At 41.6% G+C, this 144,179-nt stretch overlaps 2 protein-coding genes across 4 annotated transcripts in view; both read left to right on the top strand.

The window, feature by feature from the left end:
• LOC142655350 (sodium channel protein type 2 subunit alpha-like) overlaps positions 1-28,953 on the top strand; it is a 170,765-nt gene extending 141,812 nt beyond the window's left edge. For both annotated transcript variants that reach the window (XM_075829398.1, XM_075829397.1), the window contains exons 21-27: positions 8,866-8,988; positions 17,743-18,024; positions 19,645-19,698; positions 22,640-22,777; positions 23,359-23,463; positions 24,382-24,652; positions 25,378-28,953. In XM_075829398.1, coding sequence (XP_075685513.1) covers positions 8,866-8,988; positions 17,743-18,024; positions 19,645-19,698; positions 22,640-22,777; positions 23,359-23,463; positions 24,382-24,652; positions 25,378-26,573 — 2,169 coding nt within the window. In that variant the 3' untranslated portion in view covers positions 26,574-28,953. The remainder of the gene's footprint in view (positions 1-8,865; positions 8,989-17,742; positions 18,025-19,644; positions 19,699-22,639; positions 22,778-23,358; positions 23,464-24,381; positions 24,653-25,377) is intronic.
• Positions 28,954-48,796: 19,843 nt separating this feature from the next.
• On the top strand, positions 48,797-116,838 carry TTC21B (tetratricopeptide repeat domain 21B). Of its 2 annotated transcripts, none has more exons than XM_075829395.1 (29): positions 48,797-48,900; positions 51,268-51,397; positions 51,487-51,597; positions 52,518-52,684; positions 54,522-54,644; positions 56,788-56,945; positions 62,964-63,048; positions 65,124-65,222; positions 66,613-66,805; positions 69,694-69,791; positions 71,565-71,765; positions 72,289-72,418; positions 73,077-73,234; positions 75,439-75,663; positions 76,980-77,218; positions 78,634-78,706; positions 80,426-80,536; positions 80,614-80,752; positions 83,238-83,344; positions 86,118-86,306; positions 91,444-91,554; positions 100,480-100,561; positions 102,036-102,186; positions 104,337-104,498; positions 106,702-106,897; positions 107,994-108,215; positions 110,006-110,126; positions 112,334-112,401; positions 114,086-116,838. In XM_075829395.1, exons 1-29 carry the CDS (start codon positions 48,868-48,870, stop codon positions 114,161-114,163), a joined length of 3,960 nt encoding a protein of 1,319 aa, XP_075685510.1. In that variant the 5' UTR covers positions 48,797-48,867; the 3' UTR covers positions 114,164-116,838. The 2 variants fall into 2 exon arrangements, with proteins under 2 accessions (XP_075685510.1, XP_075685509.1); XM_075829394.1 differs by having other exon boundaries at positions 107,991-108,215.
• Positions 116,839-144,179: the final 27,341 nt, after the last annotated feature.

The following is a 144,179-nucleotide window of genomic DNA, read 5'->3' as shown; positions in this document are numbered from 1 at the left end:
AATTACTAGTGTGGATGTCAGACTATAGCTCTAAAACGTGGAATGGCTGTCAGTCGCTGATGACAACATTTCAGCAAAGTATATACTCTGTCAATTTACAAAAAACAACACTGAAACAGAAAAAAAAAAGACAGCAATTAAGAATTCTGTCATACACAATGCCAACCTCTAACCATGAATGAGCCCTTGTCACGTTACTAGCTGTCACCCCATGTAGCTGCTTAGAAGAAAGGCATGTCTCAGCTATTGAAGGATGTCCGGTTCTTGTCTTTATGGGGGGTCATCTATCAATAGTAACTTATACAATTACACCAAAAATTATGGTATGTGTAACAGAAATCACAGCTGTGCAATGGTTGCTATAGGAAGACATAGGGCATTCTATATGTCAGGCCAAGTGCTGGGTACTAACACAACCTAAAATGTGACTGGTGGGAAGCCAGTGAAATCCAGTCAATAGAATATTGGTTCTTTGACCTTAAGATCCTTTATATTTTTAATTATGATGTTATAGTATAAGGGTGGCATTAGAATAATATGGTATGAGGGTGATATTAGGATGATATACGTAATATCAGGGTGGAATTAGGATAATATGGTATGCCGGCGTTATTAGGATGGTATTGTATTAAGATGATATCGTATGAAGGTAAGAATAGGATGATATGTTTTGAGGGTGGTATTAGGATTATATTGTATGAGGGTGGTGTTAGGATGATATTGAATGAGAGTGGTATTAGAACAATATAGTATAAGGGGGTAACAGGATATGTTATGAGGGGCGGTATTAGGACGATATACATAGTATGAGGGTGATATTAAGATGATATGGTACGAGGTGGTATTATGATAATATGGTATGAGGATGATATGATATGAAAGCGATATTAAGATGATATGTTATGAGGATGGTTTTATAATAATATGGTATGAGGTTGATATTAGGATGACATTGTATAAGGTTGGTATTATGATAATATGCTATGAGGGTGGTATATGGATGATATGCTACTATGGTACTATTCCGAATACATCCTGTGTTTAACTTTAACTGAGATCTAAAAAAATATAGCTTTAAAAGCTATGTTCACCTTTGAGTAACATTTTAGAAATTACATATAATCTACGTAAAAAGTTGAGTAACTTTGTAAATACATGACTTTACTAATCTTGTGCAGATCATAAATTACAGTCTGTATTTTATCCCAGAACTGCATTCATAGTTTTGCTGGTTGTCATTGGAAACAGACAACAATCTTCTCACAGCCTAGCTGGGTTCCTGTTATGCAGATCCCTGATGCAAATCATCAATGCAAGTTCTGTGCAGACATTGAGTCAGCAAGGAATGCTGGGAGATTTCAGCTTTGAAGCCCTCAGATATGTGAATGCAGCTCTGCACTAGAATACAAACTGTAACTGGGGATTAGTGCAAGATAAGTAATGTATTTACAAAGTTACTAAAGTTTTTACGTAGATTAATTCTATATGTCAACTAAAATGGTGTTTAAAGATGGACATATCCTTTAGGATTTGTTGATGATGACATTATGGGGGATATTTATAAAAACTGTGGCAGACAGGTTTTTTTAAAGAAGATATGGAGTTGAAAATAGTAGCAGCATGGGCGCCATATTTATAAAGCCCCTGGTCACAAGTTTTTTTTTTTTATTTGTTCCTCAAGGGTGACATTTTTCAGTTTGGAGTCAAGGACTACCTTGTCTTTTTTGTGCCATATTTATAAGCATGTGTATTTTCTAATCCAAAAAAACGTAGTCAGTGAGTCAGGTCAGACCAGTCATACATTGTACAACGGCTCATGCACAGGGCTATTCTTCGGCTCTGTGCAAGTTTAAATTTGTACAGAGCTGTAATATAGCATCCATAGAAGTCTATGGACCCATACTGTAACCTTCAAACGAATGTATACAGAGGTTTCTTCTGTCTGATTCCTATGGATGCCTTATAGAGATATACCCCTTAGAATTATTGCTTCTACTGTAATTTGCTGCCTATGTGGCGGCACATAGAGTGCTTACGTCTTCGTAGTACTGAACTATATGAAATCTGTGTGCCATCCTATAGGCTCTGCCATTTGCATGAGGCCTAAAGAGCAGTAGGTTTGCCAATCTCACGTCTGTATGATGATTTTGTGAATTTCTCGCACATCCCATGCAAAAAATGACACTTCATATAAATGTTCCCCATTGTGTATATCATCATAGGGAGAAATGTAGAGGGACTGTTGTCAGTTGGATAGTCCCCAGAGCCGTCCTCTGGGATGTTCTTGGTCACAAATGGCTGTTAATATTGTAGTTAGACTGTAGATTGTATTACTCTAGTTTTTTGTGATTCAATTCTAACCACACATTTTCTTAGAATGTGAAATGCTGTTTTTAATGACACATCGATCTTTCAACAGGAAACAGATGGCAGTTCTCTGAAGCGATAATGGCTGCATAAATACCATTGTGATGAACTATACCTTCTGTTTTATAAATAATTTCATCTCTTTTCTATCATTTAAGTGTTCCGATCTTTGCTGTGTATTAATTTATGTGCTTTAACCACATATTTATTTGACATTGTAGATTTATAGTTGAATTTTGTACCTTCAAAAATATTACTATTAGCGGCATTTAGTAAGTTATTTGTAATTGATTTTAAATATCTGTTGATAAAATGTGTGTATTTGCTAGTAGTAATCTTAGTTAAAGGGGAAATCCAGTATTAGAAAAAAGGGTCTGATTTTTTTTTTCTAGAAACAGCGACACGCTTATCTATGAGCTGTGTCCGGTATAGCATTCAGGGTTTAGCTGCAATACCAGGTACTGCCTATGGATAAGTGGGACGCTGATTCTGGAAATAAAAGCAGATCCTTCTTTCTAATCCTGGGCAAGCCCTTTAAATCTCTACAAAACTCGAATTTAATTTTATATATATATATATATATATATATATATATATATACACATATACATGCGTGTGTATATATGTACTCATGGCTATAAGGATATAGCTGCTTACATAGAGATCAGCAGGGTCGGACTGGATCACCGGGGTACTAGGGGATCCCCTGGTGGGCCCGGTATCTGACACAATAATGGGCCACAATGATCCAGCAGAAGACAACCCCATTTGGAGCTGACTATGCAGCCAGTCACTTGTAACTAGGGTCTATTTCTAATGGGATGATGTATAATAATTGGATCTTATTGATATGTCCTGTGAGTGCAATGATAGCAACAAAGATTACAATGTGGACATGTATTGCTAGAGAGGGTCCCTCGGATTATCTCCTCTGGTGGGTTCAAGGAATCCCAGTCTGATACTGGAGATCAGTGTAAACGGTTCTGTCCCTGATTCTTGAGTACAGATGAAGTTGATTTTACAAATTGTGAGCACTATTTGGGCTCATACTATGTAACACAGCAGTGACTGAATTATTTTTTGTGATTCATCAGTCATTGTTTAGACAAAATAATTGTTAATCATTATTCCAAGATGTCGGTGGAGAGGAGTACACGTGTCTTGAACAATTTAACCAACAGACCTGTACAAGTCTCCTCTGTCTAAGGACTAGGTCTATTCCCACCTATCTGAGTTTCAGGGGCTTTACTTAGATTACCGCTCTAAAGTCATATTAGTCCTCTTAGATATTCCTTTGATGTCGGTTTCCTTGTCATGTCGGATTTTAGATGACTAAATCTTCTTACTGAAACCAACAGCAGTTAATATGCAATTAATATGTAATAGCCATTTTCAGGAATTGGTAGAATTACTTCTCAGGTGTAGTGCAAGGTGAGCACTTTAAAGTCTTTATGTTGGATGACACAAGTATCTTATCTGGAATTGTAACATTGAAAGATATAGTATATTTGTTGGCCTCTTCACTATAATACTGATGTTCATTATTCAGTGATTGTAAGATATAAGAGGTAGATACAGAGATGGTTCTCTCGAAGAAGGCGGCCAATATACATTGGATATAAGGGAATTAAAAATATACTAAAAAAAAAGTTGGTCTAGATTAGGGTTGGTCTTCTCAAAGAATACCTATGTTATAACCTGTTTAATTTAGGTCATCTGTATAAAGCCCTCATGTACCTATAGTTGAAATTTAACCCATTAAACAGCCACTCAAACTGCTGAACATGCTGTAGGGCATGTGTGGTGGCTTCCCTTCCCACGTTGATCCCGCGTGGCCAATATGGTACAGTCATTACTGCATACAAACTTGGCAAGGTTTTGTTTTAATTGTAATTAATTTGGGTACATATGTCTCTATAACAACTTATAAAGCAGACAGGGCTCTCTTTGTATTATATCTTGCTCTGTTCACTTAATTAGCCGGGTCTGGACATCCTACTATGAGATAACGCTACCACCTAATTTGTAAAACATACAGAGAAAAGACATTGTGAGTGGAATAGAGAAGACTGATTGATAGTAACTTGATTTAGATGCAGGGACATTCTTGCAAGCCATAAATCAGGAAAGAAATACATTTGTGATTTTCATTATTAACTTAAAACACATTGTACAGAGAGGGCAGTAAACAAGACTTTTTTTTTGACAAGCAACATACTATGACCATATCACTGGACTAGTTGAGTTTTATCTTACAAACAACAAACTATGACAATATTATTAGACTAGTTATGGCCTGGCCAACAACATACTATAATCATGAAATAAAACTAGTCGTGTCTTAACCAAGAACATACTATGACCATTTATCTAGACTAGTCCTGTTTTACCTAACAACAGACTATGACCATATTATTACACTAGTTATGGCCTGACCAACAACATACTATAATCACATAACTAGATTAGTTGTGTCTTGGCCAACTGTATACTGTAACCTTATCACAAGACTAGTCGTTTCTTGCCCAACAACATACTACGACCATTTATCTAGACTAGTCATGTTTTACCTAACAACAGACTATGATCATATTATTACACTAGTTACGGCCTGACCAACAACATACTAAAACTATATAACTAGATTTGTTGTGTCTTGGCCAACTGTATACTGTAACCTTATTACAAGAATAGTCGTTTCTTGCCCAACAACATAATATGACCATATCAATAGACAAGTCATATTACGGCCAACAACATTCTATGACCATATCAGTAGAGTACTCGTATTTTGGCCGACAATATTCTATGACCATATTACTAGACTAGTGATATTTTGGCCAACAATGTATTATGACCATATCAGTAGAGCACTCGTATTTTGGTCAACAATATACTATGACCATTTCACTGCACTAGTCATGTTTTGGCCAACAACATATTCTGAACATATCAGTAGAGTTCTAATGGCCAACAGTATACTATGACCATATCAATAGACCAGTCATTTTTGGCCAACAATATACTATGACTGTGTCACTAGATTAGTCTTATCTTGACCAACAAGTTGCTGTAACCATACCATTAGACTAGTCGTGTTTTAGCCAACAGCATACAGTGGCCATATTGTACTGTACTTGGCCCAGGTCAGAAAAACTTAATTATCGCTTCTTTTTGTTAGTTTTGTTTTTTAAAGGATGTACATTTATTCAGCTTGCCATGTGTTCTCTTTATGTACTTTTCAGAAACTAATAAGAGCTTATGACTCATGTTACATAAGCAACAATTACATTTAATCTTTCCCATATAACACTGCAATAGAAGAGTCAATATTTTAATTAATTATTACATTTTTCTCATACATTTTGAGTGTGTTACAAGGGAGTCATTAGTTTCCTCCGACACTCTGTAAACTAAATGCATTTCATTGTGCTTGCCTGGTCATGACTTGATGATCATTCATTGTAATGAATTTTGGAGTCATCACTTGCTTCTTAAAGGGAATGTGTTGCCAGAAAAACATGTTTGTTTTTTTTTAATTAAGCATTTAGTGTGTAGGTGATTAAACATTGTTCAATTTTTTTTTATTTTTTTCACGAGTCAGGAAATATTATAAATTAGATTCTAATTTATAATATTTCCCATTTCTGGTCACTAGATGGAGCTATTCCCAAAATTGCAGCATTGCATGTGGTAAAGCAACCACATTGCTTTATGCTGCAAAATTGGGTAAAAAGCCCTCGCTCTAGTGAGCTCTCAGCATCCCCCCCCCTCCTTTATCCTGGCTAGTGCCGGGATAAACGAGGGGTTTGAACGGTCTAACCTCCTACACTGTGTGTCGCCATTTTTTGAGCTAACACACAGTGTAGAAGGTTAACATACAATAGTAAACGTACACAAACACGAACATACATTGAAATCTCTTACCTGCTCCTGCCGCCGCGGCTCCCTCCGGCCCGTCCGCTCCGTCTGCTGCCGCTGGTCCAAGTGCACAAGTCCGGAAGCCGCGACCGGAAGTAGTAATCTTACTGTCCGGCCGCGACTTCCGGTCCACAGGAAAATGGCGCCGGACGGCGCCAATTTCAAATTGGACTGTGTGGGAGCGGCGCATGCGCAGTTCCCACACAGACGGCGTACACAGAAGTGGATGGGACGGGAGCCGTTCGCAGTCCCTATGGGACTGTGGCTGCCGTATTCCATGTCTGTATGTGTCGTTAATCGACACATACAGAAATGGAACAAAAAATGGCAGCCCCCATAGGGAAGAAAAAGTGTAAAAATAAGAAAAAGTAAAACACAAACACACAAATAAATATAAACGTTTTTAATAAAGCACTAACATCTTTAACATATTAAAAATAAATTTGTGATGACACTGTTCCTTTAAAGGCATAAGACTAGACTTTCCTATTCTACTCATGTGCTCCCCCACCAAAGTCATTTAAATATTGTCACAGCTGGAAAAAATTATATCATTCAGTTTTCTAGAAAAAAATATAGATATTAATATTGGTATCACTGACCATGGCAGCACAAACAACATCTTCTAGTTAGACTTGCACAGGGTGATGCAACCTTGACAATAACCATAGTAGAACTTATTTGATCTATACCCTAACAAAGTCCAGATAAATAACCTAGCCTGATAAAAAAAAAATATTGGTAATCTTGATCAGATGTATGCTGGATGGAAACTTCTTTGTCAGATTATCAGAAGACACGTTGAGGGTTGTATATGTGTGTGTATGTATATATACATATATATATATATATATATATATATATATATATATATATATATATATATATATATATTGTGAGGGTTTAGCATCAGGAGAGGTTGGTACAGCGGTTTCTTTATAGCCAGAGACAGGGACACCGTGCATTAAAAGTCATAACAGGGCTTTGCCTGTGTTTTTATTCTTGTCAAAGAAACAGCCTTTTGTACAACAAGGCAAAATACTAAATAAATCCTGCTCATCTGAGCACTAACTAAACAAGATATTATCTAACCATACCAAGTGCCTTCCTACCAGGCACTGGACACAAAGTAACACAGGTCTTTACTCACATAGAATACAGGCTACTCCAGCCTTAGTAGTCTCCAGTCTGAGTCAGGGGTGAGACTCACACACACTGTGTCTGCACCTTTTTATACACAGGCTACAGGTGCAGCTAAATGAGCAGCAGCCTTGTCCTACAAACAGAGATGGACTAGGGATTGGGGAACCCGCCCTGCTCATCTCCAATCCAACTCCAGGCCCCTTTTCCGGCTTTTACTTAACCCGAGATTGGAAAGCTAGAGCTTTCTATTGCAAAAACTACTCATTCCCTGGAGCCTAGGATACATATGACAGGATTCTAGGGGAAATGTACCTTCCCTCAATGACTTTACCTGTCACTGTCTCACAATATATATATATATAACAGTTATGTTGTCCTTTAAATGTCCATGGGCACCAATCCTATTTTTACCTACTGCTCTACAATTTAGGCTGGGTTTACACCTGCGTCTGTGTTTCCGTTGTTCTGCGCTGTCAGAGGAGCAGAACGACAAAAATACTGGAAGCACTGTTTCCATTGTACGATGGACAGCACCGGCGTCCCACGGAACCCATTGACTTTATTGGGTTCTGTCAGGTTTCCATTGGTGTGTCCATAATTTAATCGGAAACAATAGCGCCCCTAACGGAGCCTCCAATGCAGATGTGAACGAGGCCTTATACACAACTCCCATTACTCTGTTTTGATAATTCAGCAATTTAGGTGTTTGGCCACTGAATTTCCAATTCAGTATTCATGCAAAGATATAAATAGCAGCAGTGTTGCTATGAAACTTACAAATAGATAATCACAAATGTATTAAAACTACAGCTGTCTTCATTTTGACTTGGAGCTCTGAATATAAAGTTGAAATGGAAATTTGAATACAAACAAAAATATTAATCGCAGTCATGATTTGTACAGTATGGCCTTTTCTTAAGTATAAAACATTGAATTATCCTTGAAAAATAACACAAATGCCATTGGTTCTGAACAAATTTCTATCATATCCCTTTTGGCGGTTGCCCTCAGGTATGATCAACTAGCCACTATTAAGTCTCTAAGGACCTTGAGAGCATTGAGACCTCTACGTGCATTATCAAGATTTGAAGGCATAAGGGTAAGACTAAGACCCAGGTTGGCGCACAACACAGATTCACTTATTTTCTTTGTTGAAGGTGCGTTTTTAGTGTCAGGGTAAGTTTGCTCTTCAAAACCAACTGGAGATTTGGCAAATTATGAGAGTGGGTGAGACTTTGAGGGTATGTACTAGAAAGTGTTAACAGGTCCTGTCATCAGGTGGAACCTTATATTCTTGTTCTAACCAGATTAAATTTTTTTCAGCTGACCACCAGATGAAGAACCTCATCTATCCTGGAACACCAAAGGACGCCTTATGTTTTTATAGTAGAATGTGAAGCAGAAATTAGAACTGTTGCTTTTGTTTTCATATAGGTCTCTCTTGTGAGCTTAGTAGCTAATGCCTTGGGATATTCAGAACTAGGGGCTATTAAGTCCCTAAGGACATTGAGGGCACTGAGACCACTAAGAGCCCTCTCACGGTTTGAAGGGATGAGGGTAAGATGAACAAGAACTTTTAATGCATGTATAGATACATGCATGTGGTATGTCATAAGAAATGAACAGCTCTTTACTAGAGGTTACAAAGGCTTAAGTTCTACACAAATGAAGTAAAACCAATAGAGGCAAGTGTTCTGAAATGTCAAATAATGTTACCGGTAATGTAAATGGCTGATTTGCAGAGATGAATTGGGGAAGCTCTATTCATTAGCTTTGTTTGTTGGTTGCCAACTGAAGTTTATGACTTAAATATGTGTCGGCCACGTCATATTGAGCTGTATAGCGTGCTGCCAGTGAAGAGATTGGGCTGACAAATTTGACCAACAAAAATTGGTAAATCTAGCACTCAAAGCAATTGCTATGTTTACCATTACAGCCATAAAGCAGGGAGGACATTGCGATGACATCACGAGCGTTCATATGCCGCAGGGGGCTGAGGAGAGCATGCTTGGTGGGTGGAGCTGCATCCTTTTTGCATTCGTCTGTATGGAAATCTGCATATAGAGGAATGTTGGGATAACACAAATCATGTTAGCCCAGCTTTATTCTTCCCCAGGGCGATAACTAAGTAAATTAAATACATAATAAAATAATATTCAAAAAGATTCAAATCCTTCCCCCAACCCACTCGTACAGCAAGGAAGCGTCATTAGCCATCCTTCCGTATCACCGCGTCATTAACAATGCTTCCGTACACCGAGAATATGTTACCCAATAGCTAGCTATATTATTTTTTATTTGTCACAAATTTTTGTCTACCCAATCCCTATCTACTGTAATGCCTACAGCAAAAATATATGTACACGGGTGCTTTTTTTTTTTTACTGTTTACAGCCCACAAACCAGCTAAGGACCGAAGACAAACTAGAATACAATTGGGGATGTTGCTTCAAGTGTCTCTTTCCCTTTGATATACATGCCTACAATTGGTAATATATTCAAATGTATATTACTTACATGCAAGTAACTATTGCACAATAAAATAGGGACATTTACAGAATTTGGTATGAAAAAAATATTATCAGTTGTCTTTGAAAATCATGTTGTGACATTATCGGTAACAATGACAATAGAAATTTACAGATATAGCCAATGTCAAGGTCAAACTGCATTTAGTGAAGGCAAATCCGGTCCACGCAATTAAATGGGGGCTAATCTTCTTCTTGCTAAGCAGTTCTTATAACATTGTCTTAATCTGTTATGTGGATGCTGCTCTATGATACATTACGTTAGCTTTTTCATATGTCGGTTTTCATATGTCGGCCTCACTGCAGTAATAACTTATGTTTAGTCTTTGCATGACTACATTGGATTATATTCAGCACTTACAATAGACTTCTAATGCTTGTACTTCAATGACTCACTTCACCAATCTTTAGAATTCCTCATAACTGTAGTGGCATTGTTTTAAGATATAATAGCAATTAAATTATTCACAGATAGAAACTGGTTCTCCAGGATTCGTAAAAAGGGTGTTTTTTCCCCAAAAAAAATAGCACCACTCTTGTCCGTGGGGTGAGCTACAAGACCAGACACAGCCCATGGACAAGAGCGCCGCTGTTTCTGGGGAAAGAATTAAACGCGATTTTCTAATTCTGGAAATATAATACAACTAAACTAAAACAAACTGTAGCTAGAGAAGGGCAGTTCCAGGGAATGTAACCACAGGCTACTGATTGTAAATTATTGCAAATTCCCTGTTTTTGCTTTAGATAAGTTCATCGATATTGGGAAACTGCATGTAATACAGTTACCTAATATATTAACCCACATAAACAGCAGTACCATGCAATAGTTATTAATTTGACTCTCTTACCACCAAATGCAAGTTTTGAGATTCTCTTTACATTCTAAAAGTTCATAGCCTCACATGCAAATAACAACCGGGCTTGCAGCAGTCATTGTCAAGACCACACCCCTTTTATGATATCACTTTGTTCTCTGCAGCTATTGGCTGCTGCTGTAGAGCACTGATGTCATGCCACGTACAATTATCACCTGGTAAGGGGGGCTACATTCTCTGCAAACGACAAGCAGAGAAGCTGGTATAATAATTATCAGCACATAAAATTGTATATTCAAGTATTACATATATATTAGGTAACTGCCAAAAATGCCAATAAGGCAATTCCCTAATATAAAGGTTGCCCGAAACCAGAGTAATTGTACCCCTACATAATAGACCCAATTTATCCAAACCTGCCAATTTTGGCTGGACTGGCCAGCACTCTAATTGCACAGGGACCAGCTGACTCACCCTTAATGGCAAATGTTGGGCAAAGGAAGGATGAAGTATGTTGGATTTTAACATCCCTCATCTTTTGTTCCAACAGGAGAGGTGTGTGGCAGAGGCTTATTCTCATCTTCCATTGACATAAACGTGCATGCTTAGCTGAACCGAGCATGCATGTTTATGGGGGAGTCGGGTGAAATAGCTGCCAGCCAAACGAGCGTTTGGCCCACAGTTATTTAATGTGTATGGCCAGCTTTACCCCTTTTATCATGTTGAAATGTAAATAACGTTTTAGTAAGAGGTATAACAATTGATACACAAGTCTTCAGGGAAGTAATAATATCTGGAATGAACTTTAGAAGTACAGTGCATTATTCATTTAAGAATGTCAGGAAAGGCATATAAACCAGCACGTAAGATGCTAGACGGCTTTATTTTTAGAAATGCAATATAATGATTATTTCCGCAGTGACTATTTATGATTGATTTAAATCATTAGTCAGTGGCGAAAGGTTAATACTAAAAAAAATAAAATCCAGTTATTCTGTAGTCTTACTATATCAATGGAATATATGTGATATAATGACTTAGGATGGCTATTGATGTATATGTGCCAATATTGTTTACAGTCATTCACGACCTTAGGCCCCATGCACACGGCCGTAAAAATTGTCCGTAATTGCAGACCGTAATACGGTCCGCAATTACGGACCCATTCTGTTCTATTGGCCGCGGACACCTTTCCATATCGCTACGGATGGGTGTCCGGGCCGTAGAAATGTTCTGTAAATTATAGAACATGTCCATTGTTTTGCATTTTACAGGCCAATGTCCCATACTTTGTATGGGAGCGCGGCCCGAAAATGCGGGCGGCCGTCGATGGCCGGCCGTGTCCGCAATCGTGGGACGCGATTATGAACATGGCCGTGTGCATCGGGACTTAGTGACATCTGCAATGGGTTCCTTCCATTTTTAATAGGATTGAGGATACGCCCAGTTTGTTATATAGGGTGTAGTGTTTGGATATTATGCTATAGAGCAGACAGTACATCTGTATTGATAATATAACCCTGTTTAAAGCAAGTACAACATTTATTTATATCCCTGGCTTTGTTACAAGCAACAGAGCCATTCCCCATTAGAAGTATTTGCTAAACTAGTTGTTCATGAAAATTCCGCTCTCGAGCTCCATGGTAACCAAGTCACGGTACGGCTGATAAGACTTATTTTTCTACTTGATGGTTCAGAAAGAAATATGTTTTTCCCGCAGCAACAAAATTCAAACTGTTTTAAAATTCCAGGAAATTTATTGTTAGAATAATAGGATTGCACTGCATTGTCAAGAGTCGGAAAAACAACCCAACAGAGCAGAGCTGCGGAGAACAACATACGGACTGAATAGATCCATTTGACTAAAATGTGGAATTTTTACCAAACCTAAGACGATAAAACCCTCAATGACCCTCTTTATATTGTAATCTAGATAAAAGTTATATTCGTCTTCTGTTGTCCTATATTGACAATGTATCTTATTACGCCTCATGCACCCGGCAGGCACACAACGGTCGTGTGCATGAGGCATAATGTGATACATTGTCCATATAGGACAATAAGATACATTGTCCGTCAGTGATCCGTGGAAACATAGGACGTGGCCTATCTTTCCACGGATCAGAGAATTGGGTCGGTTTTCATGGACCCGATTCACCTGCTAAAGTGAATGGGTCAGTAAAATCCATCAGGTGCCACTCGGATGCTGTGAAAAATGGCCCGAGTAGCAGTCAGTCTTGTGCAACTGCACTTAATCCGAGATTAGATTACCAGGTCCATGAGCAAATCATGTTGAGCCGAATGTTGGCCTTCCTATTCTTGCAGAGTATTATCTGAATTTTCATGAACAGCTAGTTTAGCCCATACCCATAGACAAGTCTTTGAAGTGGTGGTCTCATAAAGACAACCCCTGTCCATATGTCTTATTAAGACATATACGTAGATGTCATAGAGTAGGATTCGAGCTGTCCATGTAGTACATGCTCAGGCACAGTAGTTGAGCTTATGCAATTGCCCGTGGGAAGGTGGTTGCCTCTAAAGCTATCTTGATGTTCATTACAAAATACAAATTTGCATTGTATGGAAACATGCTACACTAGTCAGTGCAATAGAGATCCAATATCAGTAATGCTTTTTGTACAGGATCAGTGAACAGTAATCATTGCGACAAATGTCTTGCTCATGCACACGCTAGTGTTTTTGCTTGCCGGCTTTCATACATGCCAATTCTCCTTAAAAACAAGCACAAACATACAAGTATACAAGTAGAACACACAAATAGTAAATATACAAGTAGAGCACACAAACTTTGCAATGTCCTTAGGGATCATGCACAAGGCAATGGCGTTTTTCCAGTGCCCTACGGGTCTAAATTACGGAACTGTAGGCAGTCAGTGTCCCGCCGTATGGTGTCTTAGAGACACTGTATTCTTCCCTAAAAGCAATGCCACGAAATACAACATACCATGTGTAAAATAGGTACAAGAAAATAGAGAATGGCCCCATATAATTATATAAATACCATAATACGGATCCTTACGACACGGGTCCGTAATAGGGCTATGTGCATGAGCGAGCATAGACTGTAGACATAGACTGTAATCCAACCTACCTTACCTCTTATAACCCAAGAAACAAATTTTTACTCCAATAAAATTAAACAATGTTTCCATTGATTAAGTAAAAAACGTCATCATATAAATGTCGTGATCATCGTGGTACAAGCTTTAAAAGGGTACAGATAAATTTACTTTACTAACTGAAGACTATGGGATAAATATATTTTCTTACTAATTTGGAGTCTTCAATGGAACACATAACACGTAATACCGCTGAGGGGCTGACAATATAAATAATTATAACATATGTTTATACCAATGCATGCGTCACATTGTAACTGTCACACTAGATTCTAATTTCTCACTTTGTTTTATGCCTCTGGCTTCATTCACATCTGCGTCAGGGCTCCGTTCCGACGTTCTGTCGGAGCTTTCCGTCGGAATGGAGTCCTAACTGACACAAACGGAAACCATAAGTTTCCATCACATTGACTTCAATGGTGATGGATCCGGTGCCAATGGTTTCCGTTTGTCTCCGTTGTGCAAGGGTTCCGTTGTTTTGACGGAATGAATACTGTAGTCGACTATGGTTTGTGTCAGTCAGGGCTCCATTCCAACGGAACGTCGAAACGGAGCCCTGACGCAGATGTGAACGAAGCCTTAGATATACAGTATATTCATTGACTGAATGGTATTGATCTGAAGGAGAACTATTAAGGAAAAACCTTGCAGCACTATGAATATATATGCAATATATTAATTTAAGGTTCCCTGGGGCTAAATAATTATGGCTCAAATAATAGAGCACAATATGTGCTCCAACTTTTTAATATCACGTCTGTTACATTTTGGCCCCTTAAGCACTAATCTCTGACTCTGAGAGTATCTTCTCAACTATTGATGTGCCATAAGGATCTTTATATACGTATATTGTTTGCATATGAGTAAATGGGTATATTAGAAACACTGGTCTGTTTTTTTTTTCCAGAAACAGCGCCAGTCTTGTCCATGGCTTTGTCTGGTATTGCAGCTCATCACTATTCACTTGAATGTGGATGAGATGAAATACCAGAAACAACCCATGGGCAAGAGTGGCGCTGTTTCTGGAAAAAACATAAATTATTTCTAATTACTTACATACAACCTCATTAAGGTGTAATTAAACAAACACCCCCGTCACCACTGCTAAATCCATGCCCTGGAAATTATAATAAAATGTAATTCCATTTTGGAATCTGCTATTTCAAGTATTTTAATGAATGCAATATACGGTAAAACAACCCTGTGATTGTTTCTGAAGGAGTAACTTGCAGCTCCTGAGCTCCAATGTAAAATCTGTAACAGGGACCCATCAACTATGTGCTATTAAATATGTGGGCTCCCTTAAGCACGGGTGCAACTGCTACCCCTGCACCCCCTCTAGCTATACCCTTGCATATAACTTCATATCCTACTGATGATTATATGGACAGAAATTGGGGAAAACTTCCATGAATTAAGATCAATTACATTGGCAAACAGGCTGCAGGCTGAGCTCCCAGTCTATGTAGCTGCACTGGTTATAAACGAGTTACCAATATAAGTCTGCAAGATTATTTTGATAGTTCTCCTTTAAAATGTCTATAAAAACTGTAAAATATATGACATTGTTCAAACATCCCCTTAAAGGAAAACTCCAGCTAAAATAGAAGACACCACTTAGATAAAACATGATTGAAATGAAGCATTTGCCATAAGCATCAGCTTTTATATAACAACATTTTTATATGTTTCAGAATCCTTATGCAGAATTAAAGGAACTCTCCTGTAAACCTGATAAAGTGCAGGAACTTTGGGAGGCAGGGAATGACACAGGTTTTCCTGTGAATCCCTGTGTCGCACCGCCCCCCTCTGGCCTGCACTAGGCATTTCTCAGTGTATAAGTTTTGTTTGGAGTGCTCCTTCAAGGGGTTGTCCAGTCCTAAGAAATTGATGACTTATTTTCCGTAATGACCATCAATATGTTATTGGTCTGGGGTTTTGAAGGGCCCGCAGCGCTCGTATGAGTGCTGTTTCCCCTTCATTTCCTTTACTTCTCACACTGAATCCCCGACACGCTTGTAGCGGCGGTTCACAGTATTCACAGCCTTCTCCCATTTAAATGAATGGAAGGAGGCTGTAATACTGTGAACCGCCGATACAAGTGTTATTCACAGTGTGAAGAGCAAAGGAAATAAAGGAGAAGCAGCGCTCGTACAAGCGCTGCGACCCCCTTCAAAACAGATGATCGGCGGGGGTGTCGGGAGTCTGACCCCGACCGATGAGATATTGATGGCCTATCCTGAGGCGGGCTACCTTATTAGAAAGCTCAGCACATAACATAAAAGGAACAAACAAAAACAATCAATATCATAGTGTAAATCTCTGAATACTGCTTTAGTTATTGAATAGAAATTGTCGTTTTAATATAACGCATGTCCATCACATTTACATTATACAATTACCCGTGGCTGATTAGAGCACGGGAAAATATAGGCTGGGTTCACACGTGGCGGAATTTCACTTGAATTCCGCTGCGGACACTCCGCAGCGTTAATCCGCATCGGAGCCGTTTCTCCATTGACTTCCACTTCTATTTAGAAGTGTTCGTTTAGACGATGCGTAAAATTCCGTTGCGGAGCATAGGCTGCGGAGCGGAATTTGGTGTCCGCAGCATGCTCTGTCTGTTGCAGACCAGTGGCGGACTGGTTGCGGACTCATGGCGGAATTTCTCCATTGACTTCAATGGAGATTCTAATTTCCGCAATGAAGTCCGCAGCTGTCATGCACATGTAATGTGTGCTGCGAATGCGTCTTGCTTTTTTGACATGACATTTCTTCATTCTGGCTGGACCTATGTATTTCTAGGTCTACAGCCAGACTGAGGAAGTCAATGGGGCTCCCGTAATTACGGGAGCGTTGCTAGGAGACGTCAGTAAATAGTCACTGTCCAGGGTGCTGAAAGAGTTAAGCGATCGGCAGTAACTGTTTCTGCACCCTGGACAGTGACTACCGATCCCAATATACAGCAACCTGTAAAAAAAAAATAGAAGTTCATACTTACCGAGAACTCCCTGCTTCTGTCTCCAGTCCGGCTTCCCAGGATGACGTTTCAGTCTAAGTGACGGCTGCAGCCAATCACAGGCTGCAGCGGTCACATGGACTGCCGCGTCATCCAGGGAGGTCGGGCTGGATGCCGAAAGAGGGACGCGTCACCAAGACAACGGCCGGTATGTATGAAATTCGTTTACTTTCACTAGGGAAAGTGCTGTCCCTTCTCTCTATCCTGCACTGATAGAGAGAAGGGAAGCACTTTTCCCGCAGTCCGCAGCAGCTAGTCCGCATCAATTTACTGCACATTTTGGGCACATCCGCAGCCGTAATCCGCAACCCGGATTAGGTGCGGCATGGATGCGGACAGTTGCGGAGGAATTCCGCCACGTGGGGGCATGCCCATAAGGAGAGTTGTGCATGTTTCTGATTGAAAACTATGTTGCTTTCTGACAGTTTTTATGTTCCCAATATTTTATATTTTTACTCTTTTCATCTTATGTGTTCTGCACACACTTTGTTCTGTGATCATTCTACCATTTATTATTTCTATTCAATATGATTTATGGTTTCTTTTTATTTTATTTGTGTTCTTTATTACATTTATTTTAACATTTTTCTCTTTTTTTCTGCAGTTTACATGTCTGTGCGTCCGTCTTTCCACTATCAGGTCTTTATTTTTCTATATTGTTATAATTTCCTTTTTTTTATTTGTAATTTGAGTTTTCTATCCCATCTGTTTAGATTTATTTTAAGTTTTTTTTCCATGTCTGATACCGACCTGACAGCGTCATCTGTATTGTCAAAAACTGACATTCTTTTTCCTAATCATTATACTAGGTGGTTGTGAATGCGTTGATTGGAGCGATTCCCTCCATTATGAACGTGCTGCTGGTCTGCCTTATATTTTGGTTGATTTTCAGCATAATGGGAGTGAATCTTTTTGCGGGAAAGTATTACCATTGCGTTAATACCACAACGGGTGAAATGTTCCTCGATACGGAAGTTAATAATAAATCAGAATGTTTACAGCTAATAAAGGCAAATCAAAGTGCTCGATGGAAGAACGTAAAAGTAAATTTTGATAACGTGGGAGCAGGATATCTTGCACTACTTCAAGTGGTAAGTGTGGTCCCTATTTTTTCTCAGCATCAGAAACTACTGTATGTGTCTTATCCTAGTTTGAAGGACTGGTTATAGCTTTTGCTGTTTTATATTAATTACTATCTCACTGACATATTTAATTCTATGTGTGCCAAAAAATACAGTAAATGACAAGAGTTTCTTAGTTACCTTAAAGGAAGACGCCAGACAATACTGATACAATGGAGGAGATTTACCAAGAATTCTGGCTCAATTTGTGCCAAAAAACTGGCTTACGTGCCATGTGCCCAATTTATTATGTGTTTTAAACCCTTTTTGCGGCTCACTAGACAAAAGGGGGTGTGGCTATCAAAAGAGGGCGTGTTTTAAAATGATACAAATTGTATTAAAATTTTGGCCAAATTATTGGTCTAAAGTAAGCCAACAAAGAGGTGGCATAAAGAAGAGAAAAGTGTCTAACATGCCTAGCCAGATGCGCCAAATTTATCATACAGCGTGCACCCATGTGATAAATTTGGCGCATCTTCTGCCTGCCTGGTCTAGTTTTAAGCTAAGTTTAAGTGAGTAATAATAAATCGTGTTATACCTAGCGCATGGCTTGAAGGTGTGATGCATGACAAAGAGAATCTCTCTTCAGTTTTCTTTAGATCCCTGTGTCATGCACTGCCCCTTCCAGACCTGTGTCTAGTAAGGCGCAAAAAGTGCCTAAAACACATAATAAATCTAGCGCAAGGCATCTACGTGTTTTATAGCGCAAACTGAGCCAAAATTCTGGTGCATTTCCCCCACTTTTTACAATTTCTTAATCTTGTCTAGAATATTTCTTTAAGGCAAAGGTCTGTCTGTGGAGCTCATTATGAAATTCTAAAAATAATATTGGATTTTTTTAGTCATTGGTTTGTACCTGTTTGTAAATTGCATACTGTTTTATTGAGTTCAACATATAAATCGTATGCAGTAAGCCCCTAAACTAGTGTTGCTTGCAAGCAGACAGAATTTTCTCATATATCTATACTCCTATGCAGAGGATTTGTAGATCTGTATTAGTTCCAATCCATATAAAATATATGAAATTGTTCAGCACAAATTTTTGGACCAATTTAGATTAAAAACACAACATTTAGGGGTGGACAGTCACTTTAAATTATGCCAGGAAGTATTAGGGGGAGTTCACACAGAGTTTTTTTGACAATTTTATTGATGCGGAAACCGCGCCGCAAAACGCGCCAAAAAACTGCCAAAAATTCCTCCCATTGATTTCACTGGGAGGCGGACAAGCCCTGTCTTCGGGCGTTTACGCTTCTGACCTCCCATTGACATCAATGGGAGGCAGAAATAGTGTATTTTGCAGGGTATTATGCCTGCGGCGCTCAATGGCTGCGGACGAAAAATGCAGCGGAAATCGGCATGCAGGCAGAGGAAAATGTGCCTCAAAATTCCAAACAGAATTTTGAGGCAGATTTTCCTCCTGCAAAAAACTCCATATGACCCGAGCCTAAAACTACAGGCAAACACAATCCCACAAACACTACATTGTTTTTGCTTGTGAAGTCATTTTGTAAATTAAAATCAACATGTTACAAGTTTTCTCCGCCGAGTAACATAGTTATAATGATGTTAAATGCGTTTTTCTTGCAGGCAACATTTAAAGGCTGGATGGATATTATGTATGCTGCAGTTGATTCACGGAGGGTTTGTATGAATTATAAATGACTTATCTCATGAGAGTGACACAGGCGTCTTGTTCTGTTACTTTATTTCATAAAAAAATAGAACCTGAAATACCATAGAAACTTTAGTGTATTTTTTCTTCTTATTGTACGCATTTCATGTGAAATTAGGGTGATACATAGAGAAAATAGGCACAATAGCAAAATTTTTAATGCTCCTTTTTGGTGTTGGTTCCTATCACCACAACCAACCACATACACACATACCAGGATGCAGCATTTATAGAAGGGGTGTCCAGTTTGCAGTGCCTAAATCACACCACCCATAGAGAACTAGGGTAGGGCCACCAGACTGGATAAGATTGTATCATCCCTCACTGCTGTAAACTGGACAAGGTCTGTACAGGTCTTTAAGAGTATCTGCACTTTCAAAAAACTTTTGATATGTCATGGATACGAATCAGAAGTTTTGATTCGTTTAAGTGCTGAGACCTCCACCGTCACCGAAACGAAGGTGCTAAAGCGTTCAACTGAGTGCCCTGCACCTCTGGCTGTGATCAGCGCTCCTCATCAGGCTAGAGACAGGCTCAAAGACGTTTTATGTGAGCCCATCTTCAGGCTGATAAGAAGTGCCGATCCCAGCTGAAGATGCAAAACGCTCAGCTAAGCACTTCTGCACCTTCGTTTTAGTGACAGTGGGTGTCTCAACACCCGGACCCTCACCAATCGAAACTTCTGATAGGTCTCTAGGGCATATGAGAAGTTTTTTTTGGAAGTGCAGCTACTCCTTAATTTATATTTAAAGGGGTTCTCTGGGAATTTTATATTGATGGCCTGTGCTTAGGATAAGTAATCGATATTGGATCGGTGATGGATTGCTGGGCTGGGCCTGGGATTGCTGTTCACTTAAATGGGACCCGGCTGCAGAGAACTGCAATTCCAGGCACAGCCGCTACGGAAGTTTATGGCGACGTGCCTGGTAAACTACAGTATAATGAAGCCGCGGCATTCATTGTCACGGCCCCTTCATTCAGCTCATCAGTGGGTGTGCCGGGAGTCGGACCCTCGCCGTTCTTGATAACTTGTCCTACTCATGGAACTATTCTGCTAGTTTGGACTTTTGACTATCCATTTCTAATTAGGTGCCATTATACTCGGTGTGTTTAGGCCGCTGTGCTTTTATCTATCTACTGATCTGGTAGGACACATATATACTGTACATACATTGCATGGCATTTATTTTCTGTCCCTTTGATGCACTTTACCTGTTCATGAAATAATGTACAGGCTCTTTTTAGTCTCTTTATTATGCCGTTCAGATTGTGAGATATACAATTCATGTTGCAGTTTTACATTCAGTGTGTAATGTTGATCGGCTCTAATTTGTTCCAATCCTTTTAGTTTTATATTTTTGTCGTTTTTAATATATATTCAATAAAAGGTACTTTTTATACTCCGATGTGATTAGGGTTTTATGACTCCTGTTAGGACGAATATCAGTTTAATATATTCATGTAGAGTCGGAACCACGTTCTAACATTTTGGACTCTATTTTGGTTTGTAAAACTGTATCCAGTCTAGGCAATCCTCTGTGAGAAGTTAAAAGGGGTATTTCCAAAATCATAAATTATCACCCATCCACAGGATAAGTGATAATTTTCTGATTCTGAGAACCCCGCAGTGAGGAGAGGCTTGAATGGAGCGGTAGTCGAGCATGCACCTGCCGCTCCATCCACTGTCTTTGAGACTGACGGAAATAGCCGAGCGATGTGCTTGGCTGTTTCCATCATTCCCATAGACATTGATTAGAGATGAAGTGCGCATGCTCCACTGCTGCTCTATTCAATATCTTCCTTGCTGCGGTCGAGCAGTGAGGAGAATCTCAGGGTTTGGAACCCCCATTCTCAAAATCAGTGGGGGTCCCAGTGGTGGGGGTTCCAGCTGTGGGGCCCCAAGCAAACAGATAATTATCTCCTATCCGGTGGATAAGTGAAACTGTATGATATTGGAAAACCAGTATGTGTTTTCAGCTTTTGCGTCTAAACAAGAATGTTTTTATTCCCGGACATCAAATAGAGATGTGGAAATCGAAACACTTTGGCCTCATGCACACGACCGTAGTGTTTTTCTGGTCCGCAAATTCCAGGACCGTGTTCCGTGAAATGTCCTCCGCAGCTCATCCGTATGTAATCCGCAAAATGCGGATAAAAAAAAAAAAGCCTAGGTAAAACAGGATGACGACAGAACTCATTCCCGGTCGTCGCCTAGCAACACTTCCGCAAACTGCGGTTGACACACGGAGGTGTACCCGCATTTTCCACGGGCCCATTGACTTCTATGGGCATGTCCGCATCGAATTTGCGGGTCGTAATAAGACATGTCCTGAGTTTCTGCGGCACGGATTTGCGGACATGCGGAGACCCGTGAAAACACGGATAGTGTGTATAGGCCCATAGAAATGAATGGGTCCGCAATTCTCCTGTGGATTTGCGGGGGAATTGCGGACGCAAAAACACGTTCGTGTGCATGGGGCCTTTTAGTACACATTTATAAATGAAGAATATTATTGGAAATTTTAGTTCAAGGTTTGGTCATTTTAGACCTTTATTACAGTATGCTCATCTGATAAGAGACCATTTCTCTGAGGGGCAGAAGAATTTTCACCTATTGTAAGAACTAGTCACTAAGATTAATACATCATAAACAGCCCATATATGTATACAGATGTAGCCGTCTTTATCTTGACTTTTAACGCATTAAATAACCAGTGGCAAGATCCTTTGTCTTAACATTTTCAATGACTTTTCAATGGCTTTTGTTGTGTGATATCACGCTGCAGCAAGTTATCAGAGTCAAGATAAAGATGGCTACATCCGTACATAAACCCCAATAATATAAAAAGAAACACTGCAATGTATGTCATTCCTGTCGTTTATAATGTACATCTGCTTTATATCTTACAGTTAGAGGACCAGCCTAAATATGAGGACAACCTTTACATGTATTTATACTTTGTCATATTCATCATATTTGGCTCCTTTTTTACCCTGAACTTGTTCATTGGTGTCATCATTGACAACTTCAATCAACAGAAAAAGAAGATAAGTATATTATTATGCTGTGGTTTCTGGCTGTTTGAGAGCTACAACTACCAGCATGCCCTGATAGCCAAAGGATGGAATCCACTATGTTATAGAATAAATATGTAAAAACAAAACTACTGATTCTAATTTGTGACTGTAAGGCCCAGTTCACACTGAGTTTTTTTTTGGCGCTGATGTTTACACCAAAACAGTGTCTGAATCAGTGCCAAAAATCCCATTGATTTTAATGGAAGGCGTTTTTTTTCCCGGGTGGCTCTTAGATGCTCGCGGGGAAAAAGAAGCGGCATGTCCTTTCTTGCTGCAGTTCCGCCTTTGACCTCCTATTGGAATCAATGGGAGGCAAAAAAGCGTTTTTTTCCCTGCGCTTTTTGCCCGCTGTCCTCAATGGCCGCAGGCAAAAAAACGCCACGAAAGCTGAGGCAAAAAAAGTGCAGACAGTTTAAAATCTGCCTTGAGGCACATTTTTTCTGCCTGAGCTAGGCCTAATGAGTAGGATACATCTGTATATCGTTTGCAATGGCTTGTGTGTCCTAAATCCTCACTACAGGTTATAACCAGTTTTTATTTCAATTCTTTACTTTGGAGGCCAAGATATCTTCATGACTGAGGAACAGAAAAAATACTATAATGCAATGAAGAAGCTGGGGTCTAAAAAGCCGCAAAAGCCCATCCCAAGACCACCGGTGAGATCACTGTTATATAGTTATAGTCAAATTTTATCATCAGACAATCTGTTTCCCGCCATGAATGTTGACTAATACAAGTCCTGACCACTACAATAAAGCATAGGTTCCCTTTTAGGACATTGTACAGTAAGGCTCTGTTCATACTTGCGTTGTGGCTTCCATTTATAACAGAAGCCAGGGTCTTTTCTATGCCAGATACCACTGACGGCCAATGGACCCCATTGACTTATAACGGATTTCTCAGGTGGTTTTCATTGTTTTGACGGGAAGAATAACACTGCATCCAGTGATTGACTGACATGTAGTGCCTTCTCTCTTTTTAAGAAGAGGTTCTTCAGCAGCTACTGTTTATTATACAGTTCTGTTCCCCCAGCTTCTACGTAAAGCCCTATTCACATCCCATTTTTGATCTATGTTTAGCGCAAGTCTTCCGGACACATACGTTAAACGTAGGTTGTGACGGATGCCAATAGAAGACTATAGAATGTTTTACGAATACATCATGACCTCTCATGACGTATGTGAATATGTCCTGACCTTTTAACGACATATCCATTAAACAGATGCTATATGGGCTTTCCTGGTGTACACGCTAGACGTCAGAAAACCAGCGTTATGTGAATGAAGCTAAAAGAAAAGGTTCTGCAGCAGCTCAGGTGTATATTATAAGGAATAATGTACCGGCTACTATAAATTATGACGTATATTAGATGTCAGTTCGGTGACCTGTATAATTATACTCAACTTGTGAACCCCTACTCCTTGATGACCTCTACTATTCTTAAAATTTACTGTAGGTTTTTTTTTATCCCATTTATCAATATTTTTCTATCTTCTTATTGTACCCAAAGAGCTTTTAAATAACAATATAATATAATCATGTTTATGTTTTTATATTCCTATGATTTTCTCTAGAATAAATATCAAGGCTTTGTTTTTGACCTTGTGACAAGGCAGGCGTTTGACATCACCATCATGATCCTGATTTGCCTTAACATGGTAACAATGATGATCGAAACTGACGAACAAAGTGAAGAGATGGAGAACAACTTGTATTGGATCAACATGGTCTTCATTGTCCTATTCACTACTGAATTTGTCCTAAAACTGGTTTCTCTTCGTCATTATTACTTCACCATTGGATGGAACATTTTTGATTTTGTTGTGGTTATTCTGTCCATTGTAGGTAAGAATTATTTATAGCTTAAAATTCATATTCTTACTTTTGTTCACAGATTAACCCTTATCCTGGCAAGGACGTATATTACGCCCTGGCAGGAAGGCAGTTCAGAATTGATCAGTATTTTGCATTAAAATTTCCAAGCAAAAACCAGGACTGGATCCTAAACACAGGGGAAATGTAATCAAAAGATTTACACTTCTTCTCTTCTTTGCAATCACTCCTGATTTTGGATTCAAAATACTGATGCAAAATGCTGAAGAAATCCGTAATGTGTGAATGAGGCCTGACAAACACAAACACATATACACACTGTATAACACATATACACATTATGACACATACATTTACACACACAGACACATATACACACTGTGACACACATACACATGATAACACACACATATACATACTGTAATACACACACATATACATACTGTGGTAGATGAACTACATATGACAAGCCCCGCAATGTAAAATAAACAACTATTGGGCAGCAAGAAGTCCACATATTGTTCTTCTCTTGGGGGCTTTTGCCCCTCCCTTTGTAGATACAAGGTGTGTTTCCCCAAACTCATAAATAACCAGTTAGGAGATAACTTATTCATGCTGCAGTATGAACACAGGACACTGGGCTTAGGACACAATTAGGTTTCTTGACACAATGTAGATTTTTTTTTTTTTAATAGAGACATTTAGCGTCTAAATTTAATATTTGCTCTTTATTGCAGGTATGTTTCTGGCGGACATGATTGAAAATTATTTTGTCTCTCCAACATTATTCCGAGTCATAAGACTTGCGAGGATTGGAAGAATCTTGCGTCTCATTAAAGGAGCAAAGGGAATTCGGACCCTACTTTTTGCATTAATGATGTCACTTCCGGCTTTATTCAATATTGGTCTTCTGCTCTTCTTAGTCATGTTCATTTACGCCATATTTGGAATGTCCAACTTTGCTTACGTCAAGAAAGAAGCTGGAATTGATGATATGTTTAATTTTGAAACTTTTGGCAATAGTATGATTTGCCTATTCCAGATTACGACATCAGGTGGATGGGATGGTCTGTTAGCACCAATTCTTAACAGTGGAGCACCTGACTGTGACCCAGTTGCAGAGCATCCAGGGAGTTCTGTGAAGGGCGACTGTGGTAACCCTTCTGTTGGGATTTTCTTTTTTGTAAGTTATATCATCATATCATTTTTAGTGGTGGTAAACATGTACATTGCTGTCATTCTGGAGAACTTTAGTGTTGCTACCGAAGAGAGTGCAGAACCTCTAGGGGAGGATGACTTTGAGATGTTCTATGAAGTTTGGGAAAAGTTTGATCCAGATGCAACACAATTCATTCAGTACAGTAAATTGCCTGACTTTGCTGATGCACTGGATCCCCCGCTTCGTATGCCAAAACCAAACAGAGTTCAACTTATTGCAATGGATCTTCCGATGGTAAGCGGTGACAGAATTCACTGCCTTGACATCCTTTTCGCCTTTACAAAGCGTGTGTTGGGTGAAGGAGATGAAATGGATAATCTAAGACAACCAATGGAAGAAAGGTTTATGGCATCCAATCCTTCAAAAGTCTCTTATGAACCAATTACATCTACGTTACGTAGGAAACAAGAGGAACTGTCTGCACTTATTATTCAGCGTTGTTTCCGGAGCTATCTTTTAAGGAAAACAATTAAAAAAGCTTCCTACATGTATAGAAAAGATAAAATGAAAGAAGCAAATAGTTTACCTATTAAAGAAGACATGGTTATTGATAAGCTTAATGGGAACTCAACATCTGACAAGACAGACATCACACCCTCGACAACGTCACCTCCATCATACGATAGTGTAACAAAGCCCGAAAAGGAAAAACATGAAAAAGACAAAGCAGAAAAAGAGGACAAAAGCAAAGATGCCAGGGGGAATAAAAAATAAAACTGCACATTTTTTTCATTTGTGTGACAAATTGTTTACAACCTGTGAAGATGACCCATCTGTGTCAACAGGACTCCTATGGGAGATCTATGCCAAACTGACAGTTCTTGCATATATGTACTCAAGGTCAGTGCCTATAATAAGACAGTGACCTCTTGTCAAGAGATGGTGTATCAAGCTTGGCTGGTAGTTACTGTTTAAATACCAGTTGACACCTACTCTGGGAGCCACCAGGGGCTTCTCGGCCTATTGGGACCAGTCAAGGGAGTGCAAATCTATACTGTTTGTGTGTTTCACATAAAACACTGTAGTACAATAATTGTGTCCACTGTTTGATTTTCAGTTACCATACTGCCATATGTTTACAGAACTTGTGTTAGTGAGTTAATCATTTTTTTAATTTAATTTGTAGGCCATTTATTTATATATGTAACTATTTTTGTAAATGGGTTTTACAGTATGCCGGGGATAGAGTACAACCTTTTAAAAAATTATTCTAAGTCTAAGAAAAAATACAGACGACCACACACTGTACACGTGAAGAAGTCATTCACACTAACTCGATGGCACAAATAGAAAAAACAAGCAGGCACACCTAAACTACTTCTTGAAAGTGACACCAGGATTAGTAAAGAAGACTGTGTCCATGGTCATCCATTCCAACAGTGGCTGTCAGAAGAAGTCACCAAGAGAGGAGAAAATGCCTATACCCAATAAAAAAGCAACATATAGACCATAGTAGTCCAATTTTGAGGTCATCTTGATACATAAGGTTAGAGTGACCACAGAGTATTTCTATTTCTAACTGTTGAAAGTCCTAGATCATATTATATTACATCTTTATGTTCAGAATTATTTGAAATAAAGGTAGGGAATGAAATAACTTAGAAGATGACTACTGTTATATAGTGGCCAGGAGTATAAGTGGAGAAAATAGATCAAAGATAATGAAAATTTGAGATATAATAAATGGACAATAAGGTTTAATGAAGACGATGTCTTTTCAATATAAATATATAATTTCTAGAGGGATATTTTATTGAATTTTATTTAAAAGATACGCATTTATGTGCTATATAACAACGTAGGGAGTGTGGTGAGTAGATGGGAAGATAATATATTCAGAGTTTTTGTATTATAAAAAAATAAAAAAGTTTAAAATGAAAATCCACTAGTCTATAGCAAGTCCTTGAAGGTGAAGCATAATCTCAAACATATCAGCAAGTTAAAGGCTTTTCTATGACCCATAATGTGCCTGAGATCTCCCAAGATTTTTGTAATACAGAATCCTATTAGGTGTGTTTTGCCAAAAGACAAAAACACCTATTGTGCTTGCCCGATTGGTCTGTCTGCCCGTATGTACTGAAGATACAGACTGCGCCCACTTGCAGCACAACATCACTCAGTTTGAAAGTGTTCCATAGTGGAATGTATGACAAAAATTTTTAAGGAAAAAAAACATATCTCGCCATGAGGAGAACCACATATTCTCAATTTGTTAAAAAAAACAAGTGGGTGTAACATGTTTGGGGCCCATCCCGGGTGATGGTTGGACAGCACTGATTTGCAAGTCTCCATTTTTGCAAGACCCTTCGTATATGAAATAAATTTCATGTTTCGGGATCCATAGTCTAAGGACAGCCAACGTGTACTTCACCAACCAATGACGAGTTTATGACAATGTTAGGTTCGATTTCTGTCTGCAGACAACAAACTGATGTTATATCACTTGATGAAGTGTTCCACTCAGATGCTTTTCATTACACTTGAGAAGGTATATTATTTATTCTTTTCACTGGTGAAACCAAGTTAACCAATAAATGGGCGTCTTCCCTGAATGATTGTAATTATTTTTGACACCTTAAGTCATGCAAAAGAATCGGTTGCTTCGTTGACAATAACTGTGTTACACTGTTGCCAAAACCAGTTGTGTACTGTCTTAACAATTCTGTGTTACAAAAAAAAGTGATAGTACCTTAAAATGTTAATGTAGACTCAGTCTTTTGAGAAATGCAAGTGTTTTTGATAATATATTAACAAACTGTCTTGAATGTACATTGTAGATAAATCAGCAATTGTATTCCATTTAGCATGTCACTGTATGGGACTTTGATATATATTCCATACAAAGTGTCTTAATTATATATTTTTGCTCTAAAACAGTGTACATGATATGGACAGATTACACATAAAACACAGGGACCCCATTTGTCATATTTATTTTTTATTTATTTAATTATTATTATTATTTTATTGAATTTTTTTTTTTTTAAATCTCTGAAAATCTTTAACTGGAACTTTATGTGGCATTTTCTAAGGTTCGTTATTTCAGCTAATAGTTTCAATTAAATAAAGAAATATGTATTGGCTACTTTAATAACATTTTGGTTACGTGGCATAATTAATGTTTTATTTTGCGTTTTGCTTCCTGTTGAGGTTCCAGCAGGTTGGGTGTGGGGTGATCGATGAATTCAAAAGTTGTAAATATATTTTAATTGCTACTCATTTTCCAACCTGCCTTTCTGCCATAGATCTCATGCACATGGCCATATTAAGGCTCTATAAACCTCCGAGTTGTACAGAGCTGTAACTCGGGTTCCATAAACTTCTAAAGGACCCTACTAAACCTCCGTATGCCTTCAATTACAGATCAAGGTTTTTTTTTTTTGAGGTTTTATTCGGTTCTATTTCGTAAAAATTGACCAGGGTATTGGCACACAGAGCACCATATGGCGGCACACAGCTTCATAGTACAAAGTCCCTATGGTTTTGCTGTGTGCATGAGTCTTTAGGCTATGGCTCCATGAGGACATGGCATGCTAAATTCACATGGTCAGATTTTTTGTGTTGGTTGCAAAGTAGTCTGTAACTAATTTTCCATTGGGAATCATTGAAGTCTCAGCACAAATCAAATTCCCAATGCCATGTTGCTGTGAATCTCTAGCTGTGAATATAACCTAAAAGTGCTCCGTACTGACCATTAGATGGATGGAAGGAACTGGCTTAATAATTTCTATACATGGATCACAATTAATAGTGAATAGGCAAACCAGTGATGCATTTTCTAGGGAGGCATTTACAGATGTGTACTTCCTTACCCTTCCTCTTATCTCAACATATCCTGAGATGTGTGGCTACGAGATGACCAGCTTTGAAAAATACGCCATGATTTTGCGATACTCTGTCACGAGATGTCTATGCTATATGTGTCTGTGTTTGGCTAGCCAGTGGTTGTGATGTGAGTTGCAGCCTGTCAAGGGTTTTGCTGTCATGTCACGGTATTGTATTGTATTGAATTGGTTTTATGAGAAATTCGAGTCCTTAACCAAATGCAAGCAAAGGTAAGGGTGGACACATCTGTGGGTCACTGTCATCAAATTAGCAGATGGAAAGAGGCCCATATGCTGCTCTATACAGAGGCCTTGTGCTGCTTGGGCCCGTCTTTGGGACAAAATAGATTAAATAGATTAGTTCACAAAATCTTTAAGAAAGTTAAAAACACATAAATATGTAATAAATATATATATATATATATATATATAGAGAGAGAGAGAGAGAGAGAGATTATTTTTTTATGTTTTTCCCTTTCTTAAAGATTTTGTGAACTAATCTATTTAATTGCTACTAGTTTTAAAGTAAATCTGTCATGTCTCTTAACGGAGCAGCATGGGAGAGAGGGGGAGACACTGCACTTGGGTGTATATCGTTCTAAATTATTTGATTCATTATTTTAATGTAAAAAGCTGTATAATGCTTCCAAATCCTGTGAGTCCTGCTTCCCCCGCCTACACAGAATGATTGACAGCTCTTCCTGCATACAAGCTCATGCACAAGAAAACTGTCAATCATTCTGTGTGGGCGGGGAAAGCAGGACTCACAGGATTTGGAAGCATTATACAGCTTTTTACATTAAAATAATGAATCAAATAATATAGAACGATATACACCCAAGTGCAGTGTCTCCCCCTCTCTCCCATGTCGTGGAAGCATTAAACAGCTTTTTACATGAACATGCTGAATCAATTCATAGAAAACTATATACAGTATCCCCGAGTACAGGATCTCCCCCACTATTTTATTCTGCCCTCAGATTGAATACCATAGGGAACCTGACAGAACCCCTTTATTATGTGCAGTACTTTACATTCACATTTTTACCATGCAATCAGCATAAAAGGTTTCTATTCAAGTGAAGATTCCTACTTAGCTCAGCTTTCCATGATTTATCGGTAATTGTAAATGCATCTGGTTAGGCAATCACCGATGGATTATTTTAAAGGACTGTCCTTGAGAAGTGTCTATAAATTTCACAATTTGTTGATTAGGGTTCTTATACAGCCGGTCTTTGTGCATTGACATTAATGACATTTTAGGCAATTTTTCTGAAAATTATAATATTTGAAGATATGATAACATATATGTAGAGTAAATATAAAAATATGAAACTAAAATTGGTAATTGGTGGCATATTGGTAGGATTTTTACGGTCGTCTGCCACTCCCCAGAGAAAGCCGAGCAGAACCGACAGAAGACAAAGTGTCACATTGTTTTCCTAGTGCCAGTTCCACTTCGTTCACAGCAGTTGGACCTCTACCAATCGGACAATGGTAGCATATCCCAGTGTGTATCCTAAGACAACCATGTTAAAATTAATTTCATTCATTTTTTTTAGGTTATTTGATGAATTATAATAGGATAAAAAGTACATGTATTTCTGGTAAGTTGAAACAAAATACATGTTCCATATTACAGTGCACAGATCTATTTAGACACATTAGTTTCTGTCTGTCCTCCATTAGAGTCAAGGACTATTCTTCATATCCCATGCACAAACGCACGCAGATGTAGAAAAGATGTATTCTGTTCAGCTCATTTTTATATCATTATGTGTTATCTGTGGTTTTCCATAGAACTACACATACACCTGCTATGTTTTTGCCGTGTACAGAAGAAACGGTTAAATGTCAAAATACCGACTTATGTTTGTGTTGTAAATCGTATTTAAGGGTATTTTAAGCCCCAAGCTCACTCAAAGTGTGTGTGGTTAGGCGGGTTAATCCAGAGTACCTGGAGGAAACCTGCACAAACACACAGCGAACTATCAACCTCCACGCCGATATTGCCTTGGTTGGATTTAACTCAGGGCTCAAGTGCTGCAAGGCAACAGTACTAACCACTAATCTATCTGAGCCAGCTATAATACAGTATAATGGCAACAATTTTATTTTAAAAGGGTAACTAAATGTTCAACAAACTTCTGACAGGTCATAGTGACATGAGAGAAGTTTTGATTGGTGGGGGTCCGAGCACTGAGAGCCCCCACCAATCGCTACGACAAAGCGGCAGAACCGCTTCGTTTCTGTTCGGCTTTTTCCAGAAAGCCGATGTAGCGGTGTACAGGTCCATAGACGTTCTATTGAGCCCGTACACCGCTACATCGATTTAACAAAAAAGCTGAACAGAAACAAAGCAGATCAGCGCTAACACAAGCGCTTTTGCCACTCCGTTTTAGCGACTAGTGGGGGTCACAGTGCTCGGACCTCCACCAATCAAAACTTCTGACATGTCAGAAGTTTGTTGAACGTTTGGTTACCCTTCAAGGAAAAAATATACATTAATTGATAAGAGACTTTTTTTTAAACAACATTTAAAGGCGTTGTCTGGTTTTGAAAAAAAAAAATTCAAATACCCAATATGTGAGAAAGAAAGTCTTTCCATCCATTATTCTCCTAAATGGGACCATTTTCAAAGTACTCCATTAGGACACTGAGTTAATAGAGGGGGTTCCTAATTTGCAGTAGAGAACGGCTACGAAGAAGGTCTCTTCCAGGAGGACCCAGCACATTCATGCATTACATGAACAACATTAAATTCAATGTGTACCATGCTTCCCCTGTGGTGGCGCTGTAGTTTTACATTGATTAAATCAAAATTTGGTCATTTGTCAATGTCTGTGTGAGGACATTATGGTTAACTCACATAACCAACCCATATTTACAATTTTAACCTGTCAATTATAGTTATTTTTCAGCAATGTTTCTATCCTACAAGTAAACCTTACCAAAAGCTTTTAACTAATAGCTGCAAATAAATAGGTAATAAAACCAATAAACTATTCATCATCATTGTTATTGCTGTTATTATTAATATTATTATTTTTCCATTGCAAAAAACATAGCCAAGGACTATACCCTTTGGGACTAATCTTCTAGCATTAGGTGTATGCCCCCAATATTATGGTAGCAATATGTGGGAGTCATTTCCTGTTGTCTGAATGGAAAAATAAATAAAATGGCATATTTTACATAAGCTTTCTTTTTTTGAACAAATATATAGAAAATGTAATGGTTATGTAACTGTATGACCGATCAAGTCTGAACATTCTATTATTAAAGAGGCTCTGTCACCAGATTATAAGTGTCCTATCTCCTACCTAATCTGATCGGCACTGTAATGTAGATAACAGTGGTTTTTATTTTGACAAGCAATCATTTTTGAGCAAGTTATGAGCAATTTTAGATTTATGCTAATTATTTCTTAATGACCAACTTGGCGTTTTTTAACCATTTCCCAAGTGGGTGTTGTAAAGTGAAGTGTACGACACTGACCAATCCGCATCATACACTTTTCTTCATTCATGCCCAGCTTGTTTCACTGCACAGCGTGATCTCGTGAAGGGACTTCCTCCAACAGGTTCTTCATTGGAGCCATGGAAGAGTCAACAGACATCGCCTCCAGTCGTGCAGGACGTTTATCCGAATCTGCAGCGACTGGAGGCAATGTCTGTTCAGTCTTCCATGGCTCCAATGAAGAACCTGTGGGAGGAAGTCCCATCACAGCGTGATCTCACGAGATCACACTACGCGGTGAACAAAGCTGGGCCTGAATGAAGAGAAGTGTATGATGCTGATTGGTCAGCGTCCTAAACTTCTCTGCACAACACCCAGTTGGTCATTAAGAACTAATTAGCATAAATCTAAAATTGTTCATAGCTTGCTCAAAAATGATTGTTTGTCAAAATAAAAACCACTGTTGTTATCTACATTACAGCGCGATCACAGTATGTAGGAGATAGGGCACTTATAATCTGGTGACAGAGCCTCTTTAATAATAGAATGTTGAGACTTGATCGGTCATACAGTTACATAACCATTACATTTTCTATATATTTGTTCAAAAAAATGAAGGTTATGTAAAATATGCCATTTGATTTATTGTTCCATTGAGACAACAGGAAATGACTCCCACATATTGCTACCATTATATTGGGGGCATACACCTAATGCTAGAAGATTTGTCCCAAAGGGTATAGTCCTTGGCTATGTTTTTTGCAATGGAAAAATAATAATAATAATAATATTAATAATAACAGCAATAACAATGATGATGAATAGTTTATTTGTTTTATTACCTATTTATTTGCAGCTATTAGTTAAAAACTTTTGGTAAAATGTACTTCTAGGATAGAAAGATTGCTGAAGAATAAAAACTAACTATCATTGACAGGTTAAAATTGTAAATATTGGTTGGTTATGTGAGTTAACCATAATAAATTACAATCAAATAAAAATTTTGTATTTCTAAAGGCCCAAAAAATGTATTACTTATTTTTTTTTAAATTTGTTTTATATAATAAAGCACTCAATAAATTTGTCTTCACATGCAAATGGGAATGATTCCATTGCTAATGGTTTCCGTTTGTCTAAGTTCCGTCAGACCCCCAATAATCTGATATTGATGGCCATCAATATTAAAGTCCTGGAAAAACATCTAAAATGATTAAAAAATAATAATTTATTTTGATTTTTTAAACTGAAGTTGCACTAATAATACTTCCGATCATGGTCTACAACTTTTCCATATAGATGTACATTAGCGTAATCATTCATTCTGGTTCATTTTGTTTTACCCAAGATGAAAATATTTCACTGTAAAATACCTCCTTTAGAAACAAAAATGTCTTGTAGTGTATTAGTGAACTGCATGCTGGGAAATGATCTAACAAGTAAGGCACCATGCACACGACCGTAGAATTCTTCCGTAACTGCGGGCTGTGACGGTCCCATTCATTTCTTTTGACCACGGACACCTTCCTGTACATTTACGGAAAGGTGTCCGTGCCGTAGAAATCCGCTGCAAAACATAGGACATGTCCTATCTTTTGCTTTTTACGGACCGCTCACGGGCCAAAAATGTGTGTGGCTGTCTGTGGCCGGCCATGCCCTCAATCATGGGCAGTGACTACGGGCACGGCCGTGTGCATTAGGCCTAAATCAGTAACCACAATTAAATGAGCCAAAAGAATAAAGATAGAATTTTTATTTCCTTTGTCTGAATTTGTTTATGTTTTAGAGGAGGACTAGTATTCTGCCCCCTCCCATTTTTTTCCCCTTCATTTCAAAATCACTGTGTCACTGTACATTAGAAGAAGTATAAAAGCCTGGATCAGGCAACTACCTGGGACTTGGTCCCATTTCTCAGCAGGTATAAACCATAAATCTCTATGATACGGCACATGACTATAGGGTACTAAAGTCAAAGTTTAGTAAAAATAGGAAGAAGGGAGGAATCCTCCAGCTCACCTGACACAATGGGACGTGTCGCTGGTAGCGCCCGGTATCCTCGTGTCGGTACACGGTGGGAAGCAACGAAAAATGGGTGGTTGGATCCAGCGCTGGGTGGAATATAAAATGGAAACGATTTCCAAGTTTAATAGTTCAGTTCGATAAAATCCAATAGTGTGAAGTCCTGGTGTGAAGAAAGCGAGAGGGAGATGTCCTCAGAGTTTAGTATACTTGTTAGAAAACATAATACATGCCATATGTCTTATTCCCCATGTCCCGATCCAGCGCCATTCTCCTGCTTGCAGCCAACGCTCTCTGCAGACGTCACATAGTGGCAGCCTTAAAACAGTAGATCTGACTGGATAACCCTGATTGTGAATTATGGTACATTCTGTCTAGCTACTGAACCTAAACCGTGCCTCTGGATTTTGCCTTTGTCTTGTCCCCCCCCCCCCCTCCCCGGATTTGTCTCTTGGTACCTTAGCTTGACCTCCTGGTTTCAATCCCTGGCCCATCATCCGGTTTCACCTTCTCCTCTGGTTAGTAGCATCCTGAATGCTCTACCAGTGACAACCTCTGGCTTCACTCCGACTCTGATTCTGCATCGCTCCTAAGATTCCTACAGTGCAACAGCCGCCAATTGGTGACTGCTCTTGTGATCACAACCTGGGAAACCAATCTGGAAAGACCATAGCCCCTTGCGGGGGTTCTAGAGGGAAGAACGGGGATCTAAGACTGTGTTCACATTTGTGTTTGAGCCTCCGTCGCAGATTCCGTCAAAAATCCCTGACAAAACGGGAGTAGCATATGATCTTTGATCTTTCTTTAGCAGTTGTCCATATAGTCCTGTAGATGAGGAGAGGTAATTAATTCATTTTGCAGGCAAATTAAAAGAACATCTGCACTCAAAAAAGCAAAATGTAGTTGTGTTAAGAACATTTCTTGTTCTATCAAAGTGTAATTTGTGTTTCTTCTCCCATCAGGCTGTGTTCACAAAGTGCCGATTTGCATGCTTTTGGGATTAGATCCTAAAAGTGGAGCTTTTCTATATACTTCTCCTTTCCTTAGGATCTACTACTGGTTTGGGTTAAAAAAAACAAAAACAAGAAAAGCTGCATTGTGTGAACACAGCCTCATGTACACGGCCTCTGATTTTATATGGTGGCACAGAGTGTATGTTTGGTTTTTCTCACGGATTCTATGTGAATCCATGAGACAAAAACAATTGTTGCATGCAGCAGTGTGTAACGTCCACCGGGGTTGTGGACTCACTGGGCCACTCCGCCATAACAGAGTAGCAGCTGGCCAAACAAATATAGAACAGTCACTGGTCAATGGTACCTGGATGGCAGTATGGTGCCAGATAGCTAGAAGTTGGCTTGTGCTGGATTATCGGAGGATGGCTTGTACTGGATTATCGGAAGCAAAACTGGTCTCGGATACTGGATTAGTCTCGGACACTGGAAATGGGTACCAGACTCATCACGGACACTGGACACAGATACTGAAGTTGTCACGGACATTGGACACAAGACACAGATACTGAAGTCGTCACGGACGCTGGACTTGACACAGACACTGGATGCAGATACGGGACTTGATACAGACACTCGATTCAGATACTGAAGTCGTCCTGGACACTGGGCGCAGATACTGGACTTGTTACGGACACTGGATAGTCAAGGACACAGGTTTCAGGAACAGGTTACCAAACCTTTGCAAACTAACACTGGGTTAGCAACAACATTGCCCAGGCACTGAGCTAGTGGGCAGGGTTCCTTAAATAGTCCAGCGTGTCCAGGGATCGGCTGGGGACACTTTTACTGGTGTGCGCGCTGCCCTTTAAGAACATGCACCAGCGCGTGCCCTACGGGCACAGTCCGGCAGAGACAGAGTGCACCGGTGTCCCTGGGTCATGGCTGCTGGTGAGAGAGGAATTCCGGGGGTCAGCGACTGCAGGCATTACACAGTGCATGTGTATAATGGAGGCACACAGAACCATAGGGACTTTGTGTGTGCCGTATGCATGAGCCGGTTTATTTTATCCGGTGGCTGCATCCAGGAAATAACCATAGTACCAGGATATTAAAAAAGAAAAAAAAAAAAGAGCGGCAACCGTAGAGAAAGAAGTTCAGGAGTTGTTTTGTACAAATGCATTTTGTCCAGAAAAAGACTCTGGTCTGGAGCTGAAATGTGTTGTACAGTTCTTCTAAAAATAAAGTCTTCAAAGTGTTTGTACCAGTGTTGGACTGGAGTACCTTGGGCCCACCAGAGGAAATAATTCTTGGGGCCCACCCGTCAGCTATATAGAAATAATGCGACCACTTTTAATTGTGTAGTAAAACGTGTGTAGTAAACCAAAGACCAATATTACCACCAGATAGTGACCAGATAGTGGTAGACACCAGTCCACCACAAGCGCTCTGCAGACCATATAACTTAAAGGAGTTTTCCCATCTTAGACATTTATGGCATACCCACAGGAAATTACAAAAATGTCTGATAGATGCGGGTTCCAGCTCTGGTACCCGCAGCTATATCTAGAACTGACCACAGAATCCAGGCGGAGACCAGTGGAGTGAGGGTCGCACGTGCGTGCAGCTCCCTCCATTCTGTTCAATGGGAGTTACGGAAACAGCCGAGCAAGAGCTGCTCGGCTGTTTCAATAAAAACCACACAACAGAATGGAGAGAGCTCCGCCTGGATTCTGCAGTCAGTTCTATGAGACCTATATCAGACATTTTTGTCATTTCCTGTGGATATGCCATAAATGTCTAAGATGACAATAGTCCTTTAATACAGTTGTAAAGGATTTGCCAGACACAGCTTCTGTGTCAACGCCCGTGGGCAATCAGTCTGCACCTGCTCCTATGTCTGTGAGACTGACTCCATCTTCCACCACTCAGGATGGCAGGCTTAGGAGTGGGAGAGTCTATCACAGCCTGGCCAGACGGAGCTAGCTCCCGCCCACTGTCTATTTATACCTGCCTTTCCTGTTCCTCCTTTGCCTGTGATTCTTCTATGCTTGTTGCTGCTGCTTGTACTACTCATCATCTGCTTGTTATTGACCTTGGCTTTCTAACCACTCTCCTGCTCAGCGTTTTGTACCTCGTTCTCTCCTGGTTTGACTCGGCTCGTTCACTACTCTTGTTGCTCACGGTGTCTCCGTGGGCAGCTGCCCCGTTTTCCCTAGCTTCTGTGTACCCTTGTCTGTTTGTCTGTCTTCCACTTACTGAGCATAGGGACCGTCGCCCAGTTGTACCCCGTCGCTTAGGACGGGTCGTTGCAAGTAGGTTCAGAAGAACCTAGAGGCATGCCAGAGCATACGAAAGCCTCAGGCAGATAGAAGATGTTCTGCTAACCCCTTGTTTGTGGTTGGGGATCTGGTGTGGCTATCTTCTAAAAATTTGTGCCTTAAAGTCCCGTCCAAGAAGTTTGCTCCCCGGTTTATAGGGCCGTACAAGGTCATTGAAGTCCTTAACCCTGTCTCCTTCCGACTGGAGTTGCCCCCGTCTTTTCGAGTGCACGACGTCTTTCATGCCTCCCTCCTTAAACGCTGCTCCCCGTCCTTGGCTCCCTCGAGGAAACCTCCAGTCCCTGTTCTCACCCCTGAGGGGGTAGAATTCGAGGTGGCCAAGATTGTGGACAGCAGGATGGTCCAAGGCTCCATCCAGTACCTGGTCCATTGGAGGGGATACGGGCCTGAGGAGAGGACTTGGGTACCCGCCCGGGATGTTCAGGCTGGGGTATTGCTCAGGAGGTTCCACCTTCGTTTCCCCAATAAACCAGGTCCATCTAGAAAGGGTCCGGTGGCCCCTCATAAAAGGGGGGGTACTGTAAAGGATTTGCCAGACACAGCTTCTGTGTCAACGCCCGTGGGCAATCAGTCTGCACCTGGTCCTATGTCTGTGAGACTGACTCCATCTTCCACCACTCAGGATGGCAGGCTTAGGAGTGGGAGACTCGGCTCGGCTCGTTCACTACTCTTGTTGCTCACGGTGTCTCCGTGGGCAGCTGCCCCGTTTTCCATAGCTCCTGTGTACCCTTGTCTGTTTGTCTGTCTTGCACTTACTGAGCGTAGGGACCGTCGCCCAGTTGTACCCCGTCGCTTAGGACGGGTCATTGCAAGTAGGCAGGGACTGAGTGGCGGGTAGATTAGGGCTCACCTGTCTGTCTCCCTACCCTGTCAATACAACAGTACAGTGAAATCCAGTGACTCACCAGTGATGTCTTCTCAGATTGGAGCCGCTCACTTCTCCTTTTCTTCCTCATCCGGCCCAGATTGCCCTACGCCTTCTCCCAACTACAAATCGCCCCCTGTAGATAGTGTCACACACAGCCCCCCCTTGTAGACAGTGCCACACACAGCCCCTTCTCTTGTAGATCGTGCCACACTCAGCCCCTTCTCTTGTAGATAGTGCCACACACAGCCCCCCTTGTAGATAGTGCCACACACAGCCCTTTCTCTTGTAGATAGTGCCACACACAGCCCCTTCTCTTGTAGATAGTGCCACACACAGCCCCTACTCTTCTAGATAGTGCCACACAGCCCACTGTAGATAGTGCCAAACAGCCCTCCCCTGTATAGTGCCACACAGCCCGCCCTAGTAGATAGTGCCACACAGCCCCCCCCCTAGTAGATAGTGGCACTCAGCCCTCTCCTGTATAGTGCCACACAGCCCCCCTAGTAGATAGTGCCACACAGCCCCCCTAGTAGATAGTGGCACACAGCCCTCCCCTGTATAGTGCCACACAGTCGTCCCCCCTAGTAGATAATGCCACACTGACCCCCCTAGTAGATAGTGGCACACAGCCCTCCCCTGTATAGTGCCACACAGCCCCCCTAGAAGATAGCGCCACACGGCCCTCCCGCCTGTAGAGTACCGCACAGCCCCCCTAGTAGGTAGCACCACACAGCCCCCCCTAGTAGATAGTGCCACACAGCGCTAAGTAGCGGCACAGGGAGACAATGTCTCTCTGCTCCACTGGCGGATAAAAGCAGCTCACTGTCCGACTGCGGTTTGAACATAACGACTCATTCTCTCATCATCCTTTGATGTATCGGTGACCATCCAGTCCTCATTCTACACTTCTCCATTACCAGAATACGGTGTAGCTGCTCCCAAAAACTATGGGAAAAAAAATACAAAATTCATGTTGTTACAGTCCTTTAAAACCACAATTTAAGAAAACGCTGTGTGCCAATGAGTCCTTATGTGACCTCTACACCTCGGTACTGATGACACTGTATGTATGACAATGCCCCTTGGAACACTGGAATATTCTAAAAACAAAAAAAAATTCACATTCTGATGAAAATCCAACAATTTCTGGCTCAGAAAACACTAGAAAATTATTATCTTCAGACTGCAATGTCTCTGGCATGTTAATGCATGGAATACAGAATGAGCACGGCGGGGGAAGGGAACGCTCGAGTCTCATCTGTCTCCTTGTTCATGATATTCTAACGTATTCTATACATGAGAGCTTCTAACCTAGTTACTGTGAGGCCACTCTCATACAAACGATGCCAGACATATATTTAAAACAAGGGGCAAGTAGTTAACTAGCGCATACAAATAAACAGGAGAATAGAAGACATTAGCTACACAAAACGTAACTCTTGGGCTATGTTCACACAGGGCGGATTCGCTGCTGTAGAAGTACACAGCATATCCGCCCTGTGCGCCACACAAAATTCCGGCCGAAAAACAGCACCAAATTGTGGTGCAGCTTTTCGGCCGCAATGTCTGCTGCGGAAAACTGCACATAAAAGAAAAAACACATACTTACCCTCTGACGTCCTGCAGCCCGGAAGGCCTGGATGAAGAAGAACCGAATTCTGGGTAAGTATAAGATTTTTTTACTGAGTTGCGTTTATTTGCGACGGAATAGCAGATTTTCCGCTGCAAAAAAATGCAACATCTATTATTTGTTGCAGGTTTGACCTCCCAGTGAATTCAATGGGAAAAAACTGCAACAAAAAAGCAGCGATTACGCAAATGCAATTGACATGCTGTGGATTAAAAACACGCACCGCAGGTCAATTGCTGAGCGTTTTTTTTCGTTTATCATTTACGCAGCGTGTGGATGAGATTTGCTGCTACTGTATTATGCTGCGAATTTTCAACAACTAAATACGTTGCGGAAAATCTGCAGTATTTATGCTACGTGTGAACTGACCCTTACTGTCAGAGGTAGATAAAGTTGCTTAAAAGCATATTCTCATAAAGACAAACCCTGTCCATATGTGCTATTAGAGAGTATAGATGTGATATAAGGCTGGGTTCACACGAGCATGTTACATCCGTAATGGACGGAATGTATTTCGGCCGCAAGTCCCGGACCGAACACACTGCAGGGAGCCGGGCTCCTATCATCATAGTTATGTACGATGCTAGGAGTCCCTGCCTCGCTGCAGGACAACTGTCCCGTACTGAAAACATGATTACAGTACGGGACAGTTGTCCGGCAGCGAGGCAGTGACACCTAGCGTCGTACATAACTATGATGGTAGGAGCCCGGCTCCCTGCAGTGTGTTCGGTCCGGGATTAGTGGCCAAAATACGTTCCGTCCATTACGGACGTAACATGCTCGTGTGAATCCAGCCTTAAGGTTTCCCCTGCACTACCAAATGGGTGTCAGTTTAAAATCAAGGCTGCAATCACAGATGATTGCTGGGGGTTTTAGGAGCAGGAATCAGCTGATCACTGGTGTGGCATACTGAGAGGCCTCCTTCAGGCCAAGGTTGGCCCCATGCACATGACTGTGCCCGTAATTACGACCTGTAATTACGGGCACAGCCGGCCGTGGACAGTTGTCCGCATTTACGGGCTGTGCTCCCATTATAAAGTTATGGGAGCACGGTCCGTAAAATACAAAAATAGGACATGTCCTATTTTTTTCGGAAAGTTTCTACGGCACGGACACCTTCCCGTAAATATACGGGAAGGTGTCCGACGGCCATAGAAATTAATTGTTCCATAATTACTGTTGTATACATGGGGCTTTACACCTAGACTTTTTATAGCGCTACTGATTCATTTTAACTCTAAGGGCAGATACAGACGGACGTTGCGTTTTTGCGCGCGCAAACAACGCGGCGTTTTTCGTGCGCAAAAACCATTTGACAGCTGCGTGTGTCATCCGTGTATGATGCGCGGTTGCGTGATTTTCGCGTGACTCTTTCAGCACCCTCGACAGTGAATGCCGAACACAATATCGCAAAACCTGTTGAAAAAAAAGAAAAAGTTCGTACTTACCGAGAACTTCCCGGCCGTTGCCTTGGTGACGTGTCCTTGGTGACGCGTCCTTGGTGACGCGTCCTTGGTGACATCGGGCCCCACCTCCCTGGATGACGCGCCAGTCCATGTGACCGCTGCAGCCTGTGCTTGGCTGGAGCTGTCACTTGGACTGAATTGTCATCCCGGCAGGTCAGACTGGAGGAAGAAGCCGGGAGTTATCGGTAAGTCAGAACTTTGTTTTTTTTTCTACAGGTTCATGTATATTGGGATTGGAAGTCACTGTCCATGGTGCTGAAACAGTTTAACTCTTTCAGCACCATGGACGGACAGTGACTATCTCCTGACGTCGCGTACCGATAATTTTTTTGCCGGGTTCGGCCAAAACGAGTTCGGCCGAAACCGGTGAAGTTCGGTTCGCTTGTCCGGCTTCGCTCATCGCAAAGACACTCCGTTTGGATGTTCGGAAACAGAAAAGCACGTGGTGCTTTTCTGTTTACATTCATCATTTTGACAGCTGGTGCGCTGTTTCAGTCGGTTTGCACGGAAGTGCTTCCGTGCAACCTGCGTGGTTTTCACGCACCCATTGACTTCAATGGGTGCGTGATGCGCGAAATACGCAGAGTTATTGAACCTGTCGCACTTTTTGCGCAGCGAACAAATGCTGCGCAAAAAGCACGGACTGTCTGTACTGCCCCATAGACTTGTATTGGTCCATGCGTGCCGCGTGAAAACCACGCGGCCCGCACGGACCAAATACACGCTCGTGTGAATCCCCCCTTAAGTGACAGCTGCGGTCCACAAGATTGCATGCAACTCACTGTATTCATTTGGACTGTGGCTGTGGTTCAATAGTTACAATCAATCAGTAGCTCTACAAAATGTCTAGGTGGTAGCCCTGACCTCACACACACTTTTGGGGTATGTTCACCCATAGCGTAAACACTGCAGATTTTTTGCAACATATTTCATTGCAAAAAATCTGCAGCGTAATACAGCAACAGCAGAGTGGATGAGATTTGAACACATCTCATCCTCAAACTACGTAAAAATTCCATCCAAAAAAGTTCAAGAAGTGACCTGCGGTGCGTTTTTTTAATCCACAGCATGTCAATTTTTTTCTGCAGAATCGCTGGTTTTCTGTTGTGGGTTTTCCCCATTGAATACAAAGGGGAGGTAAAACCCGCAACAAATTCCAGATGTTGCAATTTTTGCAGCGGAAAAGCTGCAATTCTGCCGCTAAAATCTGCTGCAAAAAATCTCATACTTACCCAGATCTCTCTGCTCCTGCATCCAGCATGGCCTCCTGGGATCATGTTTCATCCCATGTGACTGCTGCAGCCAATCACAGGCTGCAGCAGTCACATGAGATAAAAAATCACCCCAGGAGGCCGGGCTGCAGGACATCAGAGGGACGCGTCGCCATTACTACGGGTAAGCATAAGCTTTTATTTTTAACCTGCTGTTTTCTGCAGCGGACATTCCGGTCGAAAAACTGCTCCACAAATCGGTGCAGTTTTTCGGCCAGAATTCCCTTCAAGGTCCAAGGCAGATATGCTGTGTACTTTTACCCGGGAGGGGGGGAGTCTAAAGCAGGCCATTGAACAGCTTAGATGCTGCAGCCAATAGCAACGGCCAGATCTAAGCCAGTAGACAGAGGCAGGCCACTGAAGGCCCCCAGGTCTGTCATGTTGGTCCTCCTAAGGGCTTAATAGGTGGACGCAAAATGCACAATACGCTGCAATACATAAGTGGTCGAAGTTCAGTTTTTTGATACAGAGCTCCAAATCTCCTGTATATACAAAGATTTCATAGATAACATGCTAACTTCCTGCAGTCGCCACTGGAGGGAGCTTACTGCATACTATTGCATAAAATTCAAAGATAGTAAGCTTCCATGCTCCCTCTAGTGGTGACTGCAGGTAACCAGCATGTTATCTATTAAATCTACGGCTATGCAGGGAATTTGGAGCTCTGTATCAGAAAAACAAAGCTGAGACTGATATAAAGATATATTAATAATCTAATTAGAACAGAATATTAGATCTAAAAATGAGAGGATGTTTAAAAGTGGAGATTTGCTTTACAGTCGGATCTAGATGGCTAATTTTTTTTACTTGAACTGAGCTATATATGTATCTTTTGTGATAATCAGGAAACCTCAGATTTCTATAGGACCCTGATGTACTTTTTGTATGCTTCCGATTTCATATAGAGGCATAAAGAAGATTTTTTTTCCCCATATGAATAAAAATCATACTAAGCTTTATTAAATTCCGTATTATGGAGGTATTCTCTCCTAGAAGCAGAACTTCTTGGGGAGAACATCTCCAACATACAGCGCTGCATAACTCACAGACTGGTACTACCGAGCCTCAGGGGTTTTATATATACGTATACACAATGCTAGAAATGTTAGGCTTCGTTCACATCTGCGTTCGGGTCCCGTTCTGACGTTCCGTCTGAGGTTTCCGTCAGAACGGGACCCTGAGCAGACACAAACTGACACAGATGGAAACAAGAGGTTTCCGTTTCCATCACCATTGATTTCAATGGTGACGGAGCCGGTGCCCGTGGTTTCTGTTTGGGCCTGTTCACATCACCGTTGGCTTTCCGTTCCGGTTTTCCGACGGAATCAATAGCGGAGTCGACTAAGCTATTGATTGCGTAGGAAAAACTGAAACCTGCAGGAATGGTGACGAACGGAAACCATTAGCGATGTTTCCGTCACCATTGAGGTCAATGGTGACTGAAACTGAAGCTGTGCTTCACTTTCACTTTCCGTTGCGGGGTTCACCCTTACGAAAACCTCAGACAGAATCCCGGAACGGAAAGCGAACAGTGATGTTAACAGGCCCAAACAGAAACCACGGGCACCGGCTCCATCACCATTGAAAACAATGGTGATGGAAACGGAAATGGCAAAACGGAACCCCAACGCAGATGTGAACGAAGCCTTAGTTGGCCTTACGTCTATATGGCTAAGGATTGTCTCCATGAGGCAACCCCAAGGTCACAAGTAACGGTTCTCATGTATCATGCATGCAGAGAGTTATTTCCTGTACAGGTTCCTGGGCAGCTCATGACTTCCACTGCTCGTGACCTGAATGTGCAGCCGTGGTGAAGGAGCTGCCGGTATGAAGACCCCAATGGATCTCCAGAATGGCCGGGATTAGGTAAGCATAACTGAGGGTGGGGTAGGCTCCTCTCCTCAGTGATGCAGGCAGTAGAAACATAGTCATGTGCAAGTAGCTCAGCCGAAGGCACCTGCCAAGGAGAGCAATGCTCCAGAACATAACCACACAAGCATTGTTAGGCCTTATTCACACGAACGTATAATACGTCCGTGCTAAGCGCGTGGAAATCACGTGCGTCGCCAGGGCCGCCATCAGGAATTTCAGGGCCCCATATAGCTACATTTTATGGGCCCCCCTTTTACTGCTTGCGGGAAAAAGTCGCCGACGCCTCCCATTGAAATCAATGGGAGGCATTTTCAGGCCGTTTTTGACGAGTTTTGCAACGCGGTTTCCGCGTCAAAATACTCCGTGTGAACATAGCCTTACACGTATAAATTCCCTGCGAGTGGTGCAGCACCCCAGCCTACTGTATGATGACATTCTGCAGCTTTCTGTCTTCCTGCTTCAGTTCCTCATGATTTTCAAGATCTCTGCCTGCTGTCTGTGAATGAGAACATTAAAACCAGTCCTGGCTTATTACTTTCACAGCTGATGGTCTTGTTACAATGTATCAGTGTAGATAAGAGCCATCTGCCTGGAGTCCAGCACAGGAGAGGGGTTTGTGCTGTTGCTGCGTTTAGCTCACAGATGATTGACTGATAAAGTTGTATATAAGAAAGTTTGTTACAATTTAACGCCATAATGCCCCCTTGTAGAGAACGCCATACAGCCCCCTCTGTAGATAACGCCATACAGCCCCCTCTGTAGAGAACGCCATACAGCCCCCCTGTAGGTAACGCCATACAGCCCCCCTGTAGGTAACGCCATATAGCCCCCTTTGTAGATAACGCAATACAGCCCTCCCCCTGTAGTTATCTACAAAGGGGACTGTATGGCGTTATCTACAGGGGGTCTGTATGGCGTTCTCTACAGAGGGGGCTGTATGGCGCTATCTACAGAGGGGGCTGTATGGAGTTCTCTCCATGGGGGGCTGTATGGAGTTCTTTACAGGGGGGCTGTATGGCGTTTTCTACGGGGGCGGGGGTGTATGGCATTATCTACAGGGGGGCTGTATAGCGTTACCCACAGGGGGGGCTGTATGGAGTTCTCTACAGAGGGGGCTGTATGGAGTTCTCTACAGGGGGGGGGCTGTATAGCGTTATCTACAAAGGGGGCTGTATAGCGTTACCTACAGGGGGGGCTGTATGGCGTTCTCTACGGGGGGTATATGGCGTTATCTACAGGGGGGCTGTATAGCGTTACCTACAGGGGGGCTGTATAGCGTTACCTACAGGGGGGGCTGTATAGCGTTACCTACAGGGGGGCTGTATAGCGTTATCTACAAAGGGGGCTGTATGGCGTTATCTACAGGGGGGACTCTGTATGGCGTTCTCTACAGGGGGGGCTGTATGGCATTGTCTACAGGGGGAGCTGTATGGCGCTAACGCCATACAGCCCCCCATGTAGCTAACGCCATACAGCCCCCCCTGTAAGTCTATGAGCCCATACACCGCTACATCGGCTTTCCGAGAAAAGCCGATCAGAAAACAAGTGGCTCAGTGCTCACCTGAGCACTTCAGCCGCTTCATTTAAGCGATTGGTGGGGGTCTCAGTGCTCAGACCTCAAAACTTCTAACATGTCACTATGTAAACCTTTGAAAAAAAAATTACAAAATAAATAAAACTGTGTATCAGTGTATTTGGTGCAACTTTGTAATTACTTCTTATTAAAAATGACTTTTTTTAGATACAGCTTCTTTGTATCATGTATACAGAGCAGCTGTATCTTGAATCCATCAGGTCAGCAGGTCTGACGGGGTTTAGTGACAGCAGGATCCACCTGTTATCAATCACAAGGTGGATCCTGCGTGTCAGAGATCCGCTGTCACTGAACCCGTCAGTGCCGCTGATCTGACAGATACAGGATTCAGCGCACGATACAGCTGATCTGTATACAGCATACAAAGCAGCTGTATCTCAAAAAGTAAAAATAATTTTAAATAAAAAGTAACTACAAAGTAATTACAAAGTTGCACCAAATACACTAATACATTGTTTAAAAAATCTTTTCAAAAGTGAAAGTATTATAAAAGTGATGAAACAATCACAGCTTTAAGTCCCTTAGTTGGACAAAAAAAAAAGTTAACTTAAAAAAAGTCTTCTAGCCCACCCAAAAACTTTTTTCCCATAAAAAAATATTTTAGTGTTTAAAAATAGTAAACCATAAAAAAACATCGCAATCACAACGTCCCATAGATTAACGTTAACATATTACATGTGAATAAGGCTGGCCGCGGTTCAGCAAGGTGGCCGCGGTCGCCAACATGAGGGAAAACTTTGGACACTTTCAGACGAGCGTAAAACTCGTCCGTGTGCTGGAAATCAGGCGCAGCACACGGACCCATTGATTTCAATGGGGCCATTCACACATGCGTGATTTTTCATGCAGCGAGAGTCCGTTGCGTGAAACTCACTGCATGTCCTATATTGGTGCGTTTTCACGCACCTACGCACCCATTGAAGTCAATGGGTGCGTGAAAACCACGCACAGCAGCAACGATGAGAATCCGTGTGCTGTGCGTGATTTGCGCATCAATTCCATTAAAAAAAAAGTGCTTTGCGAGTGCGTGAAAAACACGTCACTCGCAAAGCACACTGATGCAATAACGCAACGCACAGCTGTGCACGTGTTTTTTAAACGCGTAAATCTGTCACGCTCTTGTGAATGTAGCCTTAGATGGGGACGCAGCGCTAATCACCACTGCAGACCCTTCATTCTCATGATCGGACCCTGACCAATCATAAGTTCATAAAATGGAATAGACCACATAATATCGAAATTGGCACAGAATATTAGGCGTATTTAGATAATACAAAAGACAAATAAAAACAATAGAAAAAAAACACATAACAATCATGCTAGTTTAACACATAACATTCAAGTCATCTGAAGATCTCAGTCATAAAATCCCTCGCTATACAAGTCACCAGAGAACCTCTGCGACCTTACTAGTAAATTATTACTCCGCTAAATGATTTTATCGATATAAAATCTCACACCACAAATAAAGACATATTATAACGTGAAGTGAATACCTGGACTTCCCTCTAGTGTTCACAAATTATTACACTGACTACGAAAGAAGCTAGAGCGCTAATGACGTCATTACGTAAACGTTGTCTCCTGCTGAGGGCTCCAAGCGTTGTTAGGAGCTCCGGATGCGTACGTCCGGTGGGCGGGGTTACAGGACTGGTCCATATTTGTCAGTGGTGTCAGCTCCGGTGTGAGGCAGCATCCTGGCATACCGGCTTCATGGCAGCAGATGCTGCCGCCTCCAGTGCCCAGGTGGGAGCGTCTACATCTTACTGACTGCTGCGTCGTGACTGTATAGAATACATTGCTGCAGTGGCGGTGCTGTGTATAGCTGCTGTATAGAAATATTTACACAGCTGTTATTGTTAGTAAATATAGAGAATCCCAACAAACCTCATCTCCAGTAGACTTTATTTATGTTGTGCTAAAGCTAGAGGCATTGAGTACATGATTGGTTTACAGGGGGCTTCTGCTGAATTTCTGGTGGGAATCCGACTTCTAGGAACCCCCAAATAAGCGTTTTTTTCCGTCGACATCGTTGTTTTAAATTTAACTTTAATCTGCGTGTCAATATGGTTATGGGAATACCAAATGTATATACAGTACCGCACTACTTTTACAAATAATAATGGTGTTTACTCGGCAGGTTAAATGACCTAAAATTTTATGTTTACTTTTTTTATTGCTTAAATAATTTTTGGGAAAAAGGTGTATTTATTTTTTTTAGCTTTTAGGTTTTATTTTTTATTTTATTTTTACACGTTTTTAAAAATGTTATTACATTTTTTTTGTTATTTTTTTTTTATGGTTCCACTAGGGAACTTTACCATATTGACTCATGTAATACTTGTGTATTTTGCCTTTTATCTGTGTCCCACTATTGGGGTCAGTTTACACAGTATTTTGCAGGCAGAAGACTCTGCCTGGAACAATCAGCTCCGTTTTTATTCTAAGTGGTTTTGTACCACATGCGTTTTTTGATGTGTGGTGTTTCCTTTTTTTTTTTTTTAAAGAGTCTCTGTCACCAGATTATAAGTGCCCTATCACCTACATAAGGAGATCGGCGCTGTAATGTAGGTGACAGTAATGCTTTTTATTTCTAAAAGCGATCTATTTTCACCACTTTATGAGCGATTTTTAGCTTTATGCTAATGAGTTTCTTAATGCCCAAGTGGGCGTGTTTTTACTTTAGACCAAGTGGGCGTTGTACAGAGGAGTGTATGACGCTGACCAATCAGTGACCAATCGGCATCATGCACTCCTCTCCATTTATTTACACTGCACTAGCGATATAGTTATATCACTATCTGCAGCCACATACACAAACGCTAACATTACTGCAGTGTCCTGACAATGAATATACATCACTACCAGCCGGGACGTGATGTGTATAGACAAATTAAGGCATTTTATTTTATATCTTATTGTTTTTCTATATAACTAACCAATGTAGAGCCGTGTTCATGAGGCTGTATGGTGGCACACAGAGTCCCCTACGATGCCATGTGCTGCCCCGTATGGCACAACTTCTTTAAGAAACTTTTTTTTTAGGGGAGAATATTTCTATCGCATGGAGCTATGCTAATGGAGCATACCACAATTTTTTATTTGGTCAAACTCGTACGAAATCCAACAGAATAAAACTAGGCGGTTGTACGGAACCATAATACGGCCATGTGCACGAGCCCTAAGGATCAGCGCAGCACTTCTGCTGTACCAGTCTAGTCCCCCTGGAGGTGTAGACATGGAACGTATCTTAGGGAGACCTGCAACACGGCGGGAAGATGCAATAGTGAAGATCCCTAAGTCCAAAACTTCTCAAAATACGGAGCTGTTTTCAAGAGAAAACCGCTCCTGATTTTCAGACGTTTTTTGTGCCACTCGTGATTTTCGTGTCGTTTTTCGCTGCGTTTTTTACGGCCGTTTTTGGAGCTTTTTTCAATAGTCTATGGAAAACTGCTCCAAAAAACGTCCCAAGAAGTGTCCTGCACTTCTTTTTCGCGGCCGTTTTTTACACGTAAACAAAACACAGCGAAAAATGCTCCGTTGGAACAGAACGCCGTTTTCCCATTGAAATCAATGGGCAGATGTTTGGAGGCGTTCTGCTTTCGATTTTTCGGGCGTTTAGGCCACATGCACACGATTGTAGCCATGTGCACAGCCGTGATTTTCGGGTCGGCCGGCAGTGGACTGTCAGCCGCGAGCTGCCCGCAAATCGAGGGCCATGCACATGGCCGCGGCCATTATTTTCAATGAGCCCGGACCGCAGAAGACGGCCGTAATAAGACATGCCCGTTCTTTCTGCGGTCCGGGCTCCCGGGCCAAGCACAGACCGTAAAAACTATGGTCGTGTGCATGGCCCCATAGAAATGAATGGGGCCGCAATTCTCCCGTGGATTTTCAGGGGAATTGCGGCCGCAAAAGCACGTTCGTGTGCATGGGGCCTTACAGCCCGAAAAATGGCATCATGCAAATTTTTTTTTCACATTTTCCTAACCGCTTTCAACATGTGTTTATTTCACTCTTCTTATCAGCACGGCATTCTGGGTAATGTTTTGAAGGAGAGTGTATAGGGATTTCTAGAACGTTCTTACTATAGTAATTGTTTCCTCTTTTCAGGCATTAATTAATTACTACTGCCAGGAAAAGTACTTTCATCATGTGCAGGCGGCAGCTAACGACGGGCTCAAGAAGTATCTTAACGATCCTGTGTTCCTCTTTTTCCGGGCCTTTGGGATGTTAATGGAAGGTAATCGTTTTTGCTGAAAATTCCTCCTAAGTGTCAACCCTCCGTCATATCAGTCATGGCACCTGTTTGCTGCAATTTCTTTATCGTAGATCAAGTGTCCGAGTCCATCCGAGAACTGGAAATCATAAAAGACAAGTCGGAAGTTTCTCTGTGTTCTTTAATGGCTTTGATCTATGCGCACAAGAAGAGCTCACATCCAGGTAACCATCACCAATTATTGTCAGAATTAAGAATCCTTCTAGTGGCCGTGAATATGATGTCTGCTGAATATTGGGCGAGTTAGATGGAGTAATTTATTAAGAGGCACACGCCTCCTAATAAATAAGGCGCATCTCCGACTGTCCGTGCGCTACCAAAGTCAAATCTACGCCAGCTCTGTTATGAAGTGATGCTGAGAAAACAGAATTATTCTAAAATAGGAAGTACCGCCCAGCAAAACCTGGCGGACGTAAAAATGACTGGAATACAGAAGTCAAATACTGATTCATACGTAGCAGTGCTGACTCTGTTATCTCAGCGTTACCTTTGCGCACCGCCACTTTACCCGCACACGTTGGCCCAGATGTACAAAGCCGTTTTTGGTGTAAACCGCACCCATAAAAGTTGCAAACTGGGATGTACGACAAATTTGCAGTAAAATTTGCGACTTTTCTTGTTTCCAAATTTGGAAAGTGACAAGTGGACATGAGTTCCAAGGAGACTAACTTGTATCCAAAGTTTTTTGCAAATATACGTCTGATCATAACCGGCATAGATGCGATTTTCTGATTGTCAAGACAGTTCTAAATGCATCATTTATTGGGGTGTGCACCTTTTAATAAATTTTTGTGCAAATTACTGCTCCTCCTTTACTTAGACTGGCATAAGATATGCCAGTCTTCATAAATGTTGGCTATTGTTTGATATGAGCTGTACCAAATGTGTACAGGCATTCTAAGGGCAGTGTGCCATCCAGCCGCACACTATTTAACCACAAATTGATCACAATGGGCTTCACCTGTACAAGCCATGCGCCCGAAAACTGCATTACAAAAGTGCGTGCGGTGTTGTCGTGCAGCGCGCTGCCGCAGCAGGTTGTACATGCAACCTCAAAACATTAAGCTGCTTTACATTTTTACAGACCGAGAAGCTATTCAGGACCTGGAAATGAGGATGAAAGAGCAGCGGAAGACGGCGGAACCTCGAGCCTTATATTATGCTGGGTTGTTCCTGTGGCACGTGGAGCGTCACGAGAAAGCTCGGGAATATGTTGATCGGATGATTAAAATTTCTAATGGAGACAGAGATGTAAGTAGCACAGCAGAATAATGCAGAGTCCTACACGTCACAAGACCAAAAAAAAAATACATCCCAAATTGGTGTAAAAAGTTATTCAAAAGTCCTAAACCGGACAAGTTTTAATATTCGGAGCCTGCGGGGTGGAGAGGCAGGGTGACCGTCAACAAGATATTCCTTTTTTCTGTTTCACTCTCACTACTGTGTGTCCCAAGCTATTTTTTGGGGGATAGTCGGTGACATAATTTAAACATTTTAGTTTAGTGTAGCTTTATTTTTTAAACCTGTTTTTACTGTTTTAATCTCCCTATAATGTTTAGTAAGCTTTGCAAATATGTTTCTTCACTTACACATCTTTTACTCCATTCACACCCAAAGCTTTACTCAGTTTCATGTTGGCTGTTGCTATTTGAATCTGTAAGCACGGTGCTGACAGACACCACTTAAAGCTTAAGGCCTTATTCACACGAATGTGTTATACGTCCGTGCTACGCGCGTGATTTTCACGCGCGTCGCACAGACCTATGTAAGTGAATGGGGCCGTTCAGACTGTCAATGATTTTTACGCCTCGCACATAAAACTCACGACATGTCCTATACTTGCCCGTGTTTCGCGCAGCACGCACCCATTGAAGTCAATGGGTGCGTGCAAATCGCTCACGGCACATGGAAGCACTTCCGGGTGCCGCGTGTGATTTGCGCAACAGCAGTAAAAAGAATGAATGAAAACAGAAAAACACCTCCTGCTTTTCTGTTTGTAAACATAAAAACAGAGTGTCATAAAGATGCCGGCTGCGCGAAAATCACACAGCCACGCATTATATGCTGATGACACACGGACCTTTTGCGCACGCAAAACTGACACGTCCGTGTGAATAAGGCCTAACTGAGCTTCTGCTGTCCATTGTCAAATAAGTCATTTTTTTTCTTGATCAGGTTACCATACATGCTAAACAATACACCGACTACAGCGCGTCACAGAAGCAATGTTCAGTCACCGAAAGAGCAGAGAGATTTAGGAAGATATGAGGACATTTGGCTTCAGAAGACCGCTTTGAATGCTTCTTTGGGTGTGAATGGAGTATAAGATATGATTTAACTTAAGGTCACTATAATATATGTGAAGCAAATTTGGTCAACGTGATATGTAGATGTAACCTGTAAAATGATGTTATTTGGCAGGGCTACACTTTAACATCACAGAAAGGAAAATCCCAGAATGCCAGCATTGAATTACATTGCATCTCACATCTAAAGGCTCATTTACACTGGCCAATTATCGGGCAAACGAACGTTCACAGAATGCTCGTTCCTGATAATTGCTCTGTGCAACGATGAGCCGATGAACGAGCAAACGCTGGTCGTATTCGTTTAAATACGATGATCGTTGTCGGCAGTACATCTGTCTGTGGAATCAGGGAGACGCGCTGCCGACATGATGATAATGTATGGGGACGAGCGATGGGAGTAACGAGCGCTCATCCCTATTACTGATCGTTTGCTCCTTGTGAAAGGAGAAAACGAGCGCCGATCAACGAGCGGTCTCATTGATCGGCGCTCGTTTACACGGCCCTTGTCTTTCCGCGTAATACCACCTTAAGTTAAACTTGTTAGACTTGTAAATAAAATGATTAATCTTGTGTTTCACGCCTTAGGTTATTTTCCCAGCACTCACTCACCCAGTTATACACACGGGAATGTAAATGCAGAGAGATGTCAGATTGCCTATCACAAATGATTTCATGAAGCTGAGCTCAGGAATCATGTTCGTTCTGAACAAATCATCGCGGAATAGACGCGTTTTATTGTGTGACGAGAGGAAATTAAATGACGAGGTCTGGTCTTGCAGGGATTGGTTTTGAAGGGGTGGCTGGATCTGACCTGTGGGAGAGAAGCCTATGCTAAAAAGGCTCTGAAGTACTTAGAGGAAGGACTGCACGACGACATGGATGTGTTTGCTATGATGGGAAAGGTAAGATCATCAAAAATAAAGCTAACGTTTTAATGGTGGTATGAAGGCTGATTGAGCGTGCCCACACCATAAACTGCATTGTAGAGCCACAGAAATTTGCGGTGCACCCATGTGGTTCTTGGGTGTGCAGCACGGTCCCTGCATGTACTGGCACCTGAATAGTTGCAGTATATTGTTCTAATTGATGCAGTTTTACTTAGTAACACAAATGTACCTGTAGCGCACTCACTAGGTATAGGATAGGGGACATGATACTGAATTTTGGACAGGGACATAACTATGGTGGGTGCAGAAGTGGCAGTTGTACCCGGGGTCTGGTGCCTGAGTGGGCTCATTAGCGGCTGCACCAACAAAGAGGACACAGGACTGTAATAGTTGTAACAGTTGTGGGTCCTATCACAGATTTTGCATCAGAAGTTTTGAGCTACTCTTCTGATTCGGGGTTGCTATGGATAAGGAATCCACTTACAACTGCTTTGATTTTTTACAACTACAACCTACTGTACACGATTTGGACTCGCATTGTAAGGCGTGCCAAGTACACCTTTAAAAAAAATAAAAAATTAGATGTGATTGATAGCAGCTCGATCCTGCGTGTCCGTCACGCAGGACCTTCTGACACTGAACCCGTCAGTTCCGCAGACCTGACAGATACAGGATCCAGCGCTAGATACAGTTGCTCTGTATACGGGATACACAGCAGCTGTATCGCAAAAGTAAAAATAATTTTTAATAAAAAGTAGTTAGAAAGTTGCACCAAATGCACTGATAGATATTTTTATTAAAAAAACAAACCCATTTTAAAAGGTGTACAGAGCATTTAAGGAGTTTTTTTGGGTTTACACAAGTAGGTAGGTCTTATATCCAAATACCACTGAAGCCTCCCCAATTTTTTTTTACTATAGAGTACATTGAAAATGTATAGTCAACTTACCTGCTACTGAAAGATCCGGCCTATGTACCAGTCCTACGTTTTCTGCTCTCCAAGTTGGCTGCCACATTTTCAGACTTTGCTAAAAAGAGTGCAGTGGAGGGGATGGGGAGTTGTTTCGGACTTACAAGGAAGCTCTTTATAGGGAAGTCTGAGACTGCAGTGGCCATCTTGGAGAGTGGAAAACATGGGACCGACATGCAGGAACGGAGGCTGATCATTCAAGAGCGGGACATCCGGTAAGATTACGATACTGCACCACAAATCAGAGGTGTAAAGTTAATAAAAGGTATTCATTGTGTAAAGAAAAGTTCTCCTCGTGTCTAATCTACTTCTTCTATCCATTCTTCATGGTTTTCCAAGATCTCTGCTTCTAGTCATTGAATGGGATCCTTCATTGTTTATTTCCACCGAATAAGAATCTGTCTTGTGATGGACACACACACAAGCTCGACTTGTTACAGCTATCAGATGTCTTGTATAGAGCCGTGCACTTGTGTAAGCATTAATGTATGCTGTAAAACCTAGTGTGCGGAAAATACATGAGCAACAATTAAGAGACCAACTATTTTCCATGGGAAGAATAATAATACAGATAAGCGCAGTGACCGGCAAAAATATCTAATGCTTGTTGGATTGAGGGAGAATCTTTTACATCTATGGCCAACTTCACAGAAGGAGCCGCCAAGAAGGGAGGGGTTAAGAAGGGAGGACAAGGCACGGGCTATTCATTTCTGGGAAGTCCAGGTGACTCTGTGACAAAATGATAGTTATATACGGTCTTTTTATCACTAACTTCTTATCTATGTACATTATACTCGGTGCAACCAGTAGAGCCTAAAATTTCCTGGATGAATCACCTTATAGACTGGTGATTAGTTCAACCCACAAATGACCATTTGCACCTTAGAGAGACCGTAAGCGTTGATCAAATTTTGTGTACATATTTACCTTTTTATCAGCGTTATTTGCTATGTACACCCTGCAATTCTGAGCTGTTGTCAGCAGTTCCGTCACATTTGATTGTAAGAATAGCGCAGGGCTATTCTTGCCTGCAAAAAGACGGAACCACGATGAACCCCATTATAAATTAATGGGGTTCATCGGGCGCCGCTCGGATCCATCATACGACAGATCCGGCATGATGCAGATGTGAACAGAGCCTTATAAGATTGTAGAGCGCTTAGTGTATGTGCCTGTTTTCTATTCTAGGCTCACTATTACGAGTTGCGACAGAATTATTCTGGAGCCTTGGAAGCTGTGAACAGAATCATCGCCAGCAATCCAGACTTCACCCCGGCTCTTATTAAGAAAATGAAGCTACAACTTGCTCTGCAGGATTGGGAACAGACAGTAGAGACCGCACTAAGGTTTAGTATTTTGTAGCTTTCATGCCGGCAATGTTTCCAGATAGTTAGAGATATTGAGAAACGCGTGGGCAGGTGGCATTTCACTTGCTAGGAAAACAAAGAAGTCCCAATTATGGAACTAAATGGCTGATTTTGAGAAAGACCTGAAAATCTTTTGTCGTTTAAACGTGATTTAGAAGGCCTGTGGATTGTTTGTATGCGTGATGTGTGGATAAAAATATCACAGCTATTGCAGAGTCTTCACTCTATTCAGTTTACTACATAAAAGTGGTCAGGACAGGTCGCGATTTTAAAGGGGATTTCCTAAGTGCATTGGTGCCCAAGGTGGAGACGGCAAAATGCCCCCCATCATTATATGGACTGTTCTAGAATTCATGGATGATCAGTAGTTCAGGTGAACACCTAATTTTTTTGGTTGTTTGATATGGTGCAGAGGTTAATGGAGGGGGTTTAGGGCAGGAAAATATAATTAAAATTTTATTTAAATGGGGTTGTCCGTTTTTTTTATATAATCTGTACGAAAGAGGAAGTAAGGGGAATATAGGCGACTTACTAATATATGCTCCTTAGGCCTTATTCACACGAGCGTGTCCATTTTGTGCACATAAACGCAGAGTATTTCCTGTGTTGCAGTTCCGTGTGGCATCCGTGTACATTGCGCGTCTGCGGTTTTCACGAGAGTATGTCCTTTGTATGTCGCACGTTTTTTACGTCCGCGAAAAAAAAATCGAAGGAGGTGTTTATTTTTTCCTCATTTCTTTAGCAACTGGTGCATAAAAAACACGGACAGCACATGGATGACGTCCATGTGTTGTCCGTTTTTTGTTTTTTTTCATGCACCCATTGACTTCAATGGGTGCGTGATGCAGTGAGTGTCACGCAACATACACACGCTGCGTGAAAAACACTGTCTGAATGGCCCCATTGAATCGCATAGGTCCGAGTGACGGCCGTTGATTTAACGCGCACGTGAAATCCGCTCGTGTGAATAAGTTCTGCCCCGTTTAGTCACATTGTGAAGCCATGTCCCCTTGTTGGCCCCATCCCCGTCCTAAAATTGTCCGCTAAAGGAGGGGAATGTTACACTTCCCAATCCATCAGCACCACCCACTAAAATGTACTGCGCCTACGCTAGTTTTCTGGTGCGCAGGCGCGGATAAAAATATTATTCCCACCTTTTAATCGCCATTTTCGCCGGTCCTGGACACTATTCAATGGGAGGTGTTAATGGACAGGGTCACGTCAATGACATTGAATTGCAACAGAGTAATACAAGTAAATGAACCTGTGTTGTAATTGCAACAAATCGCTGGGTTGGACGTTGCTGTCGCACTTGCACATTTTATAAGAGATGGACATGTATGCCAGAGCAATGCGTGACTGGCAGTTTTATGAACTGTTTCATTGAGCAATGCCCGGCTCGCTACCATCATGTGCAAGCCAAGCCCCAGGGACAGTCCGCTTTATAGACTGCATTGCCTTGATCAAATCGGCCAGGGGAGGAGCTGTCATCTGACAACTGTCTCTCCTCTGTTAGGGGGGCACTGTGGCATCTTACCCATCTCTTCACTTTGTATGTGTGTATGTACAGTAGTGTTCAAAGAAATAGCAGTCCCACATCATTAACCTGATATCCATGTTTTTGCTAGAAGTGATATTCCTACATAGCAAATAATTGACTTGTAAGTGTAGTAGAAAAAAACCAGAGCCAACAATTCGGACGTGTGCCGCTCATTCTGAGTAGCTGAATCATTCATTGAAAGGGGCTTGTCCAAAATAATAGCAGTGAGGAGTTAAATGGGCGAAGTCCTTCAGTCTGTGGAATAACAGGTGTCAATTGTGGCCCTTGTTTAAGGTAGGAGGGCGGCACATGTTATAGTGCATTTCCTTCTGAAATACTGGGAAAAATGGGTCGTTCCGGACATTGTTCTGATGAAAAACGTACCTTGATTAAAAAGTTGATTGGAGTGGGCAAAACATAGAGAAGTGCAGCAAATTATGGGCTGCTCAGCTAAAATTATCTCAAATGCCTTGAAGTGGCAACCAAAACCTGAAGGAAGCGCGGAACTGCTGTGCGAATGGATCGGAGAATAGCCAAAATGGCAAAGGCTCAGCCAATGACCTCCTGAAAGATAAAAGATGATGTGAAGTTGCCAGCGAGTACTGCTGCAATCCGAAGACCATTAAGTGAAGCCAAGTTACCAGCATGAACTCCCCGCAAAGTCCCGGTGTTGAAAAAAAGACGTGTCCTCAATAGGTTAAAATTTGCCAAGGAACACACTGACTGGCCTGAAGAGAAATGGCGCAACATTTTGTGGACTGATGAAAGCAAAATTCTTCTTTTTGGGTCTAGTGGCCGCAGACGAGCCCCGAGCACTGAATACAAGCCACAGTACACGGTGAAGACAGTAAAGCAAGGTGCTGCAAAAATCATGATCTGGGGATATTTCTCATACCACGGTGTGGGGCCTATTTATCGCATACAAGGGATCCTGGATCAGTTTGAATATTTCAAAATACTTGAGAAGATCATGTTTCCCTATGCCGAAGAAGAAATGCCCTTCAAATGGTGTTTCAACACGACAATGACCCAAAACACACCAGTAAGCGAACAACATCTTGGTTACAGACCAATAGGATTGAGGTAATGGAGGGTCCAGCCCAATCCCCTGACCTCAATCTTATAGAGAACTTGTGGGGAGACCTCAAAAATGTGGTTTATGAGGCAAAACCCCAAAATGCAGAAGAAATGTGGAATGTCGTCCAATCTTCCTGGACTGACTTTTTTTGAGTTTTTAAAGAGAAATGCTGACACTGCTATTTTTTTGAACAGCCTAATATTCCTTTTTTCTTTACTTTCATGTAAAGGATTAACACAAACTGGATAAATGTTATTGATTTGATCTGGAATTGAATGTGTAGTATTTCCAGTGCATTTAGGCAAATAAAAGTTATTATGATTTTGCGCTTTATTTGCTTAAACGCGCTTTTTTTTTTTAACACTATTGTATGTGTCCATGTTTATGTACCTATATAGATTGTTTATATGGTTGTATTATTTGCAGTCTCTGTTCCCTCTTTGTGTTTTGCTAAAAATAAAACTTGAACAGATCTGTTACATCCTATTTTTATTTACGTTGATAACCGAAAAATTCACAACATTTAACCATGTTTTAGGGGCTGGGTATTATATAACTCACAGGATATCCCCGGAAAATGAGTAGGATATTATGGAGCTGGGAATCCCATTACGATTGTACTAGAATCCAACTCTAATTTTTTTTCCTGTAAGTGCCCTTCTGGGATGATGCTTCAGGAGGTATGGCAGAAAGTATTGGATATAGGGGACTATACTGAAATATTGTGTATATGGGCAAATCCTAAATTGGAGGAATGCTATAAGCTAAAGAACTTTCAAAACTGGGAAGGAAAGGGAATATATAGGTTAGGACAGGTGATGGAAGGGGGGGAAATTAAGACATTTCAGACCCTGGGCCAGGAATTTGGAATCAGAAACTCATGGTATTTTCAATATTTACAGTTGTCATCTGCTATTAAGGCACAAAATATAACACAATTGAAAGTGGGAAGTTTCTAAAAGAGTTGCTCCTAAATTCCTTCTATTAAAAAAGGGACAAAAAAAATGTATGCAGAATTGATGAATGAAATAGGTTTGAACTGGGGACCCCTGGTGGACAAATGGGAGAATGATGTAGTCCCTTTGGTGTCCATATTCCCTTCCCAAAGGGCCCCTCCCCCTCTAACCCAATTATATGTATACTTGGCTGTAATCTGGGTTTAGCTTTGGACAATCCTAAAATACGATCACTTGGCTGCAGTCTATATATTGCGAGGAAAATAATAATGAGACGATCCCTAATGAAGCCCCGGGATGGAAGGAATGTATTGTGATGGTCCTAAGGTATATCCATCTTGAGGGAGCCTCGTATAAAATCTCTCTCTCTCTGTTTTACTCCCTTGGTTTGGGGGGTGAGTTGGGAAGGAATAAAAAAAACAAAAAACATGTTTTATAGCGCGCTGGATCTGATAAGTTGCTGCCTCGCAATATTTGTCCACTGGGTGGCAGTGTTCTGTTGTACGTGAGATGCGGTCATTCGTTTTATCTGACCCTTTGTTCCATATAAAATAAAGCAAACACACAAATATATAGGTCGGAGGTCACAATAAACAAACTATTACTGTAGCATTTACCATAGGTAGTACACTGTATACCACCTTAGCTGATGATGTCAAAATAATGCTGATGTCATCATTTTCAGTGTAAACAAATCTATTGATACAAAATCTTAATGAAGTGATTGTATATCCCATAATAGTTATAGACTGCTACCATCACAACTGCCCCACGCTAAAAAATAGGATTTACCTGCCCTTCGTATACCTCTCACATGAGGCTTCGTTTTTGTCGGCAGCTTCGTCACTTCGACAGATGTAGCAGTGTTAAGAATGAGTCAATATGTTCTCATGTGAAAATCTAATTACACTGCGCTCGTTTTAGACCTCTCTGGCACAAATCGGGTTAACCCTTTACTTAAAACTGACAGTTTTGTCATTAAGATGGTTGCAATCTGGGGTGGGCTGAGCTCTTCTGTGATGTATCACACACCCACATATTAAACCTCTACAATATGTCATGGAAAGATCAAGAAAGTGATGGCCTCCAAAGTAATGCAGTAAGATCAAGCATATTCACTGTAAGGAAGTTTCGCTGTCAGTTCACACTGAGAGAATTCGATTAGTTTGGCTTTTTGTGACTCGAGTTAAAGAAACACCTGAACTGGAGAAGATATTATGAAAAAACATCACATTTTATTATTGTCATCGACAAATATATAGGTTTAAAATCCATCAGTGCAAGACGCCATGGGGTGACCTGAGTGTTACCACGGGGCAAAAAATATGAAAGTCCTAAAAACCCAACTAATGCCATCTTGGAAAGAGCCCTACAAATGATAGACGAGTCAAAGCATAAAGGCAATTATCAGAGACAAATAGAATAAGACCCCACAGGTATATACAAGAGGCAAGTTACAAAGGTAAACTGCGTGTCAAGTGTGCTTGGTGTACTTGAAGTTTTCATCTGCGCTTGCGCAGGTACGGGACGTCCAGGTAACCAGCGCAGGTGTAGTATGTTTTAAACGAGGAGGCTGGTGGACGTGTCTCGTCACTTGCCCCTCTATCTGCAGCCATTTTCTAAATGGGAGCGACGTCGGTTGGGAGACAAGGGGTCGGGGATTTACACAGTCAGAAAGCGGCACATAACTTCTAATAGGTACAGTATATTGGTAAGTAGCCTATCTTAATTTCTCACACATTTGTTAAACTTATACAGAAAGCAGTCAACCTCTAACACCCATGCTTTTTTGAATGGGATGTCCAACAAGCTCATATAGATGTGAAGGTCAGATGTCTACATACTTTTGGCCTTATAGTGTATGTAAATACGTTTGGATATTAAAGGGCTTGTCCACACATGGACAACTGATGACCTATCTACATAATAGGTCATCAGTATATGATCGGCAGGGGTCCAATACCCGGACCCTGCACCAATGAACTGCTCCGGCTGCCTCTGGGCTCTGGATGTTATGAAGTGTATGCAGTATTCGGAGCCGGAAGCAGATGGCGCCGACGATGGCATAGTGGCCGTACTGCAGCTCTGCTCCTATTCACTTGAGCTATTCCGTGACCGGAGCCACCTGCTTCCAGCATTGACATCTGGTGCCCGGAGACAGCTTTTTAAACATTGTGGCCATGGCTCAACCTATACATTGTACGGAAATCGCTTTCCATACAGCAGCTTTATCACCTAATAATGTGGCTGCTTCCTTCAATAGAGCAGGCACTGTATGTCTATATTAAGAAATATATATGTATGTATGTATGTGTGTATATATATATATATATATATGTATGTATGTGTGTATATATATATATATATATATGTGCATTCTGAAAATTTATTAAAGTTCTAAACTCTTTCATTTTCTCCTATAGGTTACTACAGAAGGACAGTCATAATCTGGAAGCCATCAGAATGTTGGGTATTCATTACTTGTGCAGAGAAGGAAATGTTCATGAGGTAAGGAAGAGAGGCCGACAGGTCCATCAGGTTTTTTCAGGTCATTGCACAGACCGGCAGGCTGTTTAGTGGGTTCTCTCTATATTTCCACTATTTTCATATGTTAATAGTATGTCTGCCTTTAAAGGGGTTGTTTGGTTTTAGCAAATGATTATTAATTATGGTGTAATTTAAAAGTTATAAATTTTTCAAATATCATTTATGTATTGATTCCTCACCGTTTTCTAGATCTCTGCTTGCTGTTACTCAGTAGGAACATTTATACATTCATTGTTTACTTCCAGTGGATAAAATTCTGTCCATGGTCATGTGATGGACACACAGGTTCTGGGATCGTTAGAAGACACAGCTCTGATACACATACTGTAAGGGTATGTTCACACGCAAACTCAAAAATGTCTGAAAATACAGAGATGTTTTCAAGGGAAAACAGCTCCTGATTTTCAGCATTTTTTTTTTTTTTTTAGCAACTCGCGTTTTTCACGGATGTTTTTTGAGCTGTTTTTCTATCGAGTCAATAAAAAAACACTCAAGAAGTGACATGCACTTTTTTTACGTGGCCGTTTTCCAAAACGGCCGCGTAAAATAACGGCCCATCGGAACAGAATGCCGTTTTCCCATTTAAATCAATGGGCAGATGTTTGGAGACGTTCTGCTTCTGATTTTTCGGGCGTTTACGGCCTGAAAATAGGCCATGTGAACATACCCTTAGGGCAGATTCAGACGAACGTTGCGTTTTTGCACGCGCAAACAATGCAGCGTTTTCCGCGCGCAAAAACCACTTGACAGCTGCGTGTGTCATCCGTGTATGATGCGAAAATCACGCAGCCGCCATCATAGAGATGAGGCTAGTTGACGCCCGTCACTGTCCAAGGTGCTGAAAGAGCTAACTGATCGGCAGTAACTCTTTCAGCACCCTCGACAGTGAATGGCGAACACAATATCGAGAAACCTGTTAAAAAAAAAAAAGAAAAAGTTTGTACTTACCGAGAACTTCCCTCCCGGCCGTTGCCTTGGTGACGCGTCCTTGGTGACGCGCCTTTATTGACATCGGGCCCCACCTCCCTGGATGACGCGGCAGTCCATGTGACCGCTGCAGCCTGTGCTTGGCTGGAGCTGTCACTTGGACTGAATTGTCAGACTGGAGGAAGAAGCCGGGAGTTATCGGTAAGTCAGAACTTCTTTTTTTTTTTACAGGTTCATGTATATTGGATCGGAAGTCACTGTCCATGGTGCTGAAACAGTTTAACTCTTCCAGCACCCTGGACAGTGACTTTCTCCTGACGTCGCGTACCGGAATTTTTTTTGCCAATTTCGGCCAAAACTAGTTCGGCCGAACCCGGTGAAGTTCGGTTCGGTTGTCCGGGTTCGCTCATCTCAAAGACACTCCGTTTGGATGTTTGGAAACAGGAAAGCACGTGGTGCTTTTCTGTTTACATTCATCCTTTTGACAGCTGGTGCGCTGTTTCAGTCGGTTCGCACGGAAGTGCGACCTGCGTGGTTTTCACGCACCCATTGACTTCAATGGGTGCGTGATGCGCGAAATACGCGGCGATATTGAGCATGTCGCGCTTTTTGCGCAGCTGACAAACGCTGCGCAAAAAGCACGGACAGTCTGTACTGCCCCATAGACTTGTATTGGTCTGTGCGTGGCGTGTGAAAACCACGCGGCCCGCACGGACCCAATACACGTTCGTGTGAATCCCCCCTTACTCTAACAATACCCCCAAATAATGCCTAAACAAATCTACAAGTCGTCCTACAAAAATAAGACCTCTAATAGCCATTTAGTGATAAAAAATCTAGTAGGAATTTATTATAAGAGAGCATAAAGCTCTCCAAAGAAATACGAAGCGTGCAGCCGCGGGAGAAGACGGGCAGTGATGACATCATTACCCTGCAGCTACAGCCAATAGCATACAGTAAGATCTCCTATGTAGGCTGGTCCACTCTATCCCTATAAGAGCGTAACATAGCGCAGCAATTTCATGGACCGCAGTGTAACTTGAGTACTTGACCGCGGTGTTGGTGGCAGAGATGAGTGTATTTAAATTAATATGCTGTTTTATCTCTAGGCGACAACTAAATTGGGAGATTTAATCAACGCTTTGGACCGGTTTGAACCTCACAATGCTCACTTGTATTATAGCATGTCATTAGCCTTTAGCAGAACGGTAAGTAGTGGACTTCATGTTTTTTATTACATTTTTCAGAACTGTAAAATACAATATGCAGCAAACTACACAGGCTCATCTCTCGATAACATGAAGTATCTTCTTCTTGAGGAGACATTTACCCTAAGGCTGTGTACACCTTTGACAGTTTTTTTTCTTTTTATGATCCTGTGTGTCAGAGGGGGCCCTCTTTCTAACCGCATAGATGCTGCAGTCGCTATTAACAGCGGCATCTAAGTGGTTCAATGGGTGGGATCAGAGTGGTCAGGCCCACAATGATCACATACATATTGATGGCATAACCAAGGCATATGTCATCAATCTTAAAAGTATGGAACATCTATAATTGAACATAATCAGTTTTTTTCCAAGGATTTTACAAAGTACCAGGGGACATTCATTGAGTGTGGAAGACAGACGTTTCAGACGTCAATATAGGAAAGGGTTCTTTACAGTTAGAGTAGTCAAACTATTCAATGTCCTACCCCAGGTAGTCATGGCAGATACGATGTCAGCATTTCAAAAAAGGACTAGATGTGTAATGACGGGGGTAGGGAAACGGACAAGTGAGCCCTAATCTACCCGCCACTCTGTCCCTGCCTACTTGCAACGACCCGCCCTAGGCGACGGGGTACAACTGGGCGGCGGTCCCTATGCTCAGTAAGTGCACGAGACAAACAGACAAGGGAACACAAAGCAAAGGGAAAGGGGCAGTTGCCCACGGTAACACCGTGAGCAACCAGAGTGGTGAACGAGCCAAGTCAAACCAGGAGTGCACGAGGTACCAAACGCAGAGCAGGAGAGTAGTCAGAAAGCCAGGGTCAGTATGGAGCAGGATCAAATAGATAGAAGCTGTAGCTGGGCCAGGAAACCACACAAGAAGAATCACAAGCAAAGGAGGAACAGGAAAGGCAGGTATAAATAGACAGAGGGCGGGAGCTAGCTCCGTCTGGCCAGGCTGCGATAGGCTCTCTGACTCCTAAGCCTGCCATCCTGAGTGGTGGAAGATGGAGTCAGTCTCAGAGACATAGACTCAGGTGCAGACTGATTACCTATGGGAGTATCCACAGAAGTTGTGCCTGGCAGATCCTTTACAAGATGTTTATTTACTAATGAATGGCATTGGGGGTTATAACTAATCTAGGAATGAAAGATGTGAATTTGATTGAGCAAGATTGGACCTGATGGACCTCTGTCTTTTTACAGCCTGTGTAACTATAAATACAACAAAAAATCACCAAAACCTACACTACATGTATTCCTACATTATGTATCCTATTCATAGAGTTGTTTGTTAATGTGAATAGGACCTGACTGGAAAGGGTGCTTAGAATTAGTTCTACAAGAAATGAGTACATGTAGAAATATCAACTCGTTTTTTCTGTCCTAGTGTGAACGTAACCAGCTCGTCCTTCAACAAACCCAAACCTTGGTGGAACGTGCAGTTAATTTGGCTCCTCATGATGCCACAATTGCCACAGAGCTTGGATATCAACTTGTTCTACAGGGACGGGTTAAGGAAGCATTAAAATGGTACAAAACCGCAATGACTCTTGATGAGTCAAGTGTCTCTGCACTTACTGGTGAGAAGCCATATTGTTGGGATAATACTTGGCTTCTTCCGTCAGTTCAGCAAACGTTATGGAATTGGCTGAGAGAGAACAATACAACTTCGATGTGTACAGAATACATAGAAGCTGTATCTTAAAAAGTAAAAAGAAATTCCAATTAAAGTGATTTTAAAAGTTGCTTAAAAAAACACAATATATGTATATTTAGTAAAAAAATTTTTTATTACAACTGTGTACATAGTCTTAAAACTAAAATTTGTTTGTAGAACAAATGTCTTAAAGTTGTGTTTGATTGGCAGTTAGATCAGAAAATATTCCATTTTTTTGTAATGCAAACCTTTGCAAGAAACTGAGTCCTAAATAAATTTTATATATAATACAAAATCAAATTTTCCAAGAACATTCGAAAAACAGGACACTGCTAGGCACAATGAGAGATCTGAACGGATGTATACTGGGAGCTTTTTTCCAGCTCAAGCAGCAGTGAGGCTCCCCAATGTGCTGTGTTTTGTGGAAAGATGTGATTTAAAGAGAACCTTTCACCTCCCCATACATGTGCATCGTGTAATGGGGAGGGCTGAACCAACCCTGAGGCACTTTACATTTTTTTTCTACCTCCCTCCGTTATTTAGATATTGGTGCCGTTATATTTGGCACCCGATATTTAAATAACCCCCTGAACAGTCAACGGGGCGTGTAATTGGCAAGGGGGCGTGCTACTATGGCTGTGACACTGTCGAATGAGAGAGAGCGAGAGAGAGAACACACACACACGCTCTCAGTCTTCAGCTTTCAAGATTAGTCTTCTGCCGAACTGGCAAGGGGGCGTGTCTCTGCTACGGACAGTGTGAGGAGGAGCTCTCATCTCTTCAGCTCTTGCGAGAGATCAGTCTTGTATTGTCTGCCAAACTGGCAAGGGGACGTGTCTCTGCTACAGACAGTGCAAGCGCTCCCCAGCTTTTACACTGTCCGTAGCAGAGACACGCCCCCTTGCCAGTTCGGGTGAAAAGACTGCAATCGCACACTCTCTCTCCTTGCTCTTGCTGTAGCACTGTCCATATCTGATTGGACAGTGTCACAGCCATAGTAACACGCCCCCTTGCCTGTACACGCCCCGTTGACTGTTCAGGGGGTTATTTAAATATCAGGTGGCAAATATAACGGCACCGATATCTAAATATCGGAGGAAGGTAGAAAAAAAAATGTAAACTGCCCCAGGGTTTGTGCTGCTCTCCCCATTACATGCTGCACTCAAGCTGCACATGTATGGGGAGGTGAAAGGTTCTCTTTAACTGGTTGCCGACACAGGACGAGTATGCTCGTCCTGAGCAGCGAGCACTTCGCGCATTAGGACGAGCATACTCGTCCTGTGTGACAGCCGTCTGTGCCGTCTCTGTGTGTGCGATCGAGAGCGGGGCAACGGCTGTAATACACAGCCACGGCCCCGCTCTGACAGCGGAGAGGAGAGAAACATCTTCTCTCCGCTGTTAACCCTTTGAACGCCGCGATGATAGCTGATCGGGCCGTTCAAGGAGGGGGGACTGCACATTGATCGCGTCACAGAAAATAACTGTGACGTGATCAAAGCCCACAACTCGTATGGCCAGGCAGCCCAGGGTCCAGTGAAGGACCCCAGGGCTATCTGAACATATTTCCTGTTGTTAGGGCATACTGAGGTATGCCCTAACAACTGCCTGTGTACGATCAGTAACAGGCTAATGTACTGGCATATAGATCTATGCCAGTACATTGCAGCTACAAAATAAAAATAAAAATGATAAATCCCTTTATGGGATTAAAAAAAAAAGTTAAATGAATGTAAAAAAAAAATAATGGTAAATAAATAAATAAAAAGTAAATAAAATACACAGAAACACACATTTTTTATAATAAATAAACTTTTTAAAATATAAGTCCCAAAACATGAAATAATATAGACATATTTGGTATCGCCACGACCGTAACAACCTGTACAACAAATGTATAACATTATTTATGATGATCGGTGTATGGTGTAAAAAAATAAATATTAAAACTGCTGCACAACTGCTTTTTTTTCTGCATTTTAATCTAATTAAAAATTTATAGAAATTAAACGATAATGTATTTTTTACCAAAAAATGGTACGTACATAAAGTACAACTCGTCCCGCAAGAAACAAAGTCTCATACAACTACGTTGTACAAAAAATAAAAGCGTTATGAGCGTCGGGATGCAAAGAGGGAAATTTAAAAAAAATTGCTCTGTCCTCAAGGCTAAAATTGGCCGTGTCCTTAAGGGGTTAAAGGACCAAAAAAACAACAAAGAGCTGCTAATACATTTTATGCCTTATTTAAACAGGTTTCAGGAATCTATATGTTCGTAACAAGGATCTTTTCCTGGGTTTTTAAAAAGGGTTTCTGCTATGGACAATTCCGTTTTGTTAGTAGGACCCCCTGATGATAAGCTGATCACGGGTTGTCCTACTGCTTAGAACCCCAGAGATTGCATTTGGCTGATCGTATTTATTGGAGAGTGTATAGCAAACTTTAGACATCTTCCTTTAGTTTATAGGACAGGAAGTAGCTCTCTGACAAGGTATGCTGGGAAGTGTGGTAAAGTGGTGACATCAGTCAGGGAGTAAGTAACTAGCTTCTCCTCCGACTTAGGTTTTAATATAACCAGTATTGCTATCATCCATATAGCTTGCAGTCTGGCTGATATCTACATCAAAACATAGGCAAGATAAGGAATAAACTGCTTTAATTTCAAGCTCCTTATGTCATTTCAGTAAAGGGGTGAACCTTCCATAGCACAGGAGCTCCACGTTTCAATACAGAAATAGAGAAGCAATAACTTCTTCCAATCATTTCTAAGGGCTCATGACTATAGTAATAAACCTGTTTTGTAATGATTTGTAGGTATTATTCGATGTCAGATACTGGAGGGACAACTACAAGATGCGGATCAGCAGCTCGAATTTCTAAAGGAGATACAACAGTCTATTGGAAAATCTGGGGTTAGTCCAACATTAACGCCTTCATTCTGGCCTATGAAACGTAACATTTCTGCTGCGTTTATTTTACTCTAGGAATATAGACTGAAATCTCTACTTAGCCCTCATGCACACGAACGTAAAAACGCCCGTAATTACAGGCCGTAGACTTCTATTTGCCACGGGTACCTTCCTGTTTGCTTACGGGAAGGTGCCCGTTCCGTTGAAAATATAGAACATGTCCTATTTCAGGCCGTAATAACTACGGGCAGGTCCATAGAAGTCTATGGGGTTCCCGTAACTACGGGTGGCTACGTGTGTGCACCCGTAATTATGGGAGCGTTGCTAGGCGGCGTCAGGGGATAGTCACTGTCCAGGGTTCTGAAAGCATTAACTGATCGGCAGTAACTCTTTCAGCACCTGGGACAGTGACTACCGCTGGAGTTAATAGTATTAAAAGTTAACTTACCTGCTTCTTCCTCCAGTCCGGCCTCCCGGGATGACGTTTCATCCCATGTGACCACTGCAGCCAATCACAGACTGCAGCAGTCACATGGACTGCCGCGTCATCCAGGGAGGTCAGACTGGATGTCAAGAGGGACGCGTCACCAAGACAACGGTACGTATGAACTTCTTTTACTTTCAATCGCTGCGGAAAGGGCTGCCCCTTCTCTCTTTCCAGCACTAATAGAGAGAAGGGGCTGCCGATTAGTGCAGAGAAAACGGGTCCGTAAGTACGGGTGGAATACTGGTGACACCGGACCCGTATTTACGGCAGTATTTACCGGAGGAAAAAAATACTTTCGTGTGCATGAGGCCTTAGACATTTCATATTGTAGTCTGGACTTATTTCAAAATACTCTTGAATATGCTTGACAGTGCATTATAGTATATGGCAAATTATATAACATTTAGTGAGACATCAGACCAAGAATTGCATATAGTTGTCACTCTTGACTGTACATGCTAATCGGGAGCTTGAGATTGTAACGTCCAACCTAAAATACTTTCAGCTATTATTTATTATTTGGCCAGCTTAAAGGAACACTAAAGTAAAAATACTGTGTTATGCCTAGTGCAGGGCCTGAGGTGGCGGTGCATGACAGACATTCAAAGAACCCCAAAATAGATGTTCTGCATTGGCCTCTCAGGCCTGACACTAGGCGTAACGCAGTGTATGGGTATGTTCACACATTTTCCACAACAGATTTCATTGCAGAAAATCCACAGCGCATTACAGTAGCAGCAAAGTGGATGAGACTTGAACAAATCTCATCCAGATGCCGTGGAAAAAAATCTGCCGAATAACCGTTCATAAATTGACCTGTGGTGCGGTTTTTTAATACGCAGCATATCCATTTATGCTTCGAAATCGCTGCAATTCCTTTGTGGGTTTTCCCCATCGAATTTGATAGAGAGGTAAAACCTGCAACAAAGAGCAATTGTTGAGATTTTTGCGGGGAAAAGCTGTAAATCGGAAGAAAAAAAACAAAAAGTTAAGATTTAAGATGAATAAAAAGGCACAGGCTATGCTTACATTTCATAGCACCCATGCTGGCAAAACCCCAAAATTATTTTCGATTGGATCATTTTAAAAGGGAATTCCAACCAAAAGAATTTTCTGATATGTCATAGTTACTTGTGAGAATATAACACTGACGAAGTTTCTGATTTCCAGAATGAAATGACTCGATAGAGCGCTGAAATCCCTTCGGCTCTGCTCAGAGGATTCTGTTACTGGAAATGTCTAGTCAACCAACTAATGAAAATAACGAAGTATTTTTTTCCTTTTTTTAGGAATTATCTTACTTACGGGCTGTTTTGGCTATGAAGAAGCAGAAGAAACAAGAAGAGGTTATCCATTTGTTAAATGATGTCCTGGACAATCACTTCTCTTCTTTACAAGGATTGCCTCTTGGTATCCAGTACTTTGTGACGTTAAACCCAGATTTCTTGCTTGAAATAATAAGGGAATATTTAAACTTTTGCCCTAACCAGGTAAATTGTGTCAGGAAAAATGGGATTTTATTGAAGTTCATGAACTTCAACGGGTTTTCAGTTGACAGATTCTCAAAACCTCCCCCAGAACCTGTAAGAATTAAAGAAAGAATAAAGTAAAACATTTACCATATGAATTCTTCTGTCATCGCGACCACGTGCGGCTGGTCCCTGTCAGTCCTGTGTATTCACTAGGCTTCAGTGGCGATGCATTTATCATGACCCAGCGTCACATGGTTGCATCGTCCAATACCTGCAGGCCGCTGTGGTTCTTCGTCCTTAGTGTTATCCAATGACCGCTACTGGAAATTATCTCACTGACACGTGACCTTAACTATGGTGGGAATTGGTGAGCAGTGGCGGGACAGGAGAAGAATTCCTAATGTTATATGAAATATATAATTTTTATTATTTCTGTTACTTACAGGTTCTGTTGTTTTTTTTTTTTTTTTTTTAAAGTGAAACCTCCTGTAATTCCGTTTTCATACAGAAATTTCTGTGAAAACATATTTTATTTCCTCAGCCCCCCACTTCCGGTCAGCCTGTTTCCCCCCTGTTGAAGCACTGCACCTCCGTCCTAGAAACAGTAGTGAAAGCGGCTCCTGGTCTACAACAAGCTGTGTTTCTGATTGCAAAGGTGAAATATTTAGCAGGTACGTCAAAAACGATAGTGCAAACACTCATTATATGGAAAAGGGATTTTTCTTACTAATTGAAGAGGATTTATATGGTTTCATAGGTGCTTATTATGTTCCACCTTTTTCTTAAAGTGGATCTATCACTATACTATGCTGCCCTGTTTGGGGAATGGTCGCTCTACTACTGGGCCAAAAATATTGTGCCATTTGGCTAATCGCAGCCGTGTGCTATCCAGTACTGATGATCGATAACTAGTGATTGATGACGGCTATGTATACATGCAGATACATGGCTGCTTTCCGCCACTGGTGAGAGGGGCGTGGGGCGTGCCCATCATGAATACAGTGGACTCATAACTATGAATCCGCTGTATTCTTTGCTACTGGTTATTAGCCCAAGGGCACAATATTCTTTAACATGATGCCCTTAAACAGAGCAACATAGTATGATGGCAGATCTGCTTTAAGGTCATTGTGTTTAGAGGGTTAGAAGGGTGGGGGACGTCAGGCACGTATTAGGGCGTCCCCGCAATGCATGTAATACTGGTTTGAAGAATCCAACAAAGTTGGTGCTGTGTCCAGAAAGCTTTGATTGTTGACAAGTGAGGAATTGTCAGGTGATCGTGTCAGTTTTTCCAACTCTCTCGTATTTCTGATGTTTTACTTTCTTCAGGTGAAGTTGAAGCGGCTCAGGGTAGCCTTCTGCACTGTCTTGAACATAACCCATCATATGCTGATGCACATCTTCTAATGGCTCAAGTTTACTTATACCAGAACAACTTAAAACTATGTTCTCACTCTTTAGAGCTATGTTTGAGTTATAGCTTTGAGGTGAGTTGTCGAAAAGCTAGATTATTTTTTTTTGCCATCTATATTTACTAACGTTTTCTTTAAAGAGGCTCTGTCACCACATTATAAGTGGTCTATCTTGTACATGATGTGATCGCGCTGTAATGTAGATTACAGCAGTGGTTTTTATTTAGAAAAACGATCATTTTTGATGGAGTTATGACCTACATTAGATTTATGCTAATGGTGTCTTAATGGACAACTGGGAGTGTTTTACTATATGACCAAGTGGGCGTTGTGGAGAGAAGTGTATGACGCTGACCAATCAGTGACCAATCAGCGTCATACTCTTCTCTCCATTCATTTACACTTCACATAGCGATATAGCTATATCGCTATGTGCAGCCACATACACGCACTATAACGCTACTCATGTGTCATGACAATGAATATACATTACCTCCAGCCAGGACGAGATGTTTATTCAGAATCCTGACCACTTCTGTAGCGCCTCTGTGAGACTACAGCACAGCGAGATCTCGCTGTAAATGATCGTTTAAAGCGTAATCTCGCGAGATTACGCCTGCTGTGCTGTAAATCACAGAGAAGTGCAGAGAAGTGGTCAGGATTCTGAATACACATCACGTCCTGGCTGGAGGTAATGTATATTCATTGTCAGGACACTGCAGTAACGTTACAATGTGGCTGCACATAGTGATATAGCTATATCGCGATCTGCAGTGTAAATGAATGGAGAGAAGTGTATGACGTTGATTGGTCACTGATTGGTCAGCGTCATACACTCCTCTGTACAACACCCACTTGGCCATATAGTAAAAAACGCCCAGTTGTCCATTGAGAAACTCATTAGCATAAAGCTAATATAGGTCATAACTCCGTCAAAAATTCTAAATAAAAAACATTTCTGTAATCTACATTACAGCGCCGATCACATCATGTACAATATAGGCCACTTATAATGTGGTGACAGAGCCTCTTTAAAGCAGTTGTCCACTTTCAGGGCACCTTTTTCCACGTTATGTGCTATCCTTGATATTATCTCCCAAGCCTTGCCCATCTATTCTAGTGTTCCCTGCAAGGAAAACAACCCATAAGAGTCTACTGTATGCAGTGTGTTGTCTTTGTGGGCAGACTGTACTCGACAGCCCGAGCACCATCTCTAGACATTACATTTGGAGTTAGATAATGGCATAAAGCATCAAAAGGCATTTGATAACATATTGCTTGATAGTGGACAGTAGCACCAGCATATTGCATTGTCTATATTTAAAGGAATAGTCCGTTTGTATTAAGCTTGTCTCCCAAGAATACTACATTGCAGCAAAAAAATCCAGAAATTATTCCTTTTCTTGATTTTGTTTTGTCTCATATTGCAATTTCAAATAAATGAGAACTTTATAAAGAATTTCAGAAGGAACCCTCCCCCACTGGTCTATTTGTAGCTGTAGTCCAGACATTTTAAGCCACTCCCCCTTACCAAGGCTCCACCCCAACAACTATTTGGGAAATTCTACAAGATTTTTACAATACCCTTTGTTTCAGAATATTGCATAAAATCCTGCAGACTGTGATACCGAACAGTGTGGTCAAACTTTTCTATTCCATTTTACGTTTATCGTTCATTTGTAGGTATTGTGTTCCTTTAACAGTTCTATACAGCGACCACGTGAGCTCTTCCATTGGTTCATCCAATAGATCTGGTGCTGTATTGTTATAGTGTCAGATCTATCACTATTAGCAGCCGTGTAATGAGATCCTGTGGCCTCTGTATGGAGCTGTTCTCTGTACAATGTACAGGGGGAGGTAGTATTCCTATCTGATAGTATGGCATATCACTAGGATCGGTGGTGCTCTGACCAGTAATGTGAACTTTGTTGTAGTTCCTGGGTGGGCGAGAGACGTTCAATGCAGGGAAACATTGTAAAGAAGCCTTAGCATTTAACTCGTGCTCTCTTCATGTTACGGATCGGTGAGGTCTGGATTGGTGGGGTACTAGCAGTCAAACCCCCCACCGATCCTAGCAATATGCCATCACTTACGATAGTGAGAGAGCCCCTTTACGTCAGTGACACATCTATAAGTAAGGGTATGTTTAAAGTTGCAGTGGTCCTTTAATCTGAGCTTGTATGTTGTCCAAACTTTTAAAGCTGGAAAAAAACAAACTTTGAAGATTGATTTCTCTCCTGTGTGTAGTCCCATAAAAGTGTTTGTTCTTTTCATTACAGATACGCGAATATCCAATGTACAATCTTCTCAAAGCGCAGACCCAGAAACAAATGGGAGAAATTCAGGAGGCCATTAAAACCCTACAGATGGCGAAGAGCTTGCCTGGAATGAAAAAGGCTGGGTCATCTTTAAAAGCAAAAGGAAGTAAACTAGAATTCAGTGCTAGTGACAGAGTGTCCATCTTCCTGGAGCTTGTTGATTGTCATCGTATGAATGGAGAGCAGGTAATGGAGTGAAAACATCTTGTTATAGAAGCAGCTGTTATGTGTATGTATGTATATATATATATATATATATATATATGTGTGTGTGTGTGTATATATATATATATATATTTCACAATAACTTACGGATGGCTTCACTTTGCCGACATGTATTGTCACCTCTTCTGACAAGACTTTTTGTATATACTTGCATTCCCCTTATTTTGGAACATATTTTCTTAGAACTCTGCATTGTGTCTTCTGTTATTCCTCCTGGAAATGTATGAATAAATTGACAACTGGTTGTTAATGGGGCGTGGCTTTACACACTGATACTGTCTAATCTGTGCTCAATGCGTCAGACAGTTTAGGGACACCGCCTATTGACCAGGGCAATGGAAACTCTAAGTTGTCAATTATTTATACATTTCTAGGAGGAATAACGGAGTATCAGCGCAACCCAGAGTTCTAACAGGGTTCTGTTATTTCATGGGGAACACAAATATTTACTAAAACAAATGTCAGGAGAGGTGACCGGTCCTCATTAAGGCTTTGGCCACACATCCATCACAGATCTTTTTACAAATGGCAGGCAAAATAATGCAGCATGCTGTGCTATTTTGTCCGGTAAAATATCGGACACTGTGGCGGAAACCCGACGGAACCCATTAAAGTAAGTAAATTCCGTCGGGCGCCGATGGTATCCGTCGTGCAACGGATCCAGCGCTTCCAGTATTTCCGTTGTTCTGCTCCTATGATGAAGCAGAGCAATGCAAACACCGAACGCAGATGTGAACAAAGTCTAATAAGAAGCATTATTTTTATTTTAGCCTTAAGGCCCTTATTACATGGACCAATCATCGGACAAACGAGCGTTCATATGAACGCTCATTCCCGATAATTGCCCTGTGTAATGAGGGCAACGATCAGCCGATAAGCGAGCAAACGCTCATTCACCGGCTGATCTGCTCTTTTATGCAGAATTAAAAATCATCGTTGTCTGCAACACAACTCCCTGTGTAATCCCGGAGATGCGCTGCCAACATGATGAAAATGGAGAGGGACGAGTGATCGTAGTAACAAGCGCTCGTCCCTATACACATCCAATCATCGCTCCGTGTGATGGGAGCGGTCATCAATGAGCTGTCTCGCTGATCGGCCCATGTCGAGCCGTGTAATAGTATCTTTAAACTCTAGTTAAATTCCTTACATTTAGTTTTTTCGGAAATAGTTTAGTTTATTTAGTATTTTTCTTCTGTGCTGTTGTCACGTCTCTTATAATAGAACTTTATCACTGTATTCTTTTTCTTTTGCTATTTCTTTATGTACTTGTACAGCACGAAGCTGCAAAAGTATTACAAGATGCGATCAATGAGTTCTCAGGGACACCGGAGGAGCTGCGCCTCATGATTGCTAATGCTGAACTGGCTCTGGCTCATGGGGACGTGGAACAGGCTTTATCCATGCTGAGGAACGTTTCTCCAGAGCAGCCTTATTTTGTCCAGACCAAGGAGAAAATGGCTGAGATTTATCTCCAGCACAGGAAAGATAAGAAGCTCTACATCAGCTGCTATAGGTGATGTACAGGAAACTGTTTGCCAAATTTGCCTCTTGTGTCTTTCTTAAGAGTCATCCAGCAATTAATGACATATATTTAAAAAAATACTCTATAAGGGCCAAGCATTTATTTAACATAGCACTTTTTTAATTTCTATCATGTAGAAGATAAGTCAAATATATTGTATTATGTGCTTAGACATGGGGGGAATTTATCAGCCTTTCTAGGCCAGTTTTTTGGTGTAGAAAAGTCGCAAAAGGGCCCTTTAGGCCTTTTTACGCCACCTTCGCGACTTTTGTCGACAGGGGGGTGGATTCCTAAATTTATTATAATTTACACCGGAAAATTCATGTAAATTATAGGGGATTTCAGCTGGTCTAGATTTCACTCTGTGGGGCCTAGCAAGGTAGAGACCAGAGCCATGATCAGAAAATCCCCCTCCCTACCTTTTGGACTATTTAAATAAAGTAAGCATCGGGCAGTGCCAGGTCCTCGTATGTGATGCAGCACTGATGACGATGAGCGCTGTGTCGCATATAAGGCTCTGAGGCTGCTGGACGTCCGGACCTTGTACGAGCCGCAGCATGCAGATTGGAGAAAAGAAGAGCGGTGAGGTGAATATAATAATTTTATTTTATGTCGGATTGGGGGGGTAGGAGGATGGATGGCACATGGCTGCGGTCAGTGCGTCACAATTATGGCGCACAGCCAGTTGTCACGGCCAGTGGGAAGATACAACAGATTTATTAAGAGGTGTGCGCCTCTCAATAAATCCGTTGCATCTTACTCCAGCGAAGCAGATCGTTAAGACTGGTGTATGAAATGCCAGTCTTAATAAATCTGCCCATAGAGTTACATGAGAAAATTCTTTCTATTAGTGAGGTCAATATTTAAAGGCTATGTATGCCTTTGAAGTCTTATTTTTTTTTTAAAATAAAAATGTGTATCAGTGTGTTTGGTGCAACTTTCAAAATACCTTTTATTAAAAATAATTTTTACTTTTACAGATACAGCTGCTTTACATCCTGTATACAGAGCAGCTGTATCGTGCGCTAAGACCTGAATCCGTCCGGTCTGCAGGACTGAGGGATATAGTAAAAGTGGGTCCTGAGTCTCTGACGCAGGATCCACCTGTTATCAATCACATCTAAGTTGAGGAACTTAGATGTGATCAATAGCAGCGCTATCCTGTGTGTCAGAGACCTGCAGGACCCGCTGAACCTGAACCCGTCAGTCCCGCGCTGATGGAGTCAGGTCTTCGTGCACGATCAAATATTAAAATATATCAGATTCACAATACGTGCACCAAGCCTCGCGTATATTTCAGCGATTTTTCACACTTTTTAGTCAAATCCTAGCAGAAAGCTTACTTTTTGATACGTGTAAACCAATATAAACTAGTTCTATTCATATATAGTATTTTTCCCTTTTAGAGATCTGGTAGAGAAAATCCCCGGTTCTCACACATACCTCTTGCTCGGAGATGCCTATATGAATATTCAGGAGGTAAGATTCATGTCTGGTGGTTGATTTGAAATCATTGACCAGACCTCTACGAGAATATTTGTATCATTGCAAAAGCTTTATTATGACTGTTCTGTGATGATAAAGAAATATATATATATATACTCTGGATGCACAGCTCGGTATTAGACACCGGCTCATTACAATACTGTCATGAGCGCGAGCACCTGTGTGTCCATCACATGCCTGGACCGATTTTTATTAATTGACAGTAATCAATGAAAGTTCCTATTGAATGACTGCAAGCAGAGATCTTGAAATCAGTGAGGAATTGATACAGAAAGTACATAGGACAACTGTATAACTTTTTGTTACACAAAGAATAAACTTGTTTTGGTGAAACTGTAATACTGCTTTAACTAATCCGCAAATAGGGGTAAACTATCACTACAAAAAATCGCTGTGATATTTCTGCCCCAGGAATACATTGAGTAGCTTGAAAATCTCTTCAACATCACTTCAGTCAAGTGATTTTCTAGCGATTTTATTTAGTTTTTTACATTTTTTTTATTAATCGCTACATACTGGGACTTCAGCGCTATACACTTGTAACTACCGATTTTTGAAGATATTTTCAAGCTTTGTAATGCACAGTGATATCGCAGTGATCAATGCATTCCTATGGCCCAAATTTTTTTTTGCTCATTACAAAACAAGTTGGAAGGCCTAGCCCCAGTCTAAGGCTTCTTTCAGATGATCGTATTGTACATCCGTATTACATCCGTCTTTTGCGGACCGTAATACGGGGCTAATGTTCTACAATAAGGCTATTCACATTTTAAAAACACAGCATGCACTACTTTCATCAGTGTTGCGGATGGATAACGCCCTTGAAGTCTATGGAGCGTGATGAAAATACAGATGCCTATGTCTTTGGTCCATATGTCATCCGTATTGCATCTGATTTTCAAAGGCACTATCTTATGTCATTCAATTATCTCCCTAGAAGACGGATCTATAATACTGATGAAATACTGATAGAATTTTTTTTTTATATGTCCGTATTACTGATCCGTAATACGGACATTTACAAATATGCTAATCTATAATGGACCTTAGGCCATTTTCACACACTGCAGTATTTTGGTCAGTATTTTGCATGAGTATTTGGAAGCCAAAGCCCGTTGTAGTAAGTAAATAGAAAAAAGTTTAATGGAAAGAATTGTACCTCTTTGTGTTTTGGCTTCTAAATACTGACCAAAATACTGCCGTGTGAAAGGGACCTTAGGTTTTTCTTCCTCATCATGTGCTTTTGATGGGTTTATTAATAATTGTAGTTTAGCTTTTTCTTGCTATAGACCACGTACAGTATACCAGATGCGTCTTTATTCAGTCCTATCATATATTTTACAGTGGATTTCTGGCTTCAGGTCGGTTCATGGTTTTCCTGACCAGTGTGTTTTGATAGATGTTGACATGTCTTCTGATCGCCTCAGCGTGCCATTTAACACAGCAGTGCTCACTGTGTATCATTACTGACTATACATCTAAGTCCGGTAACCTCCAGGTCAGATCTCTGCTGCCCGTTCCCTAATGAGCATTTACTACATTCATCAAGGACAGCGGTCAGGAAACCAATAATTACAAAGAATTCTCTTAGTAAAAATAAACAAACCAGGAATTGTATATTGATTTTTTTGGTTATACTGAATATTTTTTTTACTGTATGTTTTACTGTTAAGGATTTATTTCCCCTAATAGCCCGAGAAAGCCATTGAGATATATGAACAGGCATTGAAGACGAATCCTAAAGATGGAGCACTTGCCAGCAAGATTGGGAAAGCCCTGATCAAGACTCATAACTATGCCAAGGTGCCTGCCTGTTTCTGCATCCTTCTCCTTTTATTGGTAACATGTATAAGGTACTAATGTTTTTGCTTTTTCACTAGGCGATCAGCTACTATGAAACCGCCCTGAAAAGCGGTCTGCAGAACTTCCTCCGGTATGATTTGGCAGAACTCTTACTTAAACTGAAGCAATATGAAAAAGCGGAGAAGGTCCTTCAGCAGGCTCTAGACCATGAGATGGGTAGGAACTGTTGTACTTGGGTTGGGCACACAGTGATTTTTAGGATAAGAGAACACTAATTCCTTCCTCCTTTTCTTCATCCACTACAGGGCTGTTTACTACTAAGGGCCTGTTCACATCAGCGTTGCCCTTCCGTTGAGGGGTTCCGTCTGAGGTTTCCGTCGACTGCTATTGATTCCGTCAAAATAACGGAACCCTGTCACAACGGTGACAAACGGAAACCTTTAGCGACGTTTCCGTCACCGTTGAGATCAATGGTGAGGGAAACGGTAGCTAAGGTTTCAGTTTGCCTTTCCGTTGAGGGGCTAACCCGACAGAAACCTCAGACGGAACCCCTCAACGGAAGGGCAACGCTGATGTGAACACAGCCTTAGGCAGCATATTTATACCTAATTCTTAAATGTGTTGTCCAGTTTAAAAAAAATTTTTATACACTCTATTAATTAATTCTGAGTTAATAGAGGGGGGGGGGTCCTCTCTTCAGGATCCTCATTTCTTGGCCAGAGTGGAGAACGGTTAAGTATAGCATCTTTCGCTCTGGAGGACCTGGCCTGCCCTGCATTGCACAGACAACTTTATTATTTGAACAAGAACTGTGTTATGCTGAATTTCCCCTGGAGTGGCGCTGCAGGGAAATTGAACACTTGCTTCGAGGTTTCCCTGCAGATTACAGCTGAACTCTTGGGTGCCTAGCAGAGGAACACTTTGTGACCAGCTTATATTAAGGGACACTTCTATCAAGTTGGGATTGTCCAAAGCAGAGAACCCCTTTTAAAGGAGATTTTTCACAATAAACCTCACAGGAGAGGTGATAAATGTTAGATTGGTGGAGGACCCACTGCTGGTCAATACAATGTGTGAGAACTCCCATCGTGGTCTATAGAACGGTAGAAAGCGTGCTTGAACAATGTTCACCGTGGTCCTGCTGGTGTGGAGACAGGAGGGCCTCAGAAGCCCCATACTAGTAATTGATGAGGTCCTAGCTGTGGGACCCCCGCAATCTACCTATCCTGTGGATAGGTGAAAAATGTTTATTGTGGGTAAATTCCTTTAAGTTTTCTTGAAGGGCTTGTTTCATGAAGATTACCTCTGTCCACATAGCTTATTAGGGCATCTATGAGCCACAACACTAATCTGATGTGGCAGACCCCCATGAATTACATGGACGGACAATTATTTACATGGCTTGCATATAACGCCACATTTCCTCGGCAGCTGCTACATGCATTTAGTATGTGATTGGCCTAGAAGTTGACATCTAGTTCTTCATTTAGGCCCTGAATATTGCTCTGATAACCATTTGTTGAACTCAACAGTTGTCACCTCCCTTTCCCCAAACCGCAGCTCTCCAAGCCCCTTGTCAGTCAACATCATGTCCTCAATCCCATCGGGACCATGAACAATCTATTTATATGTGAATTTATGTGAAATGTGCACAAAATCTAAATAGCCTAATATTATTTTCATAAAGAGAATTGACAGGTTGGCTTACTCCAAGAAATTTATACCATTGCTTTTATTGTTCACTAATGCACCAAATTTCCCCAGCCAATAGCAGCTTCAGTGCTGTGATCATAGACTTAATCAACAACAGCTGAAAAAAGATAAAATAGGTCCAATACATATTCCAACCAATGGGGACAAATTTTCCTATTTGAAAGGAACCAGTCGTTTTAATACCATATACCAGAGCAACAATTACTGTCAATGATTATGGATACATCCATGGTCCCTTTAATACCCAATTTTCATTATTACTATATTATGAACCGGATAAAATAGTGTGTGTGTGTGTGTGTGTGTGTGTATATGTATGTGTGTGTATATATATATATATATATGTGTGTGTGTGTAAATAAACGATATATATATATATATTTATTTGCTGTAATCATATTACATTTTGGGTTTGTAGTAGGGTATCTAGTAACAACTTGTGTTAATTTTCTAGTTTGAAAACAATGTTGTAGCGTTTAGTTACAAATCACTTTCCTTCCGAGTATAATGTGTTGTTTTAGGCTCTGTTCTGATCTGTGTCCTGGTTTCCATTTACAACGGAAACTAGGACGCCATGTCTGATCTATCGTGCAATGAATACCTCCAGTACCCGACAGACCTCATTGACTTTTATTAGGTTTTGTTGTGGTGTCTGGACAGAGCCTCAAACGCAGGTGTGAACATATAAGTTGAACTACTTAACTGACCTGAATAGCGCTTTCTCCCTCATTCCAGCGCTGTTTTGGGTTTTTTTCCTGGACGCCTCCATGCACAGATATGGCCCACTATTGTGTTGGCTCTCTATGTTTGATGCTGACCAATCAGTGGGCCATATCTCTGGAACGGGGGTGTCCAGGGAAAAAAAGAAAATCAGTAGTAGATTCAGGGAGACAGCGCTATTCAGGTTAGTAAACCAGTTCAACTTATATGACCCAGTTACAGGTCCTCTTTTATCATGTTATTTATTTATTTTTTTACTTTTTCTTAGTCCATGAACTATCACCACTAATGGATGACAGCCGCTATCATGTTCTCCTTGCAAAAATTTACAGTAAGATGGAAAAGACAGAAGATGCTATAGTTTCCTTACAGAGGGTAATCATGTGATTTATTTTTCATATGTTTTGTCACGCACATTTTACATGACTTAAAGGGGGATTCTGGTTTCAACAAAAAAACTATTTTTTTTGTATTAGAGGTAACTACATTTTCCAATATATATTCTTTATCACTTCTTTATGGTTTTTAAGATCTCTGCTTGCTGTTATTCAATAGCCATCTTCAATGTTTAATTGTAGTGAATACAAATCTGTCCTTGTCATGTGATGTTCACACCGGTGCACAACTCGTTCCAGTACAGTTATCAGAGCTGAGTCTTCTAACAAGCTGTGTACCTTTGTGTTCCTCACATGACCAGGACAGGTGTTTATCCCCTGGCAGTAGACAATGAAGGTTCCTACTGAATGATAGCAGAGATATTGAAGGAGGAATTGGAACAGAAAGTATATTGTAAAATTTTATAACTTTCTATTATACAGGGAATATTAGTTTTGTTTTGAGCTAAAACTGGAATACCCCTTCAAATAAAACAAAATCCCAAAAAGGGTTTTCCATATTTTTTTTATTATTTTTGCATAAACCTTCTCATATTGGGTGGATCCACTAACTGGGGTTAGGTCTTTGAAGGCAGTGTGATGGTGTCCTGCTGATCTGTATATCCATTGAGACTCTGAGAGATGCCCCAGCTATACAATAGCTTAAAATGAGATCACATCACATGCAAAACTTATAATGTTGCTTAAATTGATCCATGCAGTCTCCTGAGGCGACATAAAATTCAACATGTGAAACTTGAAAAATAATGCATAAGTACTGTACATGCCTTTTAAAGGGGTTGTAAATAAACCTTAATCATTGTATAATGAAACATTCTGCAACTTTCTGATATGTGTTTCAAGTCCTCAGCATTTTCAAGATCTCGGCCTATGTCTGTGAATGGGGACGTTCTTGCTTCTATCCAGAGCTTAAAATACCTGTACAGACCAATACTGAGAGTTGCTACAGGTGTATTCAATCTAGCAATCCTGTGAGCTAAATATAATAGCAGTACAAAGAGCGTTTGCTACAATGTTTCAGTGTAAGTAAAAATGTATCAACCTGGAGTCCAGATTGTTTAGCTCACAGGATTGTCTAGACTGGATACAATTGTGACAAGTATTAGGTTTGTACATTTTTTGAGCCTCTATATGTACGCAACATCCGTTGGAGCATATTGCAATTTTTTTTTAATAGGAATTTCAAATAGAAACCCGGCTGTATAAACATACAGTGGTGTGCGGGAACCTAGAAACGAAAATAAGCTGCACATTCAGGACCTTTTTGTACAGATCCCGAATACGGTCATGTGCATGGGCCCTAAGGGTCAGTTCACACTGAGTCTTTTGGCGATGATTTGGACAAAGAAACCATGTCGGATTCAGCGCCAGAAAACAGCCGAAATTGCCCCGCATTGATTTCAATTGGAGGCAGAGATGCTTCTTTTCCCAGGCAGCTCCTGGCCGCTGACGAGAAAAAAAAATGACATTTTCTTTCTTGCTGCCTTTTCCACCTCTGTCCTCCATTGATATCAATGGGAGGTAGAACTAACTTGCGGTGCTTGGTTCTGAGTTTTTTTTTTGCTGCATTTTTTGCCCACAATCCTTGCATTAGATTCAACGGCTACATGCAAAAAACACTGCGAATAAAGCAGAAAAAAGTGCAGGCAGTTCAAATTCTTGAAGGAATTCTGAGGCAGATTTTTTCTGTCTGCAAAAAACTGCGTGAACAGACTGGGTTCCCATGTAGGGTAAACGCTGCGGAATTTCCGCAACCGACTTATGTGCGGAAATTGCACAGCATTTACAGTAGCAGCAAAGTGGATGAGATTGAGAAAATCTCATGCCCACGCTGCAGATAATTTTTTGCAGCATAAACGTTAATAAATTTACTTGCGGTGCAGAAATTAATTCCGTAGCATGTAAATTTATGGTGCGTTTTTCTTGATTTTCCGTTGTGGGTTTTCCCCATTGAACTCAATGGGAATGCAAAACCCGCAACAGAAAGCAAAGTGTTGCGACTATTGCGGCATATTCGCAGCGATTACACCGCAAAAATCGGAACTATGGAAAATAAAAAAAAATCATACTTACCCAGAACTCCATCCTCCTTCCTGCAGTTCGGCCTCTTGGGATGACGTAGCATCCCATGTGACCATTGCTGCAGCCAATCACAAGCTGTAGCGGTGGTCACATGGAATGATACGTCATCCCAAGAGGCCGGCCTGGATGACGTCAGAGGCCGGCCTCCTGGGATAATGTTACATCCCATGTGACCGCCGCTACAGCCAATCACAGGCTGCAGTGGTCACATGGGCTGCAGCGTCATCCAGGGAGGCCGAACCGGACTGCGATGGAAGACGTGTCGCCATAACAACAAACTACGTAAGTATGAGCGGTTTTACCGCTGCTTTTCGAAGCGGAAATTCCGTCTGAAAAAAAGCACCACAATGTGGTTTTCGGGCGGAATGTACTGTGGGTTCTAGGTCTGATACGCTGCATGGTTTTTACGCAGTGTATCCGTCTCGTGGGAACCTGGCTTTACACACTGTATCTGAATTCCGGCAGAAAACTCAGGTTCTAAAAGAGTCTGTATGCTAATCATGTGTGTACGTGCTGCAGGGGGGAAGGAATTGTTTGAAAAAATAAATAATTAAAAAAATACATTACATTTAAAAATCGTCTTATTTCTAATTAAATTATAATTCCAGACAAATTTTTTAATGATCGTTATTTGTGAAGAAATCTGCTTTATCACATGTGCCCGTCGACAGGCCCGGGAGATACAAGCCAGGGTGCTGAAGAGAGTGCAGCTTGAACAACCAGATGCCGTTCCTGCCCAAAAGTTTCTGGCAGCAGAAATCTCTGCAGAAATCGCCAGACATGCCGCCGTCCAGCGAGACTACGAGAAGGCAATCAAATTTTACAAAGAAGCGCTAGTCTACTGCGAAACAGACAATCGGGTAAGAAGTGTTACAAGGCATTTCTGTGATCTAAAATAATTATTCTGTTCTTACCTTCATGGTGGCAACTTTATTCAATTCACCTTGGCATAAGAGGTTGTGAGAGTGGAGGAGCGGCTGACATTGTAAGCCTATAGGGCAATGACTATTGATCCAAGTCCTGAGGCAGCAAAAGCATCTCCGCACCATCACAGTACCACCACCATGTGTATGTGGTTCCTAGCATGGAATGACGTTTTTATGAGACATTATTGGACCTTTGTTGTCGGTTTAGTTTTGCTTCATCTGTCCATAGAACAGTATCCCAAACAGCTTGAAGGGGTTTCCCACATATCCGTGTGTATTGATGTCCTGAATTTCTCATGGCTGCTCACATTACCGGTTTTGCATTAGTTCAGGTTATATGTATGTTCATAACCAATTACCTTTTTTCTTGGCCCGAAAGCATCAATGACTCCTGGTCACAGAGATGAGAAATACAATGTTTCAATCATTTTGAATTGCCTGTTTAACAAACAGAGATATTTTAGGTTCTTCGTATGCATGAAAGGTGTAGTCATATTTATTATTAAATATTTAACCCCTTCGTGCCACGTGCTGTACGTTTACAGCGCTGGAAGCCTGATGTTAAGGACCAGCACCCTAAACGTACGGCACAGTGATGACACGGCTCAGGAGCTGTACCTGTACCATCACCCATAGAAGAATAGCTGTGATTGACAGCTGATCGCTCACCCCGTGTCACGATCGTGGATTCCGATGGTTAAATGTGGCAGCCAGGGACCTAAGAAAGTCTCCCATAGTTGTCATATGTAAATGCCTATTAGGTCATGCGTTTGGCATAGCCACATCTTTTTCTCTGAAATGCACGAATGCATTGGTATACAGAGATACTGCAATACATTATTTGTCAAAAAGTAAAAATGATAAAAAGATTAATAAAGTTGTAAAAAAAACAACCCATAAATAGAATAAAAAGAAGGTTTACATTTTTTCCCCATAAATATTTGCATTTAAGCAAATAAACATAAAAAAGGTAACTTCATAAAAAAAATTATATATACATAATTGGTGTCCCTGTTACCGTAGAGACCCACCGAATAAAGTTAAAGGGTAACTACACTTTTTAAAAACTTTTGTCATGTCAGAGGTTTTGATTGGTGGGGGTCCGAGCACTGAGATCCACACCGGTCCCTAAAACGAAGCGTCAGAAGCGCTCGGGTGAGTGCTGTGTCGCTTCAATTCTGATCGGCTTGTACAGACTCGTAGACTTACATTTTTCTCTGTTTCCTAAATTAAAACCACCATGTTTACTGCCTCACTCATCAAGTAGCTGTTGTTTGTTTACAATTCTACCGCCAATTTATGCCTTTTCTTCACTCTATCCACATCAGTCCCTCTCTCCTTCCCTCATCCATGTACAGCTCCCATGCACTAGTCACTTTCCTAAATCACCTTAAACCATCTCATCCCACTGCTCAACACCAAAGTCACTCATCACTGAACCATTTTCAGATTCTCCATTCTCCTGCTATTAGCTGCAGGGGACATCTCTCTAAACCCTGGTCCTCCCTTCTGCTAAGCTCAACCACTTACCTGCCACACATAGGAACCCTGCAAATCTTCTTACCATTCTTTGTATGTCTTCTGTCTTCTTTTAACTGTGCTCTCTGGAATTCTCGGTCCGTGTGCAACAAGCTCACCTTTATTCATGACTTTTTCCTTTCTAACACTCTCAACCTCCTGGTTATTACAGAAACATGGCTACACCTGTCTGACTCTGCTTCCCCTGCTGCTCTTTCTTATGGTGGTCTCCACTTCTTTCATGCCCACAGACCTGAGAACAGGCAGGGTGGAGCAGTAGGCATACTTATTTCCCAACACTGCACTTTCCAGGTCATTCCCCCCGGTACTCTCACGCACATTTCCCTCTTTTGAAGTCCACACCCTGAAACCCCTTTGCCCTTTCTCCCTTTTGTCTACCGCCCCCAGACCCACTGCGTCAATTCCTGAATCATTTTGCTGCCTGTCTTCCACAATCTGCCTGTCTTCCTATCATCTGAAACACCCACTCTCATCATGGGTGACTTTGACATCACCATTGATAACCCAATCTCCTCATCTGCCTCCCAGTTACTATCTTTAACCTCCTCCCTAGGTCTGTCACAACTTACTAACTCTCCTACACATGAGGGCGGGCATTCACTTGACCTGGTCTTCTTCCGTCTCTGCTCAGTTTCTGACTTTAATAATTCTCCTCTTCCTCTCTCTGATCACAAGCTTGTTTCCTTTACTATCAAAAATTCTCTGCCATCTAAGAACATGCCTACCCATCAGACATACAGAAATCTACATGCCATTAACACTCAAAAACTCATAGACAGTCTACAGTCCTCATTGTCCCCTATCTCTTCCCTCTCCTGTCCCAATCTGGCCGCCGAACATTACAATGACGCTCTCAAAAATGCATTGGATGAAGCAGCCCCCCCTACACTCCGAACCACCCGGCAAAGATGTCCAAAACCATGGCACACGCCTCAATCTCGCTTTCTTCAGCGGTGCTTAAGATGTGCCGAACGACTGTGGAGAAAATTGCACTTCTCAGCAGATTTCCTCCATTACAAATTTATGCTGAGAATTTACAACTCTGCCCTTCACCGAGCCAAACAAGTCTATTTCACTTCTCTCATCTCCACTCTATCTAATAATCCAAAACGCCTCTTGGATACTTTTCACTCCCTCTTTAGTCCTAAAGTGCAGACGCCAATCACAGATCTCAGTGCTGAAGACCTGGCCACTTATTTTAAAGTTACATTTGACAACATCCTGCATGATATTATCTACCAGTCCCCTAGTAACATTGATCCTCTTCCCTCCCTCACTCCCTCTTCTTCACTTTTAGCGTTTCACCCAATGACCGGAGAAGTCGTCTCTAGGCTCCTTCCTTCTTCTCGTCCTACTATCTACCCTAGTGATCCTGTCCCTCTCCCCGGCTATCACTAGTCAACTGACTAAAATATTTAACCTCTCTTTCCTCTGGTATCTTTCACTCCTCTTGACCCATCCAGCGCTGCTAACTACCGACCAGTCTCTAATCTGCCCTTCATCTCCAAACTCCTGGAACGCTTGGTCTACTCTCGCCTTATCCGCTATCTCGCTGTTGACTCAATTCTTGACCCTTTACAATTTGGTTTCCACAATCAGGAACTGCCCTTACTGAAGTCCCAAATGATCTCTTGGCAGCTAAATCTAATGGCAAATCCTCTCTACTGATTCTTCTTGATCTCTCTGCAGCCTTTGACACTGTAGACCACCAACTCCTACTTAACATGCTCCACTCTATTGGCCTCAAGGACGCGGCTCTCTCTTTGTTTTCTTCCTATCTCTGACCGTTCGTTCAGTGTGTCATTTGCTGGTTCCACTTCCTCTCCTCTTCCCCTTGCTATCGGGGTTCCTCAGGGATCAGTCCTAGGTCCACTCCTCTTTTCTCTTTACACAGCTCCTATTGGACAAACCATCAGCAGATTTGGATTCCAGTACCATCTCTACGCTGATGACGCCCAATTATATGCCTCTTCCCGTGACCTCACCCCTGCTCTAATACAAAACACCTGTGATTATCAGTCCGCTATCCAAACATCATGTCCTCTGTCTATCTGAATCTTTCAAAAACTGAGCTACTTGTGTTCTTACCATCTTCTTACCATCCTAAACCTGATGTCTCCATCTCAGTGTGTGGCACTACCATAACTCCTGAGCAGCCCGCCCGCTCTCTTGCGGTTATTTTTTACTTTGATCTTTCCTTTACTTCACACATCTAATCACTTACACGCTCCCCTCAATTTCACATCAAAAACATTTCCAGAATCCGCCCTTTTCCTACTGTGGAAACAGCCAAAACTCTCATTGTCGCTCTGATTCACTCTGGTCTTGATTACTGTAAGGCCTCATGCACACGACCGTAAAAACCCCCGTTATTGCGGGTCGTAATTACGACCCGCAATAACGGGCTCATAGACTTTTGTTAGCCACGGGCACCTTCTCGTTTTCTCACGAGAAGGTGCCCGTGCCGTTAAAAAAATAGAACATGTTCTATTTTTCTATTTTACGGGCCGTGCTGCTATACTTTATAATGACAGCACGGCTCGCAAAAGCGGCCGGCTGCCCGCGGCCGTGCCCGCCCGTGCTCGTAATTACGAGCACGGTCGTGTGCATGAAGCCTAACTCATTACTAATCGATCTTCCACTCGCTAAAATCTACCCTCTCCAATCGATCCTTAATTCAGCAGCCAGGCTCATCTTTCTGACCAACCGCTACACCAATGCGCCCGTTCACTGCTCCGACGAAAGCCTATCAGAAACTCTGCGGCACATCGCTCACCCGATCGGTGCAAGACGCCGATTAAAACTACTGACATGTCAAGAGTTTTTAAAAAATGTAGTTATTCTTTAACATATCATTTATACTGCACGGTAAACTATGTACAAAAATGGGGGAATTTCTTTTTGTTTTCTGGCATTACCCCCCAAAAAAATTTATAAAATTGAAACCCTAAAATATATGTATCCCAAAATGGAGCTGTTAAATAATACAACTTGTCCTGCAAAAAACAAACTCTTATATACGTATGGCAATAATGAACAAAAAAAGTTACTCTCAGAACGCGTTGAGGAAAAACATAAAATTCGTCCTCAAGGCAAAATTTGGCTGCGCCCTGGGAAAAAGCTGAAAATGCTACTTTTTCCCAGAACGGAGTTGCTCATCCTATTCCTAAAGTTATAAGGTGTGAGCAGAGAGTTGATCACAACTTGAACAGCAGCCGTGGTAAAGGAGTCGCCTGTATGAAGACTCCCGGCACGGACCAGGTAGATACTGTATAACTTGGGAGATGGGTTGTGTGACTTTCCTCTGGGCAAAAGCAGCATTTTCAGAGCTTTCCTAGAGCGTCACAAGATTCTCATATGTTTGGGTGGACTTCTGCATGTACAGACACGAAGCAGAAACGGCTGTGGCTAAGATTATATTCCATATTGTTCTATAATTGACACATTGTAACAGTATTTAGTGGACTGTTATAAACATTTGATAGACGTGAGTGACAGCCTATTGAAGGATTATATTGATGTTTCTCTGTAGGTTATAATGGAGCTGGCGCATCTATATCTTGCACAAGACGACATTGACTCCTGTCAGCAGCAGTGTACGCTTCTCCTGAAGAATGACCCGCACAATGAAGCTGCAACAATGGTAAGTCAGAAATATCTATTTATATACACAGACCACACATAGGAAAATACAATAAGGCCTTGTACCCTTAATCCGACATCCCGTAGTCTAGAGTATAATCTGGCACTAGTTTACAGCGCAGAGAATCCAAAATAACATAAACCAGGAGTAGAAGACCGAGCAGAAACCAATTATTTTGCTCCTCCTAAAGTTTCTCCATCATTACAGTAAATGTTGTATACTTTCCTATGACCATTCACTATTCCAGAGTCACAGTTCAACTTCAATGACTTCAATGTTTCCCTATCAATTACAGCAAACAATCAGACCATGTCGGCCAGTTTGAAGTAGTATTAGGCCCGGTTCACACAGAGTTTCTTTTTACGCGGAAACTGCGTCGGAAAACACGCCAAAAAACGTCCAAAAATGCCTCCCACTTGGAGGCAGAAGAGTTTTTTTCCCGCGAGCGGAAAAACCGTCTCGTGGGAGAAAGGGCATGCCGCTTCTATCTTCGGACGTTTACGTCTCTAACCTCCCATTGACATCAATGAGAGGCAGAGAAAGCGTTTTTCGGTGCGTTTTTGCTCGCGGCGCACAATGGCTACGGGCCAAAAACGCCAAGCAAAACACGGCAAACGACGTGCAGGCAGATCAAAATTCCAGACAGAATTTTGAGGCATTATTTTCTGCCTGCAAAAAAACTCTGTGTGAACAGGGCCTTAGTTTGGTGACAGAACTTCTCTGTGAATTCTGACAGACAAGATAGCAGGCTAAATGCATATACCCGTGACAGAAGTCTGAAGGTGTTTTGTGATGTTCTTAGTGTTTTATAGTAAAGGGTGTTTTTTCTTATAATACACACATCAGCTATCGAAGAGCTTTTTGATCGGAATGGTCGATTGGTTGACATTAGACTCCACCCCCTTTACACATCGAGGGGTTCTGCAGCAGCTAGGTTGTCGCTTGAGGATTCCATAGTAGCTTGGACAATATGCAGCTGCAAAACCTCTTAGATTGACAAAGCTTTAATTTCTTCTCTCAACTCCTTCACGACCGGCAATACGTCTTTTTACAGTGGTCGTTAACCCCTTAGTGACCACTAATACGCCTTTTTACGTGATTCACTAATGGGCTTTAGGCTAGGCTGACGCCTTTTCACATCAGCCTAGTCTAAGTCTGATGACAGCTGAGCTCCTGCTCCAACGCCCGCGATCGAAGTTTACTTCGATCGCGGCCGTTTAACCCGTTAAATGCCGCAGTCAATAGCGACCGCGGCATTTAACTTTGTTTACAGAGGGAGTGCGCTCCCTCTGTCACCAATCGCGCGTCTCCGATGGGGTGTCATGGCAGCCGAGGGACTGATAAAAGCCCCCAGGTCTGCCCTGGACATATGCCTGTTAGGACGCGCCGGAGGCACGTCCTAACAGATTGCCTGTCAGATTTACACTTACAGGCAATAATGCTCTGGTATACGAAGTATACCAAAGCATTATAGCAGCGATCGGAACATCGCACAGTAAAGTCCCCTAGTGGGACTAATAAAATAAGTCATCAAAGTGAAATAAAGATTATTAATAAAAAGTACAGTAAAAAAATAAATAAAATCATTTTTTTCCATAAAAAGTGGTTTTATTTAGTAAAAGTGTAAAAAAAAAAAAAAGTACACATATGTGGTATCGCCGCGACCGTAATGACTCCATTAATAAAGTTAATATGTAATTTAAACCGCAAAGTGAACACCGTAAAAAAAAACCGCAAAAAACGATGGCGAAATTGCAATTTTTTTCCATTGCCCCCCAAAAAAGTCATAATAAAAATGAATCAATAAGTCCCATGTACCCCAAAACAGTACCATTCAAAACTACGTCTTGTCCCGCAGAAAACAAGCCCAAAAAATCACTACATTGATGGAAAAATAAAAAAATTACGGCTCTTGGAAAGCGACGATGCAAAAGCAAATAATTTTAGTTCAAAAGTGTTTTTATTGTGCAAAAGTCGTAAAACATAAAAAAAAACTCTACATATGTGGTATCGCCGTAATCGTACCGACTCATAGAATATATAGACTATAGAAAAACGAATAAAATAGCTTGGTTATTAAGGCCTAAAATGGGCTGGTCACTAAGGGGTTAAGAGGCCTTATTCTACAGCGCCGTGTTTTATACGTCTGTTTACTAAGCCTGCTGTTAGTGCACACTAAGGCTGGATTCACACGAGCATGTTACGTCCATAAAGGATGGAACGTATTTCGGCCGCAAGTCCCGGACCGAACACAATGCAGGGAGCCGGGCTCCTAGCATCATAGTTATGTACGACGCTGGAACTCCCTGCCTCGCTGCGGGACAACTGTCCTGTACTGTAATCATGTTTTCAGTACGGGACAGTAGTTCCATGGAGAGGCAGGGACTCCTAGCGTCGTACAAAACTATGATGCTAGGAGCCCGGCTCCCTGCACTGTTTTCGGTCTGGGACTTGCGGCCGAAATACGTTCCGTCCATTACGGACGTAACATGCTCGTGTGAACCCAGCCTAAGTGTAGCCATAACAATAGCCTGTGTCCTAGTTACACAGAGCATAATGTATTCGCAAATAGGAGCATGCTATTGCATTATAAATTTTAAAAAAACATAACAAATAGTAATCCCTTGATGGGATAAAAAAAAATTTTTAATAAACAATAATATAAAGAAAATTTCTGCAAATGCGATCATTTAGTATAGAATAAGCTTGTTTACATAATTTGGGGACATGCGCCATGGGTATATGCTCCTGCCACTTGGAGGCTGACACTAGGTAGGAAAAGACTTGCCTCTGTCCAGGCAGGTCATACCCTTCCTACAGTCACTGACTAAATTTGTTTTAGCCTAGTGTCCGTAGGAGGCAGAATTTACCTGATACTCAGAGGTCTGCTGCTGTCTCTTATTTTATTTTTATTTTTTTCCTTAGCGGTCTCATACCGCAGGGTCATTGTGCTGCCTTCTTGTGGTGATTGAACAAGAGCCACAGGCCAGGTTTTCAACTTCAGACCCCTGCTTGTTCGAGGCCTAGGCCACAAGCTCCACGGCCGTTCATCCTGCCTCTTTTTCGTTCACATGACTTTTTCACCCTATCGAGGGTTTGGTTCCGCCACTTTGGCTGCCTAGAAGGTAGTCTGGTGGATGTGGGCCCTATAACCAGGGGGGCCGCTTCTAAACTGCTTTCTAGAGTTCGGTTTTCTTTCCCACTGCGCTCAGGAACTGCGCTTTCCCACTGCGCTCCCTGGTACACATATCTCACTCCAGGGGCCATATCCAGCTGCTTGTCAAAGTCCTCCATCTCTTCCAGCTTCTGGTGGTACACCGCACCAGGGATCCTGTAGGCCAACCCTTAAGGCTGATTATTTGCTTTGTTTTTTTTCTAGGGGTCACTTTTTTTTATTTTTGTTTTTAAGATGCAACTCCCCCCAGCAGTCATTCTTGCTCCTGATGTGAAAAAAAGTTCACATGCAGCCAGCCTAACCCACTCTGTTCATAGTGTCTGCAATCCAAGACCCCCAAGAATGTTACCCTCCTTTGGGATGTGGCACACCCTGAATGGACAGTCATTTTCCAAGGCTTTAGTGAATATTTACAGTCTTTCCAACACCATAGTAGAGTCTTTGGAGCATCTGCCGTACCAAAGAGCGGCGAAGATCAATGCCCCTCCAGCCTCTCCCTACGATAACAAGCAGTTTGCCTAAGTCGCATAAGAGACTCAGAAGTGCCAGGGACAATTCCCGCTCCTCCTCAGGTTATTTACAAGGGTCCCCTATTAGTAACAATAATTCTTCCAGACAGAATCAACAATACTCTCCCTTCAAGCAGCACCCAGCATATGTCCAGTAGGTGCATGTCACCCAGTGAGCTTTGTCCGACTCACCCACACTATACGTACAGTTCAATAAATACTGGTTGACAGCAGTCGAGCCAAATCTAGCAAATAGAACATAATGTCTTTACTCCAACCGATAACGTCGCCAAAACGTTGCATGCTCTTGGAGTAAGGACATTATTTTTGTATTTACTGGATTTGGCTCTTGAGTGCTGTCACCAATATTTATTTAGTGATCTGTCCAGACAGGATCAGTCTTTTTTTCATCTGGAGAATGCGCAGAATCCGAATCATAGCAGGACTCACACTTGACAGCTGCCATGCAGGCGTTGATATGTGCTGTCAGAAACGCCTTTAATTTAAAGGAAGCCCCCAACACCTTTTCTCAGGCAGAGGTAGCCTTACGGCGCCAAAGGCTTTGTTTCCTGGAACATAGCGAGTTTTAGAAAATTTTATTAAAAGAATGGAAACCTCCTGATAGGCGACTGGCTGTTTCAAAACTTATATATACACCGTTTCCTTTCCTGGAGGACTTTAGACTCAAAATGGTATTTTTTTTCCCCTCTGTGGATACATCTATCTCAAGGCTGTCAGAGAGCACCCCCATTCCACTGTCAAATGCGGAATCACTTAGTGTCCCTCATGACAAGAATTTGGATTTCCGTGTGAAGTCCTCTTTTGTGGCGGCAGGTTCTGCCTTGCATACAGCTTTTGCCTCTGCCTGGGTTCGCAAGGCCTGCTCAGTATGAGCAAAACAACTTTACTGCGCTATCCTGAAAGGAGTGCCGCAAGAGGTTATAGCAGATCTAGCTTTTCAAGTTATCAATGCTTCCAAATCCGTGTGACTCCCTTGAGTTAGCCCGTTTCAATGCCCGTGCATTGACTAATTTAATAGCTATCCGACGCTCTATTTGTCTGAAATCTTGGGCGGCTGGTCAGGCTTCTAAAAAAAACCATGTGGGCCTTCCTTTTTTGGGTGGGCAGACTTCTCAGAAAACGTATAGATGAAATTATTTCTGAGACTACTGGTGGTAAGCGTTTCCTTCAGAAACCGTCCGCAGCATTCTTTTAATTCCCAGAGGTTTCAGTCCTTTTCTAACTCTTCTTTCCAGAGGTCATTTACTTCACAGAGGTCAGACAAGAGGACTAGCCCTCTTGCGACTCCAGACGCTCATTTATATAACCTAAACCTGCTTGGCAACATCGTCCCAGGGCCCAAATCATTCCACTTCCATGTCCTCTTCAGCCTGAAGGTGTCTCCCCACTCGAGATAGCTGTCAGAATAGCTCTGTCCACGTTTCGAGAGTGAACAATTAGGCTGTAGACTTACTAAGTCTGGAAAGACTTGATCCGGGAGAATGGTCTCTTCACCCAGACATTTACATTCAGATTTGACAGAAGTGGGGCATCTCATACGTATTATTATTTTTTTTTGTATCTAGTTTTAACCACATGATTCCTGCCCTTCAAAGCGAGGGTGCAGGATCCCAGGGCCATTGCAGACGATGTCCAGATCACCCCTTAAGAAGGTTTTGCTCTTCTGTATCTCTTACCTCCCCTACCGCTCCTACCCAGAGTACTTGATTCTCTTGAGGGGAGGGAGTTCCCATGATCCTGGTGGTGCCAGGTTAGACTTGACGGGCCTGGTACGCGGACCTGGTCAACTTGCTCACGGACACTTCTTGGCTTTTTCCAATACGACCCAACCTCCTTTCCTTAAGGTCCACTATTCCACCTTACTTTACCTCAGATGCGTTTAACGGCATCGATGTTGAAGCCGCGGTTTTGAGAACGTCTATGTGGAAGGCTTATGTCCGCTAGTGTGAACGACTCAGTTTCCATCACATGGTATGTTTTATACCTACAATCCCTTTCCTTCATGCAATCAGGTCTTAAACAGGGTCTTGGTTATCCTTAAGGGTCTCAGTTAAAGCTTTTCTTTTTTTTTTAACTCATTCTGTTCATCCCTTCAGACATCCCCCTGAGCCTTGGGATTTTAATTTGGTCTTAGGGGATCTCCAGTTAGCTCCCTTTGAACCCTTGAGACATTTTGCTCCATTTTCTTTTTAAAGAAAGTTGCTTTGCTTAGTGGCATTTACATCCATCAGATGGGCATTGGAAGTAGCTGCTCTGTCCTGCAAGTGTCCTTTTTTGGTCATCCATGAGGATAATGTGGTGTTCTGCCCTGACCGTTTTCTCACCAAAAAGTGGTCTTTATCGTCATTGACAGCCCTTTTTGTCCCTCCCCATCTCCTCTAAGAGGATGGACTCTGCATTGTCTTGATGTGATAAGAGCAGTCCGCATATATCTAGCAGCGACGGAGTCGTTTCGGTACTCTGATTCCCTTTTCTGATTGGCTGCATCCAAGGCCACCATTGCTTGTTGGATCCAGTCTGGTAATTCAGTAGTCTATTGTTTCAACTGTAAAGTTCTCCCCTTTGGGTCACTGCTCATTCAAGTGGGCTGTTAGTGCCTCCAGGGCGGTAAGGCATCAAGCTTCATTCGCTCAGGTCTGCAAGGCTGCTGCCTGGGCTTCGGTGCACACCTTCACCATATTTTACCAGATTTATTCTCCTCTGATTCCAATCTGGGTTGCAAGGTTCTGGAGCAGGTGTGTATTAGGCTGGTCTCATGACTGTTTTATGGTTTTTTTCTTTCCCACCCATTGGGACTCTTTTAGGATGGTGCTGTGTCCCCCTAATAATATCAACAAAAATAATGGACTTTTTTACTCACTGTAAAATCCCTTTCCTCATTGGGGACACAAATCCTACCTTCTTTTGTTTTTTCCAGGCTTGGGACCTGTTCTGGCTGTTTGTCTGTTTTTTCTCCGGGGACCTTGGCCATGTTGTTGTTGTTGTTGTTGTTTGTGTTTTTTGTCTTCTACTGCTTCTGTACAAACTGATGTAAACAGTGTCTGTGGGAAGGGTATGGCCTGCTTGGGCGAAGCCAAGACTTTTCTTCCACAGTTTTACCCTTCTAGTGGCAAGGGCCTGTGTCCCCCAATAATTTCAACAACCGAGGAATTTTATGGTGTGTACAAAAATATAATTTTCTGGCGTATACCTTACATAGAAACAAAAAAACACTCATTTCAGGTAGGTATCCACTTAACTGTAATAACCTGTAGTATTCATTGAACAGGTTATTCAGGGTGAAACATGGACGTATAAAAAAATAAACAAAAAGCAATGCCAAAAATAGTCGTTTTTTTAAATATTTGGGCCGCAAAAAAAGGATATAACTTGCACAGTAATTTATATGTACCACCAAACACCGAAATAAAAAAGACTGTTTCTCTTGCATAAAACAAAGCCTCATAAAGCCATGTCAATAAAACGTGCATCTGAGGTGCTGATTTAAATATCGGCACAAACCAATAACACCGTTGCTATTTTTATAAAAATGACCGATTTTTGTAATGTGAATCTTCGTTGTCCGTGTGTGTGAGGAGAACACAATGTAGCCTGAATTCAAGGCCAAATAAATGTGACGTTTAGCATGTTAGAGAGACATCGAGCAACAATCTGAGTCTTATTTAGTTTTTCAAAGAAACTTGAGCCAAGCTGCTGAAAAAAAATAAAAAATGAATCTCTCCATGTACTGACATGATGTCATTCTGTCCGCTGGATTTGGCAATTTCATTGTGTTTACCGGGCAATTACTTGTTTTTGAGGAACACTTAATCTTTTTGCTGTTATTTATTTTTTTTTGATATTGGACTTGTCATCTGCTAATGTCACTGCAACATTCTGCTGGTTGAAAACAAAATTTTCCATTTGAAAAATGCCAGGGACTGAAAAAAGTTCTTATAAACATGGGTTTAACCCTATAAAGACTGATACAGTGCTCTTACTCCAAGCAGAAGGATTATACTTCATGCTTCTCTTCAGCCTACTATTGCACAAAACATGGACAAGTAGAAAAGCGTGCCATGCAGTGCAAAACTTCAGCGTTAAAAAAGCACGACCAATCAAACAACACAGAATAAGACCCCGTGCACACGACCGTAATTTTGGTCCGTAATTGCAGATCAAAATACGGTTCTATTCATTTCAATGGCCCACTGACACTTTCCCGTATATTTACGGGAAGGTGTCTAGGCTGTAGAAAGCTTCCATAAAAAATAGGACACGTCTTATTTTTTGATTTTACGGACCGCGCTCCCATACTTTATAATGGGAGCACGGCCCGCAAATGCGCATGACTGTCCGCGGCCCGCCGTGCCCGTAATCACAGTTGTGTGCATGGGGCCTAAGTGCTATGACAAATGCTGATAAATATAGTACTGAGTTGTGAGTGTACTACTATAAGTTGTTGCACTGTTTTGAATAGTAAGGTGGGTTTTTAAAAGTATTTTTCAATCCCTAAAAAAAGGATAAAATACTTCTTCTTCTAAACATTGTAATATTCTTACTGTTTAGAGCTGCCACCATTCCTGCACAGCCAGTACCGTCTCCTCCCAACACAGCCGAGAACAGCACTCGGCTATCTCCAGCAGAGAATAAATGGAGCCGCAGCAAACATTTATGACTGCCAGTCCATTCAAACAGGGGACTCGGGACTCCCGTTCTCGTTATCGGTTGTACCCCAGTGATCCAACACTTAGCTCCTATCCTGTGCACAGGTGATAAGTTGTTATGGGGGATAAATTGTTATGGAGGGACAACCCATTTAGCTCAGAATTTTGTAAAAGTGTATATGAATAAGGGTTTTCTAAACTAGACAATTCTTTAAATATCTTTTGGGCAAACTCTTATACGATGTGCAGATGAGGCTCCCAGGCTGGTGCATTAAACCGACCGGACAGTTCTTCGAGCTCGCTTGTTTGAGCACAGGCACCTGTAAAGATTTTAGGTCCTTCAGTATTGATAAGGGATAGTGAGCATGCGCTCTACTGCTCCAATCCTATGGGGCTCCCCAGAACGTCAAGGTAAGCTTGTGATTGGTGGGGTCCCAGCAGTCAGACACCTAACGATCCAATATTTACCACCTATTCTGTGGATAGGTGATAAATTTTATGGGAAAACCAGTATAATACCCAATATATTGTGTCATTGCCCTTTAATGAGACTTTCTGTCCCTAAACCCTGCAGATGATGGCGGATCTTATGTTCAGGAAGCAGGACTATGAGCAGGCTGTATTTCACTTTCAGCAGCTTTTGGAACGCAAGCCAGGTAAGCACGGTGTGTGTGTGTGTGTGTGTGTGTGGTATTTGTGGTATTTGTTTCAGAATGCATTGATGTAAATTATGCGGCTTATATTAATAATGTGCAAAGGCTCTGATCGCATCTACGTCAAGGCTTCCCCTTCTGACACATCCATAACGGATTGAGACCCTCCCTTCATGATACAGCGGACTTATAACGGAGTCTGGTGTATATTCTTTGTTAGGTGCTATCAGCTAAATGGCACATTTTTTGTGCAACGTTTGTGCTAATAGTACAGTCTACCTGTCCTTATGATATGTTGCCTTTAAATAGGGCAGCATATTACGGTGAGACAGATCCGCTTCAGCTGAAGCCACCCAATATAGAAAATCCCATTGAAATCAATGTGAACCTCAATGGTAATGGTTTTTTATTCTTTAAATATTGACAAAACAGAATTACATCAAGAGAAAAAGACAGCGTGAGGATCTGGCCAAGAACGAATGATCTCACTTACAAAGAACATTTATGACCAAACACAAAACATTGAGTAATACTGTGTGCCCAGCCGAACGCCAAAATCAATAGAGAGGCGAGCAAGTACAATGTGCCCGACACTACATCATGTGCAGTCTGTAAGTGTCAAACAAGATTGGGTTTTACTCAGAATGAACATACAAATAAAATATTTGTAGTTTTTAGAAATGTTGCTTTGTATGCAGTAGGGCACAGATATAAAGGCCCGCATATGACCGATATAAAGCCCATTGCTTTGCTCCAGTCCAGTCCTGGGTCCTTTTATTTTAATTTGTAGTTTAAGTTGTGCATTTTGTAAAATCCCAAAAATGTTCCACACATTTAAGTATTATATACTGTCAAGGACTATCCTCATAGTCATCAGTAAAGGTTTTTTTTAACGTTCTGATAAATAAAATAAGTCACTTTGTAGTATAAACCTCAACAAAGCAAACATTGTTATTGTTTTTAGTCCCAGGTTTTGTGTGTGTGTGTGTGTGTGTGTGTGTGTGTGTGTATGTATGTATATATATATATATATATATATATATATATATATATATATATATATATATAATATATGTGTGCAGAAGAAATCCCACAGCACTCCAATGTAGAAAAGAAAGTGGTTTATTCAGCCAACACAAGCTGCAACGTTTCCGTCCTGCTATGGGACCTTTTTTCAAGCACATATATAGAGATATATAGATATACATGTACATTCACTTCTTCTCTCGCCTATACTAGTTAGGCTATGATGATACCGGTGGTTCAGTTTCAATTGTTTTCCACCTTTGTAGGAGCAGAACAATGAAGTGCCGGATCGGTCGCCCGACATGACTCATTGATTCAATGGGTTCCGTCGGGTCTCTGTCATGGTGTCCGTCACTTTATCAGAAAAAAATAGTCCATTTGAATGGCTCATTGGCTCACAAGATAGATTTTACTAATAAAAGTATGACCGGGAATTCTTTCTTTTTTGCAGATAATTATGCTACTCTTTCTCGGTTACTTGACCTCTTGAGACGAGCTGGAAAACTTGAAGAAATACCAAAGTTTCTTGAAATGGCAGAGAAACACTCATCTAGAGCTAAGATGGAATCCGGCTTTTACTTTTGCAAAGGGTTATATTTATGGTACGTTCATTTCTAGTCCATTGATGGTCTGTGCTGCTATGAGGGACGTGTACACGGGACCAGAATTCTCCCAGATCAGTATTAATATCCAAATGAGGACACTAGTGTAACGTGGTGGTATCTGCACAATTGTTATCACTCATATCTGACCAGCACCTCAGGATTCATTCTGAATCGGTCAAAGTTTGATTTTCTGTCATCAGATTGTTCATCAATATAAGGAGAGGGACAATGGGTCTTCAGTGGTGGTTAGATCGAGGTTCTTAAGTTTTTTTTAATTACAAGTGAAACACTCGGCTAAACCGTGTAATAGAGTGTCAGCATTATAAGGTGCACACTCTTCTGGATCTTTCACAGCGTCTCCTCAAGTATTTCAGCCTATCTGTTTAAAGTGGTTACATGGTGGCATGTGAGAATTACAATCCCTTTCCATAAATAGAGATGCTCTTGCTTTCTTAAACGGGTCGGCTGCTTTGGACAATCCCTTTAAAATATCCTTCCCCACCGAACATAAGCTGATCAGAGGGTGTCCCACTGATAGGACCCCCAGCAATCAGCTGTAATCTGTGGTTGAACATGGCAACAAGTGTTCAATTCCACTTCAGCGCCCTCACAGGAGAAGTGAGTAATAACATGCTGGGTCCTCCAGAGAGAGGGATGTACGTTCTTTGTACAGTAGTTCTTACTAATTGATGGCAGCTATGGATGAGGGATTCTCAATAAGACCATCGATTAACTTTTCTTAAGGCCTCATTTACACGAGCGTATTATACGCGCGTGCGACGCGCGTGCTTTTCACGCGTGTCGTACGCACCTATAATAGTCTATGGGGCTGTTTAGACGATGCGTGAATTTTGCGCTGCGTGAGTGCGTTGCGTAAAACTCACGACATGTTCTATATTCTTGCGTTTTTCACGCAACACGCACCCATTGACTTCAATGGGTGCGTGAAAACAACGCATGCCACACTGACGGTCCTGCGTTGCATGCGCGAAAATCACGCAAGAGCTGTCAAACTCCTGAATGTAAACAGAAAAGCACCACGTGCTTTTCTGGTTACAAACATCCAAACGGAGTGTCAAATTCGAGATGAGCGCACCGAACTTCACCGGGTTCGGCCAAACTCGTTTTGACCGAAACCGGTAATAAATGTTCGGGTACGCGACGTCAGGAGACAGTCACTGTCCACGGTGCTGAAAGCGTTAAACTGGTTCAGCACCATGGACAGTGACTTCCGCTCCGAAAATCCATGAACCTGTAAAAAAAAAAAAAAGTTCTGACTTACCGATAACTCCGGTCCGACCTCCCGGGATGACAGTTAAGTCCAAGTGACAGCTGCAGCCAATCACAGGCCAAGCACAGGCTGCAGCCAATCACAGGCTGCAGCGGTCTCATGGACTGCGGCGTCATCCTGGGAGGTGGGGCCGGATGACAAGAGTGGGACGCGTCACCAAGGCAACGGCCGGGAGCCCGGACTGGGGGAAGCAGGAAGTTCTTGGTAAGTATGAAAGTCTTTTTTTATTCACAGGTTGGTGTATATTGTGTTCGGCATTCACTGTCGAGGGTGCTGAAAGAGTTACTGCCGATCAGTTAGCTCTTTCAGCACCTTGGACAGTGACGGGCGTCGACTAGCCTCATCTCTATGATGGCGGCTGCGCGAAAATCACGCAGCCGCGCATCATACACGGATGACACACGGAGCTGCCAAGTGCCTTTTGCGCGCGCAAAACGCAGCGTTTTTTGCGCGCGCAAAACGCACACGCTCGTGTAAATGAGGCCTAACTCTGTTGAAAAGTCATCCCCGCGATCAGCTGACTGCTGCGGGTGTAGCTGCGCAATAAGTTAATATCACTGGAGAAAACCGCTGGAAATGTTGAATTACAAGACATCCTAAATGGTCATGACCATGCCGAGACTCAGAGCAGGAGCCGCTCTTTCTAACAGGGGTTTCCTCCTCTATGATGTCTGTATAACCTAGTAGGACATATGGACAGGATGTCCAATAGGGACAAGCACTGCAAAGAGGAACAACTGGCAGAACAAAATTTTCCATTTTATGCCAAATTTCATTCTGTTATCTAATCCAGGTCTAGAGGATGCTACTTTAGATTATGTTCTAAATCCCGTATTTTTCCTTTTGTTTCCTTAAGGTACACCGGTGAGCCTAATGATGCCCTTCGACATTTCAATAAAGCTCGGAAAGATAGTGACTGGGGACAGAATGCAATCTACAATATGATTGAGATCTGCTTGAATCCTGATAATGAGACGGTTGGAGGGGAGGTGTTTGACAATCTGGATGGTGACATTGGGTAAGGAGATGATATATTGGCCATGTTGATGCTATATTTCTGCATGTGTCAATCTTTACATTACCAGATAATTTTAGTGCACCTTTACCCATCTAGAGTAAATCATAACTATTCTGTATCCGTTTAATCTCGTATTACGAATAAAGACCTGTCGTGGAAGTCAATGGCTCAAAATATATTAGACTGAAATTTAGACGAGTGTTCAGACACTCACGCCAGGAATTTTATCCAGCATCCTAATCGGGATATTTCATACCGATTTATATATCGAGAGGAGAAAAAACAAACAAAATACTCCTCTGAGGTTTATTTCCAAACTCCATTACAATACTATCATTCAGAAGGGGTGTAGGCTTGAGGTTAACCAATGTGAGACAATGTGACAATATTTGTTGTTCAGCCAATTACAGACATACGATACATTCCAGATACATCATTATAATTCTTCACACATCAGGTTTGCAGGTGGCCTTATCTCTCTTGGCAAGAATGTTCCTGTAACATGGAGGAGGCATTCCCGCATGCATATTTGCCACCCTCCCATCTCACTCCCTGTGCCTTCTCTGGGAACAGAGGTCAAAGATAACTGACTAAGAAACATACGAAATCAACATTTAATATACTTGTGTTAAAGGAACAATTACTTTCTTATTCACTACAAAAGAACCAAGATGGGAACTCCAGACAAGATGGCTGCTGCACGAAACTAAATCATTTATACATTATTATAATCACTTTCACATAATACATATCTTAGTAATTCGGCCTCCTGCTTGATAATTCATAATGTAATTTCATACAGAGAATATAAGCAAATAAATCATCCTTCACAGAACAGTAGGTAATGTTAAATCCTATCGATCTGTAAAATACAGCATCAATGGTAGCAGGTGCCAGATAGTCCACAATATTTGACAATCGGACCATTATAGAAAAGTATATAAAGCTCACTTGTAAGGGTAGAGAACCTTCAGGAAGAAAACGCATAATAAACTGTTTATATGAAATCGTTCTGCTCAGTCATTTGCTTCTGGTCTTGTGAATCTACATCACCGTGCAGTTCTACGTTACAAGTTGTATTATCAGATGCTGAATTAAGAAAGACCATCTATTATCTGTCGCACCCCCTGAACAGTGCTCTGAAGCGTCCTCCTTATGCAAACTATGATGCCTCATGGTCGCTACTCCTTTTTGCACTTAAAGTGTAGCTAAACGTTCGACAAACTTCTGACATGTCATAGTGACATGTCAGAAGTTTGGATTGGTGGGGGTCCGAGCACTGAGACCTCCACCAATCGCTAGAACGCTAGAACGAAGCAGCTGAAGCGTTCATGTGAGCGCTCAGCTGCTTCGTGTCTGTTCGGCTTTTTCCGGAAAGCCAACGTATCGGAGTACGGGCTCATAGACTTTCTATGGAGTCCGTACACCAATACATTTATTTCCGGAAAAAGCCGAACAGACACGAAGCAGCTGAGCGCTCACACGAGCACTTCAGCTGCTTCTTTCTAGCGATTGGTGGGGGTCTCCGTGCTCGGACACCCACCAATACAAACTTCTGACATGTCACTATGACATGTCAGAAGTTTGTCGAACGTTTAGCTACACTTTAAGAGCTGTGGCCGCGACCACATGCTGCCACTCGGCCAATCAGGTTGAAGGGCATCCTCATTTGCATATGGTGCAGGGATTCTCTCTTCGGTGATATTTGAATCCTTTTATCATGCATCGTCTCTCCGGCCCTACATTGTGCATAACCGTGTAGAAGTTCTGCCCAGAGTGTTTCTTTAACGCTGATATCCAGTCTCCCCCATTACTAAGGCACATTTTGCTCAGTATATGTACGGCAGAAACTAAATCTTTTTTTCACTGGTGGTTCAATTCCTTGCAGTTACTAATAATTTTATTCTTGTTGTAATGGAAATCTATCCAATGCACTGACGTCCTAGGGAGTTTATACTTGCACACAGCAGGCAGAACTGCAGTGTAAAGCATGGGAAGAGAGAGAGCAGTATCCTGGGCCTGTGGTAGAGGTGAATTTCTACTTTAGGACACTGTAGCTTACGTTTAGCTATGAATCCTAGCAGAAGAGAATAAATAAAGATATTTATTACACATTAATATCATTTTTATATTATAAAACCCTCATTTGAAATATATTTCAAGTGATACAAGACAAATTGTACGTTTTTTATTCTGTATGTAGAAATTCCACTGAAAAGCAAGAATCTGTGCAACTCGCTGTCAGGACTGCGGAGAAACTTCTGAAAGAGCTAAAGCCACAGACTCTTCAGGGACACATCCAGCTCCGGATCATGGAGAACTATTGTCTAATGGCAACGAAACAAAAAGCAAATGTAGAGCGAGCTCTGAACGTATTTACTGATGTGGCCGCTGCAGAGGTGACGTGAAATGTGAACGTGCTTGTATCTTGTAATGCAAATAATTGGAGAGGGTTTGATAATACTGCAAATGCACGGGGCCTGGCCTCCTACATAGTCTATGGGCCGACCTGGTGCCTCACCAGAAGGGCCGAGTGCAGCTGCCCGGAACCAGAGGGGCGCAGGAAAGTAATGCAACCAAATTGTTTTAGCGATTAGTGTTGGTGTCAGCAGTCAGATGCCCATTGATCATACATTAATGGTGTATACTATCGATATGCCACAAATGTTAGTGGTGGGAAAAGCAGGAATATTTATCTTAAGGCACCGGTGAGATGGCCCAAAAAAACAAGCCGCAGAGCCCCTGGACACCGCAAGCAAGTTACCACCTTGCCTAGCGCTATAATTTGTAAGGTGCAGCCACACTTTTATGCCGAATTTTTCTTTCTCCTTTTTCAAATTAATTGTGAAAAATGGCAAAAAAAATATAAATGTTGGGTGTAAGATATGCTGCATGTTCTAAAAATAAAATGTCTTCAATTTTGTATGAATGGGATTTTTTTTTTTTTACTTTAGCATTGTTTTAAATCTGGTTGCTGATATAAAACACAACATAAGCAATATGTGAACTCATCCTTTTTTTCCTCACTCATCTACTGTGCTAGGATTGTGTAAACCAGTTGTCACTTCAGAAATTACAGTAAAACACCAATAATTTTGGTATCCTCCAGTGACAGATTATCAGAAATGACAAACCATCAGATGTATACACATACAGCACATATCTACACTTATCTCCTTGGAGGTAGGTCCTCCAGTCTGGCTTCACGGCCTCCTTATCTGCTAATAATACGCACACGTAGATGATGACCTTCTCAGTTGTCACTGTCATAGCTGGCATTAGTATAGTCTTTTACTGCCCACCAGGGGCCGTGTACCCACGCTGTGGAGGAACTGAAGTGCAGGACGGTCAGGTACATTCTTTGGAATGGGCTATTTTTGCCAGATTATCAGGATTTCTGGACTACCAGGTGCCAGACAAGTTGACTTTTTTGCTTGAATTTCTGCCAATTTAGAATTTTATGGCATATTTAATTGGTGTTTTCTTGTCCAGAAGGACCATGTGCCCGCTCTTTTGGGTATGGCCACTGCTTACATGATATTGAAGCAAACCCCAAGAGCTAGGAACCAGTTGAAAAGAATTTCCAAAATGAACTGGAACCCAATAGACGCAGAAGAGTTTGAAAAGAGTCTGTTGCTTCTGGCGGACATTTACATTCAGTCGGGAAAATACGACATGGCGGGCGAGTTATTGAAACGCTGCCTCCGTCATAACCGGGTATGTATGGAAGTGAGGGGGGGGGGGGCCTTATGACACTTGGCTTGTTTTGGATTTTGCACACTCTGGTTAAATCCTCATTTGTTTGAATAGAAATTGCCGAGGATTGTTAAAATGCATTTAACGGAACTGTAAAACTCATTCCCATGTCCATAATTGTAATAAAAATTAGGTTTTACTCATAATTGACTCAAGATAGAAAAAAACGATTACTAGCAAGCATTATCAGAAAAATACCTTTTATCCGAGGGAAGAAGAATTCTCTGAGGGCGTCTAATGTTCCTTTTCCAGAAGCAATTACACTGACAATACAAGATGCCTTACTGACTTCTCTCTCATTCATACACAGATTTCAACTCCACAAAAGCTCATTTGTATTCCGTTTACGTGATGCTTCATATTATTCACACTTAATCCCTTTCACAATATTCCGGGATTGTACAAGTCTTCTTGGTCTTCAGTCAAAATGTCAATGAATGGAGTAGAATAAAATACAGCTCGACCCTCCTAAAAGAAACCATAGAGGGGGTTTATCAATCCTATGTAGGTGGCAAAGGTGTTGTGCCGTAAAATAATTTTATTCCAGCATCAATTTAGATCTGGTGCCGGATTATCAGATGCTCCTGTTTATCGGACATCATAGAATGGTATGTTTTATTCACTTGTACGGTTAGAGAACCATCAGGAAGAGCAAAAGAACGTGTTGGCAAATAATAATGTATCCTGCTACTGGTTGTAATTATTGGGGTTGGGTGATCGCCCTGTATGAGGTCCATAAATCCTGATCGGGCATATAGATGAACGCCTAATGGGACAACCCTTTAAACGGTCGCCATTCATGAGTATTTTGCTTCTGGAACTTTTTGCACTGGAATAGAGTGCCGGATTGTCTGGATTATTAGATGCAGGGTTGAAGGAATATCACTGTATAGATTGTTTAGTTCACGGTTCCTGCATTTCTGCTTGCCTCCAGTTTCATACTGTACTTTCTTGGTGAAATATGGCTCTTTCTAATACAGTAAAACTTCTTTAATGGGGCATGATATTTTGGATTTTTGGACCATCCTAGAAATGTATATAAATATGGATTTGCAGAGAGCAGATTATGGCCTTATTCATATGGACGTATCTCACATTCATGTGCTGGCCGTTTAAATAGCTGACCGCACACTGACCAACGCAATTCGATGCGGCTATTCACACGTCTGGCTATTTACACGTCCAAGTGTCCGTTGCGTGAAGCTCACCGCATGTCTTATTCTGGTCCGTATTTGCGCATCGTGCTCACCCATTGAAGTCTTTGGGTGCGTGAAAAAAGGACGGCACAGGGACGTGTTCTGTCCATTTTTCATGCATCAGTTTTTAAAGAAATGCAGAGAGAAAAAAAAAAGTGAAGCAGAAAGGTGGATGAGAGAAAAAGGATGATGTACGGAAACTACGCTGATGCAACACCGACAGTCGTATACATGAAAAAGGCATGCTTTTTTTTTTTTGCGGGAACAAATCGGAGAGCCCACAATCATACGCGAATACAAAATATCCTACTGTCACTTTAAGGGGAATCTTATAATTGGTTATCTATGTTCTGTCTTCTGGTTTTTCATTCAAGATTGTCATGTAGTTCTATGCTAGAAATATATGCCAGATGTGTATTTTTGGATTATCAGATTATAAAATAAGCGAAATCTACATTTATATAGGCACGGCAAGTCTTTGGTAAATTATAGTAATTATAGAAACAACAGGCTTTAATGTAACCTTTGTTCTCTCGTGTTAATCTTTTGTTCCAGTCCTGCTGCAAGGCTTATGAATACTCTGGGTACATAATGGAAAAAGAACAAGCGTATAAAGACGCAGCCAGCAACTATGAACTGGCCTGGAAATACGGGAACCAGACCAATCCCACTGTTGGTAAGGAGAAATGACATCATTGGACTATTAGAAAACCGACTGCGGGTATTTTCACTGGGAGATTGTGAGAAGAACGAATAGTCCAGGCCACTAACAGACCGAATAGTCTAAAATTAATCGTATTATCACATGTCCGCCCTTAACTTTTCTTAAATTGCATTAAGTCTTACAATTTGTCATCATACCAATCCAGTATGTTCTCGTACCATCCAGTAAAAAACAGTATATGTTAAAAGTAAATATTTTCTTAACATAGGAGTCTATGGGCAATGGATGGCGTTCGTCAGAGGTATACATTTTTTTTTTTAACATGTTTAACTCCTTAACGATATTCCATGTACTTGTATGTGGCAGCCGTTAAGGGGAAGTATGGAGGTGGCTCACGGGCTGAGCACGCTCCATACTTAGTGGGTGACAGCTGTGTAATACAGCCGACACCTCACTGCAACGGGCGGAATCAAAGATCACTTTGATTACTCCCGTTAAGCATTTAAATCCCACAGTCAATCGGTCACAGGGTGCCTGCCGATGGTCGTCATGGCAGCCTGGGGGCCTAATGAAGGCCCCCAGGTCTGCCATCTTTGTACTGCTTTGAAGTCCTGCCTAGGAGGACTAATAAAAAAAAAAGTAATAAACGGTTAAAGTTTTTTGTGGTTTTTTTTCCCAAACAAAGAGAAGCATTAAAAGTAAAAAACACCAAAACTAAAGCCACATTGAAAAAAAAATGAAAAGATAACATAACCGGTATTGCAGTGTCTGTAAAAGTCCGAACTATCACAATATATTCTTATTTAGCCTGCCCGGTGAACGCCGTAAATATTTTTATTTATATATATATATATATATATATATATATATATATATATATATATTATAATCATCATCATCATGCAAACTGCTGTTTTTTGTCACCGTTGCTCTTATCCGTAAAAACCACTGCTCGCCCTGCAAAAAAATAACCCCAAATATCACTCAATTGATGGGAAAAATAAAAAAGTTATGGCTCTCAGAATATGGCGGCACAAAAACTTTTTTGTCTTAGCAATTTTTTTATTTTTTTTTAAAAGTGGTAATTGGTATTGCCGTAATCATATCAAACTGTAGAATTAGGTGAACATGTAGTTTTCACTGCCTGATGGACGCGGTAAAACAAACCCTCCCCCCAAAGTGGCGGAATCACCGTTTTTTGCCCATTTCACCCCACACATAATTTTCCGGAAATAAATGTATCGGAGTGCGGGCTCATAGGCTTTCTATTGAGTCCGTACACCGATGCATTTATTTACTGAAAAAGCCAAACAGACACAAAGCGGCTGAGCGCTTCAGCTGCTTCGTTCTAGCGATTGGTGGAGGTCTCCATGCTCGGACCCCCACCAATCCAAACTTCTGACATGTCAGAAGTTTGTGAAACTTTTAGCTGCACTTAAACATCTCACACCATAAATCTCCGGATGCCGGATTTGTAGATAAGTTAAAGGGTCGTCCGGACATTTTTTATTGATGGCCTCTCCTTAGGATAGGTCATTAATATCAGATTGGGTGAGGGGTCCAACTCCCAGGATCCCCGCCGATCAGCTGATTCATAGTGCCGCTGTGTTAGTCGCCGTTGCCTTTTCACAGTTTACAGGCACAGCGCTGTACACATTCGTAACGACTCGGATTGCAGTTCTGGTCCCATTCATGTGAATGAGATTGTGCTACAATTCCAGGCACAGCCGCTACCGATGTGTACGGTGTTGTACCTAGTCAATAAAAGATGTCCGGACAACCTCTTTAAGGAAGGACATATCTGTATACAGAACCTGTAAAGGCACCATATGTTTTTATAGGATTTTACAGTTTTTACCATTGATGGCCTATTATGAGATCAGTGAGAATCTGATGCCTGTAACCAACAATCGGCAGTAAGAAGGGCTTTCTTTGCTCGCTATAGCTCCTCTCTTCCATGTAGCTTTGTCTGGTACTGCAGCTTTGTTCCGGATTGTACCCCTTAGATCCAGCAATCAAGGGGGGGGGGTCTAAACAGTCGACCACACCGATCAGAACTTTTGACATTTCATTTTGTTTGCCAGTATTATACTGGCAGTCTTCTTCGTGCAACAAATCCATATAGAACACGTTACGGTTTATGAAGTCATCTACTTTTGTATCTGAAGCTTCCTTGTATAATATTTATTTGAAGTACGTTTCATCATTTTTATTTTTAGGGTACAAATTGGCTTTTAACTATCTGAAGGCAAAGAGATATGTAGATGCAATTGATGTTTGCCACAAGGTAAGATCTTCTATGATAACTCCCTGGTCCTGTGGTTATGCTGTGATGAGGTGGCAACGTCCCCTATTCCTGCAGAGCAGCTGAGGGCAGCACAATCTAGTTCAGTATGTGAAGCAGTTAGGGTATGTTCACACCTAGCGTAAACACTGCAGAATTTCCACGAGTCTTTTGTTACATTTTTTTCTGCAGGATGTAAAATTAAACATTCCAGACTGAATATATCATCAAAAAGTTAATTAATCTATTTCAGTAATTAAATTCAAAAAGTGAATCTCATATATTATATGGATTCATTACACACAGAGTGATCTATTTCCAGCATTCTTTTCTTCTAATATTCATGATTATGGTAACCGTTAATGAAAACCCAAAATTTAGTATCTCAGAAAATTAGAATATTATATAAGCCCAATTTCAAAAATTATTTTTAATACTGAAATGTTGTCCTACTGAAAAGTATGTCCAGTATCTGCCCTCAATACTTGGTCGGGGGCTCGTTTTGCATGAATTACTGCGTCAATGTGGCACTGCTGAGGTGTTATCAATGCGGCGTGGCATGAAGGTGATCAGCCGGTGTCACTGCTGAGGTGTTATGGAAGCCCAGGTTGCTTTGATAGCGGCCTTCAGCTCGTCTGCATTGTTGGGTCTGGTGTCTCATCTTCCTCTTGACAACACCCTATAGATTCTCTATGGGGTTTAAGTCAGGTGAGTTTGCTGGCCAATCAAGCGCAGTGATACTGTGGTTATTATTGGTACTTTGGCAGTGTAGGCAGATGCCAAGTCCTGCTGGAAAATGAAATCCGCATCTCCATAAAGCTTGTCAGCAGAGAGAAGCATGAAGTGCTGGGAAATTTCCTGCTAGACGCTGCGCTGACTCTGGACATGATATAACACAGTGGACCAACACCAGCAGATGACACGGCCCCCAAACCATCACTGACTGTGGAAACTTCACACTGGACCGCAAGCAACTTGGATTGATGTCTCTCCACTCTTCCTCTAGACTCTGGGACATTGATTTCCAAATGAAATTCAAAATTTACTTTCATCTGAAAACAGGACTTTGGACACTGAGCAGCGGACCAGTCCTTGTAAAGGCTTAGGAAACCTTTGCAGGTGTTTTGTTTTTATTAGCTGATTAGAGAGTCTACAATCTTCAACTTTTACCCAATATTCTAATTTACGGAGTCTAAATTTTGGGTTAGCCATAATCAACATTAAAAGAAAGAAATGCTGGAAATAGATAACTCTGTGTGTAATGAATCTATATAATATATGAATTTCACTCTTTGAAATGAATTAAAATAAATTAACTTTTTGATGATATTCTAATGAGTAGGACTAGTATACATATAAATTTGCTGTAAAATTCCTTTAATCCAGCATCGTCAAGATCTGATAGGTATGAAGTTTTCAGATATTCTGGATTATAGTCTTAAAAAAAAAAAAGTGAAATGTACTTGTTAGGGTGGAGAACTCCAGACAAGCCCAGTTATGCTACCACAAAGCTAATTGGTCATCTCTGCTTTATATCTTCTTCTGAATCCTGACCATCTTGCAATTCTGTTGCAGAGACAAGTGCTGCACAATAAGAATTGTTGGATTATCAAATGCCAGATTAAAGGAATTTTATGGTACAACAATTTTTTTTTTTTAGTCACTATATGTTGTTTTTCTTCATCAGGTCTTAGAACATCACCCAACTTACCCAAAAATAAGAAAAGACATTCTTGACAAATCCAGAGCTGCATTGCGGACGTGAGGAAATATTAGAACTGAAAGAAAGAATTGTCAAGACTAAACAGGATGTAATAGCAAAGGTGCAATCCAATTGTTTGCCATATGGTACAAGCAGGTAATTGCACCATATTGGCACCGCCAGCTCATAAGGCGCGTCAAATTTGTTGTCGGACAGACAGCGGTTCTCTGCTTTATCTGTGCTACATATTGCCTTTCACTAGTTACTTCCAGCCATGTAGGAGCACAGTGCCGTCTGCAGGTTCTCATTCAGGCACCTAAGGCTCTTGATTGGTCATATTATTCACCGAGACGTCTGCTGCATCATTTATTAAAGGGACAAGATGCCAAGAACAAGTAAAAATTTTAATAAAAAATAGTCCTGCAGAAATCTGGTAAAGACAGTTTGAGTCCATCTTCTCATAGTCCTTTGCTTGGGAACGACTGAGATAGTAGAGCCTCGCTGTAGGGTCATGGCTTAGCAGTCAGAGCAGCGTGGAAAGATTTCTGCTGCTGCAAGCTGCTTCCCGGCCAGAAACCAAATCAGCCCGCCTCTTTTCCTAAACATAATGGGGGTGGTGTATCACATCTATTGAAAGGAAAGGTGGAAGAATTGCTTATGCTAATCAATGGGTTGCTGCTTTTATTTTTAAAATGTATTCTGCAAAACAAGGGCTTGAATTTGGTTCCTACAGGCAGATTTTCCACTTTACCTTTGCACTCCCCTTGGAGGAGGCAGAGGTTACTATTCATTGTTTTGTTTGAACTAATTAGACCGAAGGACAAACCGGATAAAGAGAATTTTTTTTATTTTTAACTCTAGTATCCCTTTAAATTGGATCTATGTGTGGAAACTGCAGACCCTCTAGAATAGGTAATCGATCTGAGGAGTCAAAGGGGAAGCACTATTAAAGAAGAAATTTTTTTTATATATATATTTATTTATTTTTTATTATAGCCACACGTACTTAAAGATTAAAAGAGAACCTATTGTGAAATCCTCAAAAGGGAAATTTTAATAATGATCTTCTGATATGTCATAGATAAATATGAGAAGATGACATTGGTGATGTCTGGTTTTGGAAATCCGTTGAAATCAAGATTGAAGGATCAAACCCCTTTGGAACTACTCAGAGATTTCTGTTACTGGAAATAAGACCCTTTCTATGCAGACGGTGAGATATTTTACTGGACCTTGGTTTATGTTGGTGTGCCAGATTTTCAGTAACAGAAATCTCTAAGGCCCCATGCACACGGCCGGGCCGGGCACAGACTGCCACGGACAGCCACCCGTGTTTGCGGATCGTGCTCCTATATAACGTATGGGAGCACGGTCCGTGAAAAGCAAATGAACAGACATGTCCTATCTTTTACGGTACACTTCTACGGCCCGGACACCTTCCCGTGAATATACGGGAAGTTATCCGTGGTCAATAGAAGTGAATGTGTCCGTAATTGCAGACAGCAATTACTGACGTTTTTTACGGTCGTGTGTATGGAGCCCAAGCAGTGCCAAAGGGGTTTGATCCTTCTATAGAGCCCTGGATGTCAATTTCGCCTGAGATCACGGATTTAACCAATGTGATTTTCTCACATGTAGTTATGACAAATCAGAAGATCATCCTAACTGGATTTCCTCATTGAGACTGTCCGAAACACTCATTATATCACTGATGACCCGTGTTCACATGGCACAAATCTGACATGGATTATTTTTTATTTTTTTTTCAATTCACTGCAAAAATCTGCAGCTCAAACTGTGATTTTTGCTGCGTGTTCGTTATTCCGCATGGATATTTTACTGAGCGCATGGCTGGGTTATAACAATCTGCATTCACATGCATTGCCGGTGGAATGTTATCAGATTCTGTCAGGATTTAGGAGAAGAATCCTCATCATGTGAACACGGACTTACTGTGTTATTCCTGCTCACTATTATCTCTATAATTATTTAAGTGTATGTTTAATGATTTGTCATTTTGTAAATGTAAGAAGTTTTTCTTTTTGCTTTTATATATTTTATTATCATGACTTTTACTGCCATTCTGGAATATTTTCATACATTTCTCCATAGACCCAATAACGGCAGATAAACCACCTTTAATATGCCGCGTTGCCCCTGCCCCCTCTGCTCAGCAGGTCTGGCACTTCTGTAGCTCTGACATCGTGTGTTTATGAATTGGGGAGCACAGTCTGAACAGCGTCCTTCTAATATAAGGGGGAGTATGCCAAAAACAATGAACTCAAATGGAAACAGATGATATTTGTGTAACAGATCAGATTGGGAAGTGGTTCAAATGAATGAGGCTGAGCTTCAATTCCAGACACAAGCCGTAGACAAGTGTGGCGCTTTTTCTGGAATCTCGTACATTCCCTTTAACGTTTTTTGCCACTTGACATAGGTCTTAATGCATAATCTCACTGGCTTAACATCATGTAGCATTGCATCAGTGTAGTGCAATAGACTGTATTAGCATTCTGCTAACATTGCTTTCCATCTTTTTTACAAAATATAATATTGCGCACATTTTTCATTCCAAAACAGCAGAATGTGTGGTCTGCAAATGTCTGACGTTGTTTGTGTAGAGATCCAGTCTGTCCAGTAGAGGGAGCTCTTGTCTTTGTTTTTACAATCAATCACTGCCCAATAAACCGCAGTCTACGATGTTGTACGTCATGAGTATAGCCATTAAAAAAGTAAAAAAATCTTAACGGACTAAGTTGACTTATTTCATGTTTCCGTTTGTTTTAGAACATGTAGCTGTGTGTTAAAAAAAATATACAGATTATTCTGATGCATTTGATTAAATAAAGCTCAATATAGCTGCACTAGATAAGATTTTTCTTCCTAATATACACTATGTATGTTTCTTTACATTTACTGGCATGATATGTTAAATTAAATATAGCACCGATTTATTCTATTACTTAAAGGGGCATTCCCATTTACAGTGTTATGACAGATCACTTGTCCAACCTCTGGGATCCCCACCGAAGAACAAATATCTCGAATTCTCCAGGATTCCATTGCCTTCTATTTTTTTGGCCAGGATGTAGCAGTTTGAGACATCTTGTTTTCTATTTATAATGGAAGCCATGACACTGTACAATATGCGTCAGACAGTGGATCCAAAAGGCAATTAATGGACCACATTGAATTAAGGGGGCTACATCGGGTCTTCCATTAAGGTTTCCGTCAGTAACATATTATTTACGCTGCATAGTGAACGGCATAAATTGAAACCTCAAAATGCGATGCTGAATAGCTGTTCTTTTTTTCAATCCTTTTCCAAAAGAAAGTTAATAAAAGTTAATCAATATATTATAGGTACCAAAAATAGTGCCATTGAAAAGTCAACTCGTTCTGCAAAAAAACAAGCCGTCATACCACAATGCAGACGGAAATAAAAAAAGGTTGTGACTCTTAGAATGCGACGATGAAAAAAATAAAAGAATGCTCGGTCATTAAAGAGAACCTTTCACCTGCCCATACATGTGTAATAGGCAAAGCTTCACAAACACGGTCTCACTTGAAATTATTTTTCTAACTTCCTCCGTTATTTACATATCGGTGCAATTATATTTGGCGCCCGATATGTAAATAAGCCCCTGAACTGCCAATAGGGCGTTTCTATCTAACTAAACGGCAAGGGGGCGTGATCTCTGACACAGTCCAATCATCCACGGACAGTGTCAGGGCAGTTTGCTCTGTTGTCGCCCCCCCCCCCCGCGAGAAAACACACGCACTCGCACGCGCCTGTTTGTGTGTTCATGCGAGAGAGAACACAGCGCAAACCGCCCTGACACTGTCCGTAGCTGATTGGATGGTGTCAGAGCGAAGAGATCACGCCCCCTTGCCGTTTAGTTAGATAGAAACGCCCCATTGACCGTTCAGGGGCTTATTTACATATTGGGCGCCAAATATAACGGCACCGATATGTAAATAAGTGAGACAGTGTTTGTGAAGCCCTGACTATTACATGCTGCACATGTATGTGCAGATGAAAGGTTCTCCAAGACTTAAATAGGTCTGGTCGTTAAGGGGTTAAGGAGCGCTTCTAACCCGTCCGTATTTGTAATTTCTGCATTGTTGTAATCCTCATATTTGCATATCTATAGCAGAAGAGGTTCAGAAATATGGGACCATGATACATCAAGCGCACTGGATGCAGCTACTTGAGCGAATTGTGCCAGGTGAACTGGGCTGGAATTGCTCTTTTATTTATAGGCACAAGGTTCCTAATGAAACACTATCAGGTGCAGGGGTCAGCAGCGCCAGCGTTGCAGTGACCTCGCTATTAGTCTTGCTGAGCTTGTACCTTTGCAGACATGATCCACAACTGGCACTGGAGCAGTTACCGGAAGGTTACTCATCCCTGGTGAAGTGGTTCTAATAAAACTCTGGGAGCGATGCCAAGTAGGATGTGGATTCATTTTATGTTATTTTATTACATTATGCTGGGCACGATGCCAGGATTACAATGTATACTGAGAGGTAGACCATTTTCAGTGTATCAAGGTTAAGTATATACAGTAGCGCAGAATACGCAAAGTACCAAAATGTGTTAATATGTAAAAGGAGGACACAGTCTTAGGGCATGACCACACATGGCGGAATTCCTCCGCAACTGTCCGCATCAATGCCGCACAGAATCTGCGTTGCAGATTCTGCAGCGGATCTGCACAAAATGTGCAGAAAATTGATGCGGACTGGCCGCTGCGGACTGCAGGAAAAGTGCTTCCCTTCTCCCTATTCAGTGCAGGATAGAGAGAAGGGACAGCACTTTCCCTAGTGAAAGTCAAAGAATTTCATACTTACCGGCCGTTGTCTTGGTGACGCGTCCCTCTTTCGGCATCCGGCCCGACCTCCCTGGATGACGCTCCAGTCCATGTGACCGCTGCAGCCTGTGCTTGGCCTGTGATTGGCTGCAGCCGTCACTTACACTGAAACGTCATCCTGGGAGGCCGGACTGGAGACAGACGCAGGGAGTTCTCGGTAAGTATGAACTTATCTATTTTTTTACAGATACATGTATATTGAGATCGGTAGTCACTGTCCCGGGTGCAGAAACAGTTACTGCCGATCGCGTAACTCTTTCAGCACCCTGGACAGTGACTATTTACAGACGTCTCCTAGCAACGCTCCCGTCATTACGGGAGCCCCATTGACTTCCTCAGTCTGGCTGTAGACCTAGAAATACATGGGTCCAGCCAGAATGAAGAAATGTCATGGTAGTAAAAACAATACGCTCCGCAGCACACATAAGATCTGCGGACTTCATTGCGGAATTTTGACTCTCCATTGAAGTCAATGGAGAAATTCCGCCATGAGTCCGCAACCAGTCCGCCACTGCTCCGCAACAGACAGAGCATGCTGCGGACACCAAATTCCGCTCCGCAGCCTATGCTCCGCAGCGGAATTGTACGCATCGTGTAAACGAACACTGCTAAATTAAAGTGAAAGTCAATGGAGAAACGGCTCCGCTGCGGATTAACGCTGCGGAGTGTCCGCAGCGGAATTTAAGTGAAATTCCGCTATGTGTGAACCCGCCCTTACTGACCCCATTTTATGTTTTGTTTTTGTTTTCTGTAAATTGATTTTTATGAGCACAGACGACCTGAGAGGATTAATGATCGCTTTCAGTTTTCTTAACGGATCACATGGGATTGTGGTGGGCAATCCTACCAACAAGGCTCTGGTCTGTTTCTACTCCTCTCTTAATTTTATCTACAATTGGTATGATCCGTGGTTTATGATAAGAAGGTTAGCATCTGTTGTTAAAGTGGAACTATATAGGAAACTAAGATATTTAGTCAGTATACATAGTCTATTGGATCAGCTATGATGGCACCTGCTGTAGGTACCATCAGTAATGTTTACTGCCTAGGGATACTTAAAGATTCACAGTAAATAATTATTACACATTCAGCCATTACTATATTCATGGAGTTCTATATAGAAAGCTATAACAGCATTAAAAGTTTTACGGACATCGTAGCGGAAGTCGGGGGTCTTTTTCTAGGACACCATCCACCCCTTTATTATCTGAATAGCTGCTGCAAACATAGGATGAATATTTTAACAGATGCTCTTCGTAGGCAGCTCCTAAAAAAGTTTGGGTGACAGTCTACCAATGAACACAGGTGAACGATGACCCTTTACTTTCAAGCTTCGGTAAGGATTCAACGTTGGTACTAAAATAGATCAGAAGGATTATAATAGTGCATATAAAAACGTGCTACAAGCATTTCTGTTCCCGCATGTTACATCATTTCGCACTGGTCTCAATTTTTTGAGCATTTTGTGACCAATACATTTATCACCTTTCCACAGGATAAGTGAGGCTTTGACTACTGGGATCCAGACTGATCTCACGAAGAGGGGGGCGCCTTTACTTCTTCACCAGGATTGCTGCATTGCAAATCCAAACATCTCCATGGGAGATACAGAAACAGCTCAGCTGGAGTGGTCATCCTGATGAGCAGGATGGCAGACCCCCGTTCTTGCACCGTTCGGTGGGGGTCCCAGCTGTTCTAACATGTATTCCTTTCCCATTTATCACATTGCTTCTGGGAAGTTTCTGCATTATATCGTTTTTATTTGTAAGGCTACTTGCCATTGTAAGGCACATTTTTTATCCGTATATTGTAGAATAAGAGATGGTTCGATCTCGAACCGCTGTGATGTCTCTTCACCTTAGTGAATTGGTAGGGAGGTTATTGTACGAGTTCACACAGCTTACAATGTGGCTCATAGAGTGGGGTTCCAAGTGACTGACATTCATATGCCGTAATAGGGCATGAACAGGGGTTTTCTTCATAGGACAGCCCCTTTAACATCACTACTCCTCTAACCACCTGGCATCGGAGGACTTGGTGCTTGTTTGCCTCCATCTTCTTCCATTGACTTTGGGTTAATTGCTTGCACATTTGCTTGCTTATAATGTAGAGCCTGTGGAGCGGACTTATCTGCAAGGGTTCTCATCCATTAAAATAAGGGATACAGCCAGCCTGGACTGAACACTACTCCAGGGGCCCCACAGCAGCCACATGCTGCCTCTTTATGACTTACATCCTTGCTACCTATCAAGTGTAGGGATTTGTTTAAAGGGGTAGTCCTGTCACAAGAAATTATCACCTGTCCACTGGATAGGTGATAACTGTTAGATCGGTGGGGGTCCAACCGCTGGGATCCCAACCGATAGCCTCATGGCAGCAAGCTTGCTGCTGGGGGGGGGGGGGGGGGAACGGGGGACATGGGATTTGCATTCTGTGGGGGTCCCAGTGGTCAGACCACCACCGTTCTAACAATTATCACCTATCCGTGGATAGGTGATCGGAATGCCCCTTTAAGAAAGTCTTATGTCCTCCATATACGGATAAAAAAGTGCATGTAATTTAGAGAGAATTATTTTCTGTCTCCTATATATGTTTTTTCATCCATTCATTCTCCTCGCCATCCGCCTGCTTTCCCCGCTGACCTTTGAATAGAGAACGTTCACAGGGAGAAGTTGGAAAATTGTGAGTGGGTCGGCTTTGTTAATTTCAAAGGACTTCAGTCTATAGTGCCTTGTTGCTTAGCAACCCACCTACCCATCTCTGCAATGACTGAGCGAAGGGAGTAACGCATATTCCCCTCTCCCGTTCATTCATTTATTTCGACTGGTAGTTGAAACTCAAGTGTGGCGTTTCCATAGAAACACAATCCAGGTGTGATCCGCTCAGACACTTTCTATTTTATACAGTAGACCAGCATCATTCTGCGTGTGCTGAGATACTAGCGGATTGCCTCTAAGAGCCTGATGTGAATTCTTGGTTTGTTAAATGAAAAAAAAAAAAAGCATTAAATTCTCATATTTCTCTTAAAATGGATTTAAGGGGGTTGTTCTAGATTAGAAATACATAGTTGCTTTTTTCCACAAACAGTGCCTCACCTGTCCACAGGTTGTGTGTGGTATTGCAGCTCAGCCCCATTCACTTCAATAGAACTGAGCTGCAATACCAGATACAACCTGTGAACAGGTGTGGTGCCTTTTCTGGAATAAAACATTTTTATAATCCTGGATAACGTTTCAAAGCAGATCATTATTTTTTTGGCGTGCAATAACATTTTTCAATTTTCCATTAAATTAGTAACCTTTGAAGATTATATGGCCACTATGTCATGGCCGACAGGAATTGCCACCCAGCTTTTCTAGAGTCCTGAATATAAATTTTTACTGTACAAGGGGAAGGAAGTTTCAGCAGATCCGTCATTCTGGGTTTTTGGAAAGCTGGGTAACAATCGCTATAGGAGCTGGAACAGCTGGCAAACACTGTACCTGTTATGTGAACATAACTCCGAAACAGCTGAATATCTTCACGCAGGAGCACAACTCTGGTGAAGGACGGTTCACACATGTGCTTGTCATTCCATTGTTCTGCTGTGTCAGAGGAGCAGAACAAATGAATAACCTGGAAGCGCCGCTTCTGTTGCACCACGGACACAACCGGTGGCCGGTGGAACCTATTGACTTTAATTCGTACCGTCGGGTTTTCCGCGGTTTTTACTGGAAGCCATATCGCAAACTTGTATCAATATAAAAGCATAATAAAAAGAATTGGGGAAAAAAAGGAATACAAAACTCTACATCGTAATATAAAACAGTAAAGTAATGCGTACCACAAATCTATATCACTTATAAGGTGTAAGGCCTCATTCACATCTGCATTGAAGGCTCCGTTAGGGGCCTCCGTTGCGGATCCGGCCAAGATTACCAGAGACAATAATGCAGCACATCCGACGGAACCTATTAAAGTCAATGGGTTCCATGAGCCCGCCGCCGGTGTCCGTTGTGCAACGGAACCGTTCCTTCTGTTATTCCCTTGTTCTGCTCCTCTGGTGAAGCAGAACAACGGAACAAACAGACGCAGGTGTGAACTAAGCCTAAGGCATTACCAAGTCCACCAAGGATCTACTGGACATTGTGTAGCACCCAACAAACCAGTATACCATAAACGCTGTAATGAAAGTAAAGTAATAATAATGCTACTGCTGCAATTCTAAGATTAAACTGGTAGCTGCGATTCCACCTGCTTAGTAGCCCCCACATGTGCCAGTGAAAATGGCAAATAGAATGTTCTACATACTAATGATGGCCCTCACCCACTTGAGAGCCCTCTTGGCCACTCCGTTATTATTATATTCTATAACATCCCGCTCCATCACAAGAATTGTAGATTCCTATAAAATGATCCTTCATCTGTAGAAATGTAGTACTGGTGACGAATGTCCATCGGTGTGAGTACAGATTTGAGGAGCCATCTCCAGATTTATGTTACCTGGATCTAGAGGATCAGGTCAATTTTGTGCCAAAACTTTGTCAGCATTCATCCTCAGTGACAGCCTCCTTGTACACACGGATCCTCCTCCATCTCCAGTTTTTCTCACTTGGATTATGAGGTCCCACTGACTTTGCAACCACCAAACCAGTCCATTGTTGAGAATTGTCCAGCTTCTCTTCCATCGCTGTAAGTACAAAACTTCCTATACCATTTGTAGATTCTATTCACTGCACCATATTGATCCTGACCGCTCATATACTATACAATAGTAGACAGCAAACTTTAGGTTTGAAGTGGTTAAAGAAACTACAACTCCCAGCATTCTAAAGCTTATATTTTCACAACCACTGGAGATCCATAGGTTGCTGACCACTGCTGTAACATGATCTTGGCCTTCTCTCCGTACAATGCACAACATATGTTGCTGGAGACTTGTTTATTTAGTGACTTTTAATTATCTTGAGCCCCTTCCCTTATTAACTCTTTTTGTGCCACAGTCAGGTTGTACAGTATTTTACATGATACTGTGCCTCCTCTCACATGTCACTAAGGTCAGACCAAGAATCAACTGGACACATGGGCAGTAAGGGTCATGGGCCCATTACCACCAACATTTTTGTTATGTTTTTCTTGCTTTAAGAACTTTTTATTTATTTATTTTTTTTGTACCATATTGCCAGTCCTGCACTCGGTTGCAGTGATGCTTTGTCTATAATGACATCACATGGTGGGAGACATTAGATCCTTATGGACAAAAGGTCACAGTGGTCTATTCTACTGGAAGACATAGCCATGTGACGTTATGGAGTGCAGATACTAAGTATTTTAACAAACTTTTTTTCACAAAATGTTCAAGTTATGAGGGTTATTGTGGTCTACAAATAATGCATCACATAGCTTTATAATAGTGGTAGCTGCAGGCAGCCAGAATGTTATAATGGGAAGCAGGGAATTTAGAGCTCCATACAAGAAAAAGGAGCTCTGACTGTAATAGACATACACATAACTGTGGGACCCCCTAATGCTCTGGGCACTTGGGCACTCCATCATTGGCCAAACAGTTAGTCTACACCTGAATGTCACATACATTGAACAATATAATGTGAAGAGCTATTAGATTCTACCAGGTCTTGCTAAGTGTCAAAAATGTTGGACCCGGAATTAACAATTTAGTTGTTCTTATTAATGTGTTAGATGCCATAAAATGGTGCAAGTTTGATGGAATAATTATTGAATGTAACATCTGTATGCAACCTGTATGAATATTCACCAACAAATAGGGGTGCAGGTCATCTTATACTATATGTGCAGTGGCTGAGTCTTCTAATGTGAATTACATACAAATGTGAGATTTACGACATGATGATATGATAGGAGAGAACCTTACATTTAATAAAATGCTTGGCCATTTCCCTTTAAAAAAAACAAAAAAATAGCACTATACTGAATATTGATAATCGCCTAAAATACAATGTAGCAATGTCAACCTGACCATACTTAATTTGATATTTTGCCTCTGTGGCATTGCCAATTAGTGGACCACACATGGCCAACTATTCAGCTCTCCTGATGATGAGAAGGGGTCAACGTGAGGATGGAAATCATCAGTGTCTTATTTTAGTGCATCAAAAAAATTCTGCTTAAGGGATTCTTAAAATCTCCCCAATAAATAATCACAATTGGAAACTATGGTGTTTACTTTTAGTAATGTGGAATTATTTACAGGTTTGGTCTATTTTGGAGATTTGTCTGAATCTTCTATAACACCTTGCAATCCCTTCTCGCTTTGCGCTTATATGTCCAGAGTATTGTCCTACTCAATGATTGACGGCTTTAATGTATGAGCCTGGCTGTCAGTCAATGGGTGTGGCTGTCAGTCAATGGGCGCGGCTGTCAGACAATGAGCATTGTCCGTTATGAGTGCGGCTCTCAGTCAATGAGCATGGCTATGAGTCATTGAATGAGTGCAGAGGGACACAAACCCTCAGCAGGGGGTTTAAATGAATAATAAGTTAGGGTTCATGCATATAGCAGAGCTGTGTCCATGGAGCCTGTATAGCGGCACATGGTCTCCCTACGGTCGTTGGAACCCCACGTGCTGCTATATGGTGGGTTTTTTTATGGCACTGTATTAGGGAGGAATTCTCTCCAAGACGTAAGGCTTCTACGAGAAAGTTTCTTGAAGGTTATGTAAATCTTTGAAAGTATTATTATTTTTTTTAAATGTATGTCAGTGTGTATGGTGCAACTTTCAAATTAGTTTTTATTAAAAATTATTTTAACTTTTTCAGATATAGCTGCTTTACATCCTGGATACAGAGCAGTTGTATCGTTCGCTTAATCCTGAACCCGTCAGGTCTGCGGGTCTAACGGGTTCAGTGAAAGCGGGTCCTGCGTTCATAACTTAGATGTGATAGATTACAGGTGGATCCTGTGTCAGAGACACGTAGGACCCCCTGACAATGAACCCGCCAGGTCCGCGGGACTGACAGATTCAGGTCTCAGCACAAGATACAGCTGAACTGTATACAGAATACAGAGCAGCTGTATCTCAAAAAGTAAAACTAATTTTTTAATAAAAACTAATTAGAAAATTGCACCAAACACATCAAATTAACCCCTTCCCGCCGGATCACGTATATATACGTCATTAAAATCGGTGGCTTACCGCCTTTTCACGTAAATATACGTCATGGAGATGAAGCTGGCTCAGGAGCTGAGCCAGCGACATCACCACCGGGTGACAGCTGTATGTTACAGCTGGCACCCTAAGGTATCGGCCAGGACCGGAGCTAGCCTCCGATCCGACCGATTAACCCCTCACATGCTGCGTTCAATAGAGATCGCAGCATGTGAGGAGTTTATAGCCACCGGCACCCCAGCAACGTGATCGCTGGGTTGCCGGTGGCTGCAAAGGCGATCGGAGGGCTAATGCTTACCTCCCGATCAGCCTGTAACGGAATCCTCCTATGCCCCGTCGTCGGCGGGGCCCAGGAGGCTTCCGGTAACATCGGCAAGATGGCGCCGGCTCAGCTTCCGGCTCAGAAGCTGAGCCGGCGTCATCAGCAGTGCGTGTCCGCTGTATGTTACAGCGGACACCCCGATCTATCGCCAGGAACCGGAGCTAGCTCCGATTCCTGGCATTAACCCCTTCGATGCAGCGATCCATTGTGATCGCTGCATCCTAGAGGTTTGTAGAAAATCGGCAGCCTTGCCATGCGATGGCAAGGCTGGCGACTGCTACCATGGCAACAGGAGCCCTAACAATGGACTCCTGTCTGCCATTACGTAAGCTGATTAGGCCCCGCCCAGAGGCGGAGCCTAATCGGCTTGCTGTCAGTGAACAACTGACAGTTCCAATACATTGCACTACATAGGTAGTGCAATGTATTAGAACATCAAACAAATAGTTGGACATTCAAGTCCCCTAGTGGGGACTAAAGAAAAGTGTAAAAAAAAGTGTAAAAAAAGTAAAAATAAAAGTTGGAAAACATACAATAAAAGTTTCAAATAATAACACAAAACACAATCGCCCTTTTTCCCTTATAAGTCATTTATTATTGAAAAAAATAATAAAGCCCTACATATTTGGTATCGCAGCGATCGTAACGACCTGAACTATAAAAATATTATGTTATTTATTCCGCACAGTGAACGCCGTAAAAAAAAACCTCAAAAACACTGCCATAATTACTGTTTTTTTGGTCACTGTCTTCCAAAAATTGAAATAAAAAGTGATCAAAAAGTCGCATGTATCCAAAAATGGTACCGATAAAATCTATACCTCGTCTCGCAAAAAAAACAAGCCCTCACACAGCTCCATCGACGAAAAAATGTAAAAGTTATGGCTCTCACAACTTGGCGACAGAAAAAATACATTCTCTTTCCAAAAGTAATTTTATTGTGCAAAAAGTTATAAAAAAGTTCTATAAATTAGGTATCGCCGGAATCGTACTGACCCGCAGAATAAAGGTAACATGTAGTTTATAACGTACGGTGAACGGTGTATATAAAAAAAAAAGTGGCACAAGCTGTGCATGACATTTGACACTGAATTGGCATATCTAGGGAAACTATTTAATTTGTACCTTCCGCAGCGCAATCATTTATGGAAAAGACACGTGGGGTGAAAATGCTCACTACACCTCTTAATAAATGCCTTGAGGGGTGCAGTTTCCAAAATGGGGTCACTTCTCAGGGGTTTCTTTTATTATTTCACATCAAAGCCTCTGCAATTGTGAACCAATACTTTATAAGTCGCCAAATTAGGCCTCAATTTTACATGGTACTCTTTCACTCCTGAGCCCTGTCGAATGTCCAGGCAAAAGATTAGGGCCACATGTAGGGTGATTCTAAAACAGGGAAACACCGCATAATAATTGAGAGCTGTCTTGTTATGGTGGCACAAGCCGGGCACCACATATTGGCGTATCTAAGGAAAAATTCCCATTTTCATTCTCCCACATCGTGTGCACACGAATTTCTGCAAAACACCTGTGGGGTTAACATGCTCACTACACCCCTAGGTGAATACCTTGAGGGTGTTGTTTCCAAAATGGCGTCACTTCTGGGGGGGATCCACTGTTTTGGTCCCACATGGACTTTGCAAATGCAACATAGCGACCAGAAACCAAATGCAGCAAAATCTGTACACCAAAAGCAAATGGCGCTCCTTCCCTTCTGAGCCCTGCCCTGTGCCCAAACAGCATTTTACGACCACGTGTGGGGTATTGCCGTACTCCAGAGAAGTTGCTTTACAAGCGTTGGGGTTCTTTTTTTCCTTTATTTGTTGAGAAAATTAAAAATTTGGAGCTAAAGCTACGTCTTATTGAAGAAAAAGGATTTTTTTTATTTTCACTGCCCAATTCTAATAAAATCTATGAAACACCTGTGGGGGCAAAATGCTCACTACACCCCTAGATGGATTCCTCAAGGGGTGTAGTTTTCTCAATGGAGTCACTTTTTTGGCGTTTTCACTGTTTTGGTACCTCAGGGGCTTTGCAAATGCGACATGGCCTGCGCAAACCATTCCTGCTAAATTTGAGCTCCAAAAGCCAAATGGCGCTCTTTCCCTTCTAAGCTCCACCGTGTGTCCAAACATCCGTTTATAACCACATGTGGGGTATTGTTTTACTCGGGAGAAATTGCTTTACAAATGTTGTGGTGCTTTTTCTCCTTTAGTCCTCGTGGAAATTAGAAAAAATTAGCTAAACCTACATAATCTTTGAAAGAATGACGATTTTTATTTTCACGGCCTACTTCCAATAATTTCTGCAAAAAACCTGCGGGGTCAAAATGCTCACTATACCCCTAGATAATTTCCTCAAGGGGTGTAGTTTCCAAAATGGGGTCACTTTTGGTGGATTTCCACTGTTTTGGCACCGAAAGAGCCCTTGAAACCTGACATGGAGCCTAAAATATTTTCTAATAAAAAGGAGGCCCAAAATCCACTGGGTGCTCCTTTGCTTCTGAGGCCGGTGCTTCAGTCCATTACCGCACTAGGGCCACATGTGGGATATTTCTAAAAACTGCAGAATCTGGGCAATAAATATTGAGTTGCATTTCTCTGGTAAAAACTTCTGTGTTACAAAAAAAAAAGAATAAAAATGAATTTCTGCAAAAAAAAAATGAAATTTGAAAATTTCACCTCTACGTTGCTTTAATTCCTGTGAAACGTTTAAAGGGTTAAGAAACTTTCTAAATGCTGTTTTGAATACTTTGAGGGGTGAAGATTTTAAAATGGGGTGACTTTTTGGCGGTTTCTAATATATAAGGCCCTAAAAGCCGCTTCACAACTGAACTGGCCCCTGTAAAAATAGCCTTTTGAAATTTTCTTGAAAATGTGAGAAATTGCTGCTAAAGTTCTAAGCCTTGTAACGTCCTAGAAAAATAAAAGGATGTTCAAAAAACGATGCCAATCTAAAGTAGACATATGGGGGATGTTAATTAGCAACAATTTTGTGTGGTATAACTGCCTGTCTTACAAGCAGATACATTTACATTTAGAAAAATGCAAATTTTTGCAATTTTTCACCAAATTTTGGTGTTTTTCACTGGTAAATATTGAATTTATCGACCACATTTTTCCACTATCATAAAGTCCAATGTGTCACGAGAAAACAATCTCAGAATCACTTTGATAGGTAAAAGCGTTCCGGAGTTATTACCACATAAAGTGAAATATGTCAGATTTGAAAAAATGGGTCTGGTCCTGAAGGCCAAAATGAGCTTGGTCCTGAAGGGGTTAAAATCACTTTCAAAGGTTTACATAGTCTTTAATATGGCATCAGATGGAACACGGCACAACTGTTTTCTGTCACATTCCATATGAATCCGGAGCCTCTTTATTCATCGTATGAAATCAGAGACATACAGAGGAACGTATGGTCCATAGGCTTCTACTGAGCGCTTGTATGGAGCTGTAATATGGTCATGGGCTGCAAGGTCTTATACTAAATCTTTACCACAAAACTTGAATCAATCTCCTCCGCTCCATAACTTGCTGCCCACAGATCGGCTCTGACATTTCTGTGTTTGGAGGTTCTTCCCAGAAAGTATCCCCGCAGAGGATGATAGGAAAACATTTTCTCCTGTAAGATCTGTTCCCATTCCTGGCAAGAAATATGAATAGAAATTCCGACTGAAAATACAGCTGTCATTATTTGTCTTTCGTGTTTAATATATAATTTATTATTAGGTGGGGCTTATTTAAAGAGGCATTATTTTGATTAGGACTTTTCTTTTTTAAGTCACTGCAGATAAAGTGTGAGTCATCTATTCTATTTAATGAAATTCATATGAAAGTTATGACGCTAAGGAAGAAATAATTTTCCATCAGTCATAGCTTAAATGAATCCATTGTTATACAAGGACCCAGTGTTTAGAATAGGCTTCTATTTGTTGCAATTTTCCCAGAAGCCTCACAATAAGCTGTTCTGTAGAGATTACTTTTTAGCAGTCATCTCATTATCATCAAATGTAGGATTACTATTGTGATTATTATTATTAGAAAGCTGGAGGTAGGTGACACAGAATCACACCATTGACAACAGGTGATGGGAACAATTCTGCTCATCCTCTCTGCATAGTGACTACTGAACATGGCACAGAGCATGCCCACAACGTTCTCCCACAGACATCTATAGGTCATTTTCTTACTTCAATTTTGAGGTTTTGTCCAGGTACCTGCTATAAAGTAGATTGGCTACCCCCATAGCAGTTATTGCGTTTATTTAAAATGCAACTCAGGAAAAAAACAACGTATACTTACCCAGAAGTCTGTGTTCTTCCTCCAGGCCCGCCTCCCGGGATGATGTTTCATCCCATGTGACCGCTGCCGTGGCAGTCACATGGTATGAAACATCATCCTAGGAGGCCAGCCTTCATGACGTTAAAGGGCCAGCCTCCTGGGATGACGTTTCATCCCATGTGGCCACCGCTGCAGCCAATCACCGGCTGCAGCCGTCTCCTGGGAAAAAACATCATCCCTGGAGGCGGGCCTGCTAGCAGGCCGGCTGAATGCTCACCAGTGTTCCGCAGCAGACATTCCGGGCGAAAAACTGCACCACAGTTTGGTGCGGGTTTTTAGCCCGAAATTCTGTGCGGCCACCGGGGCGGAAACCAGATACAGCGGCCCAGTACCAAATGATCCGCGGCCCGGTGGCTGGGGATCACTGACTTAAAGAATATAGAACAAACAAAAAATATGTATAAATAATAGAAACATATAAAAAAAATAGCATGGATGGTCCAGTATGTAATTTATGTAAATAGTAAATAAATAAGGTGATACATTGCCTTTACAGTCTGGTAAGATCGTTACGGACAAAAGTAAAATAATAATTTTGACAAATATTTAAATGTTCACCCAGTGTATTCTGCAGCATGCTCATTCCTCATACACTCATAATATTACAATCTGATACCATGCAACAGACAAAAGTATAAAACATATTTGACCCTGTTCTCAGCAAGTTTTAGATGTTCCTCAACACTAGGAAAAATCATTGATGTCCAAGCGTTATTTATTTAATCAGACTTTGTGCATGAACATAATACAGGCAGCTTACCAGCAATGAACACAATGAGGATGAACCGCATCACGTCTATATTTGCATATATATATATATATATATATATATATATATATATATATATATATATATATATTTTTTAAACTAGTTGACTCATCAGAGTCAACCCCTTTGAGACTGCAGCGGCCGCAGAGACCAGCCGATCGCCTCCGGTCTGGATCCCAGCGCCCCTTGCTGATTTAGCCAGACATTTCTCATGCGGGAGGCACCATTACATGGGGGCTGTTATTGAGAGTCTTTTTCTGTTCTGACTGACTGAGTGGGGACCCCTCTCTATAACACCCCTTTGCCCTTTATGTACAGAAAATGACCATTGCTTATTTTTTTTTATCATGCAAGGTGCACAAAATAATCTGTTCCTGGATATAGTTTTTTATTTCATTTTTTGCTATGTTCACGGACGACTGTAAGCTCTGAGTAGGAACTTGCTAAACCGGTATTACTATGGATATAGCTAACTTGAAGTTTCGATCATTTTGGTTCATATACACAACAAATAATAGTGTTTACATGTGATCCTGTTTTTGCACTTATAAAATAAGTTTAACCCCTTAACGACCAGTGCTTTACTAGTACAGTGCAAGCAGACCAAAAATTGCATGGCAATAATATAATTTATGTGAAATGAAGTAACTTACTAATATACTTTAATTTAACATTCTGTACTACAAACCCCTTAAATTTCCACAATAGTTTTTTGTTTCTTTTCCATCACAGCATGCGTTATTTCCTTTATTTCCTGGCATTTAACCCCATTGACTTATGGAAGAAACACAACAGAGAAAACCGCATGAGTTCCTTTGAAGCCATTCTAGTGACAATTCATTTATTAAGGGTTTGTTTACACGGCCTATTTACGGACGTAATTCAGGCTTTTTACGCCTCGAATTACACCTGAAAAGACGGTTCCATTACGCCTGCAAACATCTGCCCATTGATTTCAATGGGTTTTACGATGTTCTGTGCAGACGAGCTGTCATTTTACGCGTCGCTGTCAAAAGACGGCACGTAAAAAGACGGCCGCCTCAAAGAAGTGCATGTCACTTCTTGGGACGTAATTGGAGCCGTTTTTCATTGACTCCATTGAAAAACAGCTCCGATTACGTCCGTAACGGAGGCCGTGAAAAACGCCTGCACTTGTCAAAACGTCTGAAATTCAGGGGCTGTTTTCGCCTGAAAACCGCTCTGTAATTTCAGACGTAATTTGTTAAGACATGTGAACATACCCTTACTGTTTTAGACACTTTTTTCGATTTGCTCGCTGAGGGGGGGGGGAGTGACTTAACGGGAAAGGGTCCAGCAAAAGGGGGCGACACCATGCGCCAAAAATGCTGCAAAATTTTGGCACAAAAAACTGGTTAAGTCAACCGGTAGATGTTATATGGAAGAGTATAGTGTCTAACATGTCTAGATAGATGCGCAAAATTGATCATACAGCATGTACCGCTTTGATAGATTTGGCGCATTTTCTGACTGCTTTGTCTAAGTTTACACTGTCTAAAACTAACAAAGTATTAGCAAATCTGCCCCATTATGTGTTTGGGTTATTTAGATGCTCTAGAGAGAAATATATTTGATGAACAGTTAATATCACTTACTGTTTCTCACTCTTTTAGGACTTATTCACACGAACATGTTATACGTCCGTGCTACGTGCGTGATTTTCACACGCGTCGCACGGACCTATGTTAATGAATGGGGCCGTTCAGACTGTCAGTGAATTTCGCGCAGCGCATGGCTGGATTCACACGAACGTGGCGTTTTGCGCGCGCAAAAATCACTTGCCAGCTCTGTGTGTCATCCGTGTATGATGCGCGGCTGCGTGATTTTCGCGCAGCTGCCATCATAGAGATGATTCTAGCCGACGTCAGTCACTGTCCAGGGTGCTGAAAGAGTTAACTGATTGGCAGTAACTCTTTCAGCACCCTCGACAGTGAATTCCGATCACCATATCTAGCAACCTGTTCGTACTTACCGAGAACTTCCCGGCCGTTGCCTTGGTGACGCGTCCTTGGTGACGCGTCCTTGGTGACGCGCCTCTCTTGACATCTGGCCCCACCTCCCTGGATGACGCGGCTGTCCTTGTGACCGCTGCAGCCTGTGCTTGGCCTGTGATTGGCTGCAGCTGTCACTTGGACTGAATTGTCATCCCGGGAGGTCAGACTGGAGGAAGAAGCCGGGAGTTATCGTTAAGTTAGAACTTTTTTTTTTTTAACACGTTCATGTATATTGTGATCGGAAGTCACTGTCCAGGGTGCTGAAACAGTTTAACTCTTTCAGCACCCTGGACAGTGACTATCTCCTGACGTCGCGTACCGGATATTTTTTTGCCGGGTTCGGCCAAAACGAGTTCGGCCGAACCCGGTGAAGTTCGGTTCGGTTGTCCGGGTTCGCTCTTCTCAAAGACACTCCGTTTGGATGTTTGTAAACAGAAAAGCATGTGGTGCTTTTCTGTTTACATTCATCCTTTTGACAGCTGTTGCGCGAATCACGCAGTTCGCACGGAAGTGCTTCCGTGCGGCATGTGTGGTTTTCACGCACCCATTGACTTCAATGGGTGCGTGATGCGTTGAAAAGGCTGAATCAACGGACATGTCGTGAGTTTTTTGCAACGGACCAACGCAGCGCAAAACTCACGCACATGTCTGCACGGCCCCATAGACTAATATAAGTCCGTGCAACGAGCGTGAAAATCACGCGCGTTGCACGCGCGTATTTCCCGTTCGTCTGAATAAAGCCTATGTGCGCTGCGTGAAACTCATGACATGTCCTATATTTGGCCGTGTTTCGCACAGCACACACCCATTGAAGTCAATGGGTGCGTGCAAATTGCGCTCGGCACATGGAAGCACTTCCGGGTGACGTGCGTGATTCGCGCAACAGTAGGAAAAAGAATGGATCAAAACAGAAAAGCACCATGTGCTTTTCTGTTTGTAAACATAAAACCAGTGTCATCATGATGCCGGCTGCGAGAAAATCACGCAGCCGCGCATCATATGCTGATGACACACGGACCTTTTGCGCGCGCAAAACGCAGAATTTTTTGCGCGCCCAAAACGGACACGTCCGTGTGAATAAGGCCTTATGGTGATTTTATTTTCCACTCACATAAACCAAAGAAAACTGAACAACTTCAGGCAAGTTTGATGTTGGTAATATGGATGAGACAATTAGAATCTCTAGAAGAAATGGGTGATTGTTAACAGTTACTGTGGTAGCAGATCTATGGATCAAATAGATTTTTCATTTAAATTAACAATCGTAACTGGGGAAGTTTATATTTGTATAGTATCTGGGCAGACTGATCAGTCAAGCAATTCAGCAGTGACTATATACTGACAGTAATCCCCCTACCTCCTCCCTCAGTTTGGCTGAATATGCATGTTTATTGCTATAGGGAGGAGGGCATAAGTGTATACCAGATATATATGATGTCACTTATCTCCAGGGCACAAAGCATATGGCATGCAAAAATCCAACATGCCCGATCCTTGTTTCTCCTGACAGAGGATGTCCATAGAGTATGCTGGCCATGAACATCTAGACTGGGACACTGGGTGGTCTTAGACTGCTACTGCGTAGTGTTACCTTGTCCATTCTTAATTCCAGACAGCAAATCATTATATATGTTAAACCCTACCTAATTTTATATATATATATATATATATATATATATATATATATATATATATATATATATATATATATGTGTGTATCAATGGTGATGCAAACGGAAACCTATGGTTTCCGTTTGTTTCAGTTTGGATTCCGTTCATGGGTTCCCCTGATGTGATGTGACGCAGATGTGAACGAAGCCTTAGGGTATGTTCACACGGCAGCGTCCGCTTCGGCTGAAATCAAAGAATGCTCCATTTGCAGCAATTACAGCATTGCAGACCTTTGGCATTCTAGCTGTTAATTTTCTGAGGTAATCGGGAGAAATTTCACCCCATGCTTCCAGAAGCCCCTCCCACAAGTTGGATTGGCTTGATGGGCACTTCTTGCGTACCATACGGTCAAGCTGCTCCCACAACCACTCTATGGGGTTGAGATCTGGTGACTGCGCTGGCCACTCCATTACAGATAGAATACCAGCTGCCTGCTTCTTCCCTAAATAGTTCTTGCATAATTTGGAGGTGTGCTTTGGGTCATTGTCCTGTTGTAGGATGAAATTGGCTCCAATCAAGCGCTGTCCAGAGGGTATGGAATGGCGCTCTGCGTCTCACAAATGTTCTTCTGTGTGATCCAAACACCTCAAACTTCGATTCGTCTGTCCATAACACTTTTTACCAATCTTCCTCTGTCCAATGTCTGTGTGCTTTTGCCCATATTAATCTTTTCCTTTTATTAGCCAGTCTCAGATATGGCTTTTTCTTTGCTACTCTGCCCTGAAGGCCAGCATCCCGGAGTTGCCTCTTCATTGTAGACGTTGACACTGGCGTTTTGCGGGTACTATTTAATGAAGCTGCCAGTTGAGGACCTGTGAGGCGTCTATTTCTCAAACTAGAGACTCTAATGTACTTGTCTTGTTGCTCAGTTGTGCAGCGGGGCCTCCCACTTCTCTTTCTACTCTGGTTAGAGCCTGTTTGTGCTGTCCTCTGAAGGGAGTAGTACACACCGTTGTAGGAAATCTTCAGTTTCTTGGCAATTTCTCGCATGGAATAGCCTTCATTTCTAAGAACAAGAACAGACTGTCGAGTTTCACATGAAAGCTCTCTTTTTCAAGCCATTTGGAGAGTTTAATCGAACCCACAAATGTAATGCTCCAGATTCTCAACTAGCTCAAAGGAAGGTCAGTTTTATAGCTCCTCTAAACAGCAAAACTGTTTACAGCGGTGCTAACATAATTGCACAAGGGTTTTCAAGTGTTTTCTAATCATCCATTAGCCTTCTAACACAGTTAGCAAACACAATGTACCATTAGAACACTGGAGTGATGGTTGCTGGAAATGGGCCTCTATACACCTATGTAGATATTGCATTAAAAACCAGACGTTTGCAGCTAGAATAGTCATTTAGCACATTAACAATGTATAGAGTGTATTTCTGATTAATTTAATGTTATCTTCATTTAAAAAACTGTGCTTTTCTTTCAAAAATAAGGACATTTCTAAATTACCCTAAACTTTTGAACGGTAGTGTGTATATATAAGAACAGGTGTGTATATTACTATGACAAATATTTCCTATCTGCATGTGTATTCATTTATTTTTTATATCTGAATTTTATCTGAACGTTGGAAACCATTTCCAGCTGGCCCATTGGGAAATCTTGATCTTCATAGACTCGAACAGTCAGGCAGTTTAACTTTTCCCATTAAGCTACAAATAGTCCAATATACATTTATTAGCCCCGGAAGCCTTAGGGTATGTTCACACGCCCTATTTACGGACGTAATTCAGGCGTTTTACGCCTGGAATTACGCCTGAAAAAATGGCTCCAAACATCTGCCCATTGAATTCAATGGGTCTTACGATGTACTGTGCAGACAGGCTTTTTTTTTACGCGCCGCTGTCAAAAGATGGCGCGTAAAAAGTCGCCCGCCTCAAAGAAGTGCATGTCACTTCTTGGGACATAATTGGGGCAGTTTTTCATTGACTCCAATGAAAACCAGCTCCAATTACGTCCGTAAAAGACGCCGCGAAAAACGCGAGTACTTGTAAAAACTTCTGAAATTCAGGAGCTGTTTTAGTCTGAAAACAGCTCCGTAATTTCAGACGTAATTGGCGTTGCCGTGTGAACATACCCTAATACTTATCTGGTTGAAATTATTTTGTGAACTCAAAAAGCCAATATCAGGGCCAAAAATAAAGCAATATCTTAAAATCTGCACTGTTTAAATCGACATAAAATGCTGCGTAACTTTGCAAATACTTTGGGCTACTTATCTTTTACTGATCTTGAGTTATAGAATGGGTTCTCCTCTATTCACATCCACAGCAGAATTCAAAAGTCTATAGCAGGGCATTGTGGGAGGTGTACTTTTCTGAATATATTAGACTACCGTACTGTGGTGTCAAACAGACATCTCTTACAATGTGCCACAGTAGAGCATGTTCTGTATAGATATTTAACCAACAGGGGACTACTGGAAGGTGTGAGTTCCTGCAGCCTGGGAGCTAACAGGAAAACAGCAGATTTATAAATGCAGCTCTGAATGTGAATGGCCTATAAGTCATGAATGAAGTAACTCAAGGTTATTACAGGATCTTTTACATGGCCAGAACTATTTGGCTTCTTGAATATTTCTATATATGCATGGCCTGGGTGTTGGGTGGTAGGCGGGATGCCCACAGGACACTTTGCCTTGGACGGCATAATTAGATACATGGATAGGGGCAGCAAACTGTACCTTTACCCAGAGTGAAGGAAAGCCTAGCTACAGCTCAGATACTTGGTGATCTCCTTATTCCAAAACCATAGACCTTAATAAGGAATCCCCCTATAACCGCCTCCTCTCTCCTGGAAAGGTTTCCAGCATTTAGATACATGGACCTTACACCACTTCAGCTGACTCTTGGCATTACATAGAGTGCCAATCTATGAAGCTACTGGTGGGTACTTTTTGTGTCGATATGCCATAATAGTACTGATCGATTTATTCTTGATGTTCCCCCTCAATAAAAGGATTACAGTGACTGGTGTAGATAAAGCAGGGCAGAAATTAGGCAAACTAACTTTTTTCAAAGTAATACCTGTTATGGTATAAATATATGTATAATGTATCTGGGGCCCCAAGGAGTGAAATGTTATAGAGGAGAACATGTGTTACAATAGAATGGGTATTTTAGAAAGGGTAAGAGAGGAAATAGTTTGCAGCTGCTCTGCTGTCTCTTGAAATTGCGAACAGATGGCGGTCAATCACTTGACCAACCCCCCTAAGCATAAAAGGGAATACCTTGTGTTCCACCAATGGGTTTTATTGAATATACAGATGACTCATATGTTATGGAATGTTTTTGTTGTGATGCTATAAAAGCGACCACTATGGTTAAATAAAGTCAGAAGTATTTTGCCTTGAGAAACGTCTCAGTGTATCTGTTACTTCTCCGAGCAGCTCGCCCCCCCCACCTGATTTGAACCTGCATGGAGATCAAGGCGTAACGTGACCTCAAATTGCGATCACAGAAATTGGCGCCCGAACCAGGGACTTGACCAGAAGGACGGCACCCCACCTAGGGGATCTCCCGGGACTTGAATGGCGACCACCCGGACGAAGGAACGTGCAGACCACTGCTGCAGCAAGGTAAGAAGACTTAATTCTTACAAACTCTGCTCTGCACCTTCCTGTCTGGTAGGTCACCTTCCCGGTAGTACTCCTGAGGGATAGAGGGGCCACATGAGGGTATTTTTAGTGTAAAAATCTGGTCAAGTCTATATGTAATCCTACCCTCAGGATAAAGTGCCTGATCTCCATGACAGTATTTGTATGAATGTTGTAGAAACCCAGTTTTGTGTCACAAATGCATTTTAGAATAAGGAAATTGTTTTTGGGAAAAAACTTCCGATAATCCGGCAAATTACCAGAAACATGTGTACATGCTTCAGGTGACTACGGGGATTATGATAGGCTAAATTTTAGCCCGGAAATCGAAAATTTTGTGCAAATCTGATAATCCGGCAAAATACCGAAAATGTGTGTACAGCATTGAGGTACTTGCGGAGATTATCATGCACTGATTTTCAGCTCAAAATTCCAGAATTTTCTGCAATCTGATAATCCGGCATGTCAAATGAACAGCTTGATTTTACGTTTGCCTTGTTATTTGGATTAGGAATATTTGTCATATTACTCTTATGGTGTGGAGGATATCTCCTTGAGTGGTGTCTCAGACGAGGAAAGTTATAAAAGGACTGTGAAAGGGAAAGATCCTCTGGCCAGAGTAGAAGAAGTACGGAAACTAGAACTGTCTAAAATAGATGAGAAAGAAATTCATCTGTCAGTAGCTAAAATCTGTAACAAAATAAGAAGTATCAAGTGGATAAGTAACTGTCGAAAATAGGCAAGAAAGAAATTTGCCTATCAGGAAACTTACCCCTTGAATTACTTAGGGTGTGCCAAAAAAGGCCACCACTTACAGTCACAAGATGAGGAACTTGGTGTTCCTATTAAGAAGTTTCGAGGGGATAAGTAACTGTCTAAAATAGGTGAGAAAGAAATTCACCTATCAGGAAAATTACCCCCTACGTAACTTAGGGTCTGCCCATAGGCGACCACTTATAACTAGACAATGGGGAACTTGGTGTTCCTATGACGAGATGAGCACCCACAAGGACTGACAGCCAAACAGGCAGTAGCAGAAAGAGAAGGTAAAAAGGCAACACAAGGAACGAATCAGTTAATGAAGGCATGTGGAATGGGAAAAGCGGGAAGATTAGATCTGGAAAAATATAGATGATATAATGAGCAGATCCTTTGTGGGATTATTGTTTAGTTGGTTGTAATTTGGCTCAGTTGGATAGTGAATTAGCAAGCACCTGTTAAAATGGTGTAAATTTATTAGGGGATTGTAAATCCAGAACCACACAGAGTCAAATGACAAAGCAGATTGGAGTAGATGGATTGTAGCATCTTTTAGAAAGCAACAAAGAGCCTACAAATGTATGTAATGTTAATACACTGAAGTAAAAGTGCAGGAGGTTGTCAGAGGAAATTCATATTTTATAAAGTAAAGTTTAAAGCAAAGGAAGCTATAGAAGTAGTAGCTGTTTTAAAGTTGCAAGTGACCTTATAGTAAATTCCTATACGATATAATTTAGAATCAACTAGTGTGATAAGAGAAGGGGGAGGTGGAGAACAGCTGCTAGTGATATAAGAAATGTAATCTTGTTCTTGAAATGAATGGACACAACATTAAATGCTGATATAGATATTTTGTATGACTTTGTGTCATATTGTATGTATTAGAAAACAGGACCAGCCGACGCCCGGTAATGGCGTCCGTACCTCATGTTGAGTGTGTCCTCATTGTTGGTGGGAAACCCCCTGCGCACTGTTTCTAATGGGAGAGGCTGCCCCCCCCCTGCCACTGATGTGGCCACGCCCGGCCCAACCAAATCAGTATGAAATAATCACCTTGTTAATTTTGTTATTTGTAGTGTTTTTTCTATTTTACAGAAGTTCCAGTCTAGTTCACTGATGAAACAACACGTAATTATAAGATAGAGATGGTGGCCGACAGATTGTACGGTTAAACATTAACATAGATAATTCCTATACAATGGTGTGATGAATGATTGCAGATACGTATCTTGTTTTGCCGGCATTGAAAGTGTTAAGATTGTGAGAAGTTGTGAGAAGTGGTGAGAAGCTGTGAGTTTGTGACCCCCCTCCCTCCCCTCTAAAGTGTGCTGTGTTTGGGAGGAGGAGGAGGGGGGCTGACTGGGTGCAGTCTGCAGGGCTGATGAGACAAAGGGATCTCAATATGCACTGCTGAGATATATATATATCAGTAATGTCTACAAACTGAAATACATTTCTTCTCTTTTGCGCAAGCGCTGTTGGTTATAAAAGTTACGATATTTATGTGTTATGATGTGATCAGATTTCATGTGTTTTGATAATTCAGATGTATTAAACTACAGATACTGTGAGACACGGGGGTTTTGAAAATGTATGTGCCCCCACCGTTATACTGTTTATTGGTTTGCAGTAATTAATGTTATCAGAGATAATATTTTCTGTTTTATTGAATAACTAACTACAATTGTTTTGTTTTTGATTTCACACATGAGTTATGTCATTGTAAAGATCAAATGTTTGTCAGGAAAAAGTCATTTTTGTTTCAGGCTGTTGTACATTACAGGGGGTTAAACTAGTGTTATGTTGAGATGTAGTTTTGAACTCTGCTACATTACTCTCGCAGAGTCCACAAAGGGGGGGAAGGGTGAAGGAACTGATCAGGTACAATTTTGGTTTATGTGTAAGAGACCATCCCCCTCCAGCAAAGTTACACAGGAGGCGATGTGACATCACTCACACGAGTTTTTATGGATTTAGATGAGGGAGAAGGCAAAACAAAACTTGTATATTACTGCTATTCTAACTCAAGTACAACCTAAGCATTTGTCCACTGCAAGACATTTGAGATTAACCTGTGCTCTTCTTCTTCCTGAGCAGGTTACTTTACACCGCTGTACTACATTGAACCCAGCTACCTTACTGCCTTTGGAGCAAGGGGGAGAAGACGTAGGTAAAGTATGGTCACAATTTTTGCCTGAAACTGATGAACATGATTGTATGGCCCTTATGGCCCAGGAAACAGTGGGGTTCGCACATGTAAAAGATACCCCACTCCAAAACCCATACTCTTTGTGGATGGTTCAAGGTATTGTGTAGAAGGATCTTTTCTTACAGGATATGCAGTAACCACCGAAGATGTAGTCCTAGAAGCAGCCTCCTTACCAGCGTCCCGCTCAGCACAAGAAGCGGAGCTTAAGGCCCTGGCAGCAGCATGCCAACATGCAGAAGGAAAGACAGCAAATATATACACTGACTCTCGATATGCTTTTGGGATTGCACACGATTATGGCCCCATATGGAGGGCAAGACAATTTTTGACCTCTGCAGGTACACCTGTAAAAAATGCAGACTTTGTAAAATACTTGATGGAGACCCTGATGTTACCTACTGAGGTAGCAGTAATAAAGATAAAAGCTCACACTAAGGTGAGTTCACCAGAGACAAAAGGGGAAATGCTTTGGCAGATGAAGCAGCAAAGCAAGCAGCACAGAAGCTACCCGTGTTAGCAGCCGTATGTCAGATAAAAGATCCAGAGGAAACAAGACCAGCTGTAAGCCCGGAACTACTGCACAAACTTCAAGGACAAGCAACAGAAGAAGAAAAAGACAAGTGGACGGCCCAAGGAGCAACGCTACGAAAAGATGGCCTCTGGCAGTGCCAGAATAAACTGTGCCTGCCTAAGACAATGTTCCCAATGATGGCCCAAATAAACACATGGACAGACACACCAATCAAAAACGGCAATGATGGACTTGGTAAACAAGGTGTGGTATGCCCCAGGGTTTAGTGTGATGGCCAGCAGTTTTACACAAGGATGCATGATCTGTGCAACACATAATATTGGAAGAACTGTAAAAGTACCACAGAAGCACACACCCAGACCTATATATCCGTTCCAGAGACTGCAGATAGACTATATTCAATTACCAAAAGTCGGTACCTATGAGTATGTGCTTGTTTGTATTGATCTCTTTTCAGGATGGCCAGAAGCATTTCCAGTAACCAAAGCTACAGCCGTAGCCACAGCAAAGAAACTGATCAACGAGGTGGTGTGCAGATATGGAGTTCCAGAGGTGATCGAGAGCGACAGAGGAACTCATTTTACGGGTGAAATCATGAACCATGTGTTGTCAGCTCTAGGCATAAGTCAAGCCCTACATACACCATACCATCCACAAAGTAGTGGGAAGGTTGAGAGACTAAATGGGACTCTCAAATTGAAAATCCAAAAAGCAATGGTAGAAACCGGGAAACCATGGACCGAGTGTCTACCATTAGCCTTGTTCTCAGTAAGATACACGCCCACAAAAAGAACAGGTCTCAGCCCATATGAGATCTTATTTGGGTCGGCTCCCAGATTAGGATGTTATTTTCCACAGGTGCTCCAAATGCAGTATGGTAGACTAACAGATTATGTATAAACGCTGAACAAACAATTGACCAAGGTGCATGCACAAGTCTTTGCTTCCATTCCAGGTCCTGATTCAGTTGACGTATAAGCTAGAACCAGGAGATTGGGTCGTTGTCAAAAGACACGTGAGGAAAAGTCTAGACCCAAGATTTGATGGTCCTTTTCAAGTCCTACTCGTTACAAGCACCTCAGTGAAGCTCGAAGGAAAGGCAAGCTGGATTCACGCCAGTCATTGTAAAAAGGTTCTTCAGCCAGAAGAATGAAGATCTTTGCGGTTGTTGCGGCGGTTGTTGCGTGTGCTCTTATACAAAAAGGCAGAACTGCTACTCCTGTACACGTTTACAGAATCACTGGAACAGTTCAGGACAGGGTGGGCGAATGCCACAGTGGATAGAAAGCAGGGTAACTACACCTGTAAGGCCAATGACCCGTGTTATACTACAAATGTGACTACAACCGAAGGGACTTGGAGAAAAGGACCACATGGAGGGACTGTGTACCTTCACATAGACAAAACAGCCAACATTAGCATACAAGAAGAGACGGCTGTTGTTTTGTTGTTATGAACCAGATTTACAGTATCTACAGAAATATACAACCAGTAAAAATAGAAACGAAATGATAAATAAGATTTATGAAAGATGCAACAAGGAGAGGCTCAACTCTACGATTGTAATAAAAGAAACTGATGGGATGATATTATGTATGAATAATAGCCAAATAAGAAATAGAAGATATTTTGTATTCTTGATAACAATTTTAAGAGATAGTTTTAAGCCACATATAACAGTACAAAGTCTGGAAAGAATCGCACACACTTGTAAGAGCGCTGTAACCCAACAGCAGAAAAAGAATGTACACTTCAATATTTCCTTCCCTGAATCCCCCAGCTGTCATAGACAAAAAAGAGAATGGTATGACACGCTATTAGGAGGGGTAGGTACGGGATTAGGAGTATTGAATGGTATA

Source organism: Rhinoderma darwinii, chromosome 6, assembly GCF_050947455.1.
Source record: "Rhinoderma darwinii isolate aRhiDar2 chromosome 6, aRhiDar2.hap1, whole genome shotgun sequence".
In the NCBI taxonomy this organism is placed as follows: domain Eukaryota; kingdom Metazoa; phylum Chordata; class Amphibia; order Anura; family Rhinodermatidae; genus Rhinoderma; species Rhinoderma darwinii.
The sequence above is the reverse complement of the archived record's forward strand: the minus strand, read 5'-3'. Positions and strand labels throughout refer to the sequence as shown.

What these genes read in the sequence shown, in the direction of transcription:
- TTC21B (XM_075829394.1), top strand. Translation starts at nt 48,868, where the DNA reads ATGGCAGCAGATGCTGCCGCCTCCAGTGCCCAG. An exon ending in CTGCCGCCTCCAGTGCCCAG is followed by an intron (nt 48,901 to 51,267) that starts GTGGGAGCGTCT and finishes TCCTCTTTTCAG; the next exon opens with GCATTAATTAATTACTACTG. An exon ending in TAAACTTTTGCCCTAACCAG is followed by an intron (nt 71,766 to 72,288) that starts GTAAATTGTGTC and finishes TTATTTCCTCAG; the next exon opens with CCCCCCACTTCCGGTCAGCC.